Source organism: Amphiprion ocellaris, chromosome 4 (genome assembly GCF_022539595.1).
Source record: "Amphiprion ocellaris isolate individual 3 ecotype Okinawa chromosome 4, ASM2253959v1, whole genome shotgun sequence".
NCBI classification, from domain to species: Eukaryota; Metazoa; Chordata; class Actinopteri; family Pomacentridae; genus Amphiprion; species Amphiprion ocellaris.
In genome coordinates, this window is record NC_072769.1 from 5,059,989 (window position 1) to 5,188,498 (window position 128,510).

At 40.1% G+C, this 128,510-nt stretch overlaps 2 protein-coding genes across 4 annotated transcripts; one reads left to right on the top strand and one right to left on the bottom strand.

The window, feature by feature from the left end:
- Positions 1 to 1,309: 1,309 nt before the first annotated feature.
- kcnh1b (potassium voltage-gated channel, subfamily H (eag-related), member 1b) lies at positions 1,310 to 91,117 on the bottom strand. 3 transcript variants are annotated; one of them, XM_023287918.3, is made up of 11 exons: positions 90,945 to 91,117; positions 76,810 to 76,933; positions 76,605 to 76,711; positions 71,792 to 71,920; positions 69,617 to 69,735; positions 64,792 to 65,184; positions 50,395 to 50,824; positions 35,080 to 35,279; positions 33,391 to 33,643; positions 21,796 to 21,992; positions 1,310 to 9,258 (listed from the first exon to the last, which is right to left on the bottom strand). In XM_023287918.3, the coding sequence occupies exons 1-11, from the start codon at positions 91,015 to 91,017 to the stop codon at positions 8,416 to 8,418; spliced, it is 2,868 nt and encodes a 955-aa protein (XP_023143686.1). In that variant the 5' UTR covers positions 91,018 to 91,117; the 3' UTR covers positions 1,310 to 8,415. The 3 variants fall into 3 exon arrangements, with proteins under 3 accessions (XP_023143686.1, XP_054865821.1, XP_054865822.1); XM_055009847.1 differs by having other exon boundaries at positions 9,121 to 9,258; positions 21,777 to 21,992; XM_055009846.1 differs by lacking the exons at positions 76,605 to 76,711; positions 76,810 to 76,933.
- Positions 91,118 to 95,849: 4,732 nt separating this feature from the next.
- Positions 95,850 to 117,029, top strand: rcor3 (REST corepressor 3). The gene is made up of 12 exons (XM_023287921.3): positions 95,850 to 96,122; positions 96,222 to 96,278; positions 98,556 to 98,633; positions 98,760 to 98,812; positions 104,224 to 104,385; positions 106,169 to 106,293; positions 108,454 to 108,532; positions 108,961 to 109,176; positions 111,031 to 111,108; positions 111,302 to 111,359; positions 112,903 to 113,147; positions 114,296 to 117,029. The coding sequence occupies exons 1-12, from the start codon at positions 95,999 to 96,001 to the stop codon at positions 114,683 to 114,685; spliced, it is 1,665 nt and encodes a 554-aa protein (XP_023143689.2). The 5' UTR covers positions 95,850 to 95,998; the 3' UTR covers positions 114,686 to 117,029.
- The last annotated feature ends 11,481 nt before the right edge of the window (positions 117,030 to 128,510 follow it).

The window sequence follows — 128,510 nt, forward strand, 5'->3', positions numbered from 1 at the left end:
GCACATGTATCAGTCATTTGTCCCTGATTCCAGGGTTCTGATATATTGTACAGAGATGTACTGATAGATGCATGACAAAAATAACAGACTTTTCTCAAGGTGCACTCACACTTGCTTGACAGATGACTTGTTGTGGTCGTGTGATTGCTCGAACTCAGCAGCAGAGAAGGAAGTGATGTGATGTCTATAGCTAAACACAGTGACTCAAGTACTTTTCCAGTGAAATATGCACTGATCTGCTGCAACACTAAAAACATCTGCCTGATGTTGTGTAGGTTCGTCTGGTGCCTCAGAACAGCACTGACCTGTCATGGAGGGGTCCACCAGGATGTTGGCAGCAGATCCTTTGTGTGCTGTGGGTTGCAGGGTGGGTCTTCTGTGAATCGGGCTTGTACCGATGTATCATTTGAATGCTCCAACTAACCTAAAATGAATGGGATTGGTCTTTAGTGTTTGTGAAGTATTCACATATCGTATTTGAGAATGTGAAACCGTTTTAAAATGGAGAAAGACACAAAAACATTTATTTTCTACATTCAGTACAGGAGGACGGTGTTGCAGGTGCTAATGACATAATTAAAGTACCCAGTTAGGCTCTGTCCTGATTCCGTCACTCAGCTGGAGCCTCATTTGCGTACAACTGACAGTTGGTCATTTATAAACAGACTGAAAAGTGGTGGACCCAGGATCATACCCTGAGGAACACCTGCTGTGTTGTTTAAAAGGCAGGACTTTCCTCAGTCAGCTCTCACACACTGCTGTCTAGTCTGAACATATAACTCCAATCTAAGCTCTAGAAAAACTGAACACAGACAACTTAAACAAGAGAATGTTATGATTGACACTGTCAGTTGTCTATTTCAGGTCAAGAAAACCCTCCACCAACATTTCCATTCTCCAAGGAACACTTAGAAAACAACAATTTTTAGCTCCTGTTTAATAATATATTTTAAAACCAAATTGGTGGCATTGAAGGTGTTGATTTGTCTAAGGGTTCTAACACAGTGGAACCACATTAGGTTTGAAAGATTTGGAGATGAAAAACGTCTGACGCATTTTCATGATTCACATCCTGTCTCTCTTGCAACAGCAGGTGCTCATTTGACTTAGCTGATGTAAAAAAACAAAAAAGAATGACATTTTGGAAAGCACTGAAATCATGCTTGAAGATTTTTAGCTCTCATTTCTTCAAGGCAAAGAAACTTCCTGTTTTGTTAGTTTCTGGTTGCTTTACAATTGCGATGATTTGATATCAAAAGGAGCAATGTCTTTCATAAATGTATAAATAGAAAAATAACAAAGACACAACTACAAAGTATAAAACCATTTATTGTTGACGTTTGATGTGATTTTTTTAAAATAAATGTTCTTTGTGCTGACACAGTCTGAATTCCTGACAATAAATGAAGAACAGAAATTTGTGGTTACTACAAGTTGTCTTCCAAGCTTTTGCTCCAAGTCGTGAATTTCCAAAACAGTGCATACGTGATATTAATAAAGACGTTGTACCATTTTAACATTGAGGTGCTCTTCATGCACAGACGGCGGTCGTAACATACATGTGACCAACAGCAGTAGGTAATAAAGTTTAGAGAGAAGGAAACCTCAGAGTCCTCTGAGATATTTCAGGAGCAAGGTAAAGTCAGCTCAGGTTTCAGTCTTTCCTGTAGAAAAACAAGTTTCAGACACCAGCGTCATGCAGGGACGACAGACGACCAAAGTGCATCAGTGTCGATACCAGCGTGCTCATGGGACAGCGTGAGTGACACAAAGTACCACAAACAACCACCAGTCTCTCTGTAAAAACAGCATACATGGCAATAATTGCATATTATGATGATATATTGTCACACCTACATAGGATACACGAGATACCACATTCAAGACAAACGTACATCTCAGGTTATCATTTAGACATTTCAGGTGAGTACATTTTCAAAAGACAGGTTACATTTCCTGTGATTAAATGGAACAAAGCATCAAATTTGTTATGATTTATCATTTTTCATTTCAAAATGTAGATAAGGTTGCTTCTAGTTTGCTATCATTAGATGATACTCAACTTAGGCTGCATAATATAACTTTTTTATATTAAAACAAAATATATATTCTTTATTCTCAAACTGGTTTGTTTGAAATTTGCATTAAAATGATGTTCGGATACTTCAGGGAGTAAACACTGTCACAGTTCAGTGTTGGATTTTGAGATTAAGGGGCCGGATAAACTTCAACCGAACACTTGCATGCATGTGGTGTCCATGCAAACTCTTAAGGACATAGGAAGATAATAAATTTACATTACATAGGGCTTTGTAGCTATGTAGACACATGATGTATGAGTTTTTTTGCTTCACTGTGTTCTGCTGCAGTTCCTATAATGTCCACTAGATGCAGCTCCAAGGAAATTCTGATTGTACTGAAGTGAACTAGAAAATCTCAAATTCTCTACAAATACAAAATCAATAGTTTTACACAGAAAGTTCAGCTCGGAGTAGATTGTTACATCTGATGTCAACCTGAGCCCAGATTTTCAGAAATAACGTTAAGAAGATGCTTTGATAGACAGTTGTCTCGGCCTATCACACTCAGCCGTCATGGTTGCTGCTCATCTCATTTCAGTTCATCCCTCCTTTGGCCACGTCATTGACTGTATATAAAAGATGGACATAATGTCTGAAAAGTGAAGCCAATGAGAAAAGCATAGTAAACTCAGATGGTTTCAAACAGTCAGCAGGAGAAGGTAACACCGCAGAAGGTTTGTAAAAAGAAGCCAGATTACAGTAGATAGAAGTCAATGAGACAATCACCCTTGTTCTCCCCTGATTCGTTAACTTGATGTACAGTTGTCTAATGAGTTTATTGTCTAATTTACTCGATTAAACGTCTTTTTTAATACAAATGATATTCATTTTGTAAATTAATTAGCCCATTTACAGAAAAACAGTTAATTAAACAGGATAGAATTTAGGGAGGAGCTCATTTGTGATTGATTGCTATCAATGTTCAAATTGTTCTTGAGTTCTTTGTTAGAATCAAGATGCCCACAGCCAAATGTAAAACTCAAGGATTGAAAAGAGCAGTCCACAAACCAACAGGTGGTTGCTATGTCTATGTCCATCTCTCCAAGGTACGTGTCCACAGGATCCGTCAATTTCTCGCATCCCATTCATTGTCTATGTGAAACGCACCGCATTCCATGCTGGTTGCCCCACAGCTCATATACATAAACTACTACTGACTTCTGCTTTATGCAAATTCAACGCGGGGAGTGGAGGTCCGATGTCTCCCGAAACTTTAGAAAACGTCTAAACCAGCCATCGTTGAACTAAAATGAGGACAGATTCAGCAGCTTGTTTCTCACCTCAAATGCTTTCAGAAATACTTTTTGCTGAACTGTTTTTTTAGTAAAAGAAAAAGTTTGCAACCGATCTGCCATGTTGGTCCAACGCTTCTACCAGAGTGAAGGTCTGAATGGCTGTCATGTGACCGCCTAGTAGCCCACTAGTGCATGTGATATTCAGATGGGAGAAAAAACGCCTCTGTGGAGACCTACCATTATATACAGGCTATGGGCCATATCAGGATTTTCGGCCTCGCTAACAGTAGCTGATAAAGGTGGCGAGCAGGCTTCATGTTTCTTTAGAAACCTGTGAGAGACCTGAGACAATGTAGAAAGGTTGTAACAGACTGAGGCGTTGTATGCGATTGACCAGCAGATGTTGTGATGATCAAGGTGAGGCTGGAAACCACAAAGTGGAAAGTCACAGAAGAGCGGGAACGAAAAATGTAAAGCTAAATGTGAAAAACAGCGGAGGAGGTTTATTATTGCAGTTCGGTTATCTTCATTGTGTTCTTTTTTGAAGGAGACTCATTCATGTTAGAAGTTTGGTAATCATTATTTCAGAGACTTGTATTTGCACCATTAAGTCCTTTATAATTACTGACTCCAAACTAAGCTGCATCACTGTTGATGAACTCCAGCTGGAACGGTAAATTTGCAGACATTTAGAAGTTTCTGACAAAATTAGACTTAATTATGCAAAACCACCAATACAATTGACTTCCTCCTCCATAATTGGTTCAACTGATTGTGACATTTCCACCAAAAATGACAGATGGGCTGTCAAGGTTTTCATCAATACAACTGGATGATGTATATTACCATGATCTGCTGAGTATAAACTAATAGGACAGATGGATGCAGCTGAGCTAATCACAGGTCACCTTGGAGAGAAACCTGGGAGTCTTTTAGTTGCTGTGGCCTCCAACTAGACAGGACATTACGCCTGTTCCATCACAGTTTGCTTGAAAACAATGTACGAGTGAACTGCAACTCGTGTGTTGGTTTTGGTACATGTGACAGTAGAGTGAACAAAAAACAGCTGCTGTGGACAGCACCTGTCCAAAGCTGACAACATGCAAAGCGCTTATTGTTTTCTGAATAACTTGGTTCAGTGTTTTACATTTGTGTATTCCACACATGTAAAGTAGTCCTGTATGATCATGTTTGCAGTCCTTGCCACTATCGGTGAGCCCTCAGAGGAACAAACAGCAACATCTGCAGAGGAATGAAAGTCCTCCAGAACCAACAGTGAAACAGACCAGCAAACATTAACATAACAGGCTCATAAAATTTCAACAAAGAAGCAAAAGTCTGAGGAGAAATAATGCATCTCCCCCCAGGAGGCACTGACATGTACCTAAAATACAGAAAGTGACTAAAACATCCTGGTGTCTTTCTTTCAAGACAAAAAGGACACTTATTTTTGACTCTTTCTGCTTACTAATGCTCTAATAATAATTAATGCAACTTGAATTAAAACAGATTTCACTCCTTTTTGACATTTACAATGCTATTGGGGTCGTTTTTTAGTTTTAAGGACTGGGTGGAACTCACAGCAGCCACTTATTTCACACAATTATCCCTCGAAGCAACACTGTCCTGGATATTCCTATGATTTACAGTATGCAGCAGAACTAAGTATAACCCTGTGCAATATCACTTATATGTCCGTGACTTAGAATTGAATCACCTTTCAACATCTGCATTTTAAGTTGACAACTTGAGTAGAAACTCAATGACAAAAAGTGAATACACCTGTGTTTACTGAGGCACAACTTAAACAACCTGTGATCATTTAACCCTCCAATGTTCAATCAGTCATGGTGATAAAATGAGCTGTGAACACTAAGACATTCTCAGTTGTGGACCTATGGCTCCACATGCAAAAACTCTACCAAATCAACTGAAAAATCTGATTGTGAGACTTCATAAAGATGAAAAAGGAGACAGGGAGATCAATGAATAACAAAAGGGTGAAACACAGTTTCAGTAGTAATCAGGAAGTATAGAATGATACCATAGCACCATTAATCAGAGTTGCAGCAGTCATATTCCTGAAATTACGCCATGGACAGTGCACTACTTTCACAGACGGGCTTGTTCTTTCAAAGGGAATCCTTTCTGTGACAGCTCAGACAGTGTGAAGGACAGTACACAATGCCAGCGTCTAATGGAAGAAAGCCTTGCTTACACTTTGGCTCAAAATTGCCTTCTGAATACTGGGAGCAGATTCTTTAGTCAGGATATATTTGTTCGGCTCAGATGGAGTCCAGCATATTTGGCATAAACCTGACAGGTCTAACAGCAAAGCATGTAGGTGAGAGTGTGATGACATGGGGCTTCATGAGTGAAACACTTGTTGGGGAGATTTATGAATGTCATCATGAATATCTATGCATATACCAAATACTGGCTGACAGGATGAGACTCAGTCTGCAGAAGTTTGGCAGAAGAGGAATATTGCAGCATGATAATGATCCAAAGCACACTTCCAAAATCACACAAGAGTTTCTAAAGAAGAAAAAAGTGAAAACTATGACTTAGCAGTAAGCATGTTGCCCAACTTGAAACTAACAAAACACATTTAGGGTATTTTAAAGTAGAACAGCACAACAATGACAAAACATCTCTCCAGAAATTTGGCATTGAGTGCCATTAAAAAAATAAATCAAAGAGGACGAGCGAAGTTTTGGAATAAATCAAAGATTTGGATCTCATACTGAAGTTTGTAGCGGTGATTTCCCACTATGGCTGCTGTATTTTTAATATAGTGCATCTGAAGTTTCTGAAGCTTACATTGGGGAAAATATCCTGCTGCTCAACTTAGAAATGCAGTTATTGAGAGATGGTGCAATGCTGAATCATTTGCCATTTAAGTGATATTGCACACAGGAGTGGTGTTGTATAATGTACAGTCAATTCCTGTCTGATGGAGTCAGCTTGTATAAGGAATTAATGAGAACAAAAATCACAAGTAACATCACTGTTTACAGTGTCCTATAGTTCCCAAAATGTTCAGTTCCTTCACAACAAACAAGTGTGATCATGAGGGACTAAGCAGACAAATTCACATTCGCTGATCAGACAAAAATCAGATCAGGATTTGTCATACTTATATGAAAAACAAACAAAAAAGAAAGAAAAATGGTGCAGAATTTGACATGTAGTTGCTTCCACTTTTCACAAAACTGAGGCAGTAAAACCAGTTCAAAACTTCACAATGACTGTGTAAAAGATCCAATTTCCATTGGGCATCTAGACCAGGGTTAACTCGTACTTTAATTAGATCAGATCAGTAGTTGTCATCTTGAAGCATTTTTAAGAAAAAATTGCTCTGCATCTTCCAGCCATGTCAACCTGCCTGTCAAAATGCAAGCCTCTTCTTCATCCATGGAACAATAAGTAGAGCCCGTACAGCAGCTCTGGCTTAAGAGACCCTCAAAGAACCACGACAATGCAAAGCCCTAGATTAGCCAAAAAGGTTGCAGTGCCAGCAAGCATCCTGACTTACTACGATTACCTCCTTGAATTAAGTTAACCTAGTTACATTTTAACTGAGACACTCTGTGAAGTGACCCTTACCTTAACTGTAGCAGTCCCTTTAAAGTGTTCTGCATCTTGCGCTTGACCTCAAGATGTGGCAGATTTTCTGAAAAGTTTGCCAATCCTGTCTGTCTAATTTCCACACTGAAATCATGAAGTCACATTACATTAAATGGCAGAATGGAAATGACGAAAACACACATTATTGCCAAGGGTAAATGTAAAGTCCTGTGATAGCTGTAAAACACGCATCGCAGGTTGATACGAGGTGGAAATGCCACCTGCCCTTAACATACGTCATTAAATATCATTAAACGTTTCTTCAAAACACCTGAATCAAAGCGTATAAGTACTGTAAGCTACAACATATACATATTCCACTTGAATTCAGATGCATTCAGGCAACCAGAGAATATCAGAATTGCCATCCAATATATTTTTTCTTTTAAAGTGAAATGACCAGATGACAGTTTGAATTTGGAGGTGTTCAAGTCTCCAAATAGTGCTTATGTTTAACTTTGAAACATGCAATTTTATAAAAACCAATCCAATAATTACAAGGAACCACTCACTTGTCCAGTTCTGTGCAGGAATCAAACATTTACGTCAGAAACATTTAGGGTCTCATTTTCACTTTACCTTTCACATTCATTCCAGATATAAAAACGCTACTGATTCCAACAGCAAGACTTCTCTGTGATGTTTTCACACACAATGTTTGTTCTGCATCCCAATTACTGTGGGAAAATGGAGTTTAAGTCTGTTAGTCTGGCCGGTGTGCTTGTCTCACCAAACCAAACCACTGACCCTCAGCTGAAAGTCTGGTCCACAATGTTCAGCAGCCTCCTACTTAAACTGAATGCCAGTCTGTTGACTAAAGCTCTTCATAGCCAATCACACAGTGTTGCTTTGATATGTTTCACAGAAGCTAATTCTCAAACAACCAAACAAACCTTTATCTTGACCTCCAATTGTTAACGCTGTAGTAAAGCCTTTGTCTGTCCACTAGAGTCAATGAGATAAGCCTCTGTTCAGCAGACTGAAATATGTAAACCTTCTTTTCATTTGGGAGTGCACAAAGCCAACGAGAGTGGACCCTTCAGTACCTGAAGGCTCTGAGCTGGCTTTTTGGACCAGACTTCATAACAGCAAGTCACAGCCACCAAATCAACCCAAAGTACACAATTTCCTTTATCACAGTGGCAGAGTCCTGTTTTAAAACAACAACATTAAAGCCATCTATTATTATTGCCAATATTCGGTGAATGTCTGTAGGTTTCAAACCCTCCTGAGGGCTGAAGGTGCCATCATGACTGTCATGACTCTTAAATAAAAAAATTGCTTTATCCTCATTCCAGTTTCCATCTGCAACATCTCTACCAGCAGAGAGATGCTAAGAACATAACAAAGTGCGGCTTTTTTCATCGGTGTGATATGATCATTGACCATCATCATCAGTTTCACTCTGTAGTCAGAAGCTTTTCTCTGACACCTGAAGGCTGACTGTGTAGACTGACTCCATGCCTAGTTTAAGAGAAGCTGTCCTTGTCGGAGTCAGGGGAGGGTGGCCGAGAGATCTCGAAAAAAGAGCCAGACGACTTCCTGGATTTGAGAAGTCGAAGCATCTCTGCCAGCTGAGTCTCCAGTGCCTCCATGCGACTGTTCAGAGATCTGATGTCTCCTCTTAATTCTTGTTTCAGTTCGAGGAAAGAGGCTTGCATGCTCTGCTCTGGTATCGGACAAAAGACTTTCTTTTCGTCAGACTGGACTGGACTCCTCTCCTGTGGGGTTCTTGCACCTCCAACATTGTCCAAGCGGAGGTCACTCTTTGTGATGCCGCTGTCACAGGAGTCGGTTTTCTTGAGGGACATCTCATCATGAGACTTAGTTCTATCAGGCAGTGTCTCCATGGACTCAGCCTTGGAGACACTGCTCCATGAATCAGCTTTCACAACCGATTCCTTGAATCGTCCCCAGCCTTTAGCTTTCGGTGGCTCTGCAGATTTGCAGCCAGTTAAGTTGCCATTTTGAGTGATGGGAGTGTGTAGCATGACTCGGCTGGAGGTCCTACATGAAGAGGATGCAGTGGAGGATGTGGTGGGTGTGGCTGGACTCTCAGTCACCATTACGATACTGGTGGAAGCCAGGATCTCCGGACCTCTGGCTGGCTCCACGTGAGCAGCACCTTTCTCCACATCACTGGTTCCGTGACTAATCCGCTCAGCGGTGAGCCGGGCCTCCTTCTGCTGCCTGAAACGCTGGAAGAGTCGTCGGACTGGATGGTCTGGAGGAAGGTTCAGAGGAGCCTCATTCTTCCTCTTCAGCATCTCTTCTTCCTCACGTTTCACATCACTGATCTTCCGGAAGATTATCTATTAAAAGACAGAAAGCCAGCTTAACACAAATCCAACATAATGCAACTTTTTATTAAACTGTGTAAATGTTATCATCAACAATACTAGGTCTACTTCACAATTTAGTCCCAAGAGAAGTTGCTAAATCACCAAGCCTCCAGCATCACCTAGTTTTGCAATTGGAGTATTTGTAGTTAAACTTCACGGTGCTGCTTTGTGGTGTGACCCACAGACTGTATATAAAAGACAGATGTAGTGACTGTGACGCCACTCATTAGTTTGTGAAATACCATTTTGAAGCCTTGAGTTTTGAAATTGACTGTCACCATCCTGTTTGTTTGCAAGCATGCTTACATCCAAATCAGGTGAACGCTGTAGGAATTACACAGAGGTGGGCAGTAACGAGTTACATTTACTCTGTTACATTTACTTGAGTAACTTTTTTTTAAAAAAGTACTTCTGAAAGTAGTTTTACTCTGCCATACTTTTTACTTTTACTTGATTAGATCTGTGAAGAAGAAACGCTGCTCTTACTCCGTTACACTGGGCTGCACTCAACTCGTTACTTTTTGATTTACCACATTAGATCTGCTTCATTTTGCCGGAGAGATGCCCCCAGTGGATCTACCACATGACTGTGTTTCACCAATCAGATGAAGCAACAATAATCACATGACTCCATTTCACCAGACTTCGGCCTGCGGTCACATGACCACATACGAACTGTAGCGGCATAGAAGCACAAACTCTTCACACGTGGCAGACATGGAATGAAAAAAAAACGGGGGCATTTTCGGGAAATTTGATCTTGCTTCGAGTCCGACAACATTAGCATAGCATTAGCGGATATCTCTGTCTTCGGCTTTTGTCTTCTCTTTACAAACACGGGCGAAGTGAAGCGTGACGTCAGGCTTGGTAGGTACCATATGGTAGGTCCGCGGTCCTTATACAGCGGAGGGTGGGGGGATCTGAATATTCAGATCTCAAAATTAATACTCGGATACTACCACAACGACTGAATATTCGGCTATTTGGGTCCAGCCCTAGTTGTATTGTTATTTTCCATCTACTGAGCCTGTGCCATTTGGAGGGAAGTGAAATACAGTATATCTTGTCTCTGGAAGTAGTTTGCACTGTTCAAACATACAAACGTTACCTTACTACAGGTATTTGTTTCAAAAGCTTTATGTTGTGAAAAACTGAAATTTGGAAATTTGTGTTTCTTGTGCCTTAAATTTGTCATTTTACAAAGATGTTACTTATTTTTGCAATTTTTTTATTTTAGTATTTGGAAATACCAGAATTTGCAAATTATTTTACATTTTTGTCTGTCTGATCACATTATTTCTAAAAAAAAAAAAAAAAAGGACATTACAATGTTACTCAGTACTTGAGTAGTCTTTTCACCAAATACTTTTTTACTCTTACTTGAGTAATTTTTTGGATGACTACTTTTTACGTCTACTTGAGTGATATTATTTTGAAGTAACGTTACTCTTACTTAAGTAAAAGTTTTGGCTACTCAACCCACCTCTGGAATTACAACACCTGTGTGTGCCCTAAACCTTTTTAAGGGACCAAAAGTGATTGGACAATTGACTACTCAGCTGTTCCATGGCCAGGTGTGTGTTATTGCCTCATTGTTTCATTTACAAGGAGCAGATCAAATGTCTAGAGTTCATTTCAAGTTTGATATTTGCATTTGGAATCTGGTGTGGTCAACTCTCAATATGAAGTCCTAAGAGCTGTCACTCTCAGTGAAGCAAGCCATCATTAGACAAAATCTAAACAAATCCATCAGGGAGAGAGCAAAAACATTATGTGTAGCCAAATCAACTGTTTATTACTTTCTTGAACAGAAAGAACACACCAGTGAGCTCAGCAACACAAAAGACCCGAAAGACTACAAGTGTGATGGATGACAGAAGAATCCTTTCCCTGGTCAAGAAAAACCCCTTCACAATAGTTGACTAGATCAAGAACACTCTCCAAGAGGCAAGTAAATCTAGTTAAAAGTCAACAATTAGAAGAAGACTTCACCAGAGTGAATATAAACGGTTCACCACAAGGTGTAAACCATTGGTGAGCCTCAAAAACAGGAAGGTCAGATGAGAGCCAAAAACCAACCTCATCAGTGAAGCATGGTGGTGGTGGACATGTACGGCTGCCAATGGAACTGGTTCTCTTACATTTATTAATGATGTGACTGCTGACAAAAGCAGCAGGATGAATTCTGAAGTGTTTCAGGTGATATTATCAGGTCATATTCAGCCAAATGCTTCAGAACTCATTGGAAGGCGCTTCATGATGCAGATGGAAAATGTAGATGTGACTAGAGCTTAAGGAGGAAAAAATAGCTAAATTTACCCCCAAATAACAGAACTACGTCCTTATAGATTTTATTCATATTTACACTGTTGATAAATATATTGCTTATCATTCTTGTGAGTTACATTAACATTTGGTGTGTTTCATTTGCTAATAAAACAAGTGGTAAAATGCTCAAACACACATCAGTACACTTAACATTTAACATCCATCTTCAATAGTTTGCCAATCACCAGTTTAACCTCAGCATGTCTTTGGACTGTGGGAGGAAGCTGGAGCACTCGGTGAGAACCCACATATGCACAGAGAGAACATTTAACTCCACACAGAGAGGAGTAGGACCCCCTGCTGAGGTTCAAAACCAGGATCTTCAAGCAGTGGAGTGCCACTGCTAAAAGCATCGTATTAAGTCAGTGATAATAGTGTGACCATCGGTTCACTCTGAAACTTCACTGATTGACGTTTGCTCGTTTGTGTACTGAACGCCTCCAGAAGATAATTCTTTATGACTCTGGCTGGATGTCTAAGCTTGTTGTCCGGCTGCAGATTGAATTTGGGAAGAGCAGATGCCCCCTGATGTCTATACATGTTAAAAGTCTTCTGCTTCAGAGGCAAATACAGGTGTGGTGTAGAGAGTTGAAGAGTTAAAGTTCAAATACCTTTACATTAGTGTGCACACATGAACAAAAGTAATTCAGTTAAAATAAGATTATCTTGTGTGTAACAGCTTTCGCTGCATAAAGGACTTTTAGGTGCTCTTCAAAGAGGCTTTAGCCAGCTTCCAAGGAAAGCCTACTGTACCACAATGTTAAGAATTGAGAATAAAAGCTGAGGTTTAATTTACTGAAGCATTTGTCAAATGGCCAGAACTAACAGGAAAATGTATAGATTTCTGTCAAATATAGGCAGAACAGCTTCACAGCCTTTCCTGTATGTGAACTGATCTTACCATCATGCATAATCATTCCTGAGCCTGGAAAAACCCTCAGCTGCTGTGTGTGTTGATTAGCTTGCATCAGGACTTACAGCAGCCAGATCTCTGAAATGTCTGGGATGTAAAACTCATCAATAAAACTTCAATAATTTAGGGGTGTCCAGGGGCTTAGCACATCGACTGTGAACCATTGTAAGAACTCTATGACAGGTATGAGAGGTAGGGTTGTTAGGAGAAAAATGTATTACAAAAAGTAACAGTCATGATAATATTAAAGTCAAAGCATTACAAAGAAAGATTGTCTCAAGGATAAGCAGTCATGTCTTCTGATTCGATTGGGTAAACTGGATTACAAACACATGACTCAGCATTTCCTGGCAGTGCATATGTAAAGCACAGTTGGCAGTTTTCCTTGCAAAGACATGTTTGGACTTCTCCTTTAGCAATACTAATACACAGTCTGCAGGCTACGCCATCCCCATGTCCAGCCTCGCTCGGCGACATGACTCAGTGTGAAAAATAAAGATTTATAAGTACACAGAGGTTTATTCCCTAACACTGTGAATTTGTATTTTGAGCTCTGTGTTCTTTGCTGCAGCTGTGTGGAGGAAGCAAAGCTGAAGTTCCTGCAGCTTCACAGTACATCTGTTAACAGACTCACACATAAAATCAATAAAACTGGAGTTTACCAGTAAAACCTGTGAGTTCAGGTCATTTTACATTTGATTTATGAGCTGACAGGCTGAGTTTGCCGATGTTTCTGCAGGTATATTGTGATTGAAATACAGTGAAAACAGTGCCTGCCTGGAGGGACAGAAATTAAAAGGAAAATGATCAACAGGAATATGAAGTGGACTGGGCCGAAGCAGGTTGTACAACAGAGGTGCAGTCCTGTGTTTGTTGCAGGTGCTGCAAGAACTTCCTGAAGGTTACGTTACAGCTGACCTTCCTGTAAATCGATGTGTGTTAAGCACATCAGATAAATGACTTTAATGTACATTAAAGGTGTCGAGGGACTGTTGGCTACATGTGACCTGATGACCTCTGAGAACGTTTTCATTCAGTGTAGACAGTGCAGGGCGTTTCCCTCAGCAGTGTCATCAGCATGTTGAACCCAGATCCAATCATTGAGCTCCTGACCTGCTAAAATTGGATCGTGTGGATGGAGCAGCAGCAGCCGGACAGTTCTATCAGAGCTATCTCAAAGTTGAACACTGAACGTGAGGGAACTGATAATGTTAAACCAGTGCTGGTCCAGAGAGACACACAGGCTACCAGACCAATGCTCCTACAATCTGTTTTCAGGACTGAGCTGCTCCACAGCATGCAGCGACTTTAAAGATTTTCCAAACAGAATTTTAAACTTTGCAAATTATAGGAAATGGTCTATCAAACACATTGAGCAGAAGAACCATAAACAGAAAGTAAATAAATGTTCAGAAATCTGCTTGCAATCAGAAAACAACAGGCTTTTCCGGTATCAGTACTTTACTGATAGCCATCTGTACATCTGTGGGTACATTCAAAGACAAACTACTAATTGCTAATTCAGCTATGCATACTAGCACCAGTTGGACTAAATGTAAACAACTTCAGGATTGAAACAGGACTTGAAGAGAACAGCAGCACCTTGCAATAGCTGACATTAGAGCAGAACATTTACAAGCAGATCGTAGCTTGACTGATTCCTTTATTTCTTTCCATCAACATTCAGTTCAATTCAAATTTATTTAAATAGCTCAGATTCACAACATATGGAATCTCAAAGCGCTTAGCATAGTAAGGTACAGACCTTACGAATTACAGAGAAAACCTAACAATCTGAAGTTGCTTTTGGATTCCATATGAGCGGTGGTGGGAAGGAACGGCAAAAACCCCTGGAATAGTGAGGAGAAAATAAAACCTCTGACAGAACCAGGCTTAGAAGAGGCGGCCCTCTGCCTTGACTGGTTGGGTGAGTGTGGGGATGATGGGGGTGGGGATAGCAGGAGGGTGATATTGATACGTCTTCATGTTATTAGTGGTTAAATGTGTCCATTAGATTGGCAAAAACATTTTCAGAAAAACAGCAAAGACAGCTGAAAAGTGGATGGAATTTTTATTTTTCTCAATTGCAATTGGCAATTTAGGCACTCTTCTTTTAATTCTATGTTTTAAATTTTTTATTCCAGTCTTTTAAGTTCTTTTTTAGGCCTATGGTAGGATTGCACCTTCAACTTTGTTGTATGTTTACAATGACAATAAAGCCATTCTATTCTATTCTATTCTATTCTATTCTATTCTATTCTATTCTATTCTATTCTATTCTATTCTATTCTATTCTATTCTATTCTATTCTATTCTAGTCTTTTGCCAAATTAGTTGAATTTTCCCATTTAATAGAAATAAAAGTCCTTCTCCTAAACTTGAGGCTAAAAATCTTTAAACTTGAACTGTTCAGGCCAGATGTTGCTTCCTGTGCAGCTGCTGTTGAAGGTGTTGCGATGAGGCTCTCAGCTGTGAGACTGTGGGCAGTCCGAGCGTTTGAAGGTGAGAGCTGCTCTGGTAGGTCGTTTCTCTTCACCAGCATCATTACTGCACAGCCAAGCAGAACAAGACACGGAGGCTTTCATAGCGATTTACAGCAGAACAAGAGAGTGTGAGCTGCGCTGTGAAGCTAACCAGGAGAATGCGAGCGGCTAACATCAGTGTTTGATCCCTCATCTGAATTCCAAGTCTCTTAGTTTGTTTTCCTCTAACTAAAAGATCTCTACATGTAAAAAAAAAAAATACATCATGTTAGCTAAATAACCTTGGTCACATTCAGCCTTGACCAATAAAAGCAGCTAGATTGGGATGCTGGTGTCAATCTGAGCTATTCAGTTTTCAGGATGAATATATTTGACTGGTGTGGATGGAATAATCTGTTAGTTTTTAGTGCAGATTCCTTTTGATGTGGAAACTAGGCATGTCTGATGAATCCATCTAGCTGATGTTTTGTTTTTCTTTTTTTTCCCCCACTGCATCATACACTATTGTGGTCTTTTAGCCTATCTTTTCCTTTAAGCCAGAAGAATTGAAACCATAAGGGAGAAATGTAAATTTTGCATTGTTTAGTTTCATGATAGTCTTATTTGAAGCGAGTCAATCAAATCTCATCGCAATAGCACCTATCTGTGGGTGGGATATCTTAGGCAGCAAGTGAACAGTCAATTCCTCAAGTTGATGTGTTGGAAGCAGGAAAAATTGCCAAAGTAAGCATCTGTGCAACTTTGACAAGGGCCAAAGTGTGATGGCTTGACAGGGTCAGAGCATGTCCAAAATGGCAGGTATTGTGGGCAGTCCCAGATATGCAATAAATAGTCCAAAGAAAGACACCCACTGGACTGTGACAGTGTCCAAGGCTCAACGGGAGTAAAGGTTGCTGATATAAAGAGGTCCAAACACAAAGTGCATCGCTGCTTGTTGTGTAGCTGAGTAGCTTCCAACTGGTCAGAGTGACCATGCTGACCCCGGACCATTGTACAAAGTACTTACAGTGTTCATGTGAATGTCAGAACTTGACCATGACCAATGGACAAAGGGGGCCTGGTCTGATAAATCATGTTTCCTTTGGCATTATTTGGACGGCTGGGTGTGTTTATTGGGGAAGACATGGCAGCAGGATGCATGTGAAGAAGGGGAGCTAGCAGAGGCAGTGTGATGCTCTGGACAGTGTTCTGGGTCATGCATTTATATGGCGCATACCATCTACCTGAACTTTGCTTTAGACCATACACACCCCTTCATGAAAGCAGTAGTACCTGATGACAGCGGTCTCAGCAGGACAATGCTCCCTGCCACACTGCACATTGTTCTGGAATGGTCTGAAGAACATGATAAAGAGTTCAAGATGTTGACTTGGCATCAATTCAAGCATCCAACTAAGCATCTGTGAGATATGCTGGAAAAACAAGTCCAATCAATGGAGACCCCACTTCGCTAGTTTCAGGACTGAAAGGATCTGCTGCTGTCGTCTTGATGTCTAATTCCACAGGACGTCTTCGGGAGTCTGTGGACTCAACGAGGTACAAAGGGACTTAGATAATATTGGGCAGGTGGACTGTAACGTTGTGGTTCGTCGGTTGACAAGGATTTGTAGCAGTGATGTATCATAAGCAGGCTGTCACACAGAGCTAAACAGACTGAATCACTACCCATTTTAGCATTCTTGCTAAATTCTCCCCTTCACCTATGAAATTTGAGGAAGCTGTTGTGATCAAGTTTAAAATAACTAAGAACCATTTGGAGAATACAGACTTGCAAAAAGGGCAGATTCTTCATATGTTCCACTATTAACAGACAAAAATAAACTTCAATATAAGGCAGATAGTGCAAGACCTTGCAGAGCAAAAGGTTCACAGAATGATATTATACTGAAGTTAGAAGTAACTGCGGGGTTAAAGCCCATCAGTCACTTCTGATCCAGAAGAAGTGTTTGATTTACAGGCCTTTTTAAAAAATACAGTTTTCAGTCTTACTCATTATGCAGTAGTAAAGCAATTTTGGGGAAGGAAGTTATGTATAGTAGTATGTTATAGGCGGCAACATAAAGCTAATTCAAGTTAATACCTGAAGATCTAATTTCATCACAGGGTCTGTGTGTAATTTTGTTCCATTTCTGACTTGGTGTCAGAACTCCCTTCATGACCCCTCTCTCTGACAGTAGAAAGGAGGTGAGCATAATGAAGCTGTGTGAGCAGTGAAAGCAGATGTGAGAGTCTGCTGACCTCTCACTTCCAGCTAGGTGTTCCTCATCGGGTGTTTTCACTTCAAAGAAAAACTTTAAGCAGTTTCAGGTCCTGTGGTTTTAAAGCAGCTGTTAGTTTCATTTCAGTGTCTCATGTAGCTTAAATTAAATGTGTCTTTTATTGCATCTTGTGATACGAGTTACAGGTTGATAACTGATGGAGTCCTGCTGGGCTCCCATTTGTTGGGGATAGTTACAATATGGTACAAGGACTAGAGTCTGAATGAATTCAATGTCTAAAGCATCAATATTTCTGGGCCTGAAAAGTGTTCAGAGGTGAGAGAAAGTGTTTTAAGACCTGTGTAGTCTTGTCGAATAAGCTTCAGGCTACGTTTAGACTGATACGCTTTTAATTTAAAATGCCTAACTTCCTTTATGTTTATGCCTTGTGTTTACACTGCTTCTGAGTTTTAGGATCCTAAAACAGTGATTTTTGCAAAAGCTGCTCACTCTGTTGCATTTTAGAAACAGAAACCTTTGGGAACAGTGACCCAGGCACCTATGTTCACTTTCTGATTAGACTTTAATGTCATTATGTTCATTGGCTGATTCACTACAATCTTATCATATGACGTTTTCTGGAAGAAAATGCCATCGATCTCTGTGTCAGCAGCAATCCAACATAGATGAAGCGTTATATGTTACTGGTTTTGTTGTCTCTTCTAGCAGCTGTTGTGCTGTTAACCCTTTGATGCACAACATGGGTCAAAAGTGACCCATATTCAATTTAAAATGTGTATCTCTTGACCCATGTTGTGCATCAAAGGGTTAAAAAATACAAAAGCATCAAATCAAATATTTTCTTATTTCTAACAATTAATTTGAGAGGTCAAAAAGGCAGAATGGTGGAATTTTGGCAAAGAAGCCTTTCAGCCACGTGACTTTCTTGTTTCTCAGATGGTTTAACCCTCGTCAGTACATGTGGCAAAACCTACTTCATCCATACACTTGGGGTCCAGCTGGAACCCAGTAGTATTTCATTCTGTACCTGTCCATATCCTCTCAATACATATTTTCCTAAAACGTGTGTCATCTATAGATACAAATATGAAAGAAACAATGAAATTACTATTGATGATTACAACATGTATTGCTTACTATATTAGTGTAAGAACTCCTGAATTGAAATGAAACACAATGCAACTGAGGCAGTCATCACAAGAGCAACATAACACAAAGATACATAAATAACAGATGCACAGTCTGGCTGGGGTCTGGCTGGGGTCCGCATGTACCCCAAATGATTTTTTTTATATATACACCACAAACCTGGTTGGAATCAAATAAGCTTTGGGGTCCGCATGGACCCCAGGCGTACTGATGAGGGTTAATATTCTGTGTCGGGATCAATGTGTGCAAACTTCAGCACACTAAAAACAATAGGAAAGTTTGTTTATTATCATTTATTTCCATTCACATATCCTGCTGGAACTGAAGTTACATCTCAGATGAATAGTATGTCTGAACACGCACAGCCATGTCTGACTTAATGGATCACTGATGAAATCAGTAAATCGGCGCACTGATCACTTTGATCAATAGAAGGGCTTATTAAATTGACCTCAGAGACCAAGGATGCGACACAACAGCACACTGCAGCTGGTGTCTGTTTGGTTCTTACCTGGAAGATGCTTTATTTAATTCAAGCCTTACATCAACCCTAACTCCAGTGTGGGGCAAAGCATTGGATGCAGTGATGTAAAGCAGCCACCACTGGACTCCAGAGCAGTAAGACGTGTTCTCTGGAGTGACCAATCACACTTCTCTGTCTGGAAATCTGATGGACCAGTCTGGGTTTGGCGGTTGCCAGGACAACGATACTTGTGCCAAGTGTAAAGTTTGGTGGAGGGGGTATTATTGTGTGGGCTTGTTTTTCAGGAGCTGGGCTTGGCCCCTTAGTTCCAGTGAAAGGAACTCTGAATACTTTAGCATACCAAGACATTTTGGACATTTTCATGCCCCCAACGTTTTGGGAAAAGTTTAGGGATGGCCCCTTCCTGCTCCAACATGACTGCACACCAAAGCACAAATCAGGTCAATAATGACATGGATGAGTAACTTGACTGACCTCAACTCGATAGAACACCTTTGGAATGAATTAGAGTGGAGACTGAGAGCCAGGCCTTCTATCCAACATCAGTGCCTGACTTCACAAAAGAAGACTTTCACCTTGTGGAAAGCCTTCTCAGAAAAGTTGAGGCTGTTATAGCTGCAAATGGTGCGCTAACTCTATATTAAACCCTATAGATTAAGAATGGAATCTCATTAACGTCCCAATACTTTTGGCAATATAGTTTAATAAAGCTGACCTTGATGACCAGGAGAAGATATTTCAGATGATAATTTTTGTTCAAATATGCATTTACAAAATGATAAGATCAATTAATAAAGGTAAATGTCCTTTCAGCTGAGTTCTTAAAGCTAGGTTTCAGTTTGATTTGTAACAGAAAGACTGTAAAGATGGTATCACTTCTCTGCAGCAGAAATGATAATCAGCTTAAGTAAATGTTCACTGCCTTGTCTAGATTAGAAACTTTAAGCTCTTTTCTAAATAGATACACATGACATGAAGTCGTGGATTCAGCTAAAGCTTACATGTTGCCTGCCATATCTTCTTTTATTTTAAAAACGGAGATTGCAGTAACATGTACACATGCCTATGTACACAACAAATCAACTTTGCAATTAAAGAGTTGATGAAAATAAGGCAGATTTTTTTTCAAGTCTTTGTCGACTAGTTTTAAGTTCAAATCATGATTTATTGTGGCCTGATGTTCCTGTTGTACATACTTGCAGCTGAAAGAAGAGACTATGCCTTTTATGTTCACATTCAGCCCTTGAGACATTAATATTATTCATTAATACAATTATTAATACAGGCTAACTTGCTGCCAACATGTCCAGTGCTCTTGTTGGTTAGATGATTGGCTCTGATGCATTTACAAGTACATATAGCAAATATTGCAGCAATGGCATGGTCTGCCACTTAGATCCAGACTGAAATATCTTGATGAATGCTGGGTGGACTGTCATGGAATTCTGAGACAATTCTAGTGCTTCCAGCTTTAGTCTAATCACATTTAGTGCCTTTTAAATAGCTTTAATGCTTGATAGCATATTATTGTTTAAAATGTTTTTTGAAATTCTTTTACGTTTAAATATTTTCATTTAAATACAATTTTTTGTGGCATAAGCATTTATTCATTCAGACTACAGAAAGCTGACATGGACATGGGAAACAACAAGTCTTGTACCTACCATGTGATGGATGACCAGTGACCACTAAAAAATGTGTTTTTGTCTTGGCTGTTCGACCTTTACTGTGCAGAATGATGTGTGTGCTGGAAGTTTCTCTGAGCTCACCTGAGAGCTGACTTTATGATGTGTTTAAGAAGTTGTGAGTCAGTCCTGGTCCAACAGGCAACTTTAACCTCCATGCTGCCCATGGACTGATGAGCCAAAGCATTATGACCACCTGCCTAATATGCTGCTGCTGATCCTTCATTTTTTGGCCAAAATATTTCCAACCTGCTGAGGCCTGGACTCTGCACAATGAATCCTGTGATATCTGGCACCAAAATATTAGCAGCAGATGTTTTAAGTCCTGAAAGTCACATCCAACAACACCTTGTGGTTGAGTCGTGTTTTTTTTTAGTTTGTCCCCTCTCGTATTTAATACTGCTGAACAGGATTCAGATGCAAACTTCAGCTGACTAATTTGCCGAATGTTCAGGGCTTGACAACACGGTGGAATCACAGATAACAGTGACTTGGAAAATTACTGGACATTATTTCCTACAACTTGTAATATGTAGCACAAAGAGTAGATAATCACCCTCCTGAAACTAAAAAATAGATTTATAGATTCTGAATTTTTGAATGAGGGAGGAGATGAAGGTTGAATATTAAAGAATTCCTAACCAGGCAGAGACACAAATTATTATTCAAAGAACAACATTTTGGCAAAACATGCCTGGAGGGGACAGTATAAAGTGGTGTGACACCAATGTATTTGTATTTCATGGTCTCTTTAGGCTGAATGAACCAAACTGAAGGTTTAAATTAAGCAGAAAGTGTGTGATTGGAGGCTGCGGTTGAGGTGTTAACACATCTGTCTGTCATCATCCACCTCCGCAGTGTTTGCTTTACTGACAGTCACACCTGCTGCGTGGAAGAGGAAGAGCTGAGAACAAAGCAGCTTATGTAAAGTCTTTAGACGACAACAGAGCGAGCACAGCACTGAGCTGCAACAACAGTTCAATCCACAAGACTCACACACTGTCGCTCTGGTCTGATTTTAGGAACATTTTGGTGTTTTATTGAGTCACAGTTTAACATTTTAAGACTCTGCTCCATAAAATATCTATTTAATCAAATGATTTCTCTCCATAACTGAGCAGTTTAAACATAGGACCAAATAAAGCAGGATGCTAATAATCTTCACCACACACAGGTGATTTTCTCAGTAAATGCATGTTAAATAAAATACATCTGCACTAAACATACATCAGGAAAGCTGGCTCACCCTCTTCCTCAGGTTGTAGGTGAGCACCAAGTTTCTGGCAAAGTGGTTGGCAAAGTTGGAGTAAAACTCGAGCACTTTCTGCAGCGCGTCTCGTTTGATGATGTGGAGGTCGCAGTAGGTCAACGCTCGGACGTTAGCACAGGACTGAGCCAGGGTCATCTCCTTCCAAAACACGTCGCCAAACACATCACCTTTACCTGCAGACAGACACAGTGTCACGATGATCAATTAACAGGTTCCAAATGTTCATATGCTCAACAAAATGCATTGTTTCTGACTAAATTTTGGAGCTTTGAGGAGGATAAAAATTCAAACAGAATCCGTGTATTTAGTTACATTTGTGAACAAAAGTTTACATACACTTGTAAAGACCATTCATATCAATGCAGTCTTGAGTTTCGAGTGACTTTTTAAACTCTTAATTTTCTTTGATGGAATCATTGGAATATATGCATCGTTATCACAGAAACAATCATGCATTTTGGTTCTTTCATTGATTTATTATAGGTCTTTTGGAAATATGTCAAAATCTACATAATAAATATTTCACCTCAGTTAAAATGTTACTCCACTTGCAAATTAAGTGGGCAATATGAAGAGGAACTGAAAACTAGTGCCATTTCTTTTGAAGAAATACAAATGACAAAGTACTCAAACAGTCTTACTTTGCTGTTTACTGTCCACTGATTGGTCCACCCTGTTTAAGCTGTGTGCTAAATCATAACAGTGACACTCTGACAGAAACCATCACACAAGATTCACATAGACAGCTGCAGAGCTGCTGTCAAACAGCCAGGATTTCGTCTGAACCGACGACACAGAAAGCGGTTTCATAGCTTTACCATGGTCTCCTACGTTAGCTAATTAAAACGAGATGTTGAACATAGAGATGTAGTTCTGTGATTGTGATGAAGATTAAGACTGTATATCTTCAAAGTCACCAAATGGCCTCTGTCAGTATCTATTCAGGATGAATTTTATCAAAACAAGTAAAGATTCTCTCAGTGTGGGGGAATAATTTAAACTCCTGGCAGTATAGTATCAGCCAATCTTGTGATGTTTGTGAGAATAACAGTTACTTTTGAGCAGTTAACTGTATATTTACCAGAAGGTGCTTGTTTCTTCTGTGTTGTATTTTCCCATTCCTTGTAAACAACGTTCACTAACTTAATTTCATCCCTTGCTCTACTAAGTGACAAAGAGTCCCTGTCCAAACACATCAAGGCTACAACCACTTCACAGGCATTAATGCTCAATTCCAGTGTTTTAGTCAGATCTGATCTTTTTGGGTTGATGGTTTCATATTATTGTATGTATCCAGATCCAGGATGAACACAACTGAGGCCCTAAATGTGTCTGAAATGTACACCGCAAGTATACAACAACAACAATAACATCTTTGGTATGACAGTCCAATTCCAAACACTGCACTGTATTTTTCCCAGTCAACAAGCAGGAGATTAAGCTCCTTCCAGTTTGGACTGAATACAAACTTCTCATCTCTATTGATTCTTGCTACTGTTTTTGCTCCTCTGTGTTTATTTTCGCTGGCTGTGAGGTGCTGACACTAAACAATGCTGACAAGTGATATGCACAAGGATGTGAGATGTTAAGAGATAAATTCTAACTGACCAAGCAAAGAGCAGATCAGACAAACCCAATCTGTTTAGCTCAAATTGTTTTTAAACCTCAAAAGTAAATGAATAACAGCTGAGAAGTTTAAAATTGTGTTAAAAGTGTGTACAATTATTAGATCTCTAAAGACAAAAAAAATCCCCAACTCACTTGTTTATTTACAATGTTTAACAAACAGGTAACAAAATTGTCATTTTTTTTGCTTCACAGAAATATTCAGTGACCAATACAGTCACCGTTCCCTTCAATAACTGCCATAAGCTTTCCATCCATGGAGTCTGTCAGTTTCTTGATCTGCTTGGGATCAAATATCGCTGAGGCAGCAGCCACAGCCTCCTGAATGTGGTTCAAAGAGGTGGATTGTCTTTCATCACTGTAAACCTCACGTTCGAGAAGGGCCCATAAGTTTTCCACAGGATTTGAGTCAAGTCAGACGGGATGCCAGGTCATTATTTGTTCATCTTTGAGGATTGTGCTGGCTAGTTGGGCAGGGAGGTACTTGGATGCATATGATGAAGGATTGTCCAGCATAGAGATCATCGTGAATGCTGTAGACTTCTTCATGTACCACTGCTTGGAGGGAGAATCTTTCACAAACTGGAAGCAGGTTTAGAAGCTGATTTTCAGTCCATCTGAAAAGGTATCACTCGTTTATCCTCAAAGACCATTGTTCTTCCTTCTTGAAAAAATTGTCTTCAAGTATGTTTTGACTCAGTCCATGACACTTCAATTTGTGTGTGTCAGTTAAACCTCTAGGTCTTTATACTCACTCACCTATAATGTTGCAGTTCTGTGTGGAACAACATGATTTGGTTTGCTCACACTTGTGTGAAATTGTTTTATTTAGAAATCAATATAAGAATGTTAAAAGACTTAGTATACAAATATAAATAAATGAAATGAGGTGATACTAATTTGTGACAGTTCTTAAAATAATGAAATGAATTCTACAGGTAAAATAAAGTTTTAACAGCCAAAATCTCCATTCAGACTGGACTTTTGTATCTAAATGGCACTGGGTGATTTAAACATTGCCAGCCCTGGTCGTTTGGTTTGAATAGTTTATAGTAATCAGTTGGTAATTTTTTTCACATCCATTCCAGTCAGAACAGCCTGCTGTTTTCCAGTAAACCTGTTCATCGTCCTGAACTGAAGCTGAAGCAGAATTTTAAAAATTCTGTCTCTGTCCTTTTGGGAGTTTAAAGAATCCCTACTGCACTGTTCTCCCCTTTACTTCCCACATTGTCAAAATCACTCTGCTCCCAATTACCTCATCACCCCTTTCATCCAATAATACATCTGCCTGTACTCCGTGGACCAATCAGCTTGTTGGTTGTGTTGTTTAAATTCACTGCAATTCCATCATTCTCCCTCCCCATCTCCACCTCATCGGATTGTCCAGGACACCCCGGATGCCTCCTCCACCACCAGCATCTAGACTCCAGGAGGGGTCCTCTCCTCATCTCCAGCATTCATCCAGAACCATATTTCATACTGCTGCCCTGTCCTGGAGTCTAACTGACAAAAATACTTTATATAACATGTTTCTCAACTCATGTTTCTCCAACAAACCATCATATAATCTCATTTGAAACGTAACTTCTATGTGAAACTGGAGGAAGTCAGAGATGCTGTTACAAATCTGGTGAGTAGAAAACACCAATATATTTCAATCAGTGCAGAACAGGTGTAACTTTGAGTTCCCAAACCGTAACTTAGAACCAGTCTGAGCACTGCCACCAAAAATCTGTACATCTGAAACACAAAAAAATGGCTCATGTTATGAACCAGAAAATCCCAGGTTCTGAAGTTGCAGCTGCAACATCATCAGTTGCTGGATCTCATTTAAAAAGAAATAAACAAGTCTAAATGTGTTTTGTTGTCCAAAGAAGAAACAACTGCGATAATCAGGAAGTCATAAAATTAAAGCGAGAAGAAGACACTGTAAAATATCATGAAATGTCAGCTAAAGGAGCGTGCTGCTTTATTTATTGACATTTTGGGAAGTTGATATTATTATTTAACTACAATGCACCCAAGGAAAACAAAAAAAAAAAACCCATTGTAATTCTCAAGCAAGTTCTGAAGCATTTGATTTTCTTGCGATTCACATCTTTGATTCCTCCATTAACTAACGCTTCTGTCCCCTCTGGTGAAGTCAGACAAATGACAACACATCAAAGGGTCAAGATGATGAACACCATCATTAATGAAGCATCAGAGCACTGCAGCAAAAACACATTTATCAGAGTGAAGAATGGCTCTGATACAGGCTGCAGCTGCTCTGAGAAAACATCTGTTTTAATGTGAAAAAAGGAACCGAGGCGAGCATATGGACTTTAAATAGCATCTAATGTGATGTGAAACTACAGAGGCGGAGGTGCACAACTCAAGAGTGAAATCTAAATATTTATCCAGAGAGGAACTGAAGCTGATTCAGTCTGCTGATAACATGTCTCTTCTGGTGACTGTCTGGAAATAAAACCAGAGATCCAAAGGACAGAAACAGGTCGCTCAGCTCAACTTATTTCCGCTCAGCATCCCGGTCATAGCGAAGATGAAAAGAAAGGTTCCTGGACCTAAACCATGATGGCAGCTTGGTTTCCTAGCTGCCATGGCAGTCTGGCTGTAGGAACAAAGAGACACTTTGACAAGAGAAGAATAGCTTTCATATCTAATCATACAGGAACAAGGCTCCAGACTAACTTTTCACTGCACTGGTGTGATCACTTTTATTATTTATTTAGCTTATTCTTTAGTGCATTTAGACCGTGTTTTAAAACGTACATTAAAATGTACTGGTGAAATCATTCATGTGATTGATGGTGATTTATTTTTGCGGCCCTACTTCTGAGTTTGCCATTTTAAGTAAATGGATTACTTTTCCTTTACCGGTTCAGGATCTTCCTGCCTCCACCTGCTCTCTGATCATCAGGAATTAGACCTCTCTGTCTCTTCTCTCATTTTGTTTTTAAATAATCAGCTACAGATCACTTTGTCTTTTTAACAAACAGCAGCTAAGCAGCTTGTTTTACGCACCAGGCATGGCAGACTGACAGATCCACAGAAGTTATAAAAGTAACTACAAGCTGTGATCAATAGGAAAAACGTTCCATGAGCCTCCTTACTTATATTTGTGTTGGAGATATGAAACATTTGTGACAATTATTTACTACAGAATGTCAAAATATCAAAAGACTCCACACTGTTCCTGTGTTTTTTAAAGCTGCAAAGGCTTCCCTTATATTTTCAATTGGTATGGCTCAAAAAAATCTCTCTTTTTTGTGTGGTTTCACCGAAGGAAACTATCATTCTTAAATCAAGAGCTCACAATCAAGTGAGTTCAAAATAGCAGTCAAAGTGTCCCCCCTTCTGGGGAACCTCTCTGGATACACTGAGCCCTTCTCTATCTACCTTTATATTTACTACATGTACCATTATTGCATTACACTCACTCTGTTTCTCCCTGTGTCCTTTCTCCAAGTGTCCCTAGTCCCAGAGCTGGATGTTTCAGATCTGTGGTTGTTCTCCCACCAACTGGCCTAATCTCCATCTGTGGGATGATGCTGCTGCTGACCTTCCTCCAGCCCACTGCTTCCAGCTGCCCATTTCCACCAATCTACTCACTACTACATCACCCTCACTTTACTTGATATGCTCATCTACATACTGTTTGAATTTTACTACCAGCTATATATGTAGTATATTTAATGCCAGAGCCGTACACCATAACAGTAAACTATGAATCAATTTCAATGCTAGCTTGTACTTTGTATGTATCATCTAGCTTATCATACTGTATCCAACTGTATGTTATATGTTCCTTGTTTCCCACCCCCCTCTGCTCCCATCCCTACCCCTCCACCTCTACCCCTCTACCCCCCTATCTCTAACCCTCTACCTCTAACCCTCTATTTCTACCTCTCTACGTCTTCTGTCCCTCTCAACCCGCCCGGCCAGCAGCAGATGGTTCCCCCACATAAAGAGCCGGGTTCTGCTCGAGGTTTTTTTCCCTGTTAAAAGGGTATTTTCCTGCCACTGTCTCCTTAGGGCTGCTCTGGGGTTCAGGCATATGGGTTCTGTAAAGCGTCTCGAGAAAATTTGACTGTAATTGGCGCTATATGAATAAAATTGAATTGAATTGAATTGAAAGTAACAGCTGAGACAAATCGGTAATTTCCTTGTACTTCCTACTCTGTGGACATGGCACGTCTTCACACACCAATGTTCTAGTAGTTCTAGGTAGATAAATGTAAATTCAAGGTAAATATAGCATGCAGAAAAATGTTACACAGACTACCATTTATAATTTGTTCTGTTAAACTATGTTTCCAAGATAAAGAATGAACCTTTTCCTGTTGCTAATTAAAATGCACCAACATTATATTAATGTGCTGCACATGTAGCTATTGGTTGTTTCTTTCTTACATTTGGAGTTTTGTGAATTTCAGCAGATTATATGGGCTGTCTGTATGTATTATGGAGCATGTTAGCTTGTCATGCTAAACAGATGTTGATTTTACCATAGAAACACTGTACATACAAGGTTTCTAGTAATGATCACAGAAACGTAGCATAAGGCTAATGAATTTTCACAAGCTAACATTCTAATGTCACTAAACCTGCACTAACTATTACTAAAGCATCTTTGGTGGAGGGTGTTTAACAGGTGACTGACCAGATGTTAGCTCTTTCAGTACATAAGTCCATAATTCATTCATTAGTTTGAAATTGAAGAACTAACTTGGTGTTGCACTAGAATAAATGCAAGAGGATCACAGAGTGAGTGTGTTTCTGACAGGTTACGCTCTGGTTATGATCAAGTTTGTTGTAGTGACTTGTTTTTGTGTTTTCGCGTAGAAACATGTTATTCTGGTTTTGGTTGGGGTACTCAGAAACTAACTACACACATACAGCAGTGCTCATAAGTTTACATACCCTGGCAGAGTTTGTAAAATATGAACCATTCTTTAATGAAAACATGATCAGACCAAATACAAATGTGTGTCAATAAATAACTTTGACCACTAACCCTAAATGAAAGAAAAGTTTTTCCATCATCAAACAACTTTCTAAAAAAATGGACAATATTTTAGAAATTTTGCCAGCGTATGTAAACTTAAGAGCACAACTGTACATCTCATGAGGTTTCTAAATGCTGCTCACCACCTGGACTGCCTCAGTTTTAGCCATGTGATGTAAGAGAAACACACGGTGGCAGTCTCACTTTTGCTGCATTGCAGAAAGTGAACATAGCCTTTGGGTGATGAAAGAGTTGAATACATTTGATCATCTAGATGGTGGAAAGCATGAAATTGCTGACCTATTGAAGTCGTGGGTGAGCAGGTTAAAGGGAGCGCCGGTTTCCCAGCATGAACAGTGAACTAAGCTAGGATCCAGCTTGCCAGTAACAGCTGATTTAAGCCTCTGTGAGACAGCACTGCTTTCCGTGAATCTGACAGCATCTGAACACGTCAACTTCGTGTCTGAATGAGCACTATGCTCACTTTTTTGTAAACGTTGTAGCGACAATCTTAGTAGGTCAGACCTAGTAAGGGATATGGCAGGCATGTCCATAAAAATGATGAAAACAGAGTCTGTGTATAATTATTGACATTTACAAGTAATGAATGCAATCTGGGTTCTAACAAAACATTAACAGGAGCTAAAGTTTAGTTTGTTGCTTCAATCTGTGCATAAGAATCTTTCATTCAAGTTTATTAAATACCTGCAGCATCAGACAGCAGAAGGAATTACTTATAATTAGGAATGATCCTCGGCATGGAGACAGGGTCTATAAGGATCACATGGTGTACTTTCTTTACCTCAGACAGGTGAGCTGTCACACAGAGTCACACTCTGTTATTATTGGTAAAGTGGTAGTTGGGTTATCATCACACATCAACAGACTTTTCAGTGTTTATGAAATCACAAAAAAACTAGGATGTTAGATTTTGAGGAACATTAAAATGATCCATGTGTGAAACACAGAATCCCATCACTTCACATCAACAGACTCCTGAAGCAAAAATGTTCCATATGCCATGTATGATGGGGATGTAATTGCTCGGAGAGTTATGAGCATTTCTACAAACGCTGTTTCATTTCTTCACACATTTCCCAAGACAGAACTAAACAGGAAGTGGACCCACACACTGTTAAGACCTTCCTCTGATGAATTATCTGTTCTACTGAATAGAAACATGGATGTATTTTAAAAGAAGAAAGCATATGTGATTATGTAAGGCATGCTAAATGTTAGAAATACATTCATAAAATAGCAAGTACTGTAAACAACAAAGAAATGTTTTGACACTCACAGCCTGTAATGGATCTCAGGACTTTTCATAAAGATGACCTCTGTGTGTCGCTGATTGCCAGTAATCCATAAGCAGCTTTGAATTACTGGGTTCTCCGTTCCTTGTTTAAAATTTGTAAAGTCTTCACCTCACTATGTGGAGTGCTATGAGATGACGTGTCATGAATTAACGCTATATAAAGAAAATTGAACTGAATTGTTTGACTGCATCACATCAACAGTGACAGTTCAAATGAAGAAGTAAATACTGAAGGTGTGCTGCAGTTAGATCCTTACCGATCATGTCCAGATAGTTAGCAACAATAAATAATCAATAAGGTAAAACACAGCTCCTCTCTCACTTTGGAAACATGTTTATTCTGCTGCTTTGTGATGGCTGCCAGGAGTTATTAAACTCAGAAACTCATGCAAGATACAAAATCAATAAGAAACAAACAGCTTAAGGAGTTTTTGATTACATTCAGTGTTGGCATGGTGAGCCAGCTAAATCTATAGATAAATATACAGAATACAACAAAAAATCAGCAATATCACTTAAATGTCAAATGATTTTAATTTGTATCACATCTGGATAATTGCATTATTTTTATTTGACTAGCAGAGTGTTTTTCCCTTATTAACAACTGAAGAAACAACTAATTATTTAGAATTCTATATTGAAAATACAGGAAGTAAAGTATAAACTGTGATCAAGAGAACCAGAGTACAGCTGTGATTTCCAATCAACCTAATAACACTAGCAAGTTAAAAAAAAAATACCTGTGAACACCAGAACTAGTGAGTCTTCAGAAAGAATCATTTGACAGTTGCATCAGTAATCAGGAGGTTTAGAATGAGCGATAGCATCTCTAATCGGAACTGCAATGGTGTCCTCCTGAAATGCTGCAACGGGCAGTGTGCTGTTTGTATAATCTAGCCCTAAAAACACACAGGCAAGTTTCTGTGACTGTTCAGATGAAGGACACTGCATCTCTGCACAGAACATCCATGGATGGTGTCTAAAAAAAGACTCGTGTGTAGATAATGTTCAAAATAAATGCTAGTTTAGCATGTTTGGCATGAACCTGGCCAGGACTACCACTATGAATGCATAGTCCTGACAGTAAAGGTGCGAATGTGATGATATGAAGCTGAAGAAGTTGCGGCTGAGATGATATTTCTAGATGATCCCATGAATGCCTGTGAATACATCAAAATGCTGGCTGACAGGATGACTCAGAGTCTGCAGAAGCTTGGCAGAAGAGGAATAATCCAGCATGATAATGATTCAATGCCAACTGGCAAAATCACACAAGAGTTTCTAAAGAAGTAAAAAGCAAAAACTACTACCTGGCCAAGCATATTGCCTGACCTCTAGTAGAACAGCTTTGGGTTATTTTGCAGAGAGAGATAGAGAAAAATGACTCCTACAGCAAAGAGCAACTGAATAAATGATCTCTGGAGACTGACAGAATATTGCTTAAGAAATTTGGTATCATCTGCCACGAAAAATCTGCCATGAAAAATAATGGTGCACACGGGAAGTATAAAAAAAATTAAAACTAAATAAATATTTGAATCCCAGTAGTATTTTTGTTGCACTGAATTGCACAGGAGTGCACTCCCCTCGGCTGTATACTGTAGCTGATGAAATATGTCTGTAAGATCAAGTGACAGGAAATGTCATAGTTTCACTTTAGTTAATTTGTATGTGTTTGTGTCAGTATTGTTGTGTTTTCTCATTTAAATATCACTCATTTCACATCAAATGCTACTTCAGGAAAGCTGAATGTGTGTTTTCTCCGGTACGCTGACTGCAGAATGATGTTGAATATCATGGAGCCGTTAAAGAGCTGAAAGGTTTTGTGAACAGTCAGAGTGAACTGTATAATGCCTCTGACAGCTGTTCATTCAGCCGTCCTCCGCCTTGACAGCTTCCTCCGTCATCTTTCACACTGTTGTGCTTCTGAACTGGTGAACACTCTCCCTCTATCAGCTCAAAAATGAGGCAGTATGTTCTGCATGCACAAAAACTATGCTTTGCTAATGAGGGCCCCGGAGCATGATTCCTACGCACATTGACAAAAATAGCAAACACGTTTAATTTTTTTGTTGTTTTGATGTGCTGAGGAGGCAGCATCGCTATTTTTTGTTGTGTGTGTGTGTGTGTGTGTGTGTGTGTGTGTGTGTGTGTGTGTGTGTGTGTGTGTGGCAGGTGACTCTACAGAGTTTAGTATTTTTGTGTCAGAGCTCAGGTGTTTCCTCTGGGTGAAGCAGTGGTGGTGTCAGCTGGCAATAGCACAACTACAATTTCACTTCTCCATTTCACTTTCAGACTAAAACATAGTGACATTTCATTTCTGTTCCTACTGAAGGAGTTTTCATAAACCTGAGAAAAGAAATGCTGATAAGATTGAAATCCAGAAGATTCAGCAGAACTGAACTGAGTTTCTAATAGAAAATCTCCTTTATTTCAGTAACAACATCTCTACTTTCACCATGGCTGACACACCACTGCTATTTGAAGGTGCATTTGGTTACGTAGCAGGACCCAAAATTATTTGACACGTTCATGCATTTTACTGCTTTTAACTACATCACAAGGTATGCAGAGGCAGGTAACCAGATCCAGAGTTCATTTCTCTAAGTTTTTTGGGTGTATAAGTCATTAACACGGAGGCCAAAATCCAAGGTTTTCCATCAGAACACCACATAGCACCAATATGATGTTATTCATTTCACCTGTCAGTGGTCATAATGTTGTGGCTGACATAACATTATCTCTGTATTTGCTGCTCAGCAGGAGGTTTTTTTTACATCGGCTCTCTTAATATGATGTATTTTCTTGACAGAAATCTTCCACAATACTTGTCTGAAATTGATGTCAGTGTTTTCAACAGACAGGAGAATCAACACAGGCGAAACGTTTCGTTGAAAAACTGAAATCCTACTTGTGTAATAATTTGGAACACAGCGTACACGTTTTCTTTTGAAAAGCCAGCACATGTCACGGAGGAGGGGGAAGAGGTGTGAGGAGAGGTAGAGTTTGGGTGTAGAGAGAGAGATGCAGACACGCATATTAAGTATAAGCCCCTCGAAGAAACAGTCAGCTTAAAAACGAGAAGTCTTATTTAAAAAAATATTGCTGTTTTCACACTGTGTGAAAACAGTAAAAGACATTAAAACGTGTTTAGAACGGTAACATTCACAGTCTTGTGACTTGTTTAAACTTTGAATAAAGTTTCTAGTGTAAAGTATGACAGAGCTACGGGGTTCCAGAGATGGCCGGGTTGTGGCAGTAGTTCGGCTCACTTCTCATTCTTTTCAATAGGGAATTTTAACACAGTTTATTTACAAATTTTGTCAATACTTCATCATGAATTGCTAGCAAAAGGCAGAGCAAACCATTCCCAATTGAGCTGCATGTTTTGATGTATAATTTGTATTGATTTTCTTAAAGCTGTGCATTGCTTTTCTCGAAGATATTCTATTTATGTTAGCCCTTATTGTTTTTATGTTATATGATGTGATATCTGATTTTGGTTGTCACGCTAGCTAATGGCTGACATTGTTATAACATTTTTATAGATGGATTAATGGCAGAACACAGGGAATTGATTTTTTAATACCACACCAAAAGTAAATATATTTTCAAACCTTACCTAAAATGGCCACCACCTCATCATCCTGGATAACCTCCAGCGATCCCGAAACTACGAAGCACAGGCTGTCCACACTCTCTCCAGCGTGGTAGATGAGGTCTCCGGGTGCGCTGTGGATGGTCTGGAACTCCATGGCGAGGGCCCGCAGGCAGCCGTCACTCGCCAGTCGAAACGCAGGGTGTTCTTTAAACACCTTCCTGTTAAGGTGCACGCAGATGTCTGCTCGCATGTCCTTGGGACAAATCTGCAGCACCTGCAGACACAAGTTAGGTCAGGTTAAACTGAGTTCAGATAAAGTCAGATCAATACAGCTCATTACAGCCCATGTCACTGTCTCATATGTTAGGTGATATGCAGTATAGCATAGAACAAAAAATGAAGCACATTTAGGTGATGCTGTTGTTTCTGTGGTTAAAAGTAATCAGATAGACCTTTTCTTTTATTCTGGATGCAATTTTCCTGGATTAGGCTCTTCAGTAACAATGAAAGGCAATCTCAATGCAAAAAAATTTTATTACTCATACCAAGGTACCACAATCCACCACATCAGCCTTCGAATAAGTTCCTCTTTTGTAAAGGTTAATATTTGAATTGTTTTTGTCTTACGATTTAGTTTTAGCAGGCTAAACAGAGCATTCCAGACATCCTTCTCCCCAGCAATGTTTTTTTTCTGCTCTTCCTGGAGGATCCACAAGCCTTTCAACCTCAAAAAGCTGGCGATCATTACAAAAGAATAGTGGAAGTAAATTCAAATGAAGACATGCAGAAAGATTGTCAGAAGTGTTTGACTGATTTGGAGCAGGCTTGAGGCAAGAGCTGACACAAAGTTGGCTCTACAGGTGCAGCTCAAAAAAATTTAATCTCACTCAAAGATTCTATGTTTTGTAATTTATTTCAAAAAGGTAAACTTTAATGTATTCCACATTAATTGCACGTGAAGAGAAATATTTCAAGCTTTTTTTGTTGTAATTTTGATAATTATGGCTTATAGCTCAGGAAATTCAGAAATCCAGTATCTGAAATTATTAGAATAGTCATTCAGATTCATTTCATTGTCTTGCTGAAGGTTCAAAGCTGCCCAGGGACAAGTTTTTCTGCAGATTACCTGATCTTTTCCACCAGAATCTTAATGTTGTTCTCTTTCCTCATGTTGCCATTTTAATAAGGTTGCCTAAACTATTATCTGAAAAGCAACTCCAAAGCATTAGATTCTCAGCACCATGTTTGACTGTGGGGGTAGTGCTGCTGGGGTTAATGCTTTTTCAAGAGCTTTTGTGCGTCTGTCTTGGAGAAGTGGAGTCTTGGTGTTGCTCTTAGTTGGTGTCTATTGAGACCATTCTTTTTCAGTGTTTGATTGAGATGTTGGTACCAGAATGTCTTATCAGAAGTGTAGAAGTGTATTGGTGGGAAATCCTTGGCTGGCAATCAAAAGCACTTGGATACAGGTATGGATCTCGACCCTGAAAGCAAACTCAGCGAGCGCTTTCATTTTAGCCATGACTTGCAATTGATGGTCGAAATTATTACAACCGTTATAGAAGTCGTAGAAGCTGCATATTCTCAAAAACGGGCAATAGTTGAAAGGAATATGAGTACTTCTTGGCATTTTTAGTAAAAACCTTTGTTGTGTTCCTCCACTCTTTGCCAATATTCACTGTGTTGACACAGCAAGCAGTATTCAAGTGTTACCTTGTCAGTGTCGATGCCTCTGGACATGGACCAAGTGGACACAATGTAATCCATCACTCGCTCACTGAGGCCTTTGGGGACCTGATAGAGTTTGAGGAAGTCTCGCACGCTGTTAAGCATCTCGTGGTAGCGGTTGGTGTTGGCGTACATCTGCTGGAAGATGGTGGTGACATTACCGAAGATGGTGGCATAGAGCAGCGCTGCAAACAGCAGAGAGAGAACAATTAGTTCTTGAAGTTCTCTACAAAATCTACAATTACTTTTGTTTTGGCCGGCAAATCTTATATTTCTTAAAGTTGTCATGATTGTAGTATCATGTTGTCAACAATGTATTTCATTAAACACAAAGGGGAAATTGCAGCATTGCAGCAGTGACTTCAACAAAACGGAGGTACTGTGGACAGAAAACAGTTATTTAAGAGGACAGTTGTCAAGTTCTGCCAAAACATGTTACCTCTGACCTCTAAACAAGTCAGCTGTCCTCTGCAGCTCTCCTCAGTATCACACATAGTAATGCATAGTGTGTCATTGTGCTTTTGTGGATAAAACAAAGTTTTATTGAACAAATTATTTAAGTTTCTCAAGTAATACATCTTCATTACGGTGTCTCAGCCAGAGAGCTGACATGTTTGGTCAGGACCTGGATTTATCAAGCTGCTTAAAGCGACATTTTGGACTTCAAAAGGGTGAAACATGAATCAAAAACGTTCCACCTTTACTCCTACTCACACCCTTTAGAACAAAAACACTTTTTAGACTTAAAAATGCTTTCCGACATTAACACGACACAGTCTTACAAAGACAAAGAGCACTAACTGCAGAAACTTTGAAAGTGAGTAAAAGAGGTTTGTCAAAATGTGATGTTGGAAAACCTTAATTTTATGTCTTTTCTGTAATTATTTATAATTATCACAGGCCTAACATAAAATTGTTTTATTGTCTTATTTTTGTGCAGTAACAAACTACCCTAAAAAAATCATTTACTACTCGTATTTCAAACTGCATGAAACTGGGAAAAATGTGTGCATTTGTTTAGCCATCTCACCAGCCACATCTTGCTGGTCTGGTTTTTCACGGTGTCTTTATGGTACAGTAAACTGTGGGAAATTAGGATTCTGGTTTCTGAAGGTGTAAGAGTATATCCAGTATAGAAACAAGGCAAAATGACATATCACTGCATGATAAGAACATACAATATTCATTCTTTGATCATACATGTCACTCGAATGCCACTTGTGCCTCATATTTCAGTCTCTGCCAACTTTTTTCCTGTGAAGTTGGTACTTCAGAGCTGTCTGTTGTGTCATTGTTGAAAGTTTGATAAATATGGGCCCTGTGTTGTATCTGTGTGTATCGACAGATTAACTGTTAATGTCTCCTCACAGCCACAGCTCAGCTCATCAATCCATACTGCTGCAGTCCATCCTGACTCAGCGCCCCTCCCTCACAGCTTGTCAGCACTATGCACCCAGGTCACCAGATCAATAACGCCCCTGTCCACCTAACCTGATGGCTGGTTGCACAAAACCGTCTGAGAAGCTGTCCTTGGAAAATGGGAAAGGGCAGGGACGTTTAAAAAAATACTTGTAAGTGATTGGATAAATGGATAAATCACTGTACATCGTGAGCTAACTCACACCTACAACAGGTTGTAGCTATAAGTAGTTCATCAAAAGACGCTGACTGGTCCAACCAACTGCAGATTTGCAACAACCACGTAGCTTGACGCCTGAAAAGATGAAATCTCTTATTAGTTTGATCTCGCAAATCTTGCAAGAATCCCGCCGCCTGCCAGCAGCAGCAGAAACCTGCTGTCATCCTCTCTGATCACAGTGGCAGCAGCTCACACTGTAGGGCTGAATGTAAGTGTCAGAATCATTACACAGGAGTCACAGTGACCTTCATAAAGGTTACTGTCCAGCTACAGCACAGCGCCGTAGCTGAGCTGGCGCTGAAACAGCAGCAGCAGGTCCAGAAGCAGAGCCAGGTCTGGAGGTCCACCGCTGAGAAGCAGCAAGAGCAGCCAAGAAGTTTGTGTTAATTTTTATCTGTACAGACAAAATATCGAGCACAGCTCAGGACAATTTTCATTTATTCAAAAATAGACATTTTTAGAGCAAACCCTGATCATTTAGTAAAAATAACAGCTGAATCTTTTTCTACAGCTGTATTTAATTTATATTATTTGCTCAGATATGAACTTTCTGAATTATTCTGTAATCATCCATCCATCCATCCATTATCTATACACCGCTTAATCCTCACTAGGGTCGCGGGGGGGGCTGGAGTCTATCCCAGCTGACTTGGGCGAAGGCAGGGGACACCCTGGACAGGTCGGCAGTCTGTCGCAGGGCTACATATATAGACAAACAAACACTCACACATTCACACCTACGGGCAATTTAGAGTAATCAATTAACCTCAGCATATTTTTGGACTGTGGGAGGAAGCCGGAGTACCCGGAGAAAACCCACGCATGCACAGGGAGAACATGCAAACTCCATGCAGAAAGATCCCGGGAAAGCCGGGACGCGAACCAGGGACCTTCTTGCTGCAAGGCTAAAGTGCTAACCACTACACCACTGTGCAGCCTATTCTGTAATCAGATAGTTCCGAATTTTTTGTCCAGTCTCAGTCCTGACTGTTCAGAAATGTAACAACTTAGTTTCATTGTATAATGTTATACATAAACATATTGTTTGTTTGTTTGTTTTTATCAAACTAAGGACTCAAGAGGAACAGTGTTCTTTTGTTTTCATTTCAGATTTCAGATGATACTGAAACACCAGTCAAGGTCATGAGGCCTGCTACAGAAAATTTTCAAACAGTATCTAAATGTCTGCACTTATACCGATCAGGCATAAACATTATGGCCACCCGCCTAACATTGTGTTGATTCTTGATTCTGTGGGTCCTGTAGGTTGCAGGGTGGGACCTACGTAGATCAGGCTTATCCTGACACATGCCACAGATGCTCACATTCACACACGAATGGCGACAGACCTGCCATGCAGGTGCAGCAGGAGCAAGTTCAGGTTTGGATTATTGGACAATCGGCTCTACCACTTCAGCCACAGCTGCCCTCTAGCCCTAAATATGTTGAGCGGTTCTTGAGCAGTTTTTGTGGTGTGTGTCAAAGTAACATTCAAATGAATGCCAGAAACAGGAGATTTTCAAGCAGAACAATGCATTGTCACAAGATGTCAATGTTCAATCAAGATCATTCACTTCACCTATCAGTGGTTTTGGACTCAGAAAAAAATAATCTGGAACAATCAGTCATTTTAGTTAAACATTTTCTTTGACAGAAATGTGGCTGCACTGTTTTCTCTGCTTTCATAATTTTAATAGACTGAACAATGATTGAATTAATAAATTGTGAACAGGTTTATTGATATTTGCAGCCCCATGTGATAAAACTGCTCCTGTTCTAGGGCAGTGACGCACATTATATCTGGGACAGTGTCATATTCTGACATGTCAGCGAGCATCTGCCTGCTGTGATGGCAGGAGTTTAAAACTGCCATTCTGTGGACTTAAAGCAGATATGATGGATATTTGTTTATTATTTGGCCTTTTCTTTTGCAATAACAGTGCATTAAATGCCAACAGAAGATGCGTCTGTTATGCTGAAACTACAGAAAATTATCAACTGAATCTTCAGCTGTCTTTACAGAGCTTCACAGTGAATTACAACACTATCACTAGGATAATTGTCATATACAACTTACATATAGCTCAGCCAACTGTGTATCTATCTGGGTAGAACTTTTTTGTTTTGGTTAACTCTCATAGTGCCATTAATGGCCTGTATTTATAGAATAACTTCTAAAAGCCTCCATACAAAACACGCTCAACAGACAGACACAGTTAGAGACTAGATGATCAATATAGAGCATTTAATATGTCAACAACTGGGATTTAATAGAGTCAAAAACAGAGGTGGAAGAGAGTGAGTATTGGATTTGGATTCATCAGGTGGATACCAACACAGTTGTAGATGAATGATAATATTGCTCTGCAACTCTTGGGCGTGTCAATAATCAGCTGTTGTTGGCTAACAAAGTCACCATATCAGCTTCACAGGTGACGATGTACCGGTGTCACTCTCAGGAGGGAAAGAAACAGTTCTCAGTTCTCTCTACTTAAATATGTTTTCTGGTCATGTTACTTCTCTTGTATGTTTGAGCTTCCCTGTACAGCAGGTGTTCTCAAAGGTAAGTCAACCCAGTGTCACTGCGCGTACCTAAAACATGGATTTAAGTCTTTTGGTTTTGCTCAGAATTTCTTCATTTCATCTTTGAAAAGGGCTGTAGGGAATCTTTGTATAGCCCATCATTGTATGCTGCTGGTGTGTGGTTTACTATTATATTGTAATGAAAGTAGAGAAAATGAAAATAACCATCAACAAGACATGATGAGTGATCTCCTGGCCTCATCACAGAGGTGATAAACAGGAGGTTGGTCCAGCCTCTCTGAGAGTACTGATGTTCTAATAAAAATGGACCAGCTATTTCTGTTCTTCCACTCAAATCCTATCCTGATGTCCCAGTAAGCACTACAACACTCACACTCGCTATGCTAATAACCCAAACTCTCATCTTGAGCCCCGGATGCTGGCTGTCATAGCAACCACTTTCCATCAGCCTCCAGCGGCTTTCAGCCACTTTATGGGCCAGGAAGCTGACAGACGGGGCATGTGAGGGGAGGGCTCAATCCAAAACTCAGTTTCTTTCAGTGTTCCTCATGAATCTAAATAGGAAACCAAAAGGTTTTATCCAAACTGCACTGCAGCCTCAGTACGGTGTGTCTACAGGAGCCCCAGAGGGACAAACTGTCTGAGCAAGATAGATCTGCAGTGCAGAGCCCACAAACAGGAACTGAAACTGGGTTAGAAGTTTACTTTCATTGGATATTCTGTGACCTCTTGATTTTATTTCAAGAGCATTGATGAACCATATTTCTTTCATTTTAGGTGTACAGTAACCCATACTACAAAATGGAAAAATGGTCAGGTAAAGGGTAAGAAAGAAAGTAAGAATGTTAATTTTCATTTTCTAGGGTTGAAAGTCTCAAAAAAAAGAAAAACTTCAGTGTCCTGTTTGATGTCCTCTTACCTTCTCTGGAAGGTTGGGTGTGTTAATGTGAGACTAACAGCCTGTAGATCCTGACGTGACACAAGATGACGGCGGCTTCCGAGAGAGGAGACAAATTGTCAGCATAAAAGCTCTTCATCCTTCAGCTCAGTGAGGAAAAGCTTTTACTTGCAGATGTCATCTCTGCTCTGGAAAACCTCCACAAACAGTCTGTCTTGCCTTCACTGTCAGGAATTATGTAATATAAGGTCTGTAGCTAGGGTGGCACTACAGGAAGGGAGGGTCATAAGGTCACTAAAATATGTTCCTCCTCCAGAGCAGAAATGGAATCAGAACATTTTAAAGAACATATTATTGTAGGAATATAAGTTAACTTGCTATAAATTTTGGCATGACACTGGTGCTAGAATTAGGCTTCAAAATGAAAATCCAAAAGGTCATCTTCTGGGGACAGAGACTACATATTGTGAAAATATGCAGAAAATCTGACCAGTGAAGGTTGGGCAATAATGGCAAAAAAATAAATAAATAAATAAATAAATAAAAAAAAAACTCAATTTTCTTTTCTGTCTTATGAATGATTCACAGTTTTGATCAGATTTTCTCTCTCTGCCTTTACTCAAGATAAAAAGCTGATTCAAAACTTGTTTTATTAAAGTCATACGTCTTTCCCAAGTAACTAGGTCTATATGTACAAGACCAGCAAAATAAAAACACCACTGGGAAGGCTGTTATCTCTTCACATGTTAGAAAAATTGTAACAACAAAAAACAGGAGCCGCTGTGCAACAGAAACAAAACAGCAGCACTTGCAACGGAGAGTATCGTATATGAAATGTCAATGCTCCTTTAATGTTCTTCCGCTGGTGCCCTGCCTTGTCATATAGGTGACACTGGAATGTGAGACAGCTAATGTTAGCTGCTCTTTGACTGTACTCCTGGAATTGGGACAGGATCTGAATCTCCAAAAGAGACACATTGCTCCCATTCCACTACTGCTTTAGTCTCTCGTGCCTCCACTTTAAATCTGAACAGAGTTTTGACAAATTCTCCACAGCACGGAGATCTGTTCAGAATCACAGATCACTGTAGTCCTTTACAAGGGCAGCTGTGGCTCAAGTGGCGGAGCAGGCTGTCCACTAATCGCAAGGTTGGCAGTTTGAGTCTCAGTCCCTCTGCATGCTGAAGTGTCCTTGGGCAACACATTGATTCCAGATTTTTTTTCATGGAACAAGTTGCTGCTCAAGAATCTTGAATTAAGTGGAACTAAAATGGTGAGAGTGTGACAAAAACCATCAAGTTTTGGTGATTGCAGGTGCTGAAGAATCTTGTGTCTGAAGTGGTAAACAGATAAATGAATCACACAGCTGGCAGGATATAAATGCACCAGGCAGGCTCTCAACAGCATACTGGCGAAGAAAAGAATGGGAAGATTTTAAATTAATTGTTGATGGAAAATGTGTTGATTTTCTGTTTGTAGTTATAATTGTGGGATTTTTTAATTAAACTCAAGCAGGTGTATGTGACATTTACCGCAAATCTAATGGATTTCACAAACTCAATAAACAGAGTGATTCGGATTGATTTCTTCTCTACTATAGCTGGTGAAACTATTGACAGCTAAACATGTGTTTAACACTCAGGTTTTATAGGTAATATGTGCTTCAGACACATATTGTTGTCAGTAGTGTTAAAATACTACTGTGCAGAGTAGCAGGATCAGTCACCTCCAGCTCTTAGGCTCAATCAGGCGTCCTGCCGAGCAGTTGCATGTGTGCAGACTGTAGCAGACAGCAGGGAGGCCTGGGAATCCAGCCACTGTGACAGTACAGTTAATATTTCAGTGAGGAACTCCACTACACCAAACTGCAGAGTGTCAGGCCCGATCACATCTCTGAGGAAACAATTGCTAACAGAAAAGCTGTCCGTCTGTCTGCGGGAATTGAGGCAGACAGGTCTTTCTAAATCTTTAAAATGCTCACAAGTGTCACGTGGTTCCAACTGCATTCATTAACAAACACAAGCTTGAACATGTAGACCCAAGAGTTTTCAGGAAAGACCAGCACATCAGCAATCAATGTACACAGTGTCTGCCTGCATCAAAAGGCATCTCTATCACAGTTGTCTGAGGCAATCCAATGCTTCTCATGTGCGCCTTTTTTCCGCCGCGGTCAGCTATTTTTACACACGGGTCGGTTTTTCCTGGAGCAGCTCTCATCTCTGGAGCATGAACGACTCGGGGGAGTGGGGGGAATTATCCAGATAATCCCAACTAAAGGTCCCCTTACAAGCTTTTCTGAATCTTGCCATCTCTGTTACATCTGCACAAACTCCACCTACTGAAGAAGACACTGAGATGCAGACTTTGTTACAACCTGTAAAAAAATAATCAAAATTACTTCTACTACTACTACTGCTACTTTACTAACCCTTGTTAACCAAAATATTCCAGAAACTAAGGGGCTACGGGAACTAAACTACCAAAACTTTTGTCTCTTTGAGTGTCGTAGTGCTTATATTTTATCACATTTTGTTGCTACAATCAATCATTTGCATCAAACTACAAACTCTTAAGGTGTCATTTATTGTCATTGTGTAAACCTTTTTGTTTGGTTTAGTGTGTTTAAACTGCTTACATGACTGCAACACAACACATTACAGTCTTTGGATGACTGAGATAGATGGTAAAGATAGATGTTCAACTGTGCCTTATGGTCAACATTTAGTCACTGTTGCTTATTGTGGATGAGGAGTGTCTCTGTGTAACTGTGTAAAAGCGACACATCATCCTTCAAGCTAATGGAGCGGAGCCGACGAAACAGAGGGCGATCAGACAAAACCGGATGAGCTTGCAGGTTCAGATGACGGACTGTAGAAAGAAAACCAACAAAACAAAGCTGCAACATCACATCCCTCTGAGAATGACTGACAGCTATTTAAATATAAACACGACAGAACAAATACATCTAAGTCATTAATGTTTTCTGATGTTTTTAAGTGCTGGTTTACAACAGGTTCTGATTCTAAAGACTCTCAGAGCCTCCATTAGCTTTTGGAAGTCAGGACTCCTTCGTTTTCCTTTTCCTGCCTATCAGCCAAAACACTAGAACCACTTTCACTATAGTCTGACTCAATGTAGACTTCTGGCATACATCTGGCATTTTCTTGGTGCTTTTCTCCCCTTCCACTATATTTTTCAAAGTCCCTTTTGCCACCAGAGACAAGAACAACAGCCTCTAAGCAGCAACCTACACGCTGAAAATGAAACGTTTTGATGAAGAAAGTTTGTTCAATAAGGTAGACGTGCTTGGTTCTTTCAGTGAATCATCCATTATAATCACAGTGCTCACTGCCTGGCATGCAAATATTCTACCGTAACAATTCATCTGTCCCCACTCTGCTGGGGCACCATCACTGTATCCTGGGGATAACACCGCCCAAGATGACCGTGATTGTTCTTTCCTCTATGGCAGAATTACAATAAAGTGCAGACAGATCATGTTCCAGCACTGAGGAGATAAGTCTGGAAGAAGCAAAACTACATGACATATACAGGAGACGCATACAGCAAACAGAGAACGGACCAGAGAGGCGATAAGCAGCAAAGCAGCAGTAGAGACTGTCATGCTGAGCTAAAAATGAAACAGATGCAGCTAAATAGTGTAAATATCATATATAAAATCCCCTTTTTTAAATAGTCATTAATTGTCTCAGAAGACTTGTCATGGTGATCCTTCACTAGCCAAACCCTCACAATGCTCTCTGCTTGACAACACAGAACTGCCCATACTCTACGGTGTTAATCAGAGAGAGTCAACCTCTTGCATCCAAGTTAATATATTTTTAATTGGTTTAATTATAAACAGGGATTAATAATTAACACCCTTAGTTTAAATTTCATTTAATTCTCCCTGAAATATATCAGGGAGGATGTGTCAGATAATGAAGTCATCTGACACATCAATAAATTATTGACAGAACTTTCTGACTCTTATGTTTTCTCTCCTCTGTTTATGTACAGAAGGATTATGGGATGCCATATTCATCTTGCCAGGAAAGACAGGTGAAGGATGGATTCCTCAATATCTGGAGGTCTAACAGGGTCGTTACTCCGCCAAGGAACAGCGGAGTTATGTGACGATGGGCGTACGTTTGTCTGTTAATCTGTCTGTCTGTCTGTGTAAAACATTAATCAAAAATGGACTAACAGATTTGGATAAAATTTTCAGGGAAGGTCAGAAGTGACACAAGGACCAACTGATTAGATTTTGGCAGTGATGCGGCTTATAATCTGGACCCACGGCTTTGTTAAGGTTTCCCATTGCGAGATATAGCAGCCGGCACAGCGTCGTAACCATGACATGAACACTGTGTCAGTTACCTGCTGACGATCACAGGATTGCGATCCGACAACAAAATGACTGTGATTTATCAGCTGGAAATCATACAAGGAATAAATGATTAAAGTGTGGGGTGTTTCTGAGTCCCGCTACATATTTAGGTCACGCAATGTAGCAAACCCCAACCAGACAATGGTGAAGCTCCTGATGTTTCACAAAGCCTTTATTTATGTTCAGCCATCAGCCTTATTTTGAACATAAATTCACCTTTCTGTCCTTCACTCCTTTATTCAGGAAACACCGTCAGAGCTTGTCCACATTCCAGCTAGGAGCTTCTAAGTTTAGACACATCCTTTACGTTAGACAGCAACAGCGTGGAACTGTTTTCCTTCCATCTTTACGTGAATTTTCAGATTTTTCTGCAGCGTCTTCGTCATGTCAAAAAACGCTTCTTAGATAAACACTTCCTGTGCTGCCGGAATGGTGACAAAATAAAAGCCTGCAGCATTAAAAATACACCTTCAAAATAAAAAAATGGAGGGAACGATTATTTTAACACTAGCAAAACAAAGGCTTGCCAAAAGTGATGAACTGATCAGCAGACCTTTAGAAGAGTAATTTACACTGAATTTGGTATAAATAGATAACATGCACATGCATAATACATGCCTGTGCTCACAAGGTCATTTTTTATTAAAGATTTCATCCGTCGGAAATGATACGTCAGCTGAACAGCCTTGGCGGAGTCCTGCTCTCTGAGTGCTTTTCTAGTTTTATATAAACTTAGTCTGAGAAACTCAGAGGCTCAAACATCATTTGCTTTGGTCTATGGATGACAGTCAGCTTTAAACAGTGATAGTGACCAAGTTTGAGAGGTCTTGTATTTATATATATTAACATCAAACTAGCAAAGTACACATGTAAATAAAGTTGATTAATTGGCCAAATCAAAAGAGGTGCTGTATTATTTATGAATAAATCCTACTTAAAATCACCTGTAGGCTTATTGACACATATCACAAACTATAATATCTGTCAGCGCCCAGACCTCGCCACTCCGCAGCAGCCACCGAGGTCCCGCTGCCGAGCCCTGTCTCCTGACCATCTCCGAGGGGGTCGACGACGCTGTCAACACCCCCTCACCCGTCCCCGAGGGGGTCGACGATGCTGACGATGCCACCTCACCCACTGTCGCCTTTTGGCTTGCTCTGGGGGTCAGGCATATGGGTTCTGTAAAGCGCCTCGAGACAATTTGACTGTAATTGGCGCTATATAAATAGAATTGAATTGAATCTCCGAGGGGTTGATGCTGTCGACGACGCCGCCTCACCCGTCTCCGAGGGGGTCGACGCTGTCGACGCCGCCTCAAACCAGCCTGGGTCAGCCGACCAACCCCCTGGCCGAGAGACTGTAGAGCCCGGGTCGGCCGACCAACCCCCTGGCCGAGAGACTGTAGAGCCCGGGTCGGCCGACCAACCCCTGGCCGAGAGACTGTAGAGCCCGGGTCGGCCGACCAACCCCTGGCCGAGAGACTGTAGAGCCCGGGTCGGCCGACAGCATCCCCGGCCCAGAGACTGTTGAGCTCGTGTCGGCCGACAGCATCCCAGGCCCAGAGACTGTTCAGCCCGTGTCGGCCGACAGCATCCCAGGCCCAGTGACTGTCAGCCTCAGTCTGCTGACCAACCCCCCAGCCAAAAGACTGTGACTGTGTCAGCTGACAAACCCCCTGCTCCTGAGTCTCCGTCTGCAGTGGCCACCCCTGCTCCTGGGCCTCCAGAGGGGTCCCGCCTTCGTCGGTCCCCAGCCCAGCCTCCAGAGGGGTCCCGCCTTCATCGGCCCCCAGCCCGGCCTCCAGATGGGTCCCGCCTTCGTTGGTCCCCAGCCCGGCCTCCAGAGGGGTCCCGCATTCGTTGGTCCCCAGCCTGGCCTCCCGAGGGTCCTCGTCTCGTCCGCCGCCGCCGGCCTCCCGAGGGTCCTCGTCTCGTCCGCCGCCGCCGGCCTCCCGAGGGTCCTCGTCTCATCCACCGCCGCCGGCCTCCCGAGGGGTTCCGCCTCCTTCGTCGCCGGCCTCCCGAGGGGTTCCGTCGCCGGCCTCCAGAGTGGTTCCGTCGCCGGCCCCCAGAGTGGTTCCGTCTGCTCCGTCGCCGGCCCCCAGAGGTGTTCTGTCTCCTCCGTCGCCGGCCTCCAGAGTGGTTCCGTCTCCTCTGTCGCCGGCCTCCAGAGTGGCACCCGGGCCGTCCTCTGGAACGGCCTCGTCTGCCCATCCAGCACCCGGGCCGTCCTCCGGCCTAGGAATATTTTGCTTTGTGTTTGACCAGTCTTTGAACTGATCTCTGGTCTGATTTGGTTTTGTTTGTATTTGCGTACCTTAGTGCCGCCCCAGACGGTTCTGGACACTTGGTTTTTTGTCCCTCCATCCACACCCCCTCCGCCCACCCGTCTCTTCTTGGACTTTTGTTTCTGTCCCTCCCTGTCCATCCCCCTCCTCCTCCCAGGATCACCCTGTTCGGGCACCAGGAGGTGCCTGTAGAGGGGGGGGTACTGTCAGGCTGGCTGGTGCCAGGCCTAGTTAGTGCCCTCCCCTCTCCTTCCTCTTTCCTTTTAGGGCAGCCCAGCAGTGCAGAAGAAGCAACAGGTGTTCCCTATCTGCCACAATTAGCCAGCTCATGAACAGGTGGAGTGCAACCAATCAAGCTTCATCTAGTCTGCAATATAACCAGACACCACCCAGCTCTCAGTGCCGGATCGTAACACAGTCCTTCTGGACCCACCTGTTCCTGCCATTTTTGCCGTCAGCACTGGACCCTGGTTATCACCTCAGAGACAAGGAAACACTCACCTGAGCCGACTCCCTCCTTCTGGTGTCCTTTCCCACTCACCTGTTGCTGCTTCAAGCCATCCACCATCTGGCCCGAAGCACACTGCTCCAAACCCTGGCTGCTACTGTGGTGAACCAGTTCTGAGCATTTCTAGTATAATTCGTGAGTGTGTAGTCCTATCATAGTTATAGCTCTGGTTAAAGAAGCACCGTAGTTTGAGAAGACTTCTGTTGTAGTCACCTTTCGCTATCCTTGTTAAGATAGCCTCGAGTTTAGTTTTACTATTCTTGAGATTGACATTTCTCGCCTAGGTGTTACCTACCGTGAGTTAGTTATTATTTTGTCTCGTTACAGTTCCGCCCGGCCCCCAGGTGCCGCTGTTAGATCCAGAGCCTTTTGCTCTCTATTTCCGTTTCCTGTTAAAATCCTAGTTTCTGCTTCTAGTGCTAAGAACCTTTGTAAATAAATCTGTGTTGCATTCAAGGACCGTCTGTTCATTTCCTGCACCTGAGCCACCCTGAACTCCGTAACAATATCCTTGAAATTTTGGGTTACTCTGCCTGTGTTGGATTAGTTTTACTCTATGCTTAATTTCACAGTTCCTCTTTGACTGCATTATGAGAAAATGTGCTTTGGCTTCAACGGGTTAAACCTGTAATCAATCAATATCTATAATAAGCCCTCAGCAGCAGTTTCATGGTTCAATTCCCAGCCGACCCGAGCTTTAACTGCATGTCACTCCTCTTTTCTTTCTCCTCCAGTTCCTATCTCTCTACACTGTCCTTATTGAATAAAGGCATACAGTCTAAGAAATAAGTCATTAAATTTAAAAGCGTAAAGAAAAACAGTATCAAATATGAGTATCAACAATTATCAAAAGATTCTGTATTGTAAAAAAGTATCTCTGATAGTTGTGGACCCTACAACACTCCAGAAATTTCTTTAGTGTCTTTATCCTTATTTTGAGTAGGATGTAGCTACAGACCTACCAGGACATTTTCTGTCACACAAGTCTAGCAGATAAGTTCCAGTGCGTAGAAACTGCCTTTAAAACAACTTCTAGGCACTGTAAATTAGATTTAAATTCTTATCCATCACATAATACCAGGAAGGCATCTCATTAGCTCAAATTCATTCTGCAGCAAGACGGCAGGTCCAAACATCTAGTCAGAGTCAGATGGTCTGACCTGAACAGAGCCCTGACCCCAGCATCACAGAGCCAGTCAGACTCTGTGATGGTAAGTTCACCTAGATGCTGAAAACAACCTACCTCAAGAAGCAACTAAAGAAAATAATAAAGCAGATGTAGGATCCACCAGCCATTATTACACAGTGAAACAGGACAAGAGCAGATTTTGTCTCTCTTTCCTGCCCTGGGTTTAACACCTTCACAGGCACGGATTGGAGACGGGGCTCGCTTTGATTAGTGAAGCTGAGACGCCAAGACACTGCAAACAAGACACTTTCCAGATCTGATATGAGGATGCAAACTGACGAATCAGCAGGAGAGCAACAGCCACTATCAGGACCAAATGGCTGCCAATACACATTCGGACTGACTCCTGAGCCATTGAAGGGGGGAGGCTCAGGAACCTGGATGACAACTTCAAGGACATTCCACTCACGAACTCTGGACTCACGTCAGAACCAACAAAGACACTCATCCCACAATTCTGGACTAAACTCCTTTTTATGTACATCCATTTCATAGAACAAGTGAACTTTTCAATAACTTCATGGTCAATCTACAACTTGCCTTGCCTTTAATCTTTTATTCCTTCCTGATTAGTATCAATATGATAATTTGTAACATGTCTGTCATTCACATGATCATATTTGCTATCGTTCTGATCCCCTGTCCATCAGTAATGCACCCAGATACACCCTGTTCACCAAATTTCAATATTGTTGGAGTTACAGACACCACAAAAATTACCTGAAAATGTAACTCTGTGAGGGACATCTGGACATCAGCCCTCCCTTGACGGAGGAAGTACCAGACCCCTGCTGAGTTAATGATATGCAAAGGTCCACTTTAAAAGATCACATCTGAAAGTACCACTTTGAGTCCTCCTGCACCATTTTGAGTCCTCCCAGAAGAGCCTCCCAACCCAAGAGTCCTCCATTCGAAGAAAGAGCTCTCCTTTACCATCAGAGTCCTCCTGCACCATCACAGTCAAGAGTCCTGCTTTAACACCAGAATCACCCAACCCAAGAGTTCTCCTACCTGAGAACAATCCAGACTCCGAGGCTCCACTCTGTCCACCGCTGTTCTGACCCACATCAAGAAAGGCCGACCAGACCATCCACCGAGGCAGCATCATCGTCATCATCATCATCATCATCATCCCGGCATGCAAGTACCTTTCAGTCACTGGAACTTGGTGCAACTTCCCCAAAATTTACAGGCTAACAAATTAGCCTACTATCAAATTGACGGCTGCTTTCAGGTGTGGTCTATTCATCCCTTTCCCTCAGAACACCATATTTCAAATGTAATATTAATCCTAATATTATGTTAAAATATTCTGTTCTCTTCCTTCCTTTTCCCATCATTCACATTTAACCCTCTTATTTGTTTTGTGTTGTTGTTATTCTTCTTAATGTGTGTTATTGTTGTTGTTATTGTTTAGTTTAATAAATGTACATAAATATAAGTTCAGTGCCTCAATTGTTTTGTTGTTCACATTTTGGTCCCTAACTTGTATAGATTCCAACTACCTCAGTTTTATACATGACCTGTCAAGCTAAATAATTCCCCTTACAATTCCTAAAGCTCTTCTTGACAGCACAACAAGAAGTGTTTCATATGCTGCATTATTATATTTGTCTAAACTAAATACTTCGCTGGTCGAATATCAGGTAGACTATGTAATAATTCAGCATAAAACCCTTAACCCCATTTAAGCAAACGTTTATTCTACATATCATACATTGCTGGAGAAACATTATTAATAATCTTACAATTACAATTGGTGGAGAAACTATTTAACCCCTACAAACATATATTAAGAAATCCTACACAGACTAGCAACCATGGAAGAAAATGACAATGACTCACATCCGATCATCATCATGGCCACGGCGAAGATCTTCTCTCCGTCTGTGTTTGGTGCAATATTTCCAAAGCCAATGCTGGTCAGACTGGTCATGGTGAAGTACAGCGAGGTGATATAGACTGAGTCTTTGCTGGGTCCTCCCTCCCAGCGGCCCGAGCCTGAGGCATTGAATCTGTACGGCGTCCCCACCGTCTCTCCTAGAAGGTACAACCAACTGTCCATCCTCACGCGGTTGGTGTCCTCGTCAATCACCTCGTAGTCTCCAATGCTGTACCAGATACAGGCTAGCCAGTGGGCCGCCAAGCCAAAAACGCACACCAGTAAAACCAGTACGGCAGCACCGTATTCTATGTAGTGGTCCAGCTTTCTGGCAACCCGACCCAAACGCAGCAGACGGACCACTTTGAGAGAGCTGAAAAGGCTGCTGATTCCCTGAAGAGGAAAAGAAACAGAAATAATTTCATTTATTTTGTGATATTTATTTCATTATTTTAAATTTTCAAGTCAAGAGAAACAAATATTTTTCCTCTTTCCGGGATGTTCTGAAACATTCAGATCATCATGAGACACAAAAGAACCTATTGCTCAAATGAAAATCAAATCACCAATATGCCAATGCTGGCCAACGTATGTCACACTCTATCTACAACAACTAAAAATATCAGCTTATAATATTTGATCAAACATTTTTACATTATATTACAAACTGTGTTACAGATTGTAATATCATGTAGATTGGGGGCTCTCTGTGTGCAGAGAGGGCACTTTTATTGATGCTTTTATTTTATAAATTCTTTTAATGATTGAGCTGGAAGCACAATGGACATCTGCGTGTTCGATTACAGACCGTTTCGTAGTCCCATTGTCACTCCTATTCTTATTTGCCTCTTTGTAAACGGTGCATACAACTTTGTTCTGATTGCTTTTAAGTCCGATTTCATGCCTAAAGACTATTAATTAATTGATTCATCCTAATATTAACATACTGCCAGATGAAGTGATTCACTCACCCTGGTTGGTCATTTGGTTGGTTTATTTACTTGATCTGATCAGTCTAAAGATGTCTCATGTTCTGTGATCTATGTAAGTCAATGGTTAATGTGATCCAAATTCAGACACAGAAGACACTATAAGGAAAATCATAAAGTCTGATTTTGGGTAAGCAGACACACAGTGATCAGTTTTATACATTATAAGATTATACACAAATGTGCTACTCCTTTTATATAGTATGCACGTGTTATTATGCAATTCTTATACATTGAATTAGCTACAATATTTTTCATGATATATTACATTTTGTCCTGTTTGTTTCATTATATTATAAAATGCAAAAAATAAATTTGAATTGCCAACAAAAAAGGGCATAAAGAGCTTAAAAAAAAAACATGTACTAGTGATTCTAGAGCCCTGATTTGCCTTTGAAAAGGGGACGTTTCTGCTTAAATAATACTCTAGATAGTCCCTCTTCTGTTAAAATGTGATGCTGATAGTTTTCAGTCTACATGACATAGTTTTCCAAAGGTTCGAATCCACGGTGTAGTTTGGAGAGAGTGGTTTAAGGTTGAGACTGAGAGGTTGCTGACTCAGTCTCCAGATTAGAAAGTTCAATCTGAACAGAGAAAGTGGAAGAGCAGCACTTGTCTGATCCTCATCATTTCTAGAGATGCACCCTTGAGCAGAATCACTGAGCAACTTTACTGAAAAAGAGAACTTGTCCAAACTTGTGTCCAGCAAGGATGTAATTCTCAGTCAGTCCAGGTTGGGTCAGATATATAGAGCAATACAGAACATCATTTACTGTCAGATCATGTACTCAAGTTACTGCTGCTGTGCTATGTGTGTACATGCACACTTCACTGCTTTAAGAACATGTTTATTAATGTCTCTGTAGACTCTGCAGTTACATTCAGTAAAACATGAACAACACCACTGTTTCTGACAATAATGTTTCATATTTGCCAGAGTGACCGTAATAGCTGCATTTTAACAGCCATGTCAATGTGTTATGTAAAAGATTCCCATTGATGGTGCCACCTGGACTCAAGCCAGGAATTGGTCTATCCCAGTTAGAATGCCTGGTGTGTGATGTTGAAAGTCCTGAAACATCCGACGACCCCAGGAAACATCACTGATGTGTATAAAAAAAAGAAGTAAAACAACCAAAAGACATGATGTTGACTAGTGATGTTGCAAAGCTCTGTGTGTGCAGACATGTCATGAAAAGCCCTGCTCTCTGCAAAAAATGTACTTTACCGCCTGGAATACATCCATTAGCAACAACATATTCTCCCCTCTGATGACTCAAAGTTTTACTCTTCTACATTAGTTTTTATGTCCAGAAAGGTTCTTAACTCTACTTATTCCAGTAAAGGAATCAGTGTCCCCAGAACCTATAAGGACGGACCCAAAGCCACCACACACGGCACCACACTCAAAGCTGTTGCGTTCACTTTGGCTTCATGGACATAACCAAGTGAATGACTGGGAGGGAGTGTCACACATTTCTGCTTTCCTGAACAAATGGAAATACAATAAATAACGGTAGAAACTAACAACAGACACATCAATTTACAGGGTTAAAAAAAGGATAGGATATATTTAATATTTTCTACTGTATATAAGTGCATGCTAACATGCTTATTATGATCATTATCTTTTATCTTCAATTGTTTGTTGTGCTGGTGTGCTAACATTTCTTGAGCATGGAGTTTGCATGTGTGGGTTCTCAGGCTTCCTCTCACAGTCCAAAAACATGCTGAGGTTAACTGGTGATTTCTCTCTCTGTTTAGTCCTGTGATAGACTGGAGGCCTGCCCAGGGTGTCCCCTGCCTTCACCCTGAGTCACTTGGGATAGATTCCAGCCCCCCATGACCCTAATGAGGATTAAGCGATGGATGGATGGATGGATGGACGGACGGATGTTGTCATGAACCAAAGCACTGGACAAATAAAAATTTTGACTCGATGGTGTTATAAAAAGTCACAAAAGATCACAAAAGCCAAATTTGTGTCCACATTTTCATGGCAGTCCATTGAACAACTGTTTAGATGGAGCTAGGCTGTTTCCCTAGTCTGAAATGTGGTCATGTTACAACCTCTTTATTTTATTGCACGTCTTTATTTGAAAGTAAGGCATCCTCCAGCCACGTTTATGGGAGAAAATATCTCAAGTGCAGTAGGCTGTACAACTGATTTCATGAAACAAATGGTTCTTGACTGAGGTTGACAGTTGAATTTTTTACTTGCTCTCTCTGTTCTCCATTAGTATTTTCCAAGTTGGGATGAATATAGCGTGTATGAAACATGTATAAAGAGTGTATGAAACATGTATGAAGCATGTAGCAGCTGCCACCTACAGAAACATCTTGTTTGACTCATCTGTCATGTCACGCAGCCTTTCATCAGACTGCTCAGCCACTCTCCATCTCCTCTCAACAACACTGTTTCCTCACCAGGGATGCACCCAGAATGCACTGCTGCTTGATCAGCAGCCCTCACCGCTGGCACTGAGAGACACAGAGCACTCTCACTGTGACTGAAGGGGGAAGGAAAAGGTGGATTTCACCCTGATGGGCTGTAGCGATGGGGTTAAATCTCTTGACACATCTCCCTTCACTCAACAACTTTGTTTTTCTCTTTTCTCAGTAGAACATAACACGGGATACTAAATAACACTTCATTGTTTCTGTTCTTTTCCTCTGATCACGACATAATTATCTAATCACTGGGACTTTGTTTTCCTGCTGTCAGGGATGAATTGTCCTAATAAGAAGCTGTCAGGGCTGGTTCTCTTTTTATATTGAAATCACAGCTTTTTGAACAAACTAGGTACATAAAATGGACTTCTAGCCCAACATTAGGATCTGATTACATTTTGATCTGAACAGACGCAATCATGATTTTATGTTCTGAATTTAACAGGTGATGATAACAGCATAAGTAAGTGTTGATAAATGATTTTTATTTCCCCTCTGTCTCCGTTCTGAAGTACTATGATGAAAAAATGCTGGTCAATACCTGATTCTTCACAACAAAAAATAGATTAAAATGAAATAAAAAGTACACAATACTAAACAATAATGTGAGGTGTTTTTAATACCTTCTCATGAGGGAAAGCATTTTACATTCAGACACAGTGTGTGTCTATAATGTTATCGGTTGTTATTGTGGAGGAATCATTTTTGGACTGAATTCATCAACAAGCCACTGAGAACACAAAAATATCTAAAACAAACTACAAAAACATGTAAGCAACACACATATAAGCTACGGTTGTATTGTTGTGTTTTCTGCAGTTGGTACAGGGGACAAATGACAGACATGGTTGTTCAGGACCTGTTGATATCTCTTCTGTAAGTTCTACAAGCAGTGGCACTGAATTCATATTTTCTGTTTTGGTTTTGCCTCCCAAGCTAAATCTAAACAGTGAAAGAGCAATTTAGCAAACAGTTGTCATCTGACTTTATCGCTGCTCTGCCATTAAAAGTATGGGTTGCTGCTATAATGCTGATGCCAAGTGAGCTGTAAAGATAAAGACAAACTCTTTTTCTCTTCAACCAGCCAAAGTTTGGAACTGAATTTATTAAGGAACACTATTGTGTTGTATTTCTGGTTCACACTGTTGTAAGCTATAAAAACAGTGGACAGCTTGCAAGGAGACAAGAAGTTGTTCATCCAGACATAATTTATTGATGCTTTAAGCAGCACAGAGTAAATCAGGTCGCCCTCACTTGGGTTAAGTTGAAAAATATGTTTCATGGAGGAAAACAGGTGCAATTCTCCAGAGATGCTTTGAAATTGGGCTGTTTGTATCAAAGAAGAAGTAGGTCTTTTTCCCCTTCTCTGATAGTGGAAAAATTATCCCAAAATGATCAAGACATTACATGACTTTTCCGTTATCTTTGGGGTGTCGCCTATCATTTGGGGGTTAAAAACAAGTTTACAGAAAATGTTTGTGTTTGTGGACACAGAATTAATAGACTGTGTAGTGCTCTTCATGTTGAACTGTGCTGGTGAATGAGCAGAGTGCAGCATCTTGAAACAGATGTGCAACAGACTCCTGTGCTGTTAGTTAACCTTACAGCAGTTTAAGATAAATGGGATTATTCTGCTCAAAGAGGATTCCCCCTTCGTCTTTTCTATTATCTGCTCTGAACAAAACACTGGAGTGATGTGGCATAGGAGTGATTTAGAAGATAGGGAGGGCCGGTGATGGTCACACACATGCACTAAATATTAAAATATTTGGCTGCAAGACTAAAATATGCATCAATCTCATACAATGTTGGCACCTCTTTTGTGGAGTTAAACAATGAGAACAAATGCAGACAAAAAAAAAAAAGATATTTTTGTTGCTGCACTGGACGTTTTTGACACATCAGCACTTTTGCAGTCCTCAGTTTTGACCTTTCTCTCTGTATCTACAGGAAGTAATTACATGCTGTGAAGTCACTGGATGAATGTAAAACAGTGCGCTCCATCATTTTGATTAGGCTCTCAGAAGCCAGCACGTGCACTGCATCGTCTTTAATTTCACACCTCAGCTGGATAGACCATCGCTGCTGTGGGTCACAAATGACTGCACAGCACTGGACACAAACAGACGGCATTTCTGTACTTAATGACTTATCTTGATACTTTTTTACAAAGGAAATTATTGAGTATGAGTTTCTTTCCTCGTAGGCAGCTCTGGGCAGTGCAGTGTGAAAATAAAACTGCAGACAATCGAATTTTACTTCAGTTAGATAATTTATCGCAAAAAATCACTGCCATACAAGCAACACAAGAGCTAAAAATGCAGATATTGTATTGCATCTACCAGCAAACTGTGTAGTCCCAGATCTCTGATCCATTGTAACTACTTAAAAAAACTAATTACTGTTATTTTTACAGTCTATGATTTACAGGAATTATGTGTTTGTAAGTTTGTTTGTTCCACTATTTATATTAAAATAATGAAACATTTACAGTTGAATATATTTAAGTATAAGGCAATATTTAAAATGTAAGGCAGTTAATCCAACAATCACATAATTCACTAGAGTGAAAAAATGAGATTATAGCTACTGATATCTGCTGAGCTCATCGCCTCAGCGCCAGCCAGCAGTTTAGCTGATTTTTCCTTCTTGACCATGAGCTGATCTAGCTGCTGCCTTATCTGAAGTGAAATAAGAAACTGAAGAATCAAAAATAATACTTCATGCAAATTGAGGCTATTGCAGCACTTAGCTTTGGTGTGACATAGTGTTTTAGCAGAGAGTGCAGCAGGAGTCCAACAGCACACAGATTACCCTACATTTAAAGGGAAGAATATATTTATATAATATATATATATATATATATATATATATATATATATAGAATTGATGTCAGAATGTCAGACACAGCTTTTAACTCAATTTTCACCAAATATGTATTTATTTGCTCTACCTCCTCATGACTAAATGTCAGTACATACAATTAATTCACATTACGGTAATTAACAGACGGTAATTTTGTATCACACATACAAAGGTCTAAAAATGATTTGCAAGTCACATCCTAAAGATTAATAATTCCATGCAAAATATATATATACTGGCACAAGTGTCTTTTTCAGTTTAAGCAATAACCATAATTATGTGAATGAAATCAAGTGAGAATCAACCAAAACATTTACTAAAGAAAGGGGTTAATAATAAACAGCTCCAGTGAATTTGAATCCAAGCCATCTCTATAAGGCCCAAAAACATGTCCAGCACTAAACAAAGTGAGCTGCTGTGAAGAAAAGCATTTTTTTTTTTTTTTTGTAATTGAAGTTTTTATTCCATGTTTTTACATTTTAACCACAGAACACAGACAAAAACACCCAAACAACAAAATGTGAGGTTCAGTACAAAACCAGCTGTCGTAATGCATTAAGTTTGTATTCAGTTTGTAGACAGGAAGGTGCAAAAATTGTCCCATTGTTCCATCGCGTCTTCATTCCTAGAGGTTAGTCGTCCTAACATCTTCTCACAGGCCACATTCTCAGTCATTTTTTCTTTCCACATTTTCAGAGTTGGGGAATGAGGATCCTTCCATAACTTTAGGATCAGACATGCACATGTCACAAGAGCAGTATTTAAAACTCTAAAACTATGTCTGTTTAACAAGGGCACCTCTGTTCTATCTCCTAATAAACATAGTCTAGGTGATTTGGGTACATTACAAGATAACCAACTCTGCATATAACTTAAAACATTGTTCCAAATCGGAAAAACCAAAGGGCACTCCCACAGAGCATGCATCAAAGTACCCTGAGCTTTCTGACATTTCCAACACAGATCATTTCTGCTAATACCCATTTTATAAAGTCGAGAGGGGGTATAGTAATATCTATTGAGAATTTTATATTGAATGAATTTTCCCTTGGCTTCTCTAACATATAATCCACAATTTGACATAATTGAATCCCAAATATCGTCATCTATAAAACAATGTAAATCTTTTTCCCATATTGCTTTTAGACTTTTAATTGTGTTATTATTTGCCCAAGGGCAAACGTTATACCATTTAGAGGCTTTACACAGTAATGGAGGTAATAGCAGAAATGTCTCTACTGGGGTTCTCTCCTGTGATTTATATTTTCCTTTTAAACAATCCCGTATCTGTAAATACTTCCAAAAGTGGCCATGACCCTCTAATTTGAATTTCTGCTTGATTTCATTAAATGTCATAAAGACATCGCCCTCAAATAAGTCACCAACAGTTCTTATACCTTTTCGTAGCCATTGTGCCCAGTAGATAGACTGTTTGCCAATCTTAATTTTGGGGTTGTTCCATAAAGACGAGTACCTCATGACATACGGATCAAGCTTGTATTTTCTATGTACCTCCAGCCATACCATTTTGGAAAATTTTAAGATTGGATTTTCAAACTTGTCTTTGTTCAACTTTTGAGATAAAGTTTCGATTGGCGTAAATGGAGAAGTAAGTTCCTGTTCAATTAAAATCCAATCCAGGTCAACTTTCCCCGCCCAATGTTTGGCTAGTCTAGACATTTCGAAGGATATACTGTAGTGTTCCACATTGGGCAGGGCTAAGCCCCCTTCCTTTTTCGGCTGACAGAGTCGACTTAGGTTAATGCGTGGTTTACGACCATCCCAGAGAAAGTGTTTTATCATGTTATTGTAATTTAATAATAGTGGCTGGGGGATACATATTGGTAACATTCCGGTATAGTAATTAATAAGTGGGGTTATGACCATTTTCACTGCATTTACCTTCCCCCATAATGTCAAATTTAATTTACTCCATTTATCCAAATTTGTCTTAATTTTGTTTATCAATTTGCCCATGCTGTCAGCCAAAATATCCTCAATGTCTGGGTCCAACTCAATTCCTAGATACTTCATCCCTTTATGCATCCACCTGAAATTGAAACCAGACACAGAGCCGTGACTGCAAGATTGAGAGACTGGCATGGCTTCAGATTTTTGCCAATTAATTTTATACCCAGAGTACATTGAGTATTCATCAATAACCTCTAGCAGAGTTGTAATAGAGTTAGCAGGGTCTTTACTTAAAACCAAAATGTCGTCTGCGTATAAAAACAATTTGTGTTCCCTTCCTCCCCCCAACACACCTCTGATTAGTGAATTTTCTCTAATTTGAATAGCCAAGGGCTCTAGAAAGATGGTAAATAAAAGAGGGCTTAAACTGCACCCTTGACGGGTCGATCTGGAAATATCGAAAAAATGGGAGAGTACCCCGTTAGTAAAAACGGCTGCCTGTGGCTTGGAATACAGAATCTTAATCCAGTGACAAAAATTGTCACCCAAACCAAACCTTTTCAGAGCAGTAAATAAAAAAGACCATTCTACCCTGTCGAACGCTTTTTGGGCATCTAAAGATATGGCTAACACAGGATCAACGTTGTTTTTGTTCAACCATAAGAGATGTAACAACCTTCTCATATTATCAGATGCAGATCTGCCCTTGATAAACCCAACTTGGTCTTTATGTATAATTTGTGGTAACCCAGTTTCTAATCTTGTTGCTAGTATTTTAGATAATATTTTACAGTCAACATTTATTAAACTTATTGGTCTATAATTGGCTGGGTCCGTTACGTCTTTGTCAGTCTTCGGGATAAGTGATATTATTGCCTGATTAAAACTTGGAGGAAGCAACCCATGTTCAAAAGCTTCATGAAATACTCTTGTTAAAAATGGGCAGAGTGTGTCTGTAAATCTCCTGTAAAATTCAGCCGGAAAGCCATCAATCCCCGGTGACTTTCCAGTTTTCATTGCATTAATTGCCTTCTTTACTTCTTCCTCTGTTAAGGGGGTTTCCAATTTGTCCTTTTCTTCTTGTGAAATCTTTGGTATTGTTATTTTATCAAAAAATTCATCTAGTTGTTTCGTGTTAGTCTTATTTTCAGATGTATAAAGGTTTTGGTAGAATGTTTTAAAAACTGTGTTAATATCAGATGACGATGTAACTAACTTATCATCTTTTTTAATTGCTGTAATAACATTTTGGCTATCTATTTTTTTAAGTTGTCTTGCTAATAGTTTCCCTGTTTTTTCACCATTTTCATAGAAATGTGTTTTAAGCCGGAAAAGTGCATATTCTGCTTTCTTGTTATATATGTCATGAAGATTATATTTAAGTTTACAGATTTCTTTAAATTTAGTTTCGTTGAATTTTTCAGCTAATTGTTTTTCAAAAATACATATTTTTTCCTCCAAAGTTTTAATCTTGTTCTTATTTTCTTTAATTTTCTTTGAGCAATAACCCAAACATTTTCCCCGGACAAATGCCTTGAGAGCATCCCACACTGTGGCTAATCTATCAGTAGACCCAACATTCACCTGTAAAAAATATTCTATATCTTTTTGTAGAGATAGCACAAATTGTTCATCCTGCAGTACACTTGTATTTAGTCTCCATCTACCTCTATTGACTCTCTCCGTTTGCAAGTTTATACGTAATTCTACAGGAGCATGATCGGTTAAGGCAATGACACCTATTTTACTGTTCACCACTAGATCAACACATGCATTGGAGATCAAAAAATAATCTATTCGGGAGTATGTTTTGTGTGAATGAGAATAAAATGTGTACTCCTTTTCCAAGGGATGAACAAGTCTCCAAATATCTTCCAGGCCAATATCTTCTCTTAGAGATTTCAAAGCCAATCCTGTTTTAGTTGTTAAGGTTGTATTGATGGTGCTTCTGTCTATATATTCATCTAACACATTGTTAAAGTCTCCACCTAGCAAGATATGTCCCTCTATGTTCCCCAACATCTCATTGATTTTGTAAATAAATTTAGGTTCATCTCTATTTGGGGCATAAACATTACACAATACTACTTTTACACCATTAATAAGTGCTTGGAGACACAAAAGTCGCCCATCTTCATCCTTAAATTGTTGCAGTAGAACAAAATGTAACTTTTTATGTATAAGTATCATAACACCACGACTTTTGCTTGAAACCGAATTATGAAAAATTTTGCCCACCCAATCTCTCTTTAATTTCACTGCTTCATTTTCATTTTCAAAGTGAGTTTCTTGAATGTAAGCAACGTCAGTGTCATGAGACTTAAGATAATTCAGTATTTTCTTACGTTTAATTGGTGTGCTGCAGCCATTTATGTTCCATGAAACTATATTTATTCCTGTGCTACCCATTACTCCACATTTAAACGCTCTGTACCTCCCTGTCTGAAATAATTAAACATACACCGACAGCTTAATATGAACCAAAATATAAACAAAATTAGTACCTCACATTGAACGCTCTCAAGAGAAAAAACAAAACAAAAAATAAATGGCGCTGTTCTAAAAAGGAACATGACAGCGCACATGCCCAATAGGCGAAGCTTCAAGTAGTCTCTGGTCCGTGCGGGTCCCGCAGACAGCGTCCTCGGCTCCTCCAGCTGCCCAGGCTGCACCCCAGTGATCCTGTCCCCGTCATTTGGAATTATTTCTGGACTCTCTCCTGTCCGCTACTTTTACATCCTCGTCAGGCCAGTTCACTCTCAATGTAGTCACGTACAAATCTCTGCGCTTCCTCCACATCATCGAAGCTCTTTCGCTGTCCTTTCCATGTAAATTTGAGTGTTGCGGGATGTGCCAGCGTGTGTTTCACCTGATGCTGCCAGAGCGTTTTCATCACTGGGAAGAATGGTTTCCTTTGCTTTGCGCGTTCTGCAGTCATATCCTCGTAAATCGACAGGCGGCAATCATTCCAGGTAAAACCTTTCTTTTGTTTAGCAACAGTCAGGACTTTATGACGTGCAGTGTAGCGGAGAAATCTTATCATTATGATGCGAGGTGGCTGGTCCGGTCTGGGGCGGGGTTGTAAACTTCTATGGCATCTCTCGATTTCAAACTCTGCTCCGGTTAGACCCAGGCCATCAGAAAGGATCTTCTGTACATAATCACTCAAACCTCCGCCAGTCTCTGAGCCTTCTTTCAATCCAATAAGCCGTACATTCTTTCTGCGACTTCGATTTTCTTGATCTTCAACTCGAGCCCAGAGGTGCTTGAGCGTTTTAGCGTATGCGCTGTTGTCCTGAGCCATAGTAGTTACCTTGTCTTCGATATCCGAGATGCGGCCCTCGGCTTCGGCCATCCGGACCTGGGTCGCACTCAGAGTGTTCTTAAGTTCAGCCATATCAGACTTAATAAACGACACATCAGCTGCTACTCCAGTCATAATTGCTCCCATTTTTGTCATCTCCATGAATAAGGCGCTCATATCCGTGTTTGGAGTTTCTCCGGTGTCAGCAGTGTTAGCATTAGCAGTGTTAGCTGTAGGAGAGCTAGCAGTAGCATCCCCAATGTTCATCGTTTGCAAACGAGTCTGAACATTCTTTTTCTTCAAATTTGCAGTCATCCTCCACAAAAACGTCGAGAACCCTGCCTTGAAATTACGTTTGGAGAGAGTTTTAGTTGCCAAAAAATAGAATTAGGTTGACGGGGTTCAGAGCTCTCCTACGGCGCAGCCATTCCCTGATACCTCACCACGTGACTCGAAGAAAAGCATTTTGAACAAAAAATGAATGTATTTAAGAACCACTCTCTTACTCTTTTTGCTCGGTGAATATAATAAGTTGGTGAGTAAATACAAAAATATAAAAAACTTATTTAACAAATGACATTGAGAACAAAAATAGCTGAAAGCCTTTCCTCTAACAAACCAAAGTGCTGCTGCTGCAGGGCTCATTCTTTGCTGCATTCACACCAGCAGTGTGTGTATTTAGTTGGTTGTATTTAACTCTGGCAGTATTTAAATGTACATATTGGACGTGATACGATCACATTTGTTTTTGTGTTGCACAAACAATGCAGAGAATTAAAAAAAATAAAACAAAACAAAAACTAGTTTAATTTCAATCATAAAATAGAATCACAAAATATTTTCTAAATAAATAGAGTTTGCTTATGATTGTGACATTGGCGACAATAACAAATATATCTATAATTGAGATAAACCAATTGAGTTTTTTCTCAGCATACGTCCACTGTTACATCTGACAGTGTGACACCACCTACTTCAGGCCACGATTGCAAGCAGCTTGCTGGACTTCCTCGTCACCAAAACACCATTAGAAGCAATGTGTGTAGCCGATAACAGGCTGCTTCAGTCCTGAACAGACTCCAAATGATTGAGCAGTAAAAACAATGGACTTGACTAAAACTACAGGCTGAAAAACAGATGAAACCCTCAGTTGACACACCCCAGATGATGGACACATGTCACCAGAAATGTTTTAAACCACAGAGCCTGTTATAACTATACACTTCTGGTTCATGTCACATCCAAACAAAAAGAGAAAGCACCACCACTGTGATGTTTCAGCTCCACACTGCAATTAATCTGAATGAGAAACAACTTGATACACGGTGTCAGCTGTAACTTAATGTGAACCCCCTGACTGTGTTACTAACATCCAGTGAGGAAGAAGCCAAACTTCGAGCTGTGTCCAGTGACAAGATAATTAATAAGCTGAGACCAGCTGCTAGACAAACATGTCTGAACCTAATCTGACCAAAGAAAACTGTGGTTATTTTAAATTACATGCCATCTTTTTGTTATTCATTCACAAGTTTTGATTCATTTGCCATTTCTATTTCGGAAATTATATGATTTGAAACCATTTCTCTCTTTTTGTCTCTGGTAGTTGTGACATAGCCTGGAGGTATAACTTGGGTCACTACTATAGAATTAAACCCTGACAAATGTGGAGGAGACCAGGGGGTATTGCATGGCTCTGCAAACTGCAGGTCATTTGATCTCAGACCATCCTGCTTCTTTCTCTAAGTTTGAACACTCGGTGGCACTCACTTAGCAACATCATAATGCTTTATGATGGTGGCGGAAACTGCTCTCACTGATGCTTTGGATTTTTTAAAAATTTCTCCAAAAGAAAAGCCAACATTTCTATGGGGCTCTACCAATTAGCCTAGTTTCTTCTCTGTTTTATCGGAATTTCTCAGCACATAAACTTACAGTAGTTGTTCTCTGCGAGGTTCTTACTGTTATACAGACAGAGAGCTTTTAGGGAACCAACAAAAGTTGAGACACCCAAAGGAATCATTTGCATTAATGTCCAATGCAATTTCTATTGTGTAATTTATTCCACTGCAGAAGAAAAGCAGCAAGTTGTTGATTTGTTACTTCATCCCTGCAAAGGCCTTTGTCAGCACATTTCACCACTGTGGAACAAAAAAAGGGTTGCCTTTACTTGAAGGAGTTTGATGGCATGGAGGAATAAGACATACTAGACTTTGATCTCCAAACGATACTCTGATATATTGTTTATTGGTCTGAATCTGCAAATGACACTTAATAATAACAACAACTATATAAATGCGTTGTAATCCTACAATAAGTTTAATCAAAACCAATTAACTTAAACATAAACCAAATTTGTGAGACAAAACGGTTTTTGGTCTGATCTAAACTGGCTATGAAAATCTCATAATATTGATATGAGTATTGGAAACATTTTCATTAACTGAATCCTTGGGGTTTTACTGCAATAGTGCAGCCAGGTGTGGTACATTATATTACAGCCAATATGCTGCAATATTAGGGCTATAAGGACTGAACGGCATCAGGATATGCTATGTTTTTATTTGTCAATATCAAAGCACATCAACTCTCCGGACAAACAGTAGCCGTTTCGAGTTTGCTCCCCAGATTGGCACATCCTGACTACTGTTCACTTAATAGTCCATGCTATGACTATTCTGTCTGCTATTCTGTCTGTATGATGCACCTGCTGTGTGCTATGAACATTGTTTGAATAGCATCTAATGGATCGGTCATTGTTCCTGAGTTCTTTACTTCTTTACAACGTTTAAGGAAGCTGTTGTATTATAAAATTTTAAACAAATGAACAAAAGTCCACTGACCTCATCAACATTCTCAAAGGCATTGATGACATCATAAGGCAGGCAGGACAGCAGGTCAATGACGAACCAAGTCTTCACATAGTTCATGCGAATAAGTTTTGGGTCAGAAATCACTTCTCCGGCTGGACCAACGAAGGTGGTGTGGAAATTAAGGACGATGTCGACGAGAAAGATGACATCCACAATGCTGTCCACTACCAGCCAGGTGACATTGTTCTGCTTGGTTTTGAATGAGACATTGTAGGGAACCATGATGGCGGTATAAAAGGTGAGGATGAGGATGACCCAGTCCCACGTAGTTTTGAAGAGGCAGTAATGTAGAATGATGTGTGGTGGCGTCTTCGGCGTTTCCTGTTTGTATTGAGGCAAGATGTCTGAACCCAGCTGGAGAACCTGAGACACACAGCAAATATCACAATCAGAGACTCAGGCAACAAAGCCATTAACATAATGGGACAAACTCTTCATAAAGACAATGGAAATACAGCTCAAGTTGATCAAAACAGCCTGAAAAAAATGTCTTTCAAAACAATGTTTCATAAGATATTTTCTGTTCTGCCACCTCTGTGGTTATTGTTTAGTTAAGAAAAATACCGGTTAATGTTAGAGATGGCAGTCTTGGGTAAAAAGCATTGAAAAAAACAACTGCGACAGGTCAGTTGTGGCCTGCTCTTGACTGTTGAGTCAAGAGAGAGCTAATGGCATTCCCACCCTAGGAGCATAGTCAAATCATTTGTCAGGTTTTATGACAGGCAGTTAGTGCTGTCAAAAGTTTTATAATTCAAGAATGTTAGGACATAATGTAACTGCAAATCCAATTTAAAAATCTGAAATAAAAACATTCTGAGACTACACGTCCCAACAGTATAAGTTGCGGCCCAAGAGAAAGATAATCATTCAGTTGTTCAAGGAAAACTTGCCACAACGTATTATATTGTTAAATTTGCATACTCCCTGGGGCAGTACTGGTATTACAGTAAGATGTCAGTTACTATTATGGCACAAGAATAACAATTTGATGTGTTGGAGGAAAATAAACAACATACCACTTTTTGAGGACCAAAGGGAAATCAGCATAGACTACAAGCACATTAGACAACGTTGACTAGCGTCTTAACAACATGTCTAAGCAGTCAGGGTGGCAGCAACAGGACAATAGGTCATTATTTGCTCAACCACAGTTAACAAACTGTAAAAAGCAAAGTAAGTTAAAGGTCCTATGCTGTTCTTGTTTTTTAGCAAATTAATGAAAGTCTCACATGTCCCCAGAATGTGGTCTCAAGAAGGCTCTGGCAACCACTGGATGGGGGACTGTGTTACTTGTCCAGGGAGAAATGCTGACCCAGACTAGGAGTTGTTGGGCAGTGAAAAGAGCACTTTGAGGAACTCCTCAACCCAGTTAACACATCCTCTGATGAGGAAGCAGAGCCAGAAGACTCGTGGGAAGCTTCACCCATATCCATGGCAGAGGTCGCTGAGGAAGAAATTCCTGGGTGTGAGGTGTAGAACTGATTCACCCTGACATGTTGAAGGCTCTGGACATTGTTGGGCTGTCTTGCCTGACACATTGCTTCATTGATGCTTGGACATCGACACAGTGCCTGTGGAGCGGCAGACCGGGGTGGTGGTTCCCATTTTCAAAAAGTGGAACCAGGTGTATTCCAATTATTGGGGTAGCACACTTCGCAGTCTCCCTGGGAAATTCTACAATCCTACAATTTCACTTAGCAGACGCTTTTATCCAAAATGACATACATCTGAGAGTAGACACAACACAAGCAAGGATGTAGTCAGGAGAAAACAAGCATCAGAGGTACTAGAAATTTATTTTTTTGTAGTCTGTCAAGTGCAAAGGTGTTGGTGCAGCATCTGCAGCAATGTGTCCAGTGTACTGAGCCATCACTGAGCTGGAAGGCGAAGTTCACAATCTACCAGTTAATCTTGCCAACACCTGTGGTCATGAGCTCTGGGAAGTGACCGAAAGAATGAGACTGCAGGTACAAGGGGAAAAAATTTGTTTTCTCTATAAGTTGGCTGGGCTCAGCCTAAGAGATCGGGTGAGGGGCTCGGACATACAGAGGGAGCTCGGAGTAGAGTTGCTGCTTCTTCGCGTCAAATGAGCCAGTTAAGGTGGTTTGGACATCTGATTAGGTTGCTTCCTGGGCAACTTACTTCTGAGGTTTTCTGCACAGGTCAAGCTGGGTAGAGACCCCAGGCTCGACCTGGAGGGATTATATATCTTACCTGGCTGGAAAAATCATTGGATACCTTATCACCAACATGAAACCCACTGAAAGAATGCTGATTTTGACTGATTGATTGATTGATGCAGCTCAACAAAAGATATGCATTTCATTGAATGAAACAGGTGTTAAATATTTATCTTATACTATAATCTAATAAAGAGAACTCTTTAAAAGTCCAGTGTGTAGGACTTAAAGGGATTTATTAGCAGAAATAGAATATAACATTCTGAATTAAGTTTTCATTAGTGTGTAATTACCTGCAAATATGAACTGTTGTGAAAGTTTGTATTGTGTAAGTTTGCACTAGTAACTAATGAAAATCAAGTTTACGCTGCCATTGCACCAGATGCAACGTTTATTGTCTAAATTTTCTATTTTGTTTTGAAAAACTCAAGATTCAAACTTATTACCACCCAAAGTCATGTTTGGGGAAACTATCTTTAGTAATAATTAGCTGTGCCACTATCTGTCACTGTCATGTTCTAAACTAGAATTTTCAATAGGCACTACACTAGTACATCTATGAGATGCAGCACAACTCCACACTAACTATGACAACAGTGGCACAAGTAAACTGATAACATAACCAAGTATCTCTTCAGACTAAATTACTGTCAAGTTTCTGTATTAAAGTTGTTTGTCATAGGTTATTCACTGTCCAGCTAAAGAGAAAGTAAAAAGAAAACAAATATTATCATTCTATGGCCCATTAGTCCTGTGACACTCACCACGCAGGTCTTTGCAGTGAGTCTCAAACAAAATATCTCTTTTCCTTTATTAGCAGTGTATACACAACATTTGCTTGATCAAACTTGATATGGACAAGCCAAAACCCCTCTCTTTCATAAGAAAACTTACGTAATAGTGCAAGATAATCTGTCCTTGACAGCTTCTAAATCACAATTGCATGTGCAACACAAACAGTCCCTGAATTCCTTCATTGTACCTCATACCAGCATATAACTCTTAATAGGTGACGTTTGGTCCAAAATGACTTTATCATAACGTTGCAGTGCTCCAACATTTCAAAAACCTGTCCATTTCCAAGATGAGGTATTTACTCAGTTTCTGAAATATCTAATCCTGCCACATGGTCTGTTTATTATGTCACATCACGTAAGCTATAACTTCAATTTAATATTTCCAGAGTGAGATATTTCTGAACATCTAATCAGTGAAAAATCAATTTTTTCAGTGTGTACAAGAATCCAGAGGAGTTCTGGTGACCCATGGATGACAGAATATTCAGGAAGAAACAGGGCCAACCTCCATTTTTAATAAGTGTGGTTGTCTCAGTCTGAAAGCAGGCCATCAGTAAACAGGAACTACTTCAATGTTCTATCAGCCCATCTGAACACTTTTGTCTGACAAATAACAGGATGGCAGAGGTGCGTTCAGCTGTTGATGCTGTTGGCATCATTTCAGATCAATTTAAAGGAGCTCAATAACAGCACCTCTTATCTCACGAGGAAACAAAACACGAGTATTCAACAGAATCTTCTTATACTGTCATATCTGTTCTGTCTTATGTCATACTGCATTAAAGACGATTACTTTAAAGGGTCAGTCAGTTTCTCCAGTGTTCCTAAGAGAAGTGCAGTCATTCATAATACATCAGGTTCAACCATCAGCTCAGCTCCTGGAGGCTGGAGTGGGTCATCTGTTATGAAGTCTAAAAGAAACAGGAGCAGTCTTTCAGTTGGCGCTGAGGTAACTGGGGACTCGGGTGAGGCCACCTGAAGGGAGTTTCTATTGCATAAATATAAAATATCTGGGAAAAAATGTACACAAATGCAAGCATTCCAAATTACACATTTGCATACAGGCTACAAAAGCCGAAGTTTCCACTTTTTGGACAAGAACCTGCCATTGCTGCTAGTCAGCAAAAATAAAACAGATTTACAGATTCAGATAAGTGTACATTTAAAGGCAAAATTTCATTTTACAGGAGAGCAGCTGGGTAGTAGGGCTGGACCCGAATATCCGAATATTCTGTCCTGACGGTGGTATCCGAATATTTAATTTGAGATCCAAATATTCGGACGATGTCACGCGATTAGTATTCGTCTCATCAATTCGCCCAACGTCGGACGTTACGATATGAACCCATCCTAATATTCTGATTTCGAATATTCAAATATTCGTCATTAATCGGGGCCGAATATCCGGAGCCCCGAAACTGCTATTCAGGCCAGCCCTACTGGGTACACCAACATTTACAAACATCTTTGAATTTCTTTAGTATTAAAAGTCACACAGAAAGGAGAGATGAGTGATCCTTCATTGCCCTAGCAAGAGACAGTTCAACAGTCCCAACAACTCGAAAAGTAACGCTGTAGATAAATTAGGTAGAGACAAGAGTGTTGTGCAGAGACTGTGACTACTTAAGCTTCATGTGACCTCAAACTGGATGAAAGGGTTCCCAGTGGGGCTACTTTACGACTGACACAACATTGACTGCTTTGTTGTGTCATTTTAACATGTGTATAGTAGATGTCCGTTAACACAGTAAACAGCACAAACTCATTTTATGCACCATAAGGAGAAAGGCTTTTTGTTGAACATGTAAAGGTTCTGACCTCTGCCAGCCGTGAATGTTTGTGGACGTTCTCTCCTTTATGGACAGCCGGAGCAAGCTGCTGAAGAACTCCTCGACTGCTGGTTAATGCACGAGTCAGACGGGCAAATTTACCCCACCCTGCCAATGAGACATAATGACAGCATCAAGAGAGACTGAAAACTCAGCAAACATCACACATCTGTGAAATCTGAAGCTAACTAACTAACTACAGTCAACTTATTTTTCGACCATCCACATATTAAAACTACCAAGGTTAAACTTACCATCAGAAATAATCATGTAATTCTGTTTAACTATACTACCTCTGGACATTACATAATGTACAAAAACTTAAAATGTATTATTTATGTTCGTGTTACATCAAGTGTTCCCAAAATTTCCTTTGATTGACATTTAAACGGATTATACATTGGGTTAATACGATGTTCAATTCTGACAAACCAATGTGTAACTGGCCTACAGGGCGTATCACTGACAAAGCACTACAGCAGACTTTCAAGAGAACCTGTAGTACGAAGCGAGTTCAACATACCCAGGCCATGTTTTCGTTATCTCCCTTCACTTCACAACTGCAATCAGGTTTATTTGTCTTGTGATGCTGGTCATCATCTTGGTAAATCAACCCAGGGCTTGTAAATCTATCTCTGAGCGCGTTCACAACAGAGAGGTGGAGTTGGCAACAGATGACCAATCACAGACATGTATAGGTCTACTGGTATCAGAGTGGCATATTTTAGAAACAGACCACAATATTAGAGAAATACAAAGATTTTAAACTCATAATACAGACTGAAAGGAACACTGCTGCCACAGCTAAAGCAGAGTGCAAAGACTTTTTGGATTTTAACAGCCATATCAATGCCACTCCCAAATTATTAGGGCACTAGTAAATCAGACTATAACTACAAGTGCATATTCTGTTAAATAAACATGTTGCTTAGCTGTATTTGCCTGGCTTGTGAGACAGAAAAAATAACATAAAAACATTGTTCAAAGCAATAAGTAGGCTGTCTCTCATATTGTATAGAAGGCTTTTATGCTACGCACAAAAACCCTGATTATCTTGTGAACAAATTATCTAGCAATAAAAATCGAATTATTTTCATGGTGACATGGACAATGAATTCAGTAAAGTGACATTATGTGTCATTCCTTTGGTTGTGTGACAGTTTTAGTTATATTCTTTCGCCTGCTTGAAAAAATAAATTAAAAAACATAATTCATATCATTATATGGACCTATTGCCAATCATATAAGCTAAAAAAATCAGGCTATAGAGTTTTCTGATCAGTTTTTGTCAAAGATACTTGCTGCAAAGAAAAAGCATCAAATCCTCACACTGAGAAGTTACAAACAGCAAAAAGTTGGCCTTTTTTTATTAGGAAAAAATTGTTAACCTTTATTTAATTGTGAAAATAGTTTCCAATTAAATCTCAACTAACTGTTGCAGGTCTACTCAGTTTTATTTTTGTCTTTCTTGAAGTATATGTAGAGAAAACAGAGATTCTAATTGTGGCATCAAATGTAGATAGATGGCAAAGAACTCTCAGACCTTCCACTATGTTGTCTTCAGAGGCCTCTCCTATTGTCCAACAGAAATCTGCTGTTTCTGTTTCTGTCTGAGAACAGCCAAGTCCCTTGGTATTTTTTAAAGAAATCAAATACGTATCTTTTAAATCTGGCTTTATACTGGAGTAATCCCAGCCTTCATTATATTCTAGCAGTTTATTTGCATCACACGTTTTCTTTATTGTTGCAAATTTCATTTTTGGTTTTGGCTCAACAATAGATTTCATGTGGTTTCTGAAAGACTGAGCTGCATCTTTGCATCAAAAGGTGTGATACAAGTTAAGTTGTTGCTACTAATACTATTTTCTGTATGCAAGTCTCCAATACATAGATCACTAAAGCAACATAGGTGAAAACAGCTATGTGTTTGCTTTATTTTAAAACATGTTTTGATGTGGAATGATTGTCTCACAACATCTATCAATGCTAGTGATTACCGGTTAAGGCTCTAATGACTTCTCTTTCTAAATGAACTGTGTAAGCTTCTTCTCCGTCTTTAACCAAACCTGAGTCAGTTCATCTCAGAAACAAAAACGCACTCTGCAATAAAAGCAGTAATGGAGTGACCAGAGTCTGCTACCCTGAATTTAGGAACATGGCCCACCTTTCGAAGAGTCATCCTCGATTGGTTGCTTGAAGGCGGTGATGTCACTGAAGGTGCAGAGGAACAGGACAACTTTGTCCTGCTCGTTTCTGATTGGAGCAATCTTTACGAAAAACCACACTGGCATCCCTGCAGCATAAAGAAGAACAAAAATCAGTGTGATGTTTCTCACAAAAATAATCAGTGATAATATCAAGGGTATAAAACTTAAAATACTCCAGTAACATTGACTGGAGTTTTGGACTGTGTAACTTTAGTGCTTAATTTATTCTGGGTATTAAAGTAGCATTGATGGTGTGAAACATTTCTTCAAGAAGTGTCAACACATCACAGAGCTTCAAGTATTTCCTGGGATTTATACTGAAACAAATCTTTAAAGATAGATTTTGAATATACAATAGACTCCATTGAAACAAAGTATTTCTGGAGTCTTTGCACAATTGATTAGTAATATTACATCTGGCAACATTGTGTCCAGCCCAAAACTGTACTGTTTCGTTTCACTCTCGGGGCTCTCATAGCACAGCTGGACACTACCTGATGCCAGTGGTGTACTTAGAATATAACAGACTTCCTTTATTGTCAATGTACCAGTACAACGAAATTAAAAAAGTGCAATCCTTAAGGTGCATAGGTACTTAGGAGCTAACGAGCCTTCAGTAGTTGTGGAGACCAAAGACAGAGATAAAAGAGGGTGAATTTTAGACTTGGATTCATCAGGTGGATACAAACATGACTGCAAATAAATTATGTCACTCTGTAACTTTGTGTGTTAATAAACAACAGTTTATAACCAAATTCAACGTATCAACTTGAAGGTCACATGTCAATGTTGAGTTCACAATATGTTTTATGCTACCTCCAAAAGGCCAAAAAAAATGCAGTACAGGTAAGATCAGAGGTAATGATGACACTTTAGAAGCAAGGTTTAGCTCTTCACAGTCTGAAATTTTGTATTTAACCAGAAAAACACTATTAACTGATCGTATCCCAACATGAGACCCACCCATTCATCCAAACCCCAATCTACAGACTTGTCAACAAAAGAGAAAAAGATAAAATGACATGAAGAGCCCCCAGTCCAGAGTGTTTTTGCTGCTATGCTGCCACCAGATAGACCCAAAAATACTTGTGAAGTCAGTTATATTTATACAGCCCAATATCACTATTCTCCTAAAGGGGCTAAACACTCAGCAGCTTGTAACACCCTCTGTCTCTAAAGTCCCCCAAAACTCTTTGAACTGGAAAAAATGGAGGAAGCCTCCGGATGAGCAAAATAAGAGCGGTATCTCTTCCAAGACAGACAGATATGACATAAATGTCATGTATACAGACAAGTAATACAGTGAATATACAACTGAAACAGTGGGGATGATAATGTCACAGATTTTTTGTATATACATGAAAAATATTATCTGGGAGGGCATCAATGAAATTACCAGTGTCACCAAAACATCTGTCCACATGTCCATGTGTCCTAAATTTACCCTCAAACAGCTCCCAAAGGTCAGACCAGCACCTTGAATGGTATCTCACAACCACTAGCAGATAAGTGGAAGAACAGGTGAATGAGTTGCAAAACGTACAGTGCTTTGAATAGAAGGGCTATATATAACAATGAGCAAAAGCATTATTTCCACACACAGAAAAAGTGACTATATTCATTGTGTTCATTATCTCATAACAATGGTGTGATAGCTGTGAAAGAAATTGGCAGGCATAAAGACCTGAGTCACTCATTTTGGCCAGATGACTGGGTCGGAGCATCTCCGAAATCCTGGGGTGCGGTTCTCCAAGTCAACAGTGGTGAGTACATACTAGCTGTAGGAGTCAGCTGAGCGCAATGTTATAAGTAGTAACCAATCTTAGTCCAGGCAGGTGTTGCACCCGGAAGGTAAAACAGTTCTGACTGCTGAAGAAGTCGGTAATGATGAATTGTTTGTTTTAGATGAAGAATGTTGGACTACAATTGTTTAGCGCAACAAAATCACAGATTATTGGAATGCAAACATTTGTCTCGGGCTCTCTTCATCAGATGCAGTAAAGTTTGTTGGCGTTTCAACTTTTTAAGTCCTGTTGAAGCACCTTGGGGGCTTCAAGCATTGGCTTAGCCTCTACACCAACGGTAATCCAAAAAAGGACTAGCCATGAATTGGCGACAAAGTGTTTGAGGAATGTGTTGGAAAAAGTCTGATTCACAGCTGTTCTAACTTGCAACTTAGGGATTTAAAGGATCTACACTGTAACAAATTACTGTAAAAATACAGCATATTTTGTACAGTAATATACCGTTCTTTGTAAATACTGCCGAATACTGTAAATTCACGTGTTTTTTCAAGAACAAAGTATTAACAGCAAGCTACCGTACAATCTTACAGCAGATTACAGTATTTTTCTGGTTTGGGTTGATTTGAGTGTGACTGTTGCTGCAGTCTGACTGTTACTCGTCTCGGCAAATCTTCCTGCACATCACCACATTTAGCAAACAGCCAACACAAAGAAGTGACGACATAGGTTTAAAATATTCTGTATCAGTGATTTTACTCATTACTGAGGGAAGATGTGGAGAAAAGGAAGAACTGAGGACGACGATTTTCGGCCCTCAGACCTGCAGGGACCATCTGTAGCTGATCCATCCTGCTCCGGTTCACTTAACAAGGTAACTGTGATTATTAAAAAGTCAGCCTTACTTTTAATTCTGTCATTCTATTTTATTTATGTTTTATTCTTTGACAGTAACATAAATATAGCCAGGTTAGTTACTGCTTGGTGTTAGCCACGAGTCGCTAGCATGAATGCTAACGTTTCCCACACTGTTAGCTAGCAGCTAGCATGAATGCTAACGTTTCCCACACTGTTAGCTAGCAGCTAGCATGAATGCTAACGTTTCCCACACTGTTAGCTAGCAGCTAGCTAGCTAGCATACTCTCCTTTGGCTGCAGAGTGGACAAAACTTTGGCTCTTTCTTTTAAACCAGACCAGGAAAATGAATTTCTAAGCAACCAGATCCAACTAGGTTAGGTTAGCTGTCTCTGTTCATGTACTTTTGATCAACTATACAATGTGATGCTCCACTGATCTGTTATCAGATCTCCACATGTACTTGTCTGCATTCCACCATTTAGGTAATTTCAAGTTTTAAAAAGGTTTGTAGGATGTGTCATGTTGCTTTTCTCTCCACTTAGGAAAGGTAAACTTGCTTGTTATGCAAACGGCTGCAAAAATTAGATTTAAATGTGTACTGAACTAAACAGCTGTTATAAGTGGAAGCCTCTGTTTTGCTTAATAATTTTAGTTTCCTGTTTTTTTTTTTTTGTTAGTTTGTTTGGTTTTTTTTGATGAATGTGACAGAGTTCCATATTGAGTTTAAGGGATGTTTGCCTACACACCTAATATATTCTTTCTTTGTCATTTCATTGTAGGCGCTTCCTTGGTATCAACCCTGAGAGGGGAACAAAGGCAGCCAGGAGAAGGTGATGTCCAAGAGGTCGGGGAGCTGCTCCAGAAAAAGGCATCTACTGTAAATCCCCATGTAGTCACCTTTATAAAAAGACTGATGGACTCTGAGTGGGACTTCATGTAAACCCACAGAACCTCTCCACACAGAACCTCACTTTCACAAAGGAAAAGCCCTGTCTGCAACCAGATGTTCATGCTGTCATTCTAAGGTAACAAGTCTCAGTATTGTGTTTGGTTCAGTATAAAATACTTCAGTCCTGGTGTCTCAGTTTTGAAGTTCCAGGTTTGTTCCATGACTTGGTGTTTATTGAACATGATCAAGAGTTATGAAAGACTGATTCTAAAGGCAGGGTACCTGAAATGTGATATGCAATTTTTAAACAGATTGTTGACAACCTGTTAAACATCATTAGTTGTTTTTATAGATTGTATTTTGCAAGACTTCAATTTCTTGAAATTTGTTAGCTGCTGAATGTGTTCAATGCAGTATTAAATAATTTAAGTGATATATAGGAATCTTTTGTTACAGTTCAGGAAAAATGGAAACCAAACTCAGTGTACCTGAACTAGAACATGCAGAATGGGAACCTGTTCAGCATGAGGAAATGATTGTATGTTACTAAAATTTAATGGGTTAAATAAGTCAGTTTTTGAACTATGTTTGATACAGTGTTGGCTTTAATAAAAGCTTAATGTTGAAAAGTCATCTCTTGTCTGAGCCATTTCTATGCTATGCTATTTCCTGGGGCTTTCATTTTGAAAGCCCCAGGAAATAGCTCTCTAAACAGCATAATACCGTAATATTTTTTACAGTAATAAACTGTTGTTGTAGAATACGGTAGGATTACTGTAAAATAACAGTGCGCTGCTGGCAACTTTAGCTGCCAGCTCTTTACTGTAAATTTACAGGGAAATTTCTTAGAGTGTACTGCTACCATCTTGGCACCTGATACCACAGGACACCTTCAGAGGTCTAGTAAAAGTCGCGCCTCGTTGGTTGGAGTAATTTTGGTGGCAAACACACATAGTTTTGCATATTTTTGGCCCATACATATAGAAAAAAAACTTGCAGAAGACATAAAAGAGAAGCTGCACTAAATGAGTGAAATTGCTGATTCATTGCTGAAAGGTCAATCAGATAGCTTTCTCTTTTGCTGTCTGCCTATGTTGCCAAATTTGACGAGCTCAAGCGGCTGAAGTGCCGCCAACTGTCAGCATGGTGTGTCCCAGTTTAGGACATAAACTGGGTCTTGAGGTCTTGGGATCCTTAGGTTTCTGGGTTTTAGGGGATTCAGGTCAAAGAAACACATTTTATGCAGACTACAAGACACATACAGCATTTTGAAGTACTCACGGTTTTTCTTGTACATCAGAATCTCAAAAGAGTTCATCTCATAGTTTTCAAAGGTCTGACGAACCTTCTCACTCATCTCCTTATCCGTCAGCTCTCCGTACATGAAGCTGCAGGAGAGAACAGAGTCCTTGCAACTTTGATACACACTCAGGACAACCATCATCTCTCACTAATACAACAAAAGTGTGTGACAGTGCTGTTGTACCTGCAGGTGCTACTCTTTTGCATGACCTCTGCTCGATGGTAACCAGATAGTTTACAGAACCCATCATTGCTGTAGACGATCGGCCAGTCCACAATCTGAGCATTCCCCAGCACAAAATTGGTATCTGATGACAAAAATTAGTACTTTAGAAACTGTATTATGTCAAGTCATCACATGATAGAAATACTATGATAACGTTTTGTACATGACAAGGCTGAGCATTTTATTGGGGCTGCAATCAACAGTTCATTCAAATGGCAAAAAAACATCAGCTTCCAGACCCCAAATGGAATTTTCAAACATCCAACCAACAATTCCAAACTCAACACATCGCTGTTTATTACCACAAAAAGAATAACAACGCCACAAAAAAATCTAAATATAAGATGCTTTTACATGACACAAAGCTAAATGCTGGGACAGAAGAACAGTCAAAGTTACTGTATTTTCATTCAAAGTAGTATATACATTGTTTTTTTTTTTTGCACAATTCAGTGAAAACTATTGAGTTCCCAGCAACTGATGAACAGTCCTTAAAATTAAGATCAAATAAAGAATAATGAACATTACTTAAAAAATAATAATTGAAAAAAGGCAGACCTGGCACAAATAACACAAAATCCTATTTTTTTTCTGTTCTACTTACTTGTCTGTCTATCTGCAGTAGAAATATAAGTGGTCATGACTAGACCAGGACTTATATATTATGGTACCAGTATTTAAGCTTTAGATAACACGCTGTGTTTGAGATTAATAATCAGCCTGGATACAAAAGAATAAGCAGCTGAAGGCAATTCACAGTCTGTCAGCAGCACAACTGCACTGGTTTACAGCAGTAAAGAAAGGTTTATCTGTCTGTAGGAGTGTTTGCTCACGTCTTTTGAAACCATTGTTGTAAGGCGATATAAGCTGGTCCTTTCAACTTTAAAGGACAATTTGAATGTGAACAGGTTTTAGAGTTGATTAAATTTAAGTTTAGGTTAGAGTAAGGGAATGGTGACTGCACTATGCCAATGAGTGTTCTCAGTGATAGTGCTGGACATCAACCTTAAGCAGCGTATGTTTGTGGTGCTGACTGAAAGGTGCCCACAACACTGAGCATAAATACTGTCAAGTACTGAAAGTTATCCTTGAATGTCTGGTCAGGCAGCTCCCAAATTAAAGCAACATTATTCACCTGCACAGTCTCATTTGGACTAGATCTATTCTCTAGAGGTTTAATTTCAATATTACCCACGCAACACTTTTTATTACCATCTGGAGAGCGTTGCCTTTTTTTTTTTTTTTTTTTTTTTAAATATAATTACAACTGGGGCTGCACAGTGGCATAGTGGTTAGCACTTTCGCCTTGCAGCAAGAAGGTCCCTGGTTCGCGTCCCGGCTTTCCCGGGATCTTTCTGCATGGAGTTTGCATGTTCTCCCTGTGCATGCGTGGGTTCTCTCCGGGTACTCCGGCTTCCTCCCACAGTCCAAAAATATGCTGAGGTTAATTGATTATTCTAAATTGCCCGTAGGTGTGAATGTGAGAGTGCTTGTTTGTCTTTGTGTGTGGCCCTGCGACAGACTGGCGACCTGTCTGGGGTGTCCCCTGCCTTCGCCCGAGTCAGCTGGGATAGGCTCCAGCACCCCCCGCGACCCTGGTGAGGATTAAGCGGTGTATAGATAATGGATGGATGGATAATTACAACTGCAATTACCTTCGGTTTTTATGAGTACTGACTGCTCCTCCTATACTCCTCCTTTCTAGAGGGATGTCCTTGCATATTTTTCTTTCATTGCCATTTATATTTTTTGTAATTAGCATAGTATGGAATTTTGTTTTTCTAAACAAAACATTTCTGAGTAAATGATATAAAATAACTAACAGAAAAGCTTCTTAGAAATTCACTATTGTTGCAGAAAAAAAAAACAAAAACAGCAGGAAAGCAGGACCCAGGAAAAGATAGTATTCTCTGTGGAACATATTTGTTCTCATTTGTCAAACTGGCACCAATGAAACTGATGAATTAGCTATTTGTAGTCCTTGTTTACAGTGTACTTATGAATTGACAAACACTATCCCTGACTCTGGAGAATACACAAAACTTAAAAGATTTTCAGGAAGAGTAAGTCATAAAATTGGGTCAATTTAGAAATGTCCTTATTTTTGAAAGAAAAGCATTTTTTCAATGAAGAGAGCAATACATTAATCAGAAATCCAGTCTAGACATTGTTAATGTAGTAAATGACTATTCTAGCTGGAAACAGCTGATTTTAATGGAATATCTCTATAGGGATACAGAGGAACATTTCCAGCAACCATCACTCCTGTGTTCTAATGCTACATTGTGTTAGCTAGTGGTGTTGAAAGGCTAATTGATGATTAGAAAACCTTGTGCAATTCTGTTAGCACATGAATAAAAGTGTGACTTCTCATGGAAAACATGAAATTGTCTGAGTGATCACAAACTTTTGACAGGTAGTGTAGCTTTCATGTCTTTGTGTTTCAATTCGACTCATACAATTTTGAGTCAAGTTTACCTTACATAGTACCTTTGCCCTGCTGAATGTCCATGTCTATTACAAACCATGCACTTTCACTCCGGTTAAAGTCCAATCTGTGACTATTCGGTAATTACTGGGCACGACAGTGAAAACTATATAAGCACGAGAACGTTGAAAGTTATGGGGAATATTCAGGATATGCCCTCAACATACACAAAACCCAGATAATGACATTCAACTATATACCAACACAGGAGGTTGCTACAAAATACAAATTAAACTGGAATTCATCTTACATTAAATGCCTTGGAATCAGTTTATCTATGGACCTCTCACAATTATTTAAAATTAACTATACCTATAACACTAAAAGAATATTTGATGATCTCAGTGGGTGCGACCTGCTCCCTCTTGACTTTGGTGGTAGAATAAGCTGTTAAAATGAATATCCTTCCTAGGCTATTATATAATTTCTTATCACTACCAAAAGAAATCCCCCAAAGACAATTCAAGGAATGGAACAAACACATCTCACGATTCATTTGGAAAAAAAAAGACCAAGAGTCAAACACTGCTGCTGCCGGAGGGGGAGGGGGGCATGGCCCTACCATCATTGAAGGATTATTATACACTGCTCAAAAAAATGAAATAACACTTTGAAAATACAACATATTTTAATGGGAAAAAATAACAAGCGGATATCTACATTGATATGGACTGGATGTGTTAAGAACAAAAACATGCCACCATCGCTTGATGGTAATGAAAATTAGCAACCTACAGAGAGCTGAATTCAAGACACCCCAAAAGTCAAAGTGAAGAGCTGATGTGGCAGGCTAGTCCATCTTTCTGAAATTCCTTGGCAGCAACTCAAAATGGTACTCAGTAGTTTGTACAGCCACCACGTGCTTCTTTGCAGCCTGACGATGTCGGGACAAGCTCTTAATGAGACAATGGATGGTGTCCTGAGGTATCTCCTCCCAGAACTGGACCAGGGCATCCCTGAGCTCCTGGACAGTCTGAGGAGCAACCTGGTGGTGTTGGATGGACCAAAACATAATGTTCCAAAGGTGTTCTATTGGATTTAGGTCAGGTGAGTATTGGGGCCAGTCAATGGTATCAATTCCTTCTTCCTCCAGGAACTGCCTGCATACTCTTGCCAAATGAGGCCGGGCATTGTTGTGCACCAGAAGGAATCCAGGACCACTGCACCAGCATGGGGTCTGACAATGGGTCCAATGATTTCATCCCGATACCTAATGGCAGTCAGAGTGCTGCTGTCCAGCCTGTAGAGGTCTGTGCGTTCCTCCATGGACATGCCTCCCCAGACCATCACTGACTCATCACCAAACCGGTCATGCTGAACAATGTTACAGGCAGTCCGTGTAGTTTCTCATTCATCCAGGTCATGGTTATCCAAAGTTGTTTAAATCAATCCAACTGGACTTTAAGAAGGTTCCTTGAAGACGTTTCACCTCTCATTCAAGAGGCTTCTTCAGTTGTAGATGGATCTACAACCCCCACTGAGGGGTAATTTAGCAGGTGTTTCATCTACCTTTGTAACTATATATAATCAGTTTTTGGACATTTTGCCAAAAGTATTCGCTCACCCATCCAAATAATCAGAATCAGGTGTTCCAATCACTTCCATGGCCACAGGTGTATAAAATCAAGCACCTACGCATGCAGACTGCTTTTACAAACATTTGTGAAAGAATGGCTCGTTCTCAGGAGCTCAGTGAATTCCAGCGTGGAACTGTGCAACAAATCCAGTCGTGACATTTCCTCGCTCCTAAATATTCCACAGTCAACTGTCAGCTGTATTATAAGAAAGTGGAAGTGTGTGGGAATGCCAGCAACTCAGTCACCAAGTGGTAGGACACGTAAACTGACGGAGGGGGGTCAGCGGATGCTGAGGCGCATAGTGCCAAGAGGTCGCCAACTTTCTGCAGAGTCAATCGCTACAGACCTTCAAACTTCATGTGGCCTTCAGATTAGCTCAAGAACAGTGCTTCTGCAGAGAGCTTCATGGAATGGGTTTCCATGGCCGAGCAGCTGCATCCAAGCCATACATCACCAAGTGCAATGCAAAGCGTCGGATGCAGCGGTGTAAAGCATGCCGCAACTGGACTCTAGAGCAGTGGAGAAGCGTTCTCTGGAGTGACGAATCACGCTTCTCCATCTGGCACTCCGATGGACGAGTCTGGGTTTGGCGGTTGCCAGGAGAACCATACTTGTCGGACTGCATTCAATTCAATCAATCAATCAATCTTTATTGGTCATTGCACACTTTCATATACAACGAAATTTCATTTGAGCTGCCCTGCCAATGCCAGCTCCGGCTGCTGCGCAGTGCTGTGCGCACCTTTCTTGAGGAAAAAAAGAAAAAGGACATGTTGGGATCTGGGTAGGGATAGCAGAGGGTAAAAGAAAAAAAAAAGGCTTGTTGTACCAAATGAAACCTCCAATGTTGGGAAATTCTCTCTTGGCCATGAAACTTCCAGAGGAGTTTGTTATTGTTCCAGAATGTAATCAGTTATATTCATGTTTAGGCAGGAGAGGAGTAATTTCACCTTTCCCCTACTGCTTTCAACAATTTTAGACCCCAGCTGTAGTTATTCTCATCCTGATGGCTTCCAATCTGCGACTCAAATCAACAGTCACACCAAGCAAATTGTTCATCTTACGATTGAGTTCGTCATACCGAGCATTGGCAGCCGTGATCCGATCGTTTGCATAGACCAGCAGAGTTGGACGTCGTTTCTGTCTGCGGTCTTCCTGATTTTCCAGAAGCTCAGGCCAGTGAACAAGCCAATTATCAGCAGGCCTGTCATCATAAATCCGAATATATAAACATCTTCAACATCCTCCACAGATAGGGGTGCCAGGCACATGATCCCCTTCCATTTCCCCCAGGCGTCGATCACGTAACCAGAGGCAAAACTCCCATCCGGGCAGGTAGGCTCCCCTAGGCCTGTGCTCTTTGTGGCGACAATCTTGTCAATTGCGTTGAGAGACCAGTTAATCAATTCCATGATCGGTGTTTCGAAGGTCCAGTGCCAAGCGATCGCTCCAAGTCAGACAGACGAGATGAAGACGAAGAAATGCAGCAAGCAGGGAAACATGAGGGTATGGGGAGGAACAGAGATAGCTGCAGAGCGAAGAAAAGTGCGACCGCCTCCTACGAGAGCTGAGAGCAAATCAATGCATTGTGCCAAGTGTAAAGTTTGATGGAGGGGGGATTATGGTGTGGGGTTGTTTTTCAGGAGCTGGGCTTGGCCCCTTAGTTCCAGTGAAAGGAACTCTGAATGCTTCAGCATACCAAGACATTTTGGACAATTCCATGCTCCCAACTTTGTGGGAACAGTTTGGAGCTGCCCCTTCCTCTTCCAACATGACTGTGCACCAGTGCACAAAGCAAGGTCCATAAAGACATGGATGACAGAGTCTGGTGTGGATGAACTTGACTGGCCTGCACAGAGTCCTGACCTCAACCCAACAGAAGACCTTTGGGATGAATTAGAGTGGAGACTGAGAGCCAGGCCTTCTCGTCCAACATCAGTGTGTGACCTCACAAATGCGCTTGTGGAAGAATGGTCAAAAATTCCCATAAACACACTCCTAAACATTGTGGACAGCCTTCCCAGAAGAGTTGAAGCTGTTATAGCTGCAAAGGGTGGACCAACGTCATATTGAACCCTGTGGACTAGGAATGGGATGTCACTTATGTTCATATGCGAGTCAAGGCAGGTGAGCGATTACTTGTAGCAATATAGTGTATTTACATCCAAAAGGAATAGAGAACCCAATGTATTGCTTGTTACAGACTTTTACATTAAAAGATATTTCTGACTTTAGACTCAGCTATGAATCTCACAATTCTGTCATTTTTGTAGAAAAGCCATCTCTGAGTGTAACAAAATGTAATAAAAATGTATTTTCATGTTATTTACTTTTTGTTCCACATCCTGATTTTAAGCTACCTAAGAATGAGTGCAAACAGTACTGGTCATTTTATTAAGTACACTCATGCATTCTAATGAAATGCAGTATTACTAATGTAAAGTCTAATTTTATGATTTAGAGAAACACCTCCTGTAATATAGTCCATCATTAACTATGATTTCAATAACATGAGCATTTTTACATTTTTCCCCAAAAGTCTGAACAAAACTAAATATCACAAACTTTTGAAAGGTTATGGCTGGGTGGTTGTATTTAATTGCTGGTTGAGTTGTACTTTATGAAGAATACATTCAGTGTACACATAATGCAGCTGTTATATATAGTATAAATCTGCAAAAGAGTTAAGAGTTTTCCTCAATTTTTATTGTAATATCAAGAGTAACATTTAGAAATTCAGGTATGGTTTCCTGACTATTTCACACATCTGCATCCATTTTTAAACAAAAGCCTGAATTAAATCCCAGCAGAGCGGAGACTATTGTGTGTGGTGCCGCTGAAGTGCAGCCTGCAGGCTTTAACATGCTCAAAAAAACCTCCAAGGACTTTGACTACATGCCTGCTCCAATGCAAAATACATGACAAGATGTCAACGTAATGTATCCAGGGAGGAGATTTGTTTTCAAAATGAATACTGTCACGGCCCCCTTCCCTGGTCCCTGCACCTGCCCCTGCCTGATCTCCCGTGACCTCCTCTGCCCCTCTGTCTTCCCTGTTCTCTGGTGCTCCTTGGGCTGTCGGTACCTCCCCCATTGCTGTGTGTGCCATAGGGCTGGCCCGAATAGCAGTTTCTGGTCTCCGGATATTTGGGCCCTATTAATGACGAATATCCGAATATTTGGTCCGCTCCGTAACGTCCAACGGACAGATGTACGGAGGAACGAAGGAACGAACCGAATATTCGGTTCGTTCCTCCGTATATTAGGATATTCGGGTCCAAGCCCTAGTGTGCCAACTGGTGATCAGCGCTGATGGAGGCCAGCTGATGTTCAAACACACCTGCAGCACATCACCAGCAGCATAAAGCCTGGCTCTCCACTCAACTCAGGGCCAGATCCTAAACTCCGCTTCTGCATGCTGCTGACTGCACCTTGTAGTTCTGCCCTGCTCTGTGGAAGCTGCCGATATGACCCACTCCTGCCACCTGTAAAGGACCTGGACACCCCCTCGCCTGCACCACCTAACCCGGCCACTTGCCGGTCTCCAGGAACCTGCCAGCCCCCTTCCCTTCCTGTTTTTGTGAGTCCCACCTTAGTTTTTGCACTCCCCAGTTGTGATTGTGGAGCTGTTATTGTTTTAATAAACCCGGTTTATTGAGCTGTCTCTGCCTGTCTGTGTGTTCTCACTTTGGGTCCACCCCCTAATCACCGTGACAAATACGCACTCACTCACAAATATGAAGAATAAGGAAAAAGACAAAATACGTAAAATCAATTGAAATGCATGTTAATCCTGGAAAAAGCTAAATAACACTCACCAATGCACCAGTTCAATTTAAGGTTTCTTATTCATTAATTCCTCTGACATATTTCTGTACTGTCATAATGGTGTGATTATTACTCCACCAAGGAGGCGGAGCCTCAGCAGAGTTATGTGACGATCGGTGTTGGTTTGTCTGTCTGTTAGCAACATTATTCAAAAACAGATTAACGGATTTAGATTACATTTTCAGGGAAGGTCAGAAATGACACAAGGACCAATTGATTCGATTTTGGCAGTGATGCGGCTTATAGTCTGGATCCTCAAATTTTTTAAAGATTTCAGCCATCGGAAATGATACAACTGAGCAGCCTTGGCGAAGTGCTGCGCTTTCTAAGTGCTTTTCTAGTTTGTTAATTACACAGTTCTGTTGGTGACTAATTATATAGGGATACTGACACGGACCAGAAAAAAAATCTAACAGAGTACATGACATGGCTGCACAAGACTGACAAATTATCACAGTGACTGTTTTTTTAGATAATTTTGATGACCCTGTGACCTACCCTGCAGCTCCACCATTAAGGCAAATTTTCCATATTGTGTAATATAATGAACAAAAGAGTCTCTCAGGGCCGCTGGCAGCTCGTTAAGAGTTTATGGCTTGATTTCATTCTGCGTAATTTAATTAATTGAGCTGAACTGGTCTCAGCAGCAATATGTCATGTTAGTTAATTGTTCAGCACTGAATGAAACAGCAGCTACTCGTGCAACATCCATGAGCTCTCTAATGCTGCTGGCCATTTACGCGACTACATGACTGTACCAGATAAATATGTCTGACAAAGATAAATATGTTTCTGTATTTCGATAAACAGTTGTCATCTGACCCTTGTGTGTGTTCAGGATATACACAGCATGTACAGCATACTGTGAAACCTCTAAGTGGTCACTTGTTAGTATGTAATAACAAGTAGCATTTGCCTGAGGACAATGGGAATCGTATTCTTTTTGAACACTGAAGTATCAGACACACTAAAATTTTGATCTGACAATGACGGCAGCTGAAAAGTCAAATAATTGTCAAAGTTATCATAGCTTCTCTTTAGGGGAACATGAATGTCTAAGTCAATTTTTAATGACAGTCCATCCAAAAGTTGTTGAAACAGAAGTGGTGGACCAACTGACTGACAGTTATTTCAGGCAAGACAATGAAACACAAAGTACAACCAAAAGATTCCCAATCTGATCCTGCTGCTTACAAATACAGGGTGGATCTGATGCAACAGATGTGAGTCAGGGTTCTGGGTGATTTTGCATGATGAACATTGGGTACTGTTTTTGTGATCACTTGCAGGTGCAAATTTGCAATTTCACGAAGGACCTGCAGAAGCAGTATCATCGTGTCAAAATTCTGCAAGAATCCCTGTCTGGCCCTTTACGTTGAGAATCATCACTGGTAACAAGAGTTGGGTCCATTGTTATGATCTAGAGAGCAAACGGCAGGGAGAGCAATCGGTGCAAACAATCTGAACAGTGGCATGCTGGCAACAGGGTATTCCATTATGACAATACACCCAGTCACAGTATGTGTTTTTTTTTCTCACATCAACACAAATGTCACTTCCTGTTGAGATATCTGACTCATAAGAAATGAAATTTATTTTAAAGTCATTTTTTAGAATATGTTTTGTCTGCAAACCTACTGAGTTGTATGATACTAAAACCACTGAAGGAAGCTGCGTAGTTACAGTATTGCACACTGTATGTATTCAAAGCAGAAAATGAGGGACACAAAGTGCAACTGGTCAAGAGATGAATTTAAGATTCACTGCAGAGCTTGCTCATACTGTTGCACAAACTGTCAATAAACAATCACACCCTTTAGCCATCCAGGGAAGAAAAAGGCAGCTGTCTGCCTGGCTCTGCTAGCTGTGGCAGTCGTGTTGAGGAACACTGGAGCATAATGATGTGAAAATTCCTTGATTTTAAATGAAGTCATGACTTTAATTTTAAACCCTAAGTGTTTACATTATCTGTTCATAACTCATAATGCACTCGGATTTTGCAACCAACATAAGTGTCAGTACTTATAAAAGCACTTCCTTCCCACTGTTGCCAAGTGCTTGGTCAAAGGGAATCCAAAGGAAACACTGCATTTGTGGAGTTTCTGTTTAAATTTGTAAGAGTTTCACCTCACTATGTGAAGTGATATGAGACGACATTTGTTGTGAACTGGCATTGTACAAATAACACTGAATGGAAGTGAATATTTCACATCCATACTACTGAATTCCTTGTGTATTATACAGGTTTCTATGACTCTTGTATTTGTAAGGCCAATATTTAATATTTAAACACCAATACAAAGAGAAAAAAATGATGTATTCAACAATTTCAACTGTCAGTAAGAACAAGAAAAAAAATCAAAAAGGTTAATGGATGTTGAACACACTGTTTGAAAAGGACAGAATTACACTAATACATACAGAGTTTAATGGTAACGCTAATCAAACCTTGGTGTGCAGATAGATAGATAGATAGATAGATAGATAGATAGATAGATAGATAGATAGATAGATAGATAGATAGATAGATAGATAGATAGATAGATAGATAGATAGATAGATAGATAGATAGATAGATAGATAGATAGATAGACAGACAGATGGACACACGTAAACAACAGTATAGGGAAACACCAGTATACACCTATCTATGTGATTATGTCTAAAGTGAAAAGTTGAAAAGGAAAATTGTTCAGTTGAAGGAGCTGAACTCAACTAATGTTGACGTATTTTAACAATCTCAAGAGCCACTGCAGACTGAAGAACCAGAACAGAAATAAAGGCTAACCAGAGAGTTTTGCTGTCTTTTTTTGATAGATGTGTTCACTTTATTTCTTCCAGTGTAGGAAGCATAGCTAACAGAGCTACCATAAATTAGCCTGTTGGCTCCTGTGACCAGTTCTGTCAGTCCCCAATTCCTCATCGCGCTTATTGTTTCACTGCCTTACGCACAGTAGAACTACTATTTCCACGGATTCAGGCATCTCAAACATAACCACAATTATTTGTATGAAGAGATGTCACTAAAGCAAAGTAAGAAAAAAACTCTTGTAATTTAGTTTTCTGTAATTTTTAACACTAATATGACATTTTCACAAAGTTGCTGTTGGTAATCTCCCCAACAAGTACTGTTTCTAAAAACCTTTCCAGTAAGTCACTCAAATGGCTGTTTATACAAGTACAGAATTGCTATCCTGATACATATTAATGTGTCACTGCTCTGAGCAGCACTGAAAACACTTTCACATTAGAAATTTTAATCATTTTTAAATATAAAAAAATGTATATGGTAGTGCTCAGCAGCCCATTACATGGCTATTTGAAGGTCAGCCTCCAGATCGTGTTAAAATTCATAGCAGAACTGTATCCATGTACTGATTTTTGAAGAGCTTTGTCTGATAAACACTCCAAAACAAATGCATTAAATTCACAGTTACACAACCTCAAGATAAGCAATTAATTCTTATAAAAATCTTAGAATACTGATGAACTCGTCACTGATTTTGCGAGTAATTATACAGTACTTATCTAGGATTAGACATGGGTGATTTACCCCTTGTGTTGCTTGGATTAGCTACACTTAGGTGCTATCCCTTACAGTAATGAGTGAAGCCCAATAACAACAAATACTTTCACCACTTTACTTATGGCAGTTTCAAAATAAAACAAAATCTGGAGTCCATCAGCTACAGAGTTATTTTAGAAGAGAATTGTCTAATTAAAGAGTACAAATGGGATAACACCAAGATTAAAAAAAAAAAACTTTCTACAGCCCAAAGTGATGTCTTTAAATATTGTGTTTTACTGTGTAATTTAATGCCATAGAGATAAAAAAAATAAATAAATCCTAGCCTTACATTTGTCAAGTTTGAAACAAGAAATGTTGACATTTCTGTTCAAACCTTTTTGATATAAAAAAAACATCACTTAATCATTTTAGACATTTGTGTGGAATATTGACATAATTAATGTGTGAACTGCCAAAAACTTGTTTTATGGCCATAGTGACCTTGGCCTTTGACTGCCCAGTCTCACAGCAAAATATGGAACACCTACATTGGTCAACAGCGTAAAACATTTCTTTAGGGACTATTCTTGTGGCAGGATTCGCCACCCTAGCAACCTAGAAAACAACCACAGTTTTGTGGCAAGCTTTTGCACAAGTGTATGTCAACCAATAAACCATGATCTTTTCCTAAAACTTACTAGGTTGGGTTGAACAAACATTCAACCAAGTAGGTTTTTTTGTGGAAACCAAAGCAAACAGCGACTGAACAAGACTAAAAACAGCACCACAAAGTAAACAGCAGCTAAAAACCCAACAAAGACTAGTAAGTATGATACAAAAAAGAGTGGTAGTACATTCTCCTGGAACAGTCTCCAGGGTCCAAATCAAAGAAACAAGCAAGTCATGTGATGTGAAACCTCCCATTCACGAGACATGGACATGGGGCCACAGCAAAGAACGACCCTAAAACCGAATGCATCTCACAATTTTGTATACTTTAATGAGAAACATTTTCTGGTGTGGACATTTTGGTGTGAGACTGTATTGCCTTTGACCACCAAAATCTAAACTGTTCATTTTTGAGTCCAAGTAAACGTCTGTGCTAAGTTTGAAGAATTTCGCTCAAAATGTTCAAGAGATGTCTCGTTGAGCGGATGTACAACCAACATAATGTCTTACCCTCCTATGACCCTGCGTCAATGCGACATTTCATTTTGGGTTTGCCTTGGATTCACCTTATACTTCATTATCCTCGATAGTAGACACTTTTCTGTGTCCTCTAGTGGTCGCAAAACCAGAATACACTGATCAATGTAAAAACGTCTATCATTTCAGCCTAGTCCTTCTCTAGCCGACACCAAGATAAAAGTTGGCAAGGTACAAAATCTTGTCAGTTTTTTTGGTTGAAACTTGTGTATTTATGCTTGATAATACTTGTAATTTAATATGGCATTTTAGTAACAGTAAGGAGCTACAGCCAAGTTAATTAGGACGTATTGGTTTGAGGACACAGACTTTTTGAGTTTTGTCACATGACAGTGGATCAGGCATACTTGATCAAGTGCGACACTGATGTCCAACACGTAGAGAAAATGAAGGCACACCCTCCACAACACGGCAAAATGCATCAGATCACTCCAGTAGTCCATGTCTCAGTCCACACAACTTCTACTGTACATTTCCCAGAGGTGGTCAACCTGAAAAACCCAATGCACTGCAGAGAGAAAGGCTGCACTTTGCTTGCAAACTGAACGCAATGGTTACTCAGCATTTCAAACAAGCCGATAAGTATGACAGACTGTTCCTACTGACCTAAAGGACATTCCTAGTCTTAGTTCCTAGTTTCAAGTGAACTGGCCCATTGATTTTCCAGTTTCACCCAGTTCCACGGAAAATTCAAAAAAGTCACAAAAAGGTAAACAAATGTTGCACTGTTTGCATTTTGTTTTTGTACAGCCAGGTTTAGACATTAAAACAGTTTTAAACAATGTTACATACCAGTGAATTTATTGTATCATACAGTTGGTGTGAGATTATATTGCCTTTGACCACCAAAATCCAATCAGTTCATTTTTGAGTCCAAGTAAATGTCTTTGCCAAGTGTGAAGAGTTTCCCCTCAAAATGTTCAAGAGATGTCTCGTTGGGCGGATGAACAACAGATTCATGAACATGTTTTTCCAAAAGCGATTTCCTGTTCAAATGTTCTTAGTTTCTATACTTATCAGGCCCTACTAGTCGCTAATAGCTCGGGAAAATTAAAAATGCACACCAAACAAAAGCTCAGGTCTCAGGAGGTTAAGACTGGACTGTCTGTTGTTCTACTATCAAAACAGCTGCCTTTAAATTTTCTGCAAAACATTTGACCAATTGTTGGAATTGGATCTTTTGTTTCCCAGTGAAAATATTTTAAATAGAATGGAATTACTATATTATCGTAATAAAATTACTCACAGACTCTTCCCTCTAAAATGTCCAGTTCTTCCGTTTCTCGTGGTCTAATTGTCGTCATGCACTAAGTTGAGCCTAATGAAGGAATTCCGGTGAAGCTACAATCAATGAGCTACACCTGAGCAGGTTCCTCCACAGTGGAGCTGCTGCTGGACAAACAGCCGAACCGGGCCACGACACGTTCCGCACAGCTGACACACTGGTACCGTTTAAATCCAGGTGCGAGAACCGGGCCGCGTCTTACCGTTGGACCGGCGAACGATGTTCTCCAAGAACGTGTTCTGAGGGGCCACGAGACCCCGCCGTCCTCCCGCCATCCTGCCGTGGTAGTGCAGCGCGAGACGCTCCGCTTCACGTCCACTCACATATCTGACGATGTACGAGCCCCGCGCGCCGTAAGGGTAGCAGCTCGTGCTCTCTCTCTCTCTCTCTCTCCCCCCCCCCCCCCCCCTTACTCTCTCCCTCTCTCTCTCTCTCTCTCTGCCGGTTCACGATTGGCAGATGGTTGCAGCACGAGCCGCGAGAGGAGAGACGGTAGGCGGGCTGGTCGAGCGAGCTGCACTCACCGGAGGAGAGAGAAAGCGACATATAGCCGGTACATACATCATGACATCACTGCTGCTGCTAATTAAAGGCTCGTTCCGCCCAAATGTCAGCACAAAAGAATCTCTGGCAGCCACACATTTTATAGGACGAATGTCAGGGTTTAATGTATGGAGAGCAGGCCACTGTAAAAAGACAAAAAAAACAAACATCTCATTCGCTGTAAACATGCTGTGTCTTTCTGGGATCCTGCAGGTGGAGGGCTAAGGTATGGACTACAAAGGAGGCTCTGGGGTTAGTGAGGTGACTTCCGGTTTAACTCTGTACCAGGTACATCACCATGGTAACTGATGCTGAACTCTCCAAATGCTTCAAAGCAGGTTATGTTCCAGCCAAATAACAAATCAGAGGGTCAGTCAGTTCTCCAGGAGAATGGTGTGACCTTTCATAGAGGATGCAGTGGACACTGCACAGTCAAACCTCTGCAGATGATCCAGAATGCAGCAGCACATCTGGTTTTCAGCCAGCCAAAGTCAGCACATCACCCTGCTGTTCACGTCACTTCACTGGCTTCCAGTTGCTGCCTGTATAAAATTCAAAACTCTGACACTTGCATACAAAACTACGAGAACAGTTCCATCCTACTCTATCAGGTCTACAATCCCTCTCGCTCACTACACTCAGCCAACAATAGGCGCCTGATCCAACCACCACAACAGTGCCTGTCGATAGTTAGACTCTTCTCCTCTGTGGTTCCACGGTGGTGGAACAAGTTACCAAACTCTGCTCAATCTGTAGAGTCTCTCTCAGTCTTCAAGAAAAGACTGAAAACCCAGCCCTTCACTGAACACCTTTGCACTGGACAGACTGCCATCTGCACTGCTTGTAGACACCACGGCCCTATTATCACACTTGAACTTGTATGGCTCTTATCCAGGTTGTTTTCTTCTGATTAGATCCTTGCTTGTGTTTTATCTACTGTCAGATATACGCCGCTTTGGGTACAAGCATCTGCTAAATGAAATTGTAGGATTGTAGAATTATACTGGTGCACAAATAGAGTAAGCAAAGCAATTTCAAAACCATTTCATCAATCAATAGGCCTTTTTATTCCAATATAATTCCAAAACAGAGATTGATAAAGCACTAAAGCCTTGAATTGGTTGACCTGTTGAGGTTATACACTGTTAAACTGAATGTGAGATTATTGAATTCCTTCTCCACATCACTATGAAAATAGCTTAACTCTATTCTAATTAGGCAATTGGATTATTTATTTTCCAAATGTTTTTTTCTTTGTGAGTAGCATAATAAAGGGGCTACAGCTGTAAGTTTGTTGTACAATCTTGTGTTGCATAATGATAAATAAACAATCTTAAATAAGAAACCTACATTCATGAAACATATACACAACTGCAACTGAGGGGTATGGAAGCAGATTGGTCTAACCCACTTTTTGTATTTTTTTTTTTAATGGATTCAAAGTTTTGTGTTCTCAAAAATGGTCCAAGATTCGAAGCGTCACTGTAACGCTATATTTAGGTTGTGGGTTAGACCACTTTGCCAGTAAAATCTAGATCATAAGATATTACAGAAATGATATAAAACTCAGTTCAGATTTCTTGTGGGTTGGACCACTCTGCTTCTAATCCCCTCAATTATAATTAGATGTGGCAGAGATAATGATGAGCTTATTAACTTATATTCACATAATTTCTTGCCGTCTTCCCTCTCTGACCTTGACTGCAACAGTTGTATTTCTTTTAGGCTTTTGTTTTTTTTAAAATTTAAATTCCTCATATTGGTTTAGGATTATAGTTTTTTCTTCTTGTGAGAAATATGCAGCTCTAGATTTGTGCACATTTGTGACGTGTCATCTGGTGCCAACGCTGCTGAACAAGTTCATAACCAGCTACATTACAGGACACTTAGAGCCAAAACCAACAGCCCTAGGAACAGCTTTTATCCACAAGCTGTCAAATGTCTTTTCCCTCTCCCCTGAGTGTATAATATTTATGCTTAATTGTGATATTCATGGCTGTGTAGAGTATTCATATTACGTACAATAATATTCTCTAACCACACAAATGATTTCACATTGTATATATGCTAACATTCTGGTCCATATTTGCTCTTTTGCATATATTTTGGTTGTATATTTTTAGTCTCTGTTTAATATTGATTTATTTAGTTTACTTTTTTAATGCTGCTATATGGAGAGTGCTAAATTGACTTTCAATGTTTTTGTAACAGTGACAATAAAGACTTATTCTATTCTATTCTAAGTAAGATGGCTAGAGCGAGGGAAACTCTAGCAGTCCCATTTCCTCTCTCCTGACAAAGGGGTACGACATCTCTTCCATGGAGCACATATAATCAACAGCTCCTTTGAAAAGGTCCATGGTAACTCTTTCTGAAGCCAGCATTCGATGACAGCTTATTTTGCAGGCAACCATACAAAGGTAAGTCTTGCCTTTGCAGAAATTTTTAGGAGTAACTCCAAGATACAATGATAAAAATTACAGCTTTGATGAACTTTGCCACTATATTTGGTGGTGTATATTGGGTGAGTGTTTCACAGTGTGGTCCCCCTGTAGACTCCAGGTTCACGCTGTTTTTGGTGATTTAATGAAATACTAACTGCGCCTGGAGCAACCTTAAACTGAAATAATGAGGACCTTATGGTGACTTTTGTAGTTTTATTTTATCTGTAGGCCTCAGTTTTGGTGCCGTGGGTTTTACTTTACTTCTGTGTATTCAAACTATAACGGTCTAACTGCCATGCAACGAACCAGAGGCATTAAATTACAGAGACGCAATCCATAATATGAACACTTTCTGGGTGTGTATACAGCTAAAATCTTTCCCTGGATTCTTAGTTTCATGTCACACCTTTGCAACAGAGGTTAAACAAATTTAACTGGTGAAGCAAAAGTACATTTTAAAACCTCAGCAGCAACTTGTGTTTCCAGTAGTAATGTGGGCGATATTGTGGAAAAACCATGGAGCTTTTCAACTGTAACTTTACGGAGCTTTAGGAATAAAACCTTGAATCATGTTCATGTTCGCTGTCCTGTAGACATGGCTGGATTAACCCTTCCTGCAATGTTTTTTTTTTTTTTTTTTTTTGGTCCCTTATTGACCTCTACATGTCCATTTTATTATGTTCCCAGGCATACAGGAACCAAACAGAACTCCTAGGCTGGCATGATTACACAACTGATTGTTTGGAGAATTAATGAATAGTCTAAGGAAATTAAAACCATCACTAGTACTAGCTTCTTATTTACTGGTTTTCCTTCTTTTCTGTGACAGTAAATTCAGCATCTTTTGGTTCATATATTTTAATGATAGCCACCATTCAGTTTTTTTCCGTCATTTTAGACTAAACAAAGCAGAACATTAACGCCAACTATTTTGATGATTAGAAGAATTAATTCACTGCTCCTTTACAGCACTTTTACAATGAATAATACATTTGTGCCCAAGGTTTTCTCTTTGTTAATTATGTAACATAGAAAGAAAATGAAGCAATTTGCTAGAACAACTAATGCAACCCTCCATTTTAGGTGTTTAAACTAGATTTGATCAGAAAGATGGAGGACCTGGAACAGATGACTAACGCACATTTCTAACAAATTTGTAATTAGTCCAATTTTGTAGGCTGAGAGGATATTGACTTGGGAACACCTGGAAGTCTGAGGTTCCGGCAGAGTTTCCACTTTCCAATTTTAACCATGTCTTATAGATTTAAGAATTATATACCCTTAATCTATATAATGTATGCAATATATATAGCATAAAATAGCTTCGTGGTTTGGGTGGCATGTATTTTGACAGTCATAGGAGTGAAGGTAATCTGAATTATGAATACAACTAGATTAACTGATAGGAAAATGAGAAGACTTTGAAAATCTGTAAGAACATTCAGCCCTCCCCTGACTGTACAACAGGACTTTCTATGGACAGAAATGCAGCTAAAACCCAGAGCCAAGTTGCTCTGCAGCCAGATGTCAGATTGTTGTGTGGTGTCTCCCTCTGCTGGTTTTGCAGAGGTAGTGCAGAAGAGTCACAGACAAACAAGGAGGAAGAAAATAACAACAAAAACAAAATAACAGCCTGAATTATCATCAATGCTCAGTCAGTGATGGTACATATGTCACTTTGTGATCACATTTAATATGAAGAATACCTCTAATATATATTTATCTGAAAATGTGACGTTTATCATTTAATTTATATGTGATATTTACAATTTCCAGATATTCCAGACTCAGTTTTGGTTTAATTTCTTTTATTCTGTGGTTTTGTTGTCGTTAAAATCGATCTTTGTTGTTGTTTTCTATTTATTTTTTGTTTTAGTTTATCAGTTTGTGTTGGCGGAAGGATCTGCTGCGCTGCCACAGGGTCCGCAGCAGCAGGAGTCGCACTGCCGCCCCACGGTGCGTAAAAAGCCTTCCGCCACGACGGCTAGACCCTTATCGGGCGCAGCTGAAATACGGCAAACATCTGCTTCGGGGGAAATATTAAAATACAAAACCGTAGGGAACTCAGAGGAGACTGTGCTGCTATAATCGCCGACGTGCTACAGCGTGGAATGATCGCGTAAACACGGTGTGAGCGGGGAGATGAGCGCTGCAGCGACACGGACGGAGCTGCGGTGAGTCCGAGAACTGCAGCAGAAAAACCGTCCAGCTCCTGCTGACATTTTATGTTCCGACCCAGCGGCTGAAAACCGGGAATCAGAGCGCCGAGATGCCGGGGATGATGGACAAAGGCTCGGAGTATTTGGGCAAAGGTCGCTCAAACGGCACCAAGAGTCCGTCCAACGCCTCTAACGGACATTTTTCTGACGAGAGCGGCAGCGACGACGAGCACGGTGAGGGTAGCCTCGAACAGCCTCTTATCGCTGCCGCGTTTTAAACGGGACTTAAAAAAAATAATAATCAAGCCGTTATTTGTTGTTTGTGTTTTCCAGATGTGGGGATGCGGGTTGGAGCCGATTATCAGGCCAACATCCCGGAGTTTGAGCCCGGTGAGATTTTACTGGTTTTGCTGGTTTGTACCGGAGTGATGGACGGTGGTAGCCTCGGTTCATGTCTGCTTCATGTCAGTGGATTCAGACTGCAGCTGGAGAGGACTCTTTAACCCAGCTGTTCTCTGGGGCTGGAACCAGTACTACTGTGTAAAAATCCAAGGAGAAAACCTCCAGCATCAACCGACGCTACCTCACTCATAACTTGAGATATTAACCCTCCTGTTGTCCTCATTTACGGGCACCAAAAATATTGTTTCCTTGTCTGAAAAAAATCCAAAAATTCAGCAAAAAATTCCCCAAATTTCTGAAAATTTGCAAAGCCTACAGGAAGAAAATTCCAATAATTCTTTAAAAGTTTTCCCTTAAAAGTTTTATTTAAAAAAAATCCCCAAAATTTCCCAAGAAAATTCTTGTAAATATTTTCAAAAAATGAGTAAAAATCTTCCAAAAAAATCCTAAAAATATCTAAAGTGATTCCATATATATCAGTAAAACTTCTAATATTTTCTTAAGAACATTCACATAAAAATCAACCAAAATCCAGTGAAATTGGCTGGAGTTTGGTTGATTTTTTTTGTGACTGTTCTTAAGAAACATTTTTAACATTTCTTTTTTCCACCAAAAAATGTTCAAAGATTTCCCAAATATGTTGAAAATGTGGACATCAGACGTTTCACTGTGAAAATATTTTTTTTTCCCCCCACATTTTTCAAACTTTAATACTGGTCAATTTTGACCTGCAGGACAAAATGAGGGTTAATGAAATAAATGCAATAATTTATTTACTCTGATCTTTCATGATGTGAAACAATAACAGTACTCTAAAATAACTTTTAATATTTATTTTTGCCATCAGTTTGCAGTTCTCTTGATCCATCCATGAACTGTTTTGTCTCTAAAATGCCACATTACACTCAGATTAGTGAGGCTACAACAATTCCTCTACAGCAGAAATGTTTTGTTAATCAACTATTACATCACAAGAACATTAAATGCCAAACATTTGCTTGAATGAATCTATTAAGATAGTGTAGCTATTGTAAATTAACAGTGTTTTGGACAGAGCAAGATGTCATGGGTCATTTCCTTCAAATTTATGACATTTTATAGACAAAACATTTCATGGATAGATCAAGATAACTCTTAACTGATGGCGAAAATGAATGTTGCTTATTTAAAAAGTTTAAAGTATTATTACTGTCTCAAGTATCGGGAGGGTAAATAAAAGATCAGTGTAAATAAACCAACTGCTCTGAGTGCAAAATTTTAAAAAGATAACTTGATAACAATACTGAGGAATTTGAACCTGTCTAGCGTTTCTTTGATATTAGGCATTTTTAGGGATCTCTTACTATACTTATGTCTCTTTGATAAATCATAACTAACAGCTGTGTTGAGCAGGACATCCTACTGCTTTTGCTCCTGTGGAACAAATTAATCTGGACATTAGGGCTGGTTCAAACCCATGTCATCTCAGTCCAGAATGAGTTAATTGTGATTCAGCTCTGCTTGTTTATTGCTGTAACATACCCAGATTTTATCCTGAAAATTCCAGTTTCTCCCATATTCAACAAGTGAGCAACACTATTGTTCCTATGAATATACAGGGTGGGCCAAAAGTAGTTAAATCAACCACTGAACCTGTGCTTTCAAATGTATTTCTTATGTGATAAATTGCCTGGCGTGAAGGTGGGGGAGTGTTATCGGCTCCTTGCCATGATGGCGCACCTACTCGGCATTTTCACACTTCCAGTTCTGCTTTAGTTTCCACTTTCTTTGCTCTTGATTTAATTTGTTTGCCATTGCTCACAATCCCTGTAAAAATATTAAAAATTAAAATTAAAAAAACATAAAAATTTAAACCAAAATTGGAAGACAGAGCTTAAGAACATTTCCAAAATGTGAATAAGGGATATGGACTATTGGTTTGAAATTATGGTTTGGATAAATTGGATCTAAAATGTGAAACAACTGTAAGCCTACTATTGGCCCAAATTGTTCAAGATGTAAAGCAAGTGAAGGATTATTACCTCATGAGACACCGTCAAAACATTAACAGCCCTACAGTCTAAGGCAAGGGTGGGCTTTGCTTCAATCAGGTATCTATTATATATTTAGTTATCATTAAATCTGTTAAGTTAAATAATTAAAGTAATAATATTAAAACAATAAAATAGTTCCAAAACTCTGTCAACAGAGAAACAGGTCTTTCATGGCTCACTACTCTGTAATTAGATTGAATTATCCGTGTTTTTTTTGTGTGTCTACACTCAGGTTCCACCAAGTACACAGATAAAGACAGTGGAGGGATGCTGGTTTGGTCTCCGTATCACACCATCGTGGACTCCAAATGTAAGTTAACTTGACAGTCTGACTAAGAAGATTAAATCCATCTTCTACGACTGTTTTGACACAGATGTAGTCCTCTATCAGGTCCTCAGATCACACCAAACTGACAGAGTGCGTATCTCTCCACAGTGGACGAATACATCGCTATCGCCAAAGAGAAACATGGATACAACGTGGAGCAGGTGAGTCCCTCAGCAGCTAAGTTTCCATCCACTACTGGTATGTGAATATTAGGAGCTGGTACTGTTTCTCTAGCTGGTGTCATTAAACCACAGAACACTGAAAAAGATATATGGGGGTCCTCGACTTACGTCAGAGTTCCGTTCTTACGGATCTGCATAAATCAATTTTCGCTGTAAGTCGGAACGCCAGTGAAAATGTAAACAAAGCCGTTACGTGCGTCATGATATCGATCAGTTCTTTGGAAAAGTCATGAACACCAATGACTTTCATGCATGTATGAGTCATTTTACAAGAAGATAACAGAATATGTTGCTGTTTTTACAACTTGAGCGTTTTATTATATCTAATTTCACTTCCATGGAGATGGCTTTCCTTTTCTTCGAAGCACTGCCATCAGAAGAGTCTGACTTATGCTTTGGAGCCATAATGAAGGTCAAAAAGTTAGCAAATGTAGCACAATCCAAGGTGGCGTACAACTGGCGTATGTAAACAAAGCCGTCTAACAGCGCTGCATTACGACATATTCATCCACTCCGCTTGCCAACTAGTTCCACGTAACCAGTTCCAATGTAACAGTGAAACACCGTAGGCCGACGATTTCAATTCAATTCAATTCAATTTTATTTATATAGCGCCAATTACAGTCAAATTGTCTCGAGACGCTTTACAGAACCCATATGCCTGACCCCCAGAGCAAGCCAAAAGGCGACAGTGGCAAGGAAAACACCCTTTTAACAGGGAAAAAAAACCTCGAGCAGAACCCGGCTCTAATGTGGGGGGACCCATCTGCCTGCTGGCCGGGTGGGTTGAGAGGGACAGAAGAAGTAGAGAGGTAGAGATAGAGGGGTAGAGGTAGAGATAGAGGGATACAGATAGAGGGGTAGAGATAGAGAGGTGGGGGGGTGGGACACAAGGACCATAAAACACAGCCACACATCTGAAGCATCCAGCATCCAGCTCTGGGACCAGGGACACTCGGAGAAAGGACACAGAAAGAAACAGAGTGAATGTAATGCAATAATGGTATATATAGTAAATACATAGGTAGTTAGAGAAGGGCTCAGTGCATCCAGAGAGGTTCCCCAGCAGCCTAGGCCTATAGCAGCATAACTAGGGGCAAACTAAAGGGACGTCAAGAGGGGAAGTCAGTTGTGCAAATGAAAACACCAGCTCACCCCGTCAGGGTCACCCAGTCAGCCCTAACTATAAGCTTTGTCGAAAAGGAAGGTTTTAAGCCTGGTCTTAAAAATAGAGAGGGTGTCCGCCTCCCGAACCCAAACTGGGAGCTGGTTCCACAGGAGAGGTGCCTGATAACTGAAGGCTCTGCCTCCCATTCTACTTTTAGAGACTCTAGGAACAACAAGTAAGCCTGCAGTCTGAGAGCGAAGAGTTCTGCTAGGGTAATATGGTACTATCAGGTCTTTAAGATATGACGGAGATTGGTTGTTAAGAGCTTTATATGTCAGAAGAAGGATTTTGAATTCTATTCTAGATTTAACAGGGAGCCAATGAAGAGAAACCAATATAGGAGAAATATGATCACTCTTGCTAACTCCCGTCAGTACTCTGGCTGCAGCGTTTTGGATCAGCTGTAGATGTTTCAGAGAGCTATTGGGACAACCTGATAATAAGGAATTACAGTAGTCAAGCCTAGAAGTAACAAATGCATGGACTAGTTTTTCTGCATCACTCTGAGACAGGATGTTCCTGATTTTCACAATATTTCTCAGGTGGAAAAAGGAAGTCCTACAGATTTGTTTTATGTGCGAGTTAAAGGACATGTCCTGGTCAAAGATAACACCGAGGTTCCTCACAGTAGTACTGGAGGCCAATGTAATGCCATCCAGAGTAACTATATGCTTTGAAAGCAATTCTCTAAGATGTTTGGGGCCAAATACAATGACTTCAGTCTTGTCTGAATTTAGTAGTAAGAAATTATAGGTCATCCAGGTCTTTATGTCCTTAAGACAATCTTGCAGTCTAGCTAGCTGATTAGTTTCATTTGGCTTCATAGATAAATACAATTGAGTGTCGTCAGCATAACAATGGAAATTAATACAGTGCTTCCTAATAATGTTGCCTAAGGGAAGCATGTATAATGTGAACAGTATTGGTCCTAAGACAGAACCCTGAGGAACTCCATGATTAACCCTAGTATGCTCAGAAGAGTCATTGTTGACATGCACAAACTGGAACCTGTCTGATAAGTAGGATTTAAACCAGTCCAGTGCTGTCCCTTTAATGCCAATAGAATGTTCTAGTCGCTGTAATAAAAGTTTGTGGTCGATTGTATCGAATGCTGCACTAAGGTCCAATAAAATAAGTATAGAGACCAGTCCATTATCTGACGCTATGAGAAGGTCATTAGTAATTTTCACCAGAGCTGTTTCTGTGCTATGATGCACTCTGAAGCCTGACTGAAACTCTTCAAACAGGCTATTCCTTTGTAAATGTTCATATAATTGATTTGCAACTGTTCTTTCCAGAATTTTAGAGAGAAATGGGAGGTTGGAAATTGGTCTATAGTTGGCTAAAACATCTGGATCTAGAGTGGGCTTTTTAAGTAAAGGTTTGATTACAGCAACCTTAAAAGCCTGTGGTACATAACCTGTTACTAGAGAGAGATTAATCAGATCTAACATTGAGGAATTAATTAAAGGTAAAGCCTCCTTGAACAGTCTAGTTGGGATAGGATCTAAAAGACATGTTGATGGTTTGGATGTAGAAACTATTGAAATGAGTTCAGAGAGATGTATGGGGGTGAAAAATTCTAAATATCCATCTGGTCTTACAGCCAATTCTAAAGTATCTGTACTCGATGATACATCTGTGACATTTGCAGGAAGGGCCAGATTAATTTTTTCTCTAATCGACGACAACGTAAACTGAAGACCCCCTGTGTATGTAACAATTGTTTCATGTAATAATGTGAAGTTGACAATTTCCTTGCTGCTTTGCGCACATCCGATCTGTATTCTGTTTTCAAAACGCCAACTTTTCCACCTCAGCCGAGCGTAAAAACATTTTTTCTTTTTAATGAGTGTGTAGAAACAGCTAGATGGAAATGTAATTCAGTAAATAACTAAAGTGTTAATGCATGCATTTGTTTGTTTTACTCTGCTGGACTGAAAACTTAACACACTGTAGATCTTGTGTAAAATAACCTTTTTTAAACATTTAGGACTAATCATCATCAGTTTGTGTCATTATCAAGTGTTTAGTTGTACAACATTAGTTTTTGCTTCCATAAAATGTGGGATGTATTGAGCTTTGCCGAAACAATGTGAGCTTTATAACAGCAAAGTTAAGACAGAATTTCTTTCGGCTATATCCAGGCTTTCTTTGTGTAATATGGGCCGACAAAAACTAAAGCCTCAGTCAGAGTTAACAGGCATCACGAAGGTGGTTTTCAACTTTCCACTTCAAACTCTGTGTGCATAAAAGTGGGCATTTAATGCATCATTTGACGCTTCTTCCGCACAAAATAAAATCATTGTGTGCAGTTACTTAAGTCAAAAGGTTGTTTTAATGGAGAACAATGAGGAACATAGACTTGTATGACGGTAAAAAGCTGCCACTGGAAATGATGCAAGACAGGAATGCTGGTAGAAAACTATTGAACGTGTGTTAAATATTAATTGTACCAATTAATGCAGCCGCTTATTCGTAACTGACAGCTGCACAATAAAGTTATTAAACCTTATACTTCATATATTCAAGCATGATTGAAGTTTTGGTCTGACATTGTCTCATAATGCAGGATATTACTTTAATTTGTGGCCAAATCCAAGTGAAATTAATGTCACTGATTGAATATTCTCTGTAATAAATACCAGTTTTCTAATCTGTATTCAATCAGCTGCAGTCCCAGCATGTAAACAGACTTGACAGGATCAAACTTGACATAATTATACAATTTCTGCATCACCAACTAAATACTTCACATCATGTTCCCATGGCAACATGATACATACAGTGTACAACACTGTTAGTGCTTCATTCAGTGGTTTCAGTAATATGCAGCTCAAGGTGTTTGCAGATTAAACATTTTCCCTCAGTTGATAATCTGTATCGCTCATAAATAATCATCAGGAAATGCTTTGTTTAAAGGGACATAACCTGCTCTGGACCAGCTTCGCTCCATAGCATGTGTTACCATGGAGATCTAGGTGGGTCAAAATAGAGACACCTTCGTGATACTGAAAACTCTGACTTTTAGGCTCAACATATCTCATTAACCCACTAATCTCACTTCATAGTACAGTCATCAACCTGGATTTATGTTCATTTTGACAGAGAGCATCGTTATTTATTATTAAATGAGGATTTTTTCAGCTGGGGAACAACTGGTGGTTTATGGCTTCATACCAAGTCCCCATTTTATACTCATTCAGCTCATTCACATTGTGAATAATACTAGTGCAGGTGTGGAAAGGGCAATAAGCCGACTTGTCAGACAACATTTAGTCCAGGAGTGTCAAACTCACTTTAGTTCAGGGGCCACATGCAGCCCAATTTGATCTCAAGTGGGATGGATCAGTAAAATAGGAGCATAATAACCTATAAAGAACTACAACTCTAAATATTTCCCTTTGCTGTAGTGCAAAAAAAAGTACATTCTGAAGATGTTCACATTTAATGAACTATCTTTATACAAAATATTATGAACAACTTGAAGTTTCTTAAGAAAAATAAGTGAAATTTCAACAATATGACGCCTCAGTTGATCATTTACACATTACAACTGACGATCACAGTGTATCTACAAAGGCGCAAACCTTTACAAACAGGTATCTGGAACTGAACAATATAGTATTTTATTATATGATCAAAACAACTTGTCAACATCTAGAAATTATTTTAGACTTACATTAATTACCACATCTGGGTAGTAATCTTGCCCACCTGAACTTCTTCTTAAGGAAGAAGGTTAATTTATCCCCCTGTCATGTAAATGTATAAAAATTTTTACATAAAAATAGATAAAATTTGTGGCAGTACAGTAGACATTTAAAATTGTCGTTACTTTTATTGAAAAATTTCAGTAAATGTCGTCTGTGTAATTTTTACACTTTGTAAAGTCATCCCACCGGCCGGATTGGACCCTCAGGCGGGCCGGTTTTGACCCGCAGGCCGTATGTTTGACACCCCTGATGTAGACAATAAAATAATCATGTCAATAATCATGTCATCAGTCTAATCACTTAACAAATGTTGTCTGTGATGCAGTTTTACTTGAATCAACTGAAAAGAGATTTAATTGTTTTCATGTTTGCGTGTTTCACAGGAAACACTGACATGGACACAGTCAAAAACAGTGTTCTGAAATCTACACGGTTTAATATAGACATAGTCTGGAGCTTCTGCATGGTGTTAAGACTGGTTATATGTGTGTCTGTGTGTGACACAGGCTCTTGGAATGCTCTTCTGGCACAAACACAACATAGAGAAATCTCTGGCTGACCTGCCAAACTTCACGCCATTCCCAGATGAGTGGACGGTGGAGGACAAGGTGCTGTTTGAACAGGCGTTCAGCTTCCATGGCAAGAGCTTCCATCGCATCCAGCAGATGGTAAACACTGGCACAACAGACATCCACATTTTAGCTTTTATTTCCAGGTATTTAGATCTGGATCTGATACACAACTTAGAAGATAGCATTATTTGTAACAGAACACCAAATTTTTAAGTGAGCAAAGGTATTGGAACAGAAAGACCATTTAATATTTAGTTGCAATAACGGCATCAAACCTATGACCCACTGACATAAGCAAACCTTTGCATTCTTCTTTTGTGATGCTTTTCCAGGCTTTCACCGGAGCCTCTTTCAGTTGTTTGTTTTGGGAGGTTTCTCCCTTCAGTCTCCTCTCTAGCAGGTAAAATGCAGCTCTATAGGGTTGAAGCCTGGAGGTTGACCTGGTTAGTCTAAAACCTTCCACTTCTTGCCCCTGTTGAACTCCTTTGTTGTTTTATCTGTGTGTTTTGAGCCATTATCTTGATCTCCCAATCAGTTTGGTTGCATCTTTCTTTAAATTGGCAGACAAAATGTTTCTGTAGACTTCTGAATTCATTTTGCTGCTGCCATCATGTGTTCCATCATCAGTGAAGATCAGTGAGCCCGTCCCAGAAGAAGCCATGACATTACCTCCACTGTGTTTCACAGATTAGCTGGTATGTTTGGATCATGAGCAGATCCTTTCTTTCTCCAAACTTTAGCCTTTCCATCACTTTGATAAAGGTTCATCTTTGTTTCATCAGCCCATAAAACTTTGTCCATGAATTTTTGAGACTCATCTCCGTATGTTTTGTCAAATTCCAGCCTGGCCTTTCTGTTCTTCTTGCTGATGAGTGGTTTGCATCTTCTGCTGTAGCCTCTGTACTTTTGTTCATGAAGTCTTCTGTGAACAGTAGATTGTGGTACCTTCACTCCTGCCCTCTGTAGGTTGTTGCTGATGTCACTAATAGTTGTTTTGGTGTCTTTCTTTACAACTCTCACAATGTTTTCCTTGGTGTACCTGTTTGACATCTGTTACTTCATACACCAGGGGTTTCTTTCTTCTTTGTGCAATGGATCTTCTCTCAGCTTCACAATTGCTTGTTTTTCCCCCATAGACATAGACAGCTCTCTGGTTTTCGTGTTGGTTACACTTCTAACTATAGATGCAGTCTGAAGAAGCAAAACCCAAATCTGACACTGAACATAGACATTGAGTGCTATTGTTTGAATAATCAATCTAATAGAACACACCAGGGTAATAAAGCACACCTGTCAGTCCAATGCTTTTGCTCACATGAAAAATGGGTGGGTTCAAACAAACGGTGCTATCTTCTAAGTTGTGTATCAGAACCAGATGTAAATACCTGGAAATAAAAGCTGAAATGTTAATATCTTCTCTCATAGGTATTGTTTGATGTCAAACTCAAATGTTTTCAGTCTGCAGCAAAAATAAAGGAATCACTGTTCCAGTACTTTCGGAGGGGAGTTTATATGTGGCATAATAATTACATCAGAGTCGCAGTGGCATTGGTGAAAAGCAGCGTTGCCCCACTACTGGACTGCATTTAATTCTCCCTGCTACTACTTCTCCACAGCATTTAAGTTATGGCTCTCCCAAGTAAATAATTTTCAGATTAAACATTCATAATAAAATTTCAATGCAATGGAGTATTTTTTTTATGTGTGAGTTTTTCTTCCACCACTGCACACAGTTAAGAATCCACTCTGTCAGATAAACCCCTGATGATCCACAAGATCATTTAACCACTTACTTTGAGTAGAGAGTCTCATGCAGAGGACTGCAAGTGGCTTAATCCATGTTGGCAGTTAATGTGGACTTTTACTGTGTTTCATTCAGTTACCGGACAAATCCATCTCCAGTCTGGTGAAGTACTACTACTCGTGGAAGAAGACACGTTCCAGAACAAGTCTAATGGACCGACAGGCTCGTAAACTGGCTAACAGGAGTAACCAGGACGACAGGTACAGCTCACTGATCAACACAGCACCTGCCACAAATCACATTCACTTCACACAGAGTCTCAGTGTCAAAGTCTGACTTTCAGAATGTTATGTTTTGAAAAATGGTTTGCATTTAGAGTTTAGGTTTATTCATAACTCAAAGTAATTAAATAGTAAGACCCAAAACACTAAATACAGCTAACATCACTTAGAAACAGGGAACTTTAACAAATAAGTGAATCCTGAGCCAAGACTTTTTTCTCTTACTTATTACAAATTACAAAAATGATTGTGTTTTGATGAAGTCGATAATAATGAAATTGAATCCTAAAAATATATATTATGTCACTTGTTACTGAACTAAGACATTTGTGTCATGCTTAGTTAAGGTTAAGGCCTTCACCACATTAGTATGAATATTTTTCTACACATATATTCTCCCATCCCATGTGTTTAAAAATATATTTCCTACATGCCTCCATACAGGAACACATAAACTACGGCAAATGTTCAAACATTCTGAGCAGCACAGTGAGCTAAAAAGAAACATTTATGAGGAGAAACTGTACAAGGAGATTCTCCATCATTTGTACCTCTAAAATTTATCATTGAAATAGTTGTATTCAGACTAATTACTGCAGGACTTTGAAGGACTTTTGACAGGAAGTTCTAAAATCTCCATAAATCTTGCACTTTGTCCACCCACTGTGCTCAACACAACACAGTGCTACAGCCCAGTCTGTGCGTTATGCTAAATCCTGTCACAGCCTTTCACATACATTAACAGGAGCCTGTGTGATAAAGTGTGTTCTATATGAAGAGTACTAGGGCCATCTGGAGAAGACCTGTTGTACTAGATGCATGTTCACTGTCTGGTTTCAAAGTTTGCATTGGTCATGCAGAAACCGTGAACTGGCCTTGAGTTGTAAACTTATATTTGGCAGGGCTAACCAAATGCAGAAACAACTGTTTACTCTATTTAAACAGTTCAACATTGCTGCTGTTGTTGTTTCAGGTGCGTGTTCTTTGGACAAATCAATAACCTTTACAGACACACAGTAACTACATTTTGCAATCTGCACTCAAGGGACTGAGACAAAGTCTCAGTTTGAGTGACCCAAAATGCCACTTGTGTGTGGATGAAGAGGAAAATTTAGTTTTGTATAATATCCTGATGAGTGGGCTGCACAGTGGCGTAGTGGTTAGCACTTTCGCCTTGCAGCAAGAAGGTCCCTGGTTCGCGTCCCGGCTTTCCCGGGATCTTTCTGCATGGAGTTTGCATGTTCTCCCTGTGCATGCGTGGGTTCTCTCCGGGTACTCCGGCTTCCTCCCACAGTCCAAAAATATGCTGAGGTTAATTGATTATTCTAAATTGCCCGTAGGTGTGAATGTGAGAGTGCTTGTTTGTCTTTGTATGTGGCCCTGCGACAGACTGGCGACCTGTCCAGGGTGTCCCCTGCCTTCGCCCGAGTCAGCTGGGATAGGCTCCAGCACCCCCCGCGACCCTAGTGAGGATTAAGCGGTGTATAGATAATGGATGGATGGATGGATCCTGATGAGTGCAGACAGTGCTTGAAAGCTGGATTCTTGATCAGAATCAGCCTACAAGCTGAAGTTCTTTTAAGCAAGCAGCTGGTAATTTGTGGGTTTGAACAGCTGATGGTGCTAAAGCTCTCCTAAACACTGCCTGTAAAGAGTGACTGACTCTAAACTTTGTAATCATGTTTAATTTCCCTGATAAAGACCTTATGATGTATACTGTTGTATTTGCAATGTTTACTACAGAGAACCCTGTCTTACACGGTTCTCTTTACTAATTATCTGTTTAGTATCTTTCAGAACATAATCACAGTGAAAGAAAAAACTCAAATTAAATCCTATGCTTTTGGAAAACATGCAGAGGGACAGCGGGTTTCCCAGAGTCAGGTGTCAGATGTGTTTTGTTGTCAGGATATTTTCTTTGTGTCACAATGTAAAAACAGACAAAGTTTGAGCCTTTTTGTTAAAGATGATTGAAAGCATTACTTGATTTGTCAGTTTTAGTTGATTTACAAAACCGATTGTTTCTGTTTCAAAGACAACAGAGAACTTGTAAAGAGTGAGTTTTGTATTCAGATGTTACACCTGCCGGTGTGTGACAGCTCTTGAGCGTAGAACTTTGGCTTCTTGTTTTTGCTGTAGTGACGAGGAGATGGAGGATGCCAATCCTATTGAAGCTAACGACAGCGACTACGATCCCAACAAGGAAACCAAGAAAGAGGTAACAGAAACACATGAGCTGCTGTTGCTATGGCAATAACCCACCAATATATTTATGAATTTATGAACAAGATAAGAAGCAATTCTTGTTAATATTAGCTAGCTTGAAATGGTACAAAGGTAAGTAGTGAACTGCCAGAGGTAAAAAGAAATAAAAAAGATAAGGTTACCCAAAACTGAAAAATAATGTACATGTCAGAATTATACAAAAAGGAATATGGAACAAGAAATGGGTTAACAACTTAAAGCTGTTCTGCAGTGATGGAGGTTGATCATTTTGATATACAACATAATAGAAACTATTCAATATTCTTTATTAATGCAATCACTTACATTTTAACTTGTCTGTTAACCTCAGTCCATTTCAGAGCTCCATAAACACAATGTTTGAATTATCTGTTCCTCCTCTCTGTATCCTCTCCCGTTCAGAATCAGGCCGAGCCGGTGGTACCGGGCTCTAAGGTGGCTTTGGGTCGGCGGGAGCACCAGACCCTGATGCACCGACACCATCAACGCTCCCGCTGCCGCCCCCCCAAAGGCATGTACCTGACCCAGGAGGACGTGGTGGCGGTGTCCTGCAGCGCCTCTGCGGCCAACACCCTCCTCCGTCAGCTGGACATGGAGCTGGTGTCCCTGAAGAGACAGGTAGGAGGCGCTACTGCTCCATGTGCTGCTCCTGAGGGAGAATAACAGGACAATTTGTATTTTTACTCATCTGCTTTAGTTCATCATTTCTAAAAGTTATGACAACAGTAACCCAACCATCAATCTAAAAAGTGAGCCAATACCAAACCACTGTTCATCTTCAGTATCACAACATCCATCCATCATCTATACACCGCTTAATACTCATTAGGTTCGCGGGGGCGGGGCTAGCGTCTGTCCCAGCTGACTAAAGGTGAAGGCAGGGGACACTTGGACAGGTCACCAGTCTATCACAGGGCTACACATAGAGACAATCAATCACACTCACATTCGCACCTAAGGACTTTCTAGAATCATCATTTAACCTCAGCATGTTTCTGGACTGTGGGCGGAAGCTGGGGAAGCTGGAGAACCTGGAGAAAACCCACGCATGCACAGGGAGAACATGGAAACTCCACACAGAAAGATCCCGGGAAGGCCGGGACACAAACCAGGGATCTTCTAGCTGCAAGGAGACAGTGTTAACCACCAAGCCACTGTGCAGCCCAGTAGCACAACAATCCAGTGATATTTGTCTGTACATCCATGGATACAATGCAAACAAGAACTGCTGAGGGAGCAGACTTTTTTATGCTAGTTTGCTGCAGACTATATAAATATAAGCTAAAAAACGGGGACTTAACCTTTCTAATGATACTAATTGTTTCTCTGTGTGCCAAAGAATGATCTGATTTTGAAATTATTTCTGCCTTGTCTACAGTATGGGGCTGACATGACATTCAACTATAGATAATTAATAAAAACAACATTATGGATTTGCTTTTCAGTGCAATGATTCAAGTGTTTTGTGGTCAAAAATCAACAAGTGCAGGTCACCTCTGCACAAGTAAGTTCTTGCCTCAAAACAAGGGGCCACTGGAATGTGGATGTGAAGAGTCTTTACAGCAGTTCAGTATCTGGAATATTTAAAACAGAAGACAAGCATAAATCACCTGTAAATGCTACCATTAGCATGCTAGTGTTATCATTGCTGCTTAGCATGTTAGCATAAGGGTAATGACAGCAGCTGTATTTGTAACTCACCAGTCAGAGACCTTCACAGGAAACATAAACCTGCCACAATGTTAAATAGTAAATGTCTTCCTCTTGGCAGTGCACTGGCTGGCGTGTACTGCCAAAACATGTTTGAGCCCAGGACCCCAGTCATCTTCCAGAGCTGTCTTGCTTGATGCCTGTCCACATTACCAGAGATATGTGGATAATACTGAAACTTCGAACTTCCATTTTTTTCCACTGAGATAAAATCTGTTTCAGTATATAAATTCATAGCTTGCATCAGATGAATACTAGATGTCAGAATCGTTTGAAGACACTTAACTGAGTTAGTGACCTTTTAAAGCTTCAGCTAAACATCTACATGTGATGTAGCACTTATGAACAAGAGCATTGCTGATTCTTGGATTTCTACTGTACCCATGTGAAATGATGTAACTGTTGTAACCAGTGAGTTGTTGTAGTGGTTCAGTACCAGTCTCTAAATCCAGCTATAATTTTTGGAAAGCCAACAGATATCACTGTTTTTACATTGGCTGAAGCCCCAAAGCATCAGACTTGTCATTGGGACAAATGTGAGGAAAGCTTTATCAGGTTCCATCTTACCATCACCACATATTACTGCTGTGCCTGAACTCCGCTGCCACCTGGTGGTTGATTCAGTACAATATGAAGCTGCTTTTCTGGTGTGCAGTCACTGATAAAGAACTACACTCTTAGTCATTAGAGGAGGGAAGCAGGAAAGGGTCAGACTGAGTTTTCTGGTGAAGCTAACCTCAGTGTTTCTGGTCTGTTCTGCAGGTTCAAAATGCCAAACAGATGAACAGTGGACTGAAACACATGCTGGAGACGGGGATCGAAGAGTTCCGACTGCCTGAGGTACAAACACAACAAAGCACTAATATTAGGATCAATAAACTGCATAAAACTCTCCAATTGAAATGATTGATAATAATGTGCTTCCTGCAATGACAATAATGTGTGTCAGGATTCTTTTTGTGGAGATCAGATGTAACTTTGGTATCAAAGTACAAACTGTCAGTCATCGTAACTCTGATCTTTAATCTTGTAGTGTAACCAGAAGGTGAACGCCCGCTGGACCACAGACGAGCAGCTCTTGGCTGTTCAAGGTGAGCTTCACCACTGTTCATATTAACAGCAGGTGACCCGAGGGCTGTACTACAAAGCAAGATTAGTGGGTTAGCAAGATATGTTGAGCTGAAAGTCAAGTATCACGAATGCAGCTCGTGCTAGATCTCTATGGTAAAATACGCTGCAGAGCTAAGCTGGTCAGGAGCAGTTTTTGTTCAGAGTTATAGATTTAAATCGGCCGTAAGAAGAGTCTCCTTCTAAACAAGGCATTTCCTGATATTTATTTATGAGCGATACAGATTCTCAGCTGAGGGAAAATGTTTTATCTGCAAACCTGTTGAGGTGCATGTTCCTAAAACCACTGAACGAAGCTGCATAGTGACTATTGTACACTGTATGCATCATGTTGCCATGGGAACTTACATGTATTCAGTTGGTGATGCAGAAATCGTATAAATAGGTTTTAAGTTTGGTCCTGATTTGCTGTCAAGTCTGTTTACATGCTGGTACGGCAGCTGATAGAACACAGATTAGAATATTGATTAGTTTATTCGTATTTATGACAGAGCTTATTCAATCAGTAACAATACTTTCACTTTGATTTGTTCAAAAATTGCAGTGATTTCCTGCATTATGAGACAGGGTCAGACCTAAATCCACTTCAATACAATATCATGAGGTCTAAAGTTAACAGCTCTAATGTGCAGCTGTCTGTTATCAATAAACAGCTGTATTGATCAAAAAAATACATATATAATGCACATTAATAATCTTCTACCAGCTTTCCTGTCTTGCGTCATTTCCAGTAGCAGCTTTTTACCATCATACATTTTATAATCCTCATTGTTCTCCATTAAAACAACCTGCTGACTGAAGTAGCTGCACGCGGTCATTTTATTTTGTGCGGAAGAAGTGTAAAATGACACGTTTAAGGCCCACTTTTATGTGAACACACAGACTTTAAAGCAGAAAGTCTGAGTTGACAAGGAAAGTAGAAAACCACCTTCATATCTGTCAACTCTGACTGAGGTTTTAGTTTTTGTCAAGCCGACTTCCACAAAGAAATCCCAGCTATGTTGAACTTGCTTCATAGTACAACCCTCTGGTTACATGTTTAAAGGTGAAATCCATCAGACTTCATACAGAACTTCTGAAATGTTGCATGAGCTGTTTCCCATTTTGTGACATTTTTTAACATTGTTTGAAATGACAGACATAAGAGCTGAATCTGCACTGAGCTGAATAGTGAGTTTTAGCTCAGTAATTATCTGTCCAGCTGCAAGTTTGCTGTTTTGATTCACTCTTTATACTCTATGTTTTTGGCCACAGCAGGCAGGCAGCCCTAAAAAGCCACTGTGCACTACCTGCTCAGCTCCAAACAGCAGACAGACACAGTTAGAGGTGAGCTGGTAAACGTAGTGGAGCATTAATTAGCTAAAGAGTCAGATATATCCCTCAGGAGACCAGAAACAGAGCTAAAGGAGACTGAGTGTTTTACCAAGTTTTCTTTTTCTTTTTCTAAAAACTTTGTTCAACTGGACATTTGATTACATTGTCATAATCCATCTTCAATGCCCTCAGGTGTCAGAAAGTATGGAAAAGACTTCCAGGCCATCGCAGATGTCATTGGGAACAAGACAGTGGGCCAGGTGAAAAATTTCTTTGTGAACTACCGTCGGCGGTTCAACCTGGAGGAGGTGCTGCAGGAGTGGGAGGCGGAACAGGGAACTCGAGCTCCCAACGGAGACAGCGCCACCTCTGGAGAAGAGGGGAAGAACAGTTCAACCACTCCATCAGGAAAGAGCACTGACGAAGAGGAGGAGGAGGTGGCACATCTAATAATACATGATTACATTTCAATTGACTGTTTCCCCTGATTTATATGTGTCATGTGCACATTCCCAAGCACATACTACAACATCTGTATGCTCATATTTCTGCATAACGTTCTTAGATTGCTTGCCCTCCTTCCAGGAAGCCATTACTTAATAATTTCTAAAAACTTGTCTGCAGAGAGATAATGCCCAACTGTCAACATTTAGTCACCCTGCTTTGTTTTTTATCCCATCATATTACAGATGACTGTCTTGAACTCGTCATATTGGCTCCAGTACATACTAAACACATGCGTCATGGTTCTCTAAGAAGGGTTGATTCAGGGGCAGCTGGACTTAGTAGTAGATGCTTGAAGATTTTTATCTCTCATCCAATCATAACTCAGAACTAAGAAGCCTGTTGGCTGAGAGGTGAAACATCTTTGTGCAATACCAGGGCTTCCAACTAACTTTTTCACTGGTAGCACCGCTGCAACCAACTTTATCATTTCATTGTACCTTCCACCTCATCACAGGCAAAACACATCACTTGCTGAACATCTGCTTATCGATAGACACTACAATTTACCAATGTTACCTAAACGCCCCACATTGCAAGTTCCGGCAGCTGCTGCTTGGTAGCTGTGGTGCTCAGGCAGGTGTGTGACCAAAAGAGTAAACTAGAGCGTTCTAATGTCATATTTGTCCAATATATAGATGAGGGTTTTTTTTTCTACAATGCTGTTTTCTGTGAGCGGAAAAAACAGCACATGTAGGTACATTCCGCATTTCATGAGAAGACCTTGTTTTTAAGTGTGAATACTGCAGTACACCAAAGTTATAAACATACTACTTTCCACCACTGTGGTAAACACAGTAGTTGCCTGTGTCAGTTATGATCATCAATAATGATCATCATGACCTCGCACACTGCGACTAGTTGAAATTTTAGCTCGCACACTCTCAAAAAATGGTTTAATGCGACGATTTTGGTGGCAGTCTGGAGCCCTGAATAACACGTCTCGTTGGCCTTGAGCGTTCTTTGGTGGTAGCATGTTTTTGTCCCCTTCTTTGCTGTCTCGTTAGTGATTCTGTTACTGACCTCCAGATTGATTTGTTTAAATAATTCAGTGTTCCTCTCTCTCCTGTCCTCTCTGCAGGGTCAGGTGACCTCCTCAATAGCGTCTCCTGCTGCCTCTTCTTCTTCTTCAGCTCAAACTCCTGTGACGTCCAACGCCTCCTCCTCGTCCTCCTCCCTCCACCAGCCCCCTCCCCTCCTGCGGCCGTCCCTCCCAGCCACACCCTCCCTGCACCGCCAGCCCCCACCCCTCCAACAGCAGGCCCGCTTCCTGCAGCCCCGCCCCACTCTGCAGCAGCCCCCGCCTCTCATCCGCCCCTCTAACCCCCTACCACCTCGCCTCAACCCTCGCCCTCCTGCTCCTATGACCCTTGGTGGCAACCCCGGTGGGTCGGGCCCAAGCGCTGCTCAGCAGCCCTCCGTCCTGGCGGCCCACCAGTCGGACACAGCCCCATCGTCCTCCCTTCACTAGCGAATGTCAGACTGATCTTCTGTTTAAGAAACTGAAGAAAGATGTTCTGTTTCAACCTGAAAGCTGCCTCTGCATACCTGCTGTGTTCAAGTCCTGTGGGAAAATCTGACTGAATTAAAAACAATTGAGATTTTCACTGCTACTGATCAGCGTCTCCACTCTAACCAAACAAGGGCATAAAGGTGACACATTTATACAAAGCAAGATCTAAAATTGTTTTTTAATGTTTGGGGAACAATTTGTTATTGGTTTAAGTGTGTATTCCCCACAGTACTTACATGCAGCACACTGGCAGGTTTAGGGTCATCCGGGTTTTAAGATCGTTGTTTTATAAAGGAGACTGGAATGGAAGTCATTTCAGATGTCTGTAACAGAAAATGTGTAGAGCATTAAATCAGAGCCTTGCAACTATCATCTAACCCACAGCAGATGTGGCATCCCACAGGGTTCAATCCTGGGTCTCTTTGTTTTCTGCATAAATGTCTCCATCTGGAGTTAATTGCATTAACCAGAAACAGAAATTTAACACAGTCATGCTTGTTAAATATTTTAAGTAATTTAGTCACAATCGTAAACATGCCTATTAAGAGTGCAGTAATGCTAGAAGCTCTGTGAGGCTGTACTTTGGGAAAACTTTGAGCTAAAGGCTAATGTCAGCATGCTAACATGTGCACAGTTACAATGCTTTTTTAAATTAGCAGGTATATCGCTTTCTATCTTCACCATCTTAGTTTAGCATTTTAGCATGCTAATATTTGCCATTAGTTTTGAAGGAATTTTGAGCTGATGGTGGCACAAGAAAAGTGAAAAGTCAGAGGATCACCAAAGTTATTTGAATTCATCCATCCTTCCATCGGTCTATCTTTGTTTTTCTACAGCAAGGTGGTAACCCCAACAGGCCAACATTTCTAGAGCTATAGAGCCATATAGGCTAAAAAGCTTGATTTTGCATTACTGTCTACAGACAAATTCATACATATCTGAAAACACTACGTCAAGAACCTGAATAAATATAATATTAAGCATGAAGCTCCTTATTTGTTGAAATCCTTGTGGTCTGTTGGGGTTTAAAAGTTATCTCTGCAGTGGGGATGAACTCTTTAGATTCTAATGACCTTTTCCTCTAGCGCCACCCTCAGGACAGATTTGCATATTTTATGAAGAGATTATCAGGATGTTAATTATTCATAATTTTCACTACAGCCTCTACAGGACAAAAGCAGAACTATTAGACTTTTATTTAAAGGATTCCTCTGGTAACTTTCTGTACTTTTCTTAATGTCAACAAATACCATGCAGATCTAAACCAAAAATGTGTTACACGTCATCTCAATACTTTATGACTTCCCGACTCTGTCTGTTGCTCTCAGCTCAGTCCATCCGTTCCTTCTAAAGATCAGTGACTCACAAATGTGTAGTTTTATCAGCTGATCACTGCAGCTGGCCAACGACGGGAGGAAATTTGTTGGGGACTATTTTTTAGCATCAGATCAGCCTACTTTTGGTGCCCTTGTGAGTATTTGGGGCAGCAGCTGAATTAACACAACTACAGTGTGTGTTCATGGTGATGAAGGAACATGTCGCCCAGTGCAACAGTGCTACCTTAACTCACAATAACATACAGAAAATCATCAGAATTATACTTTAATGCTCTGCTACTGAGCTAAAAATGGCTGATCGCAGTTTACATGATCTGTCCACGAGAATGGCATTGTATCCATGGTAACCGGTGGTAGATAAATGATAGTCTCGATGAAGATTAAACTCAAGGCCTCAGTGTTGTGTACAGTAGCATTATACTTCAACATGTACAGTTTGGTATGTTTTTGAATAATTTGTAACTTGAGGTCCATCCAATCAGCTGTCAGGAACTTGTTAACTCTGAAACAAACAGCTGCAGTACATAAGGTTTTATAGTTCATTTGATGCTTTCTGAAAACACTAAACCTTCGCCCAGACATCTTTCAACATCTGTAGAAATGAAACATGTTCCTTGCTGTTCTATTGCAGAGTAGCTGTTGTTTCCTACTTGAACTTTCATTTGGAAGCTAAAAAACATTTCATTATCCCCTGGACTCATCATGTAAATCACACGTGCTGTCTTTCCATTATTTATTCTTCTTCCTGGTGCTACCAGTTTGGACTCGGTGTAAAATATCATTGTGAAAGTGCTCTTAATGCTTTTTGGACAAACATGCATCACAGCATTAAATGTACGGTAACTGGAATCGTACATAGTGTCCTTTGAGTTTCAGTAGTACTTGTAAAATATTGATGTTCATTTGGAGCTGCTGAGAACTCTCTCTGAGGTTGTTGGCTGTTCTCATTAAAAGCTTCATTTGTACCATCAGTGTTTTGTTATTTTCCTCTTCAGTGGAGACAGCACCACATGTTTTCACTGAAGCTGCAGATACAATCACTGTTTAGTGTATATAGTTTCTTTTGCAACTAGTGTCTACCATTATTTACTGCTATTGTTTGACATCTGTCCAGTGGTAGAAGAAATACAAAGATTGTTTACTTAAGTCACCATACCTCAAAAAGAGTGAAAAGTCTGTGCGTCAAACAAAACTTAAATTACCAAAAGTGGTTCATTTCACACTAATTGGTAATGTATTCCTGGATTGAAACTATTGATGCATTGATATGCATGTCAATTCAAGCTGCTGGTGAACTTTGAGTTATTAACTTTAACTTGCTGCATAGCTTGTGGATCTTTCTTTAATGACAATCCATCATTTATTTGTTGATTATATTATGAATTATTCATCTGAAAAGTAGGTATAGATATTAAATAGACATACAGTAGTTACCTCTGAAACAATGTGAAGTAGAAATGCAAGTACCTCAGTGTAGTACATGAGTAAATGTACTTTGCATCAACCAGCTTAACATGGATAGTATTGTGCAACAAAAATAATGTTGCTCTGCACAATCTTCACTTCTACTTTTGATACTTTCATATATCTGATTCTATACTTCTATCCAGACCTTTTATTTAAGTACTGTACTATTTTATGCTACTTTATACATCAAATTTATTACATGCCACCAAAATGAGTTACACCTGGTCAATTAGGTTCTGTTTGGTTGTTGTCTGGTCAAACTGTCAGGTCCCAGTATATAAAATTTCTTGCTTGACCAAAATGTATTACACTCAACCACATTTTGGAAGCATTGCTATCATGGCCAAGAACGGGTGGAAAAGCTACTCTTTCAGAGTCTGAAGTTCATGCACAGACCATTGCTCTTCAAAATGCAGGAAAAACTCACTAGCAGGTAGCTCAAGTCCTTGGCAGAAGTATCCACTGGGTGCAGAAGTGGTGGCAAAGGTACAACAAAGGCCGATCCTTCAAAGACTTGCCTCGCTCAGGACGTTCATGTGGCCTAACTGCAAGAGCTAAGCATTTGATGAGAAAGGTCAAGGGTAAAAGACACCATTCAAGCCAGTGACTCAGTCAGAGGCTGAAAACTCTTGGAGAAGATGTTTCTGAGAGCATTGTGCATCGTTATTTAATAGGAACATTGCGGCTAAAAGCTTACAAGAGGCAATGTACCCCGTGACTCACCAAACTGCAAAAGGAGAAGAGACCGGCTTTAGCGAAGAACTATATAAGTATATATAGAAGATATATACTTATATAGAAGTATATAACTCTGACTCCAAAATGCTGGGAGAACTGGATCTTCTCTGATGAATGTCCTCCCTCCTTATTTCCTACACCCAACACCCAAAACAACCGTATCTATACAGATGATCGTGAAAAAGTACCATCTTCTGAGCAGTGAAATTCAGTGCCCATGGTATGGTTTGGGGGATTGTGTCTGCTCAGGTCTCTCAGAGCTGCACATTGTGCCTCAAGGTACTACTGCTAATGCACAATATTATACCAACAACATTCTAGAAAAGGTACTACTCAGTTTTCACCAGAAGGGGAAAAAAAAAATGGTGGTTTTGTGACTGAACGGAAAATGTTCAACAGATGTTCAGAATTGGTAGTTATACAACATGGTGCCCCTGCTCACATTGCCCGTATGACTCAGCAATGGTGTTTTGAGCATCTACCTGACTTTCTGCGTACGGAGGAATGGCCAATAAACTCCCCTGACCTCAACCCATTTGAGAACTGTTGGGTAATCCTGCACAGTCGCATCTGTACCAGTCCACTTCTGCCCATCTATCTTTCAGGAGAATTGAGGTACTGTTGAGAAGCTGTTTGAGAAAGCTCAGAATTCCTCCTCCGCGTTCCGACTCCTGGAGGTCTTGAGCTGTTTGAGACGCTCGATGCACTCCGCCACACTGCGCTCACAGTGGACTTTGTTGTCCCGGGTGCGAACGTTCAGTGTTGCTCGTCTTCTCCTTCTCTCCCATGACCAGGATGAAGTTGTACTGAAGTTGTACCATGAAACAGCTCAACCCTAGGCCTGTCTGGGAGTGGGAAAGACAGAACCATCCACACTCAAGAACCTTGTACATTCCATGACTGAAAGATTGAAAGCTGTGATCAAAGGGGAAATACTGGTTATAGAATAAATTGAACACATTTAATATTCAATCTCTGAGCTTTGTTTTTCTGGGGAAAAAGAACTTTTGGTACACTTTGTACATTTATTTGACAGTTTTGGCCACTTGTTACTTTCCATGTTAATGTTTTAACAAAATATTATATACTTGTTTTTAAAATAAGAGGTCTCTAGAGGTTTCCAAAAACTTTGACATGTATCAAGATACAAAAAATATACACTATAAGTTAACAGTTCCACTAAGAAGTAGAAACAGTTTCAATAAAATGTGTCAAATTTCAATTTGTCAATTCAAAATTTCTCAAATTTTTGATTAAGTGCAAAAAAAATTGACAAAATGAGTAAATGTATCTACCAAACCTTACATCATCCTAAGACTAAAATTACAGGCATCAAGTAAGGACTTGTGAACATAGAGTCTAACAATACTGAATAAAGAAAAATAGTAAGACAATATGCACCGAGAAATGTGCTGCTGAACCAAACATTTACCACTTCAAACTTTTAAAATGGCAGGGAACATAAAATAATAAAAAACAAAAAAGGTATTTAGCGTAGACCAGGTGTGTCCAAACTTTTTGCAAAGAGGGCCAAATTTGATAAAGTGTCACGAGGTTAGCAGGAGAACCCAAGTGCAGGCTCACAGAAACTGACAGACAGCTGAATGAAGGCTATAGATTTATTTAATCCAAAAACTAAACCAATACATAAATGGAGAACTGAACTGAGAGGACAGAATTAAACCAAACAACTCAAAGCTCAACAATAAACACTATGAATACCAAAATGGAAGTCAACCAAAACTAAACTGAATTTACAAAACTAAATTAAGGAGGAGTACTCACTAGATGGAGGAACTGAATACAGAGGGGAAAACAGGCTGAGGTAATCCAGGGGGAAATGGGCATGAGGAAGGAGCAACTGGCTGGAGACTGAAGCAGAGCTGACGAGAAACCGGGAGGAGAACTGAGTCCATGCATGAGAAAATCCAGGAGGGGGGAAAACAGACTCCAAAAGCAAAGCCAAAAGAATGGCTTGAGTCTATGACAAGATGTGAGTCTTTGAGGGTATGTGGGTCGATGATCCGGCAGGGAGTGAATGAATGAGCAGGGTTTAAATAGTGAACAGGTGATATTGTGGGCAGGTGAGCTGATTACTGCAATGTGAGTCAGGTGTAGTAATCAGGTGAGTGTAGACAGGTGAGAAGGGAAAGCAAGAGACAGGGATGAGAGAGACAAGAGGGAAAGAGATGACAGACAGAGGGAGCCAAAGGGACAGGTCAAAATAGATGCAGAAAATCAAGGAGGAAGAAAGAAAGAGGAAGAAAGAGGGAGAAGGAACAGGGGCAGGAGCAGAATCATAACATAAAGTGAAGATGCCTGAGGGTCAGTAGTTCCTTCTGATGTTTTTTTAACCAAAAAAGTTACATGCAAATGTACACTATTATAAAACAACAAATTTTCATTGTCACAATTCTCTTTATTTTTCAAATGGCAGTGCAACCAAATATAAGCCACTCAGGCAGACGTGAACAACTCTAAAAACACAATTCTGCCTTTAATTCATGATAACATTGAACACTGAACTATATGTAATACCTTAAATTTCCATGAGTTTGATAAATACCTTTGCCTCATGAACATTTTAAACAGGAGTCATATGTAATGCAAAGTTGTCTGTTATCATTAAAGTTTAAAACAAGTAAATTTTGCTCTTGTCTTTTACAACATCTTTCAGAGAGTAATAGTTTGTGTCACATCTACAGGTACACAACATCAACAGTTATAACCAAATCTTATTCAAGATGTTTAATAAAATGAAAAAAGGGCCATAAGTACAAGTGCATAAGTATGCTGTATACCTAATACCCATGCTGTCAGTACATGTTAACCTTGGCACAGTCTTAGCTAAGAATACGTATGTCATTGTTTTGCAGATCACACCTTTTCTTTCTCTTGAATCTAGGCTGTGTTGAAGAGACTTGAAAAACAAAAACACCCCAGTGTCGAACACGTAAAAGCACATGAGCAGATGTTGTGTCCAGGCTGGGACACTCCATTCCCTTCTTCTCGACAAAACAAGCAACCGCACAGGTGCCAGAAACGAGAAATGAACAAACTCTCTGGCGAAATGGATTGCAGTGGACTGTAGACCACTTTCGGTGGTACAGGATAACAGGCTGGAAAAGGTGCTGCAAATAGCGTTGTCTGACCCATGTAATGAACTGCCGTGCAGGAAGGAAGACAATGTCAAGTAAAATCAAGCAGCTTTATGACACCGAAAAGCAGATGAAAGAGGATTTATTGAATAAAACTGAGTATGTTGCTCTGACTGGTGATCATTGGACCTCGGTAAGCAGTTCTAATTATATCGGTGTTACTGCATACACTATTATCATCACAGACCAAGGAATGGCATCTTCAGTCTTTCGTCGGTGTGGCATTTGTCTTATTTTGTATAGCCAGAAAGAAAAATACATATTACACATAAATATAAAGCCACGTTAATGACCGGATTCGGTTTTTCACCTCAGGTGAGAGAAAAACCATAACTTCAACGTGCAACCTGCTGAGCTCTACCAGCACAATGTTTGAGTGTCAGATCTTGTATGACTATAGTTTTCAGGCTGTATTTCATTCATACATACATATATATCTATTAAGTTTCTTTTTTTTCCTTTTAGGCCGTATTAGTGAGGCATGATCTGATACAAGTATCAGTAGTTAAATCAGCAGTGCTTGCAACATTTATTCTCACAGATTTTTATTAAGAAACAAGACTTTTTTTTCCCACATTGCTGGGCTTCAGATGGTTCCTTTTCTGATTGACTGTTTCCCCAGCCTTAGAAAAGATTCTCTCAGAAGGAACAGAGGGTGTGGGTATACATAGATACTTGGTTGCTAGTTGGAATAAGTTGGGATATACTGCTTTCCTGGTCATCCAGTACTTAAGAGGGTTTTCAGATCTTCCCAGGTGTGGTTCCTTGAAAGACCTAGGCATACAAAAAAAGAAACATTCATGAGTGGAAAAAAATATATCACTTTTTAAATTTTTACAAGCACATAACACAACACATTACCGCTGCACTTCCAAAGTGGCGCTGGCAGTGGATTTGGTTGTTTGATTGATGATCTGATTATCCAAAAGGGCCCGGAGGTTGATGTCCTTTCGATTAGATGGCCTGGCTCTTAGGGAAGGCACCACAGAAATTGATGCTTCTGGGGTTTAACTTGCTATCACACTTGCAGACATACGAGTTAGTCGTTGGACTGCAGCTTGACTGTGTCCCTGGTTGCAAAATGCCACTTGCTATATGACAATTCCTGCGCACACAACAAGCAGCACCTGAATGAAAATATATGTAGTCCTTGGTCTCAGGTTCTACTACTTACATTATTTGCATTGTGTATATGTATGTAAAGTATACATATGCTGCTCTGCCATCCCTACCACTGAGGTTTTCCAGTTACTCTAATTCTCTCTAATTGAGCTCTGTGGCTGATGTGCAGCAAGAACTCTGATATTTGTCTTTTATCTCTTACTTTCAGATTTTGCTTCTTATCCAATGACGACCTGTGAAAAATCTCGGCTCAGACACAAAACTCTCAGGCAGTGCAGCCGCAGCTCAGAAACTGTTTTGATGCTATTACAAGATTGGAGTTTGCTGCCTACACAATCTCCTGGTGCCACAGGGATGGTGCATGCTGGAAAACACGAGACCATAAACAGCAAAGACATCCTGAATATGGTCTCCCCTGAGGGAAAGAAGGTCAGGTTTGAGTGGTCTTAACACATTTGCTCATTGTTCTCTGTAAATAAATCAACCAAATCAGACCACAGGGAACCCAAGAAGAAGTAGATGATGAGAGAGATTGCCAGCTAAAACACCAGTGAGGTGAGCAGTCAACCCAATATCCAGCTGCTTATCCACTGCATACCATAACAGCAAAATCTGTAGTTAAGGCCCTCAGCCAGTTCATTTCTGTGTTTGGGATCCCAAAAATAATACAGACTGATCAAGGATCAAATTTTACATCTACATCATCTGTTGTTTAAACAAGTTCTCCAGCAACTCCAAGTAAAGCACAACATGGCCTCAGCGTACCATCCTCAGAGCCAAGGTGCTCTTGAGCACTTTCATTAGCATTTAAAATCGTTGCTGCATGCTTACTGCACAGAGCTGAAGGCAGACTGGGAGGAGGGTTTGCCATGGCTCTTGTTGGCAGCTAGGGAGGTTATTCAAGAAAGTACAGGATTTAGTCCTAATGAACTCATTTTTGCTCATACTGTTCGTGGTCCTTTGTGGTGCGTGATCAGTGGAAGCTGACAGACCTTCCACAGAACTTGATAACTTATGTCAATGGTTTCAGGCATAGACTCTATGAGGCTGGAGAATTGGCAAAACAAAAACTGCAAGTCTCCCAGAAGAAAATGAAACGGCTGTTTGACCGTAGAGCAGACAGGCGTGAATTTCGTGCTGGCGACCAGGTTTTGGTTCTGTTGCCGCTTGTCGTCTCCTTTTCAGGCAAAATTTGTGGGTCCCTGTAATGTGCTACATAAAGTTTCAGGACAAAATTACCTGATCGAAATGCCAGGTAAAGAAAGTCAACTAAAATCTGTCACGTAAACTTGCTCAAACCTTATTATGCTCATGTTCCAATAGGTGAGGCGGCCCAAAATTATCCAGTTCTGCTGGCCAATACCTCCATGGCAGCACTTGATGAAGATGATGAAATGTCTGGAGGGCTGTTACAACCCAGACTTAAAAATTCAGAAACTTTAGCCAAGTTAGATACACTGCTGGGACATTTGGACGAGGTTAAATGGGAGAAGTTGGTTAAACTTACTCAAAGTTACCAACATTTGTTTTCAGATACTCCAACGTGTACTGATTTAATAGAACATGACGTGGATGTGGGGGATCCCAAGCCAATCACTCAGCGGTTTTACAGAGTCTCTCCCGAAAAATGCAAAATTTTAGACTCAGAAATATCTTACACGTTGGAACATGGTATTGCTGAGCCCTCTTCTTCTAGCTGGGCTTCTCGCTGTCTTTTGGTTAGTAAACCTGATTCCACCCATAGGCCCTGCACTGATTTTCGAAAAGTCAGTGCAGTAAGAAAACCTGATTCCTGTTTTCTGTTAACTTAATTTATTAACTCTTAAATTGAAGTGTGCTCCTCAATCCTAATGTATTTCTGTACATACATCAAATTCTTACCTCGAAAATGGTTACCTAGACATGGATAACAGGCCTGTTGTTGAAATTGACAGCTCTCATGTTTGGGTTTTGGGTCCTTGCCCGGCAGGCATTGTACATATTCCAGTTTATACAAGACTTGGTGGTGGCTCCAGCCACTATGAGGACTGACTCATTTGGAGCAGCCAGTGTGCAGTTTTTTCCCAATGTCACAGTAAGGTGGCACATCTTTGCAGTGCCTCATCCCACTTCTTTGGTCAGACAAACAGATAAATGGAACTTTTTCACTAGGCATGTACTCAAAGTATGGGCTTAGGGATATATTGTACTTTCTGGAAAGAGAAAGAACAAGAATAGCTGATACATGATGGAACTAGTAAACTATAGAGGATATTTATGATGTGTGTGTGTGGGAAAAAAAGCATTTACACACAGTGGCCCATAGTAATGATGCATAAATATACAGTGTTGGAAATAACAATTAGATGACCTGCTGTTTTTTACACAGCAGGCCTTCAACATTGATCATTTACTATCACCTTTATCATAATACATTTTATTTGTATAGCACTTTTCAAAACACTCAGACACTTTACATATAAAATCAGCAAGCATTAAAAATAGAGGAGCATCATGAAACAAGTCATAAAATACATCATAAAAATAAGTTTGTATTATGTATTAAAAGCAGTTCTGAACAGATGAGTCTTGAGGAGTGATTTAAAAATGGTCAGGTCTGTGTAGTAGTTAAATGGTTACAGCATCATCTAAAAGACATGAATAAAGTCTTCCAATAATCCAATACATGCTGTAAACCATGTTTAAAAATATTATTAAAAATGCAAAAATTCACACTGGATGGCTGATATGCTTAAAGAACAAACATACTAAAAGTGCCTAAACAAATCATTTTAAGCATTTATTTGATGAACACATTTGGTGCTGGACCAAAACTAAAAAACTAGATGAAATATAAATAGACAGAAACAACAAAAATCCACACAAAAATGATAGATTTATGGGTGAAAAAGTGCCTAAAGAAGAGCCTGTTGATTAAACCATTAAACCACAATTATTTATAAAATAACGTGGGAGCCTGTCTTAACCTGTCCTTTTTCAATAATTTGTTTGATGCCAGTCTCTACAGAAAATGTGAGTAATGTCTTGCTCAAGACTTTAACTTGCTGTTTTTCTCAGTAGCTTTGGTTCATTTCTCAGATCAGATTTGAAATTCTCAAAACTACTTGTTCAATCTTCACATCATTGTGTCACTTGTGCTCATCAAAAAGCAGTTTCTCATTTCTCTGAACAAGCTGCAAATGCTTTGGTACATCCATGCAAATGATTCTGTACAATTCTCTGTTGTTTCCTACATTATCAATTGCTGATGTCATGTTGATCAAATGTATTATAATGGGTCTCTGTTGAATAGTCTCACCTCCACAACATTTAGGCATTAGTTCATCACATAAGTCTTTACATGCAAAATGGTTGAACAAGTTATCATAATATGTCAAGGATATTTCTATACATTTCCATTACTTTTTTTCTAAATCTGTCCTGAATTGGTAAATTGCTCCCAGGTGAATCTTGACTTTCTCTAACAAACAAACATGTTCATTGGCACAGATATTTACTTTTGAGAGATGAACTCAGGATTTTGAGCAAGAGACTGGCTTTTGCAGGTAATCCATGGTGTTTTGCTATTTGTAAAAATTGTTTTGAGAAATACACTTACTGCTTTGCAAATGTCGAGGATGATTCGAGAAATGTACCAAAGCGACTGAGAAAAACTAATAAAAGTGTGAAAGTATTCTTACTTGTTTTACCCATATTTGGCTCTAGGGTGAACGATTTGGGGAAAATATTAAACTATAATTTTTGTAACAGGTGGTTGAGTCAAGCTTCAGTTTAATACACACGGTATAATTTTAAACATGTGATAGTGCCTTACCACATGAAATACAATCAAAAACATGAGGAAGACACAATGAATTACCAAAACTGTTCAATCCTGGGCCAGCTGCACTGTAAAATCTGTGGGGTGTGGCTATGAAATAATGACTTTAATCATGCTACAGTGTGCAGGCCTGAACCACATAGTATCGTTGTATACACTGATCAGTGGGTAAGGATATACAACCCCGAAAGCAGTCCTAATAAATTAAGGTGAATTCTAGCAGACACACTTCATGAATCCTAAATTGCAGCCTTTGCCATTTGCTAGTTGCGTAGTTTCACACCGATTTACATTTTTTAGCCCAGAGAGAAAAGGACTAAATGCAAATATTAGAAGAGCAGACCAAACATTTTTCTTACCTGATAATGTCTTCTCCCAAGAAGCAGCGATTAAGCAGCTGTCCTGCCCACAGCTGGACTCCAGCTACAACAAACGTGGATGCTGCATAGATGAAGACAGGAAGATGAAAAAGAAGTTTAAATACAGGAGACTATAGATTGACCTTTACTTTAGTCAAAGTACAAATACCACACTACAGTAACACTCCACTACAAGTAAAAATCCTGCCTTCAAAAACTTACTTATGTAAAGGTAACAAGTAATATAAGCAAAATGTGCTTAAAGTTTAAAAATAATACTTATTGTGCAGTAAAATTTTCCTTGTCAGTGTTTTCTGATTAGAAGTAAAATTTTCATATTGATATCTGTTACGGGTGGGGGAGGCAGGAGAACCCAAGCGCAGACACACAGAACTGGCTGACAGGTGAATAACTGAAAGATTTATTTAAACAACAACTGAACCATTACATTAATGGGGAACTGGGCTGGGGGGAACAGAACTTAACCAACTACTAAAACTCTAACTCTACAAATACAAAAAACGGAAGTTTACAAAACTGAACTGAATTACAAAACTAAGCTGGGGAGGGGTACTCAAGACATGGGGAAACTGAGAACCGAGGGGGAAAACAGGCTGGGGAAAATCCATGAACAGGTTGGAGCAAAATAGAGTCCAAGAAGGGGAAGTCCAGGAGGGGGGAAAGCAACAGAGTCCATGGGCTAAAGCAGTCCGGAGGTGGAAGGCTTGGTGGGGAGAAACAGAATCAAAGTAAGGATGTGAATCTATGATCCGGCGGGGAGTGAATGAACGGACAGAGCTTAAATAGGTGGAGGTGAGGTGGAGAACAGGTGAATGGTGTGAACTGATTGCTGCAGCTGAAACTCATTGTAGCAATCAGCAGGACAGAGTGCAGGCAGGTGAAGCAGGGAGAGCAGGAGGGCGAGAGACAGGGAGAGAGAGAGAGACATAAGGGAGAGGTGACAGACAGAGCCAAAGAGACAGGACAAAACAGAAACGGATCAGGACCCAAGGGAGAAAGGACGAAAAATGGGGAAAAGGAGGAAGAAAGGCAGAGGCTGGAGCAGGATCATAACAGCACCCCCCCCCCCCACACGTGCGCCTCCTGGCGCATGACAAGGCCGAACAAGAAATTGGTCACAGAAGAGGAGGGGGTTCAAAACATATATCCAAGAAGAGCAGGGCGGGCGGAGGGGGTCCGGAAGGAGGGACAGAAACAAAAGTCCAAGAAGAGTTGGGCGGGCGGAGGGGGTTTGGATGGAGGAACTAAAACAAAGTGTCCAGAACAGTCTGGAGTGGCACTAAGGCACGCTAAAACAAACAAGTCCAAAACCAAATCAGACCAGAGGTCAGTTCAAAAAGGCTGGTCAAAAACAAAACATTCCAAGGCAGGCAGGCAAGGCACACAAGGCCATTCCGGAGGACAGCCCGGGTGCTGGACGGGCAGATGGAACCACTCAGGAGGCCGGCGATGGAACCACTCAGGAGGCCGGCAATGGAGGAGACGGAACCACTCAGGAGGCCAGCGACGGAGGAGACGGAATCACTCTGGAGGCCGGCAACGGAGGAGACGGAACCACTCTGGAGGCCGGCGATGGAGGAGGCGGAACCACTCTGGAGGCCGGCGACGAAACCACTCTAGAGGCCGGTGACTGAGGAGACGGAACCACTCTGGAGGCCGGTGATGGAGGAGACGGAACCACTCTGGAGGCCGGCGACGGAGGAGACGGAACCACTCTGGAGACTCAGGAGCAGGGGGTTTGTCAGCTTACTCAGGCTCACT

Bases quoted from the DNA above. Each gene is read 5' to 3' on its own strand.
- kcnh1b (XM_023287918.3), bottom strand. From the start codon at position 91,017: ATGGCGGGAGGACGGCGGGGTCTCGTGGCCCCTCAGAACACGTTCTTG. The intron at 69,736-71,791 runs GTGGGCCATGTT...TCTCATTGGCAG, and splicing joins CGAGGATGACTCTTCGAAAG to GGTGGGGTAAATTTGCCCGT. The intron at 33,644-35,079 runs GTAACACTTGAA...TTGTGTCTGCAG, and splicing joins GAGGCATCGACACTGACAAG to GTGCTGCAGATTTGTCCCAA.
- rcor3 (XM_023287921.3), top strand. From the start codon at position 95,999: ATGCCGGGGATGATGGACAAAGGCTCGGAGTATTTGGGCAAAGGTCGC. The intron at 98,813-104,223 runs GTGAGTCCCTCA...TGTGTGACACAG, and splicing joins ATGGATACAACGTGGAGCAG to GCTCTTGGAATGCTCTTCTG. The intron at 104,386-106,168 runs GTAAACACTGGC...TGTTTCATTCAG, and splicing joins TCCATCGCATCCAGCAGATG to TTACCGGACAAATCCATCTC.